The sequence below is a fragment of the Lates calcarifer genome, linkage group LG6 (genome assembly GCF_001640805.2).
Source record: "Lates calcarifer isolate ASB-BC8 linkage group LG6, TLL_Latcal_v3, whole genome shotgun sequence".
Classification (NCBI taxonomy): Eukaryota; Metazoa; Chordata; class Actinopteri; family Centropomidae; genus Lates; species Lates calcarifer.
The window spans coordinates 23,714,960-23,839,973 of record NC_066838.1 but is presented as its reverse complement, the minus strand read 5'-3'; the positions used below and the strand labels follow the sequence as shown (position 1 = coordinate 23,839,973).

Below are 125,014 nucleotides of genomic sequence, written 5' to 3'. Positions count from 1 at the left end.
AATGTGAGGATTTGATTGTTTTCTCTCAAGCCTAAGCCATTTCAAACTGAATATGATTTAGTTTTTGCTGTCGGTCAGAGAGCACTCCATCTTCACACACCACTTTTGGCTCATGAAACTTGTGATGAACATTTACTCTAATTTTGATGGTTTAAAATGTATAAAGACAATAAAGTAATTACATACACCAATGAGTGATTCTTACATAGCTGAGAATGAAAACAGACTCATTTTACAACTATTATTTAAAAGAACTATGGATGAGTGACTAAATTGAAATCAACTGTACAATTTTTAACCAACCTTACATTAAACGTGGTATTTTACAGATCTTTTTCAGTCTAAAATGCCTCAGCATGTGTTATATAATTCCACAGCTGATAAGTGTGAGACAAAGACAAGCCAATATATTCAGATAAACAAATGCCCTTTAAGGGCCTGGCTGAAGGTGAAAAAGAGGGGAGTTCTGTCTAGACGGTTTATTGCCCCAATAAGAAACTATGCTTGAATACACTGTTTCTTCCATGTTCAATCTAAACAACTCAAACTGTGTGCAGTCGTAAAACTGCAGTTGTGGGAACCAGAGGGATATCTGCTGTGTGACATGTCTCTTTGGAAAATTAAATAACAACACTCATACAATAAAGCTGAAATAACATAAAAACAGCAGTGAAATCAGTTTTTACCTCAGCACACACAATCTATGAAAAGCGGTATACCATATAAACTGATGGGTCCTTGGTTTTTATCTTCCTTTTGTTCAAGTGATCCATTGTGGTGGTTTTGTACTGGTCAGTGTCAGTTATGTCATTTTTGAGAAAAGAGAGACAACAACTGCTGAAGTGGCATGTTGCAGTGAGCACAGAAAGCAAACATAATACCGTGTCCTTGACCAGGCCATGTATCTGACAACAGTCAATCTACACTGGTCACACATGAAAGACCTCATAAATGGTCAACATAGCAGTTTGACCGATTCACTGAGTATTCTCTATGTCCTGACCTTTCACTTCTTCCTTCTGCACTTCACACAAGACAACGCTGTGAGATGGAGAGACGTTAAGTTTCGCAGATGTGTCATTGGCTGAGCTTTACGATGACCTTGCAGAGGACAAACAATAACAGCCCAACACTTGCTGAGGGATTGTGAATTGAACATGTGTTTTTTAGGACTCAGTAAAAGATGAAAGGCACAGAGCAACTTGGGAAGAGGAGCCATTTCACATTGGTGTGATAATCAGTGCTGTTGATAAAACAAGCCCAGATTTTATTAAAAGTATCAGCTTTACTCATCCTTATGTTTGCATGAGAGCACAGAAAAAGTGGATATGACTGGAATTTGGCTAAATCCCTAAATAAATCTAAAATAAGTGAAAATCCCCCTCAAAATGTATCTCGCTTCATTTGGATGTTTGACCTTCACTGAGCAAAACTCTGTATTTCTAGTTTGCACATTGACCTGCCATAGCAGGCCTATTTTTTCTTTTAAGTTTAAGATGTACCAGCATGACTTTGTGACCTTACAGGTAGCTTTCAATGTACAGTTTACACAGGTGTGATGTGTAAACCTTAACCCTGTATGTACACTATTTGCATATTATATTTTTCAATGAGAGAAAAGGGGCACATGTGCCCTTTTAAATAGTTTATTGCATTTTTGTGGAAAAACCACATCAGACACAAACTGTTATTCAGACCAGAGGATTTTTATGTGCCTTCAAGCATTTCCGAAATAGTTATGAATCATTCTGAAAAACAATTCTTCTGATTCCAATTGCTAATAATCAACTATTTGTGCAAAATGTACCAGGAAACACAGTCACTTGTCAAATCCTTTCAACATTAATGATGATATTTCAGAATAATCCTGAGTCCCTTGTATTGAATCACACACTGCAACAAGTTTTAGATGCAAATAATTAACTGCCTGCTGGAGAAGCACAGTGAAAAGCAGCATTTTCCTGTGTAAAGACCTGAAAACAAAGGCAGCCGCTTCATTTCTCACCATTTCAGATGTGTTCTCTTCAGCAGTGGGACGCCGCAAATAGTCTTTTAATGGTTGACCAGTTTCTTGCTCACTGACATCAGGGTTTCTTCTGAGTGTATTTCCTAGATCCTGTTTTATTATTTTATCCTCTGTTGGTTTTCTTCAGGTGCCCCTTAAAACATTTCCTCCCTTGTAGTCATAAATAACGTCATTAAACTCACACAAAGGACAAAGGGAAAAGTTTTTTTTCATGTAAGACTTGATCCCCATGGAAAGGGTAAGTAATGCTGAGGACAGGCAGGCACAAATGAAAACAGTCCGGATGACCTTTTGTTGTTACTTGGACTGCCTAGGTCCTGTATTTTTTTCCATTCATATTAGTCATATCACAACATAAGCTTTGCTTGTAGGCAATCAATGCAACTTTTTTCTATGAGAGCATTATTAAGACTGCTCAGTAATTTTCCCTGCCACCCTTTATTTTCAGCGATTGCACAATCATCTAAACATGGTATTATCTAGCAAATACAAGTATGGAGGCTCGCGGCAATTACTACAGTGTCAGACTGTTTTCATTATTGATCAGCAAACACCCTTTCAAATGTCCTCCTTTTCATGAACACATGTATTTAGTCTTTTGTTTGGTAACATCAGCCTAGAATGGAGACTGAGGGCATTGAGGTGAAAGGTATTGGATGTTTGTCTGCTGTGCCAATATTGTTTTTCTTCCATTCAATGTTGCTGTTTTGAAAAGGATTACACATATGAGTCATACTGCATGTCACATGCACCTACTGGTCAACTGGTCACACATATAGTTAATATATGGTCGATTTTCTGTGAACTCCACCTTCACTTAAAAATGTTACTATTGTTACTTCACTTGGATGTTGACCCTCACTGTGCAGAATGGTGTATGTGCAGGGTTTGATAATAAGAGGATGTTTTCAAATGTGTTCACCTTAACTGTGATTTAAGACGTGATGAGCATGATTATGTGGAAACCTGAACCATCACAGCACGCATTCACTGAGAATGGACTTTTCAATGAGACAAAATTTATTTGTATATTCATGGGTTGTTGATTTTTCAATGAGGAAGAAGTAATTTAACTTTTGGTAGTAAAACCATATCAAAAAACACAGTATTTAGAATAGTATTTTGACAGTAAAAAAAAAAAATCTGGTGAAACACAAAATCGAATTACACAGATCCATTTGCATGTTAAGAGTTGAACTGGAAATGGTTGTAACACCTGGGTGAAACAGGAAGCATAAAGGACTCTGTCTTTAAACTAGATCTGTGTCTTTGGAGATAACAAGATGACTGCTTATTTGTCTCACACCATTGACTGAAAGGGTTGGGGGGTTGGGGCTGGAGGAAATTACGTGCCACAGCATTCCACAAACAACTTCTGACTCTGGTCATGAATTCTCTGAATTCAGTTGTGGAGAATAAGTCTTGTCAAGAGGATTGGAACTGCTGATTATTTGGCACACCTTACTGACGTTTTCTTACAGATACCGACATGACAAAAAAGAAACCTAAAGAGTGTTCATGTGTTTTATTTTTAGGTTTTGGTTTATGGTGATGGTAATAGTCTAATATCCTTCTCCACCCTGAGTGTGTGATCTGTGTGTGTGTGTGTGTGTGTGTCTCCGGTGCAGGAGCTGGCGGGTGAGGGGAGAGATCAGTGGCCCACACATGGCTGTAATTTAATGGAGAATTGCCCAGTGGTTCCTGTGCAGAGGTAAACACAGCAATAGTCAGGCTTTTGTTATTGCATGACTATGACAACTGCCTCCATCAATAAACAATAGAGTGTTGATGGGTGGGATGAGGGGAGGCAAGAACTCAGTGTATGAAGAGAACCCCACTGTGTCCACTTCTCACTCTCACTTCTAATCAGCCACACAATGAAGAAGCATATGATGAGTCTAAGCAATAACAAGCTTGGAGAGCTAGAGTCGCACATTAGAGAGAAAGTGAAGCACAACAACTGATATGTTACTTTTAGGATGTTGTAGGATGACAAGACCCCACAACTCTTTAGAAACTGACACTTTTCTATATGTTTAGCAAAAGGAATTTCAGTTTTGAGAATGAGGAGGTCAAACTTGGAGCATTTGAGACACAATAAACAAAGAGATAGGGAGAGCTTAGCAGTCACCATCAAGCTGTGAGTCAACAGGGGGGCCAATCCTTCAAATCTGAGATTCAATCTGGGCCAGGGTCATAAACATTTACAGAGTGGGAAGTGCTGAGCAGAGGGGCTGCAGGACATCAGCCCTCTCTCACTTCTAATTAGCTTATGAGAACACAACACTTATACAATAGCATACTGCCAGCTCCTATTTGAGTGATTTCCACGTGTTAATTTCAGTTGAAGGACAAAAAGACGATCCTGATAAATAAATAAAATAAAAATATAATTTCAGTAACATCTAAAGAAAACAAACAACTTTGTGAAACTATGAACTGATTTTGTTCTTTTTCATTTTTAAACCTAATATAACGATGCAGTAGGACACATGTTATGCTCATTCACAATGATGGATTAAGTTCTGTGGAAAGTGCACCCAGATGGCAAAGTGACGGGAGTAAAGTATGATGCTGATGAAACATTGATGACTGTAACACACCCATGTTAACATGATCTCACGCCGGCACACCCGTCAACTTACGCACACACACACACACACACACACACACACACAGCTTATGCCCTTCCAATGAAGCAGAAAGTGTTACCAAAATTTTGATTCATCAAATTTAGGTCAAATGTATTAATGCACGAAACAGAAAATGTATGTGAATGAAGAACAGAAAATTATTGAATGAAGTCTCGTCATGTTCCATGACCTAAAAACACTGCCACACACATTTTGTTTTTAAAGACATTTTAATCCTTTTGTCACAGACAGAAGTGACGACAGATCTTACAGACAAGGTCCAAAAAATTGTATTTGAAATAATCCTTTATGCAATTGTGAAATGGTCAGTTTAGCATAAGCAAAAGGCTAAACCAAAGTGCCCTTGGGCGTTGAAGGAGAAAACCTTCCCTGAATACAAAGGGAAATACTCAACATAAAGCACTTGACAGTGAATGTGGTCGTTCTTCTGTGGCTCAAAGACTATAAGACACCTGGTGGGTTTTCAGGCTCTTCAATGTAGGTTTACAGCAACCATTGACAAAGACAGCTGCGAACCTCAGAGGTATTGACTGCCTTCTGTGACCGCTCAAAAAAACCCTTAATCCTCCATAGCCTCTGCCTACTGTATTCAACACAGGCACTTAAAATCTGTTAGCATTTCCTGCAAGATGATTAAATTATCATGGATTTTTTGTTATTTAGTTCCTTTGAAAACATCAATGTTGCAGTTGCTTGAGAACCTCATAATGTTTAATATGAAATAAGGTACAGGTTTGTGATTTTTTTAATTGAAAAAAATAATTAAAGGACATATTTGTGTCAGGAAGGAATCAGAACTCATACTACCAGGAGTCTTGTGCAGGGACATGGATAAGAGTGTATTATGGTTGTTATAGCAACGGCAGAAATGGCTTCTCTGCTGAACAATAGTCAGATGGGCCTCGGGGAGGCCCATTGGCAACCCCCTCCACACCCACATCTGCTGCCCCCACATTCAGACTTATAGGATGTTCTGCCGATTATTTTCTGTCCTGCTTCCCCCTTTCAAAACTGACAGGCTGAGAGAATGAGAATGAAATTAGGAATTCTGCCAACATCTGTCCAGGAACTGTGATGTGGTAAGCTCTGGTAACACAGTTTTGATAGGAAGTGAGAAAGAGAGAGAAAAGAAAGAGAGAGAGAAAGAGAGAGAGAGAGAGACGCACGAGGGCCTGTTGAAGTTATTCAACTCACTGGGGCTGAAAAATGTGTGACAAAAGTTCTTATGTGCTGTGCAGGGTTTGTAATGGCAAACAATTCCAGAGGAAGAGCCAGAAACATCCAGCTGGATAGGCTTGCAAATAATAACTGGGCATAGCAACCAGGAAGTTATGCAGAGCTGCAATATGTGTGCTTCCAGGACTTTCTCGTGCTTTATATGTTTTAGTTTGCAGCATATTTTTGTGCTTTTATTGATGAAACATAACAGGAAATACATGCAACAGGAACAAATGCAGATAAATCAGAACATACAAATATTAAAAATCATTAAAACAAGACCGAGAACAAAAAGCAGAAGTCAAGAAGTCTGTGAAGTAATTCATTCAAGTCATGCAAAGACCATAGCAACCTCAATCTCCTCTCAGATGAGACAAAACAGGGCAAAACTTTGTGTGTGTGTGAGAGAGAGGGTGGTTTACTTTATAGGAGACACAATTGTAAATCACATGCTAGACAAAAAGGAGAAAACCCTATAGTGCCTTTGTCCTTTGATTCCTCATGGACAGCAGCCACGGTAGAATTGTATTGGAGCCACCTGCCTGTCTGCCAAGCCACCATGCATACAGGAGGAAGGAGAGAGCTGCTTTCTTCCATGATGGAGGAAGAATTTGGAAGAACACATTAGACATTAAAAGCTTGAGATTTTTTTTTACTGCATTTTCCTCATCTTTACTTCACATCAACCAAAAGCTCAAAACTGCACAGCATGTGACTCCCTCCAACCTTTCTGAAAAAGAAAAACTCACCAAAAACAAAAGGAAGGGGCAAACAGACATGCAATAGATGAAGAGAGTTTCTATTATGAAGTGTTCAAACTTGTATTACTTGTTTGAATCCCTGTGCTGTTTAGCAACTCCTTCACTGATCAATAACTGCTTTCCCCTCAGGTATGCATCCCCTTAGTATTGCACTCACACACACACAGACAAACAAAAACCTGGGTTAGCCCTGAGTTTCCTTATTACATAGTGACCACTGATGCTTTTACAAGCAAGAAAAAAGGGGAAAGGAAGACTCCTGTTTGAGGAGGGTATCCAAACCCCCACATCCATATTGATTAAACAAATTTGCCACAAATCATTTTACAAATGCCCAGTGGGGGGCTATAGAGTTTGGTGGAAATACCCCATTCATGCTCTGTCCTCCCCCGCAGGGCTGAAGCCTCGACTCTTGGCTCGTTTAAGCGTGCTGACAGCCTCTGATCCTCCGGCCATCTGCAGGGTGGGCTGGCCAGCGCTGAGGGGTCTTTGTGTTCTAAACATCAGGAGACTTAACAGTGAAACTGGAAAAAAAAAAAGGTGAAGGATCCCCCTCATAATTCTGGTTCTAGCTCATTTGCAAGGCACACAAATCAAACTGTGAAGTCAAAATGGCATGGAGTGAAGTACTCATGAAGGTACCCACGCTGATAAACTTTACCTTTATGATAAACATTTTATTTAGAAGTCAGAGGATCTTTAGTGAAACTTCATAATATCAAAATAAATTGAGAGAAACAAGTGACTTTCTCTGCAGCACACAGCAGATGCCTGTTGTGCTCTCTCAGTGACTCATAACATTTCTGGTAAACGCTTGCTCCACCTCCCTCACCACGATCCTCTTTGTGAATGAAAATGGGTGGAGACAACTATCTGGAGCGCATGTACATGTGTGTCAGTGAGTATTTTTGAAAGCAGGGGTGTGTGTGTGTGCATGTGTGCAAACGTGCTGAGCTGTTGCCCTGCAGGGGAAAGTAAACAGGCCTAAGCAAATGCATACAAGTTATGGATTTTAAAAGGTATTAATCAGTAATGTTTGAATATTTTCCAGCTAATATTAATTGTTAGTCTGGATTTCCTTAAATCTGATCTTATGGAAATACTGTATCTGTAATATCTTTCTTTAAATTTACATTATGTGGACTATTAAGAAATATTCACTAAACTCTAAGACAGCCATTCAAAATGTGCTGCATGCTGCCTATTTATGATAACAGCAAAACACCAAAAGAGATAATACAGTCAGATCAGCTAACTATAACTGATGTAAATCCTCATAACTGCTGTTTTATCATCATATATTTTCCAGGCTCTAATAATGTTGAGGTAAACTGCAGCAGTCTTTTGGCTCTGTGTAAGGGGGTCGTACCCTCCCCTTCTTATAACCTCAAACACATGGTCAGCTCCTATTATTTTAACTGCTTCCAGTGACTTCAGATCTCACTCGACCTCTGAGTGCAATCAAGGGAAGGAATGGCCACATTAAAAGAACCAGGCCGACAGCAGCTTAGGTTACCCCAGTTATGAAGGGTTAGATACTTTTAAAGCTACAAATGTTCCTCAATCACTGATCAGCGTCTCTTCTTTGCATCTGATGATCTTGAATGGTGACAAACATATTGAATTAAATCAATGGTCATTTTAAGGCTGAATGTAATACTCACATATGTGTGTTCATGATGAAGCTGGTGCATCAATAAATTTAAAACTCTTGTGTATCCCACTCCAACTCACATGGAATACATGTCTGGAAATGATCTTGCTCCTGTTAATACAGAAGTCAGAAAGACCTATGATGAGTGGGCTCAGAGGGAGACGCTGAGTTGGTTTCTGAGGAGAACGACAAACAGGTAATGCTTGCAACAGCTGTGTGAATATTCTTGTGCGTATAGGACCCACTTCCTGCTGAGTGGGGTTTCCACCAGTGTGACCCCACAGATATATAGTGGCTTTGTTATCATGAGCTCAAAGGAAAGTCTTAAAGTCAGATTCATGCATATAACATGCAAACATTTATCAAACCAGGATCTTGAATCTATTCCTGTATTGTTCTGCTTATAGACCAGCCTTAAATGCTTCCCCAGAAACCTAATCCAACAAAACAGCCCATCGCTCATAAAGTCGCAACATGAGTGATGTGAGCAGAGCGAGTTATAGTGACCCTGGGACACACAACTCTTCCCTTTCCCAAACACACAAATTCCACCGATTCACACTCATCTGTGATCTCCAGCAGCCGTCACATCAGTTTCAGGGTCACATTTATAAAATCTTTTCAAACACCGATTTACATTACCTTTCAAAAGCGCTGCTTTTGTTTGAAAAATAGAAAAGCAACAACCTTATTCAACATCATGTAATGACAAGCTGTTCATGTCTTTCTACTGTCTGATTGCCATTATTGACAAGCAGCTGCTTATGAGTTGCAAAGACATAAAATCAATTTTTTTTGTTTGCTGCTACTGCTAGCGTTGGCTGGGGATGGAGGACTGAGTCAATACTAAGCTGCTGATAATAGACACACAAAGAAAAATATCTTAGAGGATAACTATTCCAAACTATTGTACATCATATTTTTCAATCATAGGACGCTGTAAAAATCTGTGGATGTGATCATGAATAAGGTTGTGTGCAAGCAGAATATGAAAAAAAAAAATGAAAGATAGAAAATATGGAGGTCAGTAGCTTTAATGAAACAGCTTCCATTCCTGAAAAGGTGGAATGAAGCTGATACTATTTATGAAAAAGAACTAACTTCTCTTGGATAAATGACCATTCTTCAGGTGTTTGGCAATGGTGGGCAGGCAGGCACTCGCATACATACCCCTCTGTGTACCCACTCCTTTCTCCACTCACCTAGTCGGAAGTTACAGAGGCTTCGTCCTCCACACAATGAGATAAATATACTACTCCGCTCTTGCCTGCAGATTTTTCTCATAAAAAACCCTTTGATAGTTTAGCCATCTGGCCGGAGCCAAAAAAAGTCCTCATAAAAGAGGCCCAAATAAGGTCAGGGGTCACTCCCTCCCTAGGTCAGGGGCCCTGGAAGGTTGTTATAGTGGACTTTACTAAAGTTGTCAGCTCAGATCCCCTTGACAAATTAAAGCACATTCTTCTCTTTTTAACAAGTATTCCATTACAGTCAGACTTCTCCAAAGGAAATGTTGTTCATATTTAGTTCCTTTGTGGGGAGGGCAGGGGAGAGAGGAGAAGTAGTGGTGTGGGATGGGAAATCAATTCAATACAGATCAAAAAGACTTGAGAAAATATAGAGAATGTGTAGTTTTTCATTCATATTTGATTATTCCAATCCTTTTATGTAACATTTTGACTTGTTTCTTTTCAGTGGAAAACCATTATCCATGTAGGCGAGTAAACGCCCTTTACTCAACACATTGTACATTAAAAGTGCAATGACAGCCTGTCATTAACCCTGACCTGTCTGTGTCTCCGTCCGAATATCCAGAGGATGAAAGGCTCGGGTTGGACTTATCACACAGACGCATTCAGCTGGCTGCTGTCTGTGTGTCAGCACACAAAATCTGCTGTTAACACGATACAGACACTGTGAAGTATGAGTCATATGAGATACACACAGACTACAGAGATTTAAACTAGTGTGGACCATAAATATGAACAAACAGCTAGCTTAGCTTTGTCCAACAGTAACAGTTTAATTTGTAAGAAAAAAAAAAAAAAAAGACAGCCACAACATGTTTTTTTTCACCGGTGCACTGATTTGTTACCTTTGGACAAGAGATGCTATCTGTTTTCCCCTGTTTCCAATCTTTGTGCTAAGCTAAGCTAAGTGTATTTAGCACACAGATATAACAGAAAAGGCAAGAATGTGAATAAGCATTTTACCAAAAAGTCAAACTATGGCTTTAACAACATAAACATTTGATTTGATGGAATGTAAAAAGGTTCAGGGCGAATCTGCTGCTTTATAATAATAGAACCAAGCGTATTATTCTAAATAATATCACAGATGATGAATGGAAACAGGAGCTGAGCAGTGCTACTGTCTGTAGCATCTGTCTTTATACCTTTTGACTTTCCACACACATAAGAATGTGTTTGGTTCCACCCCACATGCATTCAAAAACCCATCTAAAACATGTCAAACAAATGTGGAGCATATGACAGCCCCTATGTGACTGCGGGAAGGACTGGACAAAGCCGAGTGTTTTCCACCACACAGCTGCTCAGTTTGGAAATTTGTCTGGTGCTCATTGTCTCACTCTTTAAAAGAAGTGTTAAAGCTCTCACTCCATGCTCCAGTCGCTTCCTAAGAAAGGTGCTGTTGGATGATACATGGGCAGAAGTGTCCAGTTTCAGGGGAAATGGTGAGAGAATTGGTAAGGGAGGATGAGCTCCATTAAACACCACTGAAGAATTAGACCTCAAAAAGCTGTCTGGAGCAATCAATACTGCACAGGCTACAGGTGGGACATGGGAAGTGAAGCCACACAGCAGGAAAATCAATCTTTTTTTTCATAGTAAAGTGTGGGAGTTTAAAGTATATATAAGTATTTAGTATAATTTCCTCTTAAAGGTAGTTGTGGATTTTAAATGATCATGAGCTATGAATGTGAGCAAATGAAATATCAGCTAAATTAAAGTAAATAAAGAAGTACAGCACCCTCTGTCCTTAGGCCTTTGAATTGGATAAGGGAAAATTCCTGAAGAGGGATCCCTCTGCCAGGACAGGCAGACATGCAATAGATAGTTGTGTGCACAGAACAGAGCTTATACATCATTTATAATATGAACAATCATGTTGTAGATTGTAAATGTACATGACGAATATGCCACATGACCTCCTCTCCAACATGGAGACCTGGAAAGAGGACAAACTACACAAACACACAGAATCAAACCCAAGCACATCACACACTCAGCTAGGAGCATTCAATATTCAAATATCCCTTCTTTTCTTCCATTTTCTATGAACTGATGGTGAAAGGTGTTGGGGGGGGGGGGGGCACTTCAAGTTCCATGCTGGCAAGAATGCAACGTCTCCAGTTTCTTATAATCAGCATAACTATGAAGGGCGAACGAAAACAAACAAACACTTTTTTCTCACAGAACGTTTTGCCTGAGGCACCCAGTATGAGGAGGGGCTTTATCACAGCACACTGTTATAAATCTCTGTTAATTGTAGACTTCTCCATTCAAATGTCCCACAGCTGGGATTTTTTTAATCATTAAACATCTAGTTAATTGTAGGGCAAGGAAACTGACCTACAACATAAGTGCCTGATACTCAGATCTCAAAAATGCAGTTTTGTGGTTTATATAACATACATTGAACTACTGTTTATCTACACATGTACACCTTCTGAATATGCAGTGAAAAATCTGTCAGAATATATTATGTTTAGTGATGATTTTTGAATGTTAATTTGCAGATTATGAATGAATTTTACACTGAAATGTCAGTTTGCTCCAACATACAACATCTGCTTGATACTTTCAGTGTATTTGCAGAAAATACAACTGCTGTGCTTTAACTCTGAAAGTATAGCAGAATTTTTACTTGTATATATATATATTGTCTTTCCCACTGCACAAACAGCACCTAATGCCTTTGTGAGCACCTGTTTTGTTGTTTCTGATGCACATCTCTAGTTTTTCTTGAACAGTGGGAGGATGTGACATGCCTCCAGTGCCCATAACACAGCTTGCATTCCATGTGTTGAACAGTGATGGTATCCTCTTTTGAAGAGGAATGCATCATGGTGGAATAATTGCCCTTACTCCTCTCTGGCCACTTAGTTAAAAGGGATTCAGATGGTTTGGGATCTCTCTCTCTCTCTCTCTCTCTCTCTCTCTCTCTACCACCCCTCCTCCCATGGGGCAGGGAGAGGAGGACGACATGAGGGGGATGGGTGTATTTAACTTGGGAGAGCTGAATTTTGAAGGGGGTGAGAGCATTTACATAAAAAGCCAAGGTTAGTTTTTTGCCTCCATTACATTGAGAGTTCATGTCTTGCTCTTTAAAGACCATAACTCTATATTACAGCTGTTTCTCCCTGGTATCAAAAACCGTTGCTAATGCTTTGACTGACATTCCACAGAGATTCCTTGAATTAAGTTTCCAATACAAAGTGACCTGCACGACGGACATGGATATTGGATTAGAGTGGCATTTTGGAAGTCACATGATCCTCTTGGATCATGTAACGACTTGGCTTCTTGTCACCTCTTGTTGGCTGGTCTGGCCGGCTGCTGGGAGGTCCAAGTGGTCCATGCTGCAAGTGTGGTGGTGGAACAAGCAGTCGCATGTGGCTGTAGCTTATCTAAACCTACACATGCATGTTCACACACACACACACACACACACACACCTACACTGCATTTGTTTAGTGAATCATGGACCAGCAAGCATAACAGGTTTGAGAGTTTTGCAATATGTGGTGTGAGTAAGTAAAATTAGTTTGTGGGCTCCAGGCACCAGGTTTTTCAGGCAGGAAATATTCATCCATACCGTCTTAAATTCCTCTCTGGATGTTCAACTCAGTCCCTCAAGTGTTTCATAATGGTAATCAGTTCATTAAAGTTCAAAATAATTAGAATCTTACAACATAAACTATTTTTGAAACTTTATGGATCCAAAGATATTCATAAACCTTCTGGGGGCATTTACCTAGCACACTAGCTGAGGTTTGATTGGATTTATTCACTGGTATTCAAAAAGCTGCGCTGACTCTAGATGTACCACTTTTATCCATTTTACTACTAATTATATGTTTCAAACACATGTCTGTCATCTCCAAGTCTGTAGTATCATGCTCCTGCGTTTTTGTCAGTCCTACTGAGTCAGTTTGCAACCCCAGCCCCCACCGTGGGGGCTAATTAAAACAATTTCAAGGACAAAGGAGGGGAGCCTATTGTATCACACAACCAGCAGTGCAACGGATATGGTGCCAGAGGGGCACAGTTGTCAAGGATTAGCGGCCTTCACAAGCGCAGATGGATATATCAGCCTCCCACCACTGGTGATGAGTGTCTGAGTGGGACAACTGCCTCAAATGAACTTTTAGTGGGAGCATAGACGCAGGCAAAAGATTTGAAATGACAAATGAGTCAACCAGGACACGACAGCAGGATGACAGAGGACAAAACAGAACTTTGTCAGTTTCTGATTTACCTGTTGCTCTGCAGATTTCTGAAAGCAGACAAAACCTGTTGTTCAAGACATGTGAAGCGTATGTAGGTCTGGAACAAGTTTTTATCAGGTAATTGTGTTGCTTTTCAATCATAACTGTGGTGATACAATTAGTGAAATAAAAATTAATTTAATTAAATTAATTAAATTAAAAATAATATTTGTCCTTTGTATCATTTTTTAAATCTGATGACTAGTTTGACGTGTGGGTCTTATTGATGGGAAAAACCCTCCAACACTCAGGTCTTTTTTCACATTCCTGAGCTGCGTAGAACCCACCCCTTTCCTAAGACAGAGAGACAAATCTTCAAACTGACTTCCTCTCCTTCCTTTCAACTCATGTAATGGCCCAGTGAAGTGGATTCTCTCTGTCCTGACTCACATCCTCCGTGCCATAATATTTATACTGCCTATTCAGGAGCTGCCCTCATCAAATTGCCAAGTGAATCACACCACAGACACCGGCTAACCTCATTATATCCTGACTAATTGTCGGAATATTAGTCTGGGATCATGTGATATTAGAAACAATGGCTTACCAGAGAGTCACTGCAGCCATGTAACTTTCCACATACATACAATCATCATTAATAGTGTTATTTTTCTGCCATTTTTATGACCAGAGCTGCTTGACTGGGCTGAGCTCACAAACTGAGGTGTTGACAGTGAACGTCTCATCCATGCTTTTAAGGCACTGTTGTTATCTCTGTGGCCAGGCCATACTTATCTCACAGAAGGAACTGTATGTAAGCAGAAACAATAGACTTGATTGAGTGCATTCCCTAAGAGGTGTTAGGTTACACTGGGCCTGGTCTATTTAATAGATGATATCTGTCTGAAGGGACTTTGCCAAATGATCTTTATCAGTCAGCTTTTTGAGAAATGGTGCAACATTCATAAACTAATTAATTATCTGACTTGAGTTTGTGATAACAGGAAATACCCTGAGGCTGTGTGTTGCAGGTCAACCCCAAAACCAGAGTAACATAAGGGAAGGTGCTAATAAAAATCAGCTATTAATCATTTATCAATTCTAAGCATGAAAAGTTATAAACTGTCATCTCCAACCAAAACAACTTCAGTGTCCACAGTGAAAACTATTTCATTTCCATTTGAAGACAATAAATCTCATCCATAAGTGATTGTACATTCATACAAAAGCCTACATACCCCCTACTTGATTTTTTTTTTTAAAGCCACAATAATGCAATTAGCCTAACAAAGAAAATGGTAATCCATGAGCCAGTATGAGTGCATGGGTGGGATGCATCTGTAATGACCTGAGAATGACTCTGAGAATGCTTCTGAGGAATTTTCACACCAATAAGCTCCAGGAGAGCCAGACTAAAACTTTGCAGCTACACACATTCATATAGTGCTAATCTCTGTGTGGTGCAATTGAAAAAAACAAAAAAACTTTTTAGCATTCAAAACCTGCACTTAACAAAGCCGCTTTACTCTCTTTGTTCCAGTCACAGGTCAATATGTAAAATTTAAAACATGATTAAAAACCACAACCCATTCATGAAAGTTTGCAGAGCAATCATTCACACAGTCTGTAAATACAGATATCAGTAACAGTATGGACACATTATCAGACCACCAGCAGTTTCATAGCTGGGGGTGGAATCACATATGCTAATAAAGCAGATGTCCACAGTTCTCAACACATTCCAGGCAGCCTATAAAAACAAAGCGTCTTTCTTCCTCAAAGAGCAGAGCCCCATCTCTGACTGTCTCCAACAGTCACAAAGCTTCATATAAACATTTAGTGTTATAGTCCGATGATCCCAGCAATGCCCTTCCTGCCACTGTCTCTAAAACAACCACAGCAATTTGATACCTTCCAACGACAGCTTCCCTCATTTTGGGAGCACTCTGTGTGTTTGGCCAAGGTGTGGATCCTTGTCTGAAAACTTTCCATGACACTGGAAGTTTCGGGCCACGTCTCTGTGTGTCTCAGCCGTCCACTGTGCCCGACTCCCGCTGAATTCATCAGCCATTGTTTTCTCTGCACAGGCATTTATTATGTCACCGCAAACATAAGCTTTGTCCTCAGATGAAGGATCAGCCAGGGTTCGTGCCCTTAAGGGGTCAAACAAACAGCAAATATGGACAGGCTATGACTTAGATCATGGGGTTGGGTGGACATTATAGTGGCAGTAAGAGAATTTCTTTTAAGGCAAAAAGACAACACCAGGGACAGAGGCACAGTTTCTTTTTTTACTGGTAGCAACAAAAAATAGAAGTGCCTCCGTTTGCAATCACATTAGTTGTGGTAATGCTAGTACTTGAAAAAGCACAGACTTAATCTTATCTTCTCTCTCTGCCTCCATCACCATCACCATCACCATCCCCTATCTCTACACCATATCAAAATGAAAACATGGACATTTCCTGGGTCTGCTGCTGACTGAGTCCCTCACTATACTGAATCATCATCAGTAATGAAACAGGCAAGATACACTGAGAGTATCTCAGATCACCCTGATGAACCTAAACCACAGCAGATATGAAAATACATTTTTTCTTGACCGTTTGAGTGAGAAAATGGTTTATGATTTGAAATTTGGAAACAAACACAAGAAGGCTTTAATATCATTTTTCATAACTTTCCAGTAGAGATGTTGAATGTCAACAGTAAACCACATTATTGCTTTTTCTAATTGCTTTATATCTACCTGGATTTGATTTTTTTTCCACATGGCATAAGAATGAATTTGGCAGCAGCAGTATCTGTGGACATTAAAAGCTTTGAAAGCAGGCAAGGTAAACACAGGCCTAAACGCGTACACATGCATCTGCACACACACACAAACACCCACACACAACAATGGCTTGTATGTGTAAAGATCAGATTTCCATCATGTTTGTTTTCTTAGGATAAGGCATGTGTGAACAAAGAAAATATTTTGCTTGCTTGTAGCCAGCTGTTGAAACCAGTGGAATTTCTAAAATTGTAAAGAGGTTTGTTTGGTTCTGCAAAGTTTAACTAGTACAATAGTTTAACACTGGCTACTGAGATAACACATAAGTATTCATTTGATAGTTAAATGTTTCAATTTTGAATTCGACACAGTGGTTACACTTTTTTTCTCTTACAAAGAAATAAAGTAACAAGTGTGGTGTTGTTGTAAATGTCTGTACAATGCAACAAACCCACTTTATCTGTATTGTTGTAATCAAATGCACTATTTCAGTTCTGTGCAAGCGTAAGTTAAATTACTGAATGCTTAAAGAACAATCTGATCACTCTGTAATGACAGGCTGACAATGAAAACAAATGCCCAACCACACAGAAACTGACTGTCCTGCTCTACAAACTATGAGAATGCGAACAGAGGAAACACAAAGCAACATGCTGACAAGTGAGAATGATCAGAGGTTGTCACAAAACCGAGCATAAAAAAACAAATCCTGTATCTGCGCAGAGCTAAACCTGATGGCCCAAGACTAACACTTTAGCCAGCGTTCCCAGCACAACTTGCATCCCACAAAATATGGAATAAAAGAAAACAATTGAGTGATTGTTCCCCCTTCAATACATGGCACCGTGTGCACGGTCAAAACCATGCAAACATTCATTTGTTTAGGGTTAGTGGCACAGAAACAGGACAGGAAAACAATGGCTAAATGTCTTTGTTACTGAATCACAAAAGCTGATAGCTGGTTATTTGCATTCACGAGATCACACTCAGCGCTCATTGCTAAATGGTGAAACCCACATCGTTAGAAAGGACATTGTTATAAAAGCCAGTGGCTCTGTGTTGAAGAGTAGGAGATACTGTAGCTCTCATGCTCTCACACTATTGGCTCCAAATTATACATATTTTTTGCCCCCCTGAGGACTGGTTTTAAACTTCTGCTTTCAATCTTAAAGGAACAACAACAAAGGTGCCTGTCAGGATAACACTCTGACAACACAAGGTAGACAAAAAAATAAGAAGAACAACACCATAAACACTCAAATGCCAAATGAATACCACAAAAAACAATGCTCAGAAGATGTAAAAAAGTATTTGTAGATTTGCATGATTTAATATATGATGTAATATGAAACATAAACCACACACGGAGACAAAATAATCCAACAACCAGAATTTGCCCTAAAGTGATGGTATTGATTCCACTCTTAGACACAATAGCCAAATAATGTCCTAACAAATAATCACATTGCATTCAGAAAGGCAAATGAAGGTGTCTTTTTGTTACTCGGCTGTAAAAGCCTGATCAAATCGCCTTGCTCTATCGTCTTGTATTTCTATCACACACACAGAAAGAATTGAACAAAGACAAGATAAAAGCCTCCAGTGTTCCAAGAAATCAAAACTCACTTAAGATGTCAATAGTGTCACAGCAAAAAAGATGCTTGCACTGGAAAACAAATCCATATCAATACTTCACTAATCAGTTAATTTCATTACGGCATTCAATGCCATTTACTCTTGGGATAGCAAATTGTGTGCAAACAAAGCAAAGGTCAAAAATGTATTGTTGAACTGAGTGACAGATTGTATCTGGAGGAGTGTAGTGTGAAAAACAGTCTGCACTCAGTGGCTGTCTAAACGATTTATAACCACCTCTGATGAGAGAAATTAACCAGAATACTAAATTCATTTAAGCTCTTTGACAATGTCACACTATTTAAAGTACCAGCTCTCTTTCTCTAATAGTCATGTGTGATGTAGTTCTGGTTGTTGTCTTTCTGTCACCTGGTGCTCTCTGGGTCTGTTTATGTCCAGAAGGAATGCATGCAACTTACGATTTCTTTAAGCAGCTGTGAGTGGAAATTGCTTTTTGGGGAGACATTTATGACCCCATTCAAAGGCTGACATCTCAAACACAGGAAGGAAGGAACTGAGAAGTGCCATACAGTATCAAGAGATCCATTTAAAACTCCTGCTATCTCCCTGAAAAAAGGATGAAACCATGGAAAAATCAAAGCAAAATGTAACATTTTCTGATAAAATTGTTGCTATATTTAAACAGAAACTAAATACAACACATGCTCAAAATAAGGTGTGACCTGTCTCATCATTCATTTATTATTCACTCTAAAAGCCAACATATGCAAAGTAAATTAAGCTTGATTCTAACAGCTGAAACTCTCCCTTCAACCAACTCTCTAAAGTTGTTGTATGCCAGAGAAAAAGCACTTAACTCAGCCATGATGTCACATATGGAACAGGGGAAGGGGGAAAAAATGGGCTCTCCTCCTCAAGAGTGCTCAGGATTAGGGTCTGGAAGTCTGTTAGATAATAGATCAAAGAGATACACCAGAGAGCACTTCTTGCTTTTCCCACATAACACTCATCTTCATACATAATGGAATTTGAGGAGCTTTTTTGCAATTCCACCTGAAGATCAGGCGACAGACTTTGGTTCTGAAATCACACACAATGTTCAGAAGGGTCACCAGTGACACCACAGATCAGATTATAATATAAATGTGAGTGTGGTTACTGATAATTCAAGAGCATAATTTAGCCCAGTCCAGAGCCAGAGAAGAATCAGAACAAGGTGCTCATTATGAATGGAGTTTATTTAGTTTATGTTCCTGAAGCTGTGAACAATTTGTTGCTTATTAATTTTGAGCAGCAAAACAAACAAAATCTCTAAATTAGATTTCCTGTTTTTGCAGATTCAAAAGAGGAGCTATCCTCTGTAAAAGCCATACATTATTTTAGTGAAGGAAAAGTACAAGTAGCAAAATGTAGGGTACTTAAAGCATCAAGGGCAACACCTACTTATTATGCAGCAGACCGGCCCCTTGAGTGACATATTACATTATCAAAATATGATTATTGATTATTGATGTGGTTTAGCGAAAGGGAGCTAAATGTTAGCTAATAGTCTGACATTTATACCCTTTATGTTTGATACCACTCTCATAGCCTGTCTGCCTCATACAGTACCTAAATATGAGGCTACAGCCTGCAGCTGGCTAGCTGAGCTTAGCTTGAAGCCTGGAAACATGCCGAAACAGCTAGTTTGGTTTTTCCAAAGGTAACAATAAAGCTCACTGTTAACATGCTACACCTCATTTGTTTAAAAAAGAAACTGAAACACTCCAAGTCTGTATTTTACAGGGTTTTATGCAATGTACTTCTTGTCTAGGCAGCCAGGCGCTAACTCTACCTTTGGAAAGAACCAGGCTAATGGTTTCCCTCTATTTGCAGTCTTTATGCTAACCTAGGCTAACTAACAGCTAACCATAGTTTCATATTTAACAGACAGGCATCTCAGTGCTATCAATTTTGTACAAAGTACAGTATTTCCTGCATAAATGTAATTAAGTAGCATGAAATAGAAGTATAGGTACAGCTGAATTGAGCTGATGCAAAATTTCACATCATTAAAATGTAAATTTTGAATTTTGTGGCATAGTTAAATGTATATGAGGTAAAAGATGAGATATGTAATATGTCACACGAGCTTAAATGTATGACTACTAAATGGGTATTATCATAATATTTCTTTGCTATGTATTGTGAGAACTGTTTCCTTTTCTGTTAGAAGACAGCTCACCTTTAGAAACACAAACAAAGTCTGAGGTGAAACTTTAGTGCAGGCAAAGAGTCATTCATCAAACTTCAACAACTTCATCTGAGTTTGTGGCCATGCTGAGCCACAAAATGTAGGAGTCTGCATCAGGAGAGCCATTAGTGCTGAGGGACGAGAGAGAAATCAATGGTCAACTGTTCACAGGAGACTCCTATTCAGGTCCAGCCTTCACTCTCTGCAAATACTAAGTGCTGAAGTCTGAGTGTAAAAATGGCCAGAATAATAGATAGCCACAAGAAGAACAGGCACTTTATTGAAAAATCTATTGGGAGAGCAACTTGGCTTTTAGAAAATAAGACCTTGATATGTGGTCTAATGTTTTCTACAATTGACATCTACTTCATAGATTCAGAATGAGGACTTGAAAATATTTATTTCCAAAAAAAAAGTAAAAAAAAAAAAAATCAATACTACAAGACTGCAATCCAGTTTCAAAGCAAACTTCACCCTTTACTCTTATAACTCTGCTGCCACCTTATGGTCAAACAGGAGAAAACCATGGCACAAAGAAATTCACTGAATTTCACGTTGTGTCCATTTGTTCCACACTTTATTCTTTTACATTTTAGAATTTCTGTTTGCTGAAAATAAACATTATTAGTTCTGATGCCTCAGGAAATTACACTTGAAAATAGTGTATGAAATTATGCCCTAATGATTAATTTTCATATCCAAAAGTTATTCAGTGTTAAACATGACAACATTGATTGAACTAATGTGCTAAGACAACAATTAATTATTCTAAAATCTCAAAACTATAACTGTGATATCTCCAAAGTTAACAGTAATGTTACTTCAGTGGTCAATGATTAAACTGCTAGAAACAATAACTGTTGCTGTTAAATGGCCTGCACATATGTGACCTTTAGGCCTAAGAGTTCTTTCTGGCAAAGAAATAGCTTATGATGCAGTTACAGTCTTTTCATTTCCATAAAAACACACCAAACCCTCCACTTATACCTGTTTTTAGCTCTGGTTCTTGAGACAGTTTTGTTCAGGATTATTGGAACCTTGGTGCTAGCCACTGAATTATCCTGCATTTCCACCAATTTTGAGCAAAATTACTGTAATCAAGGATGGCAAAATTTAATGAGGATGTTGCACAATGCACAATGGTGCCTTCTCCATCCTCTCTTTCCAACCAGAACAGGATACACCTGCTGATGTTGTTACGGTTTGCACTTGAAAACCTGCTGTTTTTTGGATCCAGCTGGGAACTGACTTTTTGGGTTCTGAATCAATTTATTTTTGGTGGAAATGCTCAGAGCCATTCAAATTTAGGTACGCCAACTGGAATGGAACCATTTTGGTGGAGAAGGGGCATCATTGTGGGATACCTTCCAGTGTGTGTGTATCTGAGTAGAGTGTGTGAGGAGAGAGCTGCTCTATTGTACTCTGCTGTGGCTGAGTGGACACAATCAGTGGAACGCCATGGATGACCACATTCTGGCTTCCCAGCCCGATGTTTGGCACCAGCAGCGCACTTTCCTCACAAGGTAAGGCACTCTCCTCAACCGTAACTGTCCCTCCTGGTTTGGACATGGCTGCTGCTGGTCCACACACCATGTCAGGTGGCGTTGCTGTTGTTACCATGGCGGTGTTCCCTTCCGTCACCACTGTAACCTCTGTGCCACCTTCCTGGATCAAGGCGTTGAGGCCCTCCAGTTCAGAGCAGGTGGTGATGAAAGTCTGCGTGCTGCTGCTGGAGTCCTGAGCGGTTATTGCCGTCTGCAGCAGGGCCTGGTGCAGCGGGTTGTTGGTGTCTTCAGGAGTGAGCTGTGTCAAGAGGACCGTCTGGGGTTCAAGGGTGGCTTCTGCAGTCTGGGACGACCCGAGGGGTTGCATAGGAGCTAGCAGGTTGACCTGTTGGATCATGGAGTTCACTACCATGTCCTGGCTTTCTGGGCTTAGCAGGACCATGTTGGTCTTACTCTGACTATCCACACCAGCTGGGATTAAGGAGTTCTCCTGGCCCAGAGGGTGAGATACGATGATTTTGAGCTGTGCATTGCTGTAAGGAGCCATTGAGTCAGATGGGAGAGGAACTTCAAGCTGGGTGTTGGTCTGTGAGGTGATAACAGGAACCAGGTTGACTGCATTGGCTGAGGCAGAGAGATGGAGCTGCAACACATTCTGAGTGTCTCTGTGTTGCTTTTTGTGGCTCCGCAGGGAGTCTTCCCTGACAAACGAAGCATCGCACGAGTCGCAGCAGAAGGCTCGAGCTGCATCTAGTTTGGCCCTGTACCGGGAGCTGAGAGGCTTTGGGGAGTCACCTCCTCCACTTTTCCCTCCTCCTCTGCCACCTTTCCCACCGCTGCCTTTCTCTGGCTTATCTGAGTGGCACTTCTTTTTGTGAATGACAAGGTTGCTGCGCTGCTTGGAGGCAAAGTTGCAGAAGTCACATTTGAAGGGTCGCTCCTCTGAGTGGATCCTCTCGTGGACTTTGAGCGCCCCCTTGCTGGAGCAGGAGTAAGTGCATTTGGAACACTGCATGGGCTGAATGGGCTGGTGTTCTCTCGTGTGCTCCCGCAGAGCAGTCTTGTTGGAACACTTGAAGTCACAGTGCATGCAGTGGCAGGAGTTCTCAGTGCCATGTTTGATCTGAATGTGAGATTTCAGGTTGCCTTTCATGGCGCAGCGGTACTCGCAAAAGTCACATTTGTAAGGCTTTTCACCAGAGTGTATCCGGATGTGCCTCTTCAGATCGGAGTTGATTTTGAACTTTGCATCGCACTGTTGGCACTGGAAAGGTGCATCCCCTTTGAGAGAGAAAAAGAAAACATGCTATAAAATAACACAAAATGTTTTCAATGCAGTCTACAAAACACCATGCCACAGCTGCTGACAATTCAGGGTTTTTTGTCTCCCTACCAGTGTGAGAGCGGAGGTGCACGGTGAGCTGGCTGGAGTTGCGGCTGGCATAGGGACAGATCTGGCATTTAAATGGCCGTTCATCATAGTGGATACGCAGGTGCTTCTTCAAACTGCTGCTGTCTGCTGCTGCATAGGGACAGTGTTTACACTTGTGCGGCTTCTCGCCTGTGTGTGAGCGGCTGTGCATGTTGAGCTTGTCCCGCCGACTGAAGCGCTTGTGGCACAGCTCGCATTCAAACGGCTTCTCACCTGGATGGCGGATGGTAAAAACAACTTGTGTCAATATCTGATTCTTAAGGCCTCCAGCAACAGAGCATCACATGTGCAGAAGTGTTGACATACCAGTGTGGGTTTTGAGATGCCGCTCCATGTCTTTTTGGCCATACTGTGTTTTAAAAGTGCAACCTGTGGGTGAAAAGAAATAGTGCTTTTACAAGGTGTGTGTACTTGTGGAAAGTTAATCTAACTTCGACTGGCAGGAGGTACAGTTCTCCCTGCTCAGCGGCTGAAAAGAAGGAATGTGTTACAGTCATAAACCACAAGAGGCACCAACCTGAGAAACAGCAGCTGTGTCTCTTTGAAGTCAGGGTAGGTTTTAATTTTTTGGAGGGTGTTTTCTGTGCTTTGGTCAGGATCTTTTTGACACCTCTCACCACACAGGTCTGGTAGGTTTCCTCGAAAACAAACTCAGCGCTGGAATCTGAGCAGGACAAGAATGCATCAGATTTTCAGTGCATAAAACAATCAGACTGCAAATCAAGGCTGCATGTGAAATATTAACTACAAAACCACAGCTACAGTGTTTTACCTGTAAGAGCGGCTGTTGCAGAGGTGGCTGATGGGTCAGAGGTGGGCAGGGAACACCCATTTTGCTTATGGGCGAGAAAGACCTCAAAATTATTGTACTGCTGCTTGCAGAAGCCACAGATATGGATGTCTGGACTCACCTCCACCACAACAGGGTGTCCTGCAGCAACTGCAGAGAGCAGACAACACAAAACAGGAACCCATGATTTTAACAGGAAGTTGTATGATGTACGTATATGAACCTGGCGACAAGATATATACAATATTAGGAATGAGTTGTAACAGACGTGATTTATTTAAGGACCTCGTTAACGGCTGTTTTCCTTTACCTTCGGTGTTGTATGTTGCCATTTTCGGGCTTGTTTTGCTGTAGATCAGCTCATCGTCTGGCCCCTCAAAGCCTACACCACGTCCACCATGTTGTTAAACTGTACCGGCTCGACTGTACATACAGCCAGCACAGCTACTACATATTTCATATTGTAAAATCTACCGCGGTTTGGACATCAATGACAATAGCAGTTTACTTCTCTGAGAACACTGATACAGATCGGTTTTACGACATGCTACGTGGGGTTTGCGGCAGCAGTGAGGGTTTTTTGTCCGAGTGACGTCATGCGTTGCTTTTAATGCGGTGGGAAAAATCTAAATTACCGTTTGACAGGAAATCATGCCCTCAGTTATGTTTTATTAACTCGTTTCTTATCTGATCTAAGTTTTTTTTACATAATGAAAAATCATCAAGCTGACAGCTGTATTAAACAATATTTGTTTAATCTACATATTTATTTTTTAATTGTCAAGTGTATACATTATATTCTGAGTCAGTTAATCAAAAATACCAATTGCAAACCTGAGGTCTTCACGTTTGTTCATGCTACCCCTTATGCTACCTGTCTTAATCTAAAATATTTTGGAAGAAACCCACTTCATTTGTAACTTCAGACAAACAAGTGCTGGTCATTTTGTCCCCATCACTTGTACTGAATTTACATCAGGAATGTGTTTTTTAATGGCCAATATGAACAGAAGGAATGGTCACAGGAGACAAATCTGTTCAGACGGGTACTTGTGAACTCACCCTTTAACATATACTGGGCTAATTCTTATGTAAAAAGCAGTGGGATTGCTGAGGTTTGGTATTTGCGAGTCATTGAATGCAGCATTACTATTGTTGTAAGGAGTTGAACTCAACAGCTGCCGACCAAACCACATACGATGTTCACAAATTTTTATTTACTTATTCTCTAAAAGACTAGAAGACCTACTCAAAGACAACTTTAACAGATAAATTACAGCATTTGCCTCAAAGAGAGAGACGTTTAAGCGAACTGAAAAGGTTCTCATGCTAATATCCTTTCCAGAGAGCCTAGCAGGGCCATTACTGCCACCTGTCGTGTTGGAAGTCGTATAAAATGGCCTACTTTAACAAACTATTTGTTTGTTGGAGTCGCACAACATATATTTGAATTCAACCGACGTGTGTTTAAAGAGTCAAAAGGCTGCAACGTTAGCACATTTCAGAATATAGCCTTAGCACCGACCGTGATGCCTACAACGACTTAAAAGACTATTTCTCGTGTGAAAGGTAAGCTTTCTGTTGTAGGACACTTAAATACACACACTCCACCATCTTTCAAGTAAGGGCAATTTACTGGGTTGTTGGGGTGAGTGAATGAGAATGCCTCTTTTTATGCCAGAGCAGTTGTGCTGGTGTGAATAAGCCATGAAAGTGACTGACATACAGCTCCATTTTCAGTGGCAGGTCCTTAACTGCCTGATTGCCACTGTGAAGCTCAGGAATTTCCTTACGCCGACTTTCCTGCATGGCAAAGGCACAGGACTGATTCCTTCCCTGCTGAAACAGCAAATCCTTGAGTCAGACATGAGGTGCGCGCACACGCACACCACAAACACAGGCACAGACACATGAACACACACACACACACACACACAATTGCAGGGCCTTTCATGGCCTGCCCACATGAATCTGACTAGTTGATTTACCATTGTCTTTGAATTTGATTTTGTCAGGATTGTCCACACAGATTCCCATAGTTGTATGGTAACTGTTCATGTCATATTAAAAAGAAAGTACTGTTTTCTCAGGGCATTTTGAGATTTGAATGACATGAAATGGAGACAATTAAATAAATAATTAGATCTTGACCGAAGAGCGTGCAAATCACATGCACATAAATCCCCCCACAAACTCAGTACAGTTAAATGTACATCAAAAGACCACATTTGCATGAGACACTCAAATGACTCAGATCTGTGGTAATTAAAGAAAGACTTGTGTCAACCCCCCAGCAGTGGAGAACAGGCCAGTACGACTTTGATCTAGACTAAATATTTCACAATCAAAAGAATTGTAAATTTGCTCTTTTCACTTTTCACACTCACAGCTTACGATTCTCCTCCCTCTTGTTATGACGGAGTAATTTGGTCCTTTCATTATTTGGCCTGCACCAACAGTAATGTGCGTCGTTACACCCAGTAGGGCTGCAGCTAACATCATGGTTACCTAGAATACAAGTTAATGTACTTGTATTCCTTGTATTTTGTCCAACCAACAATCCAAAGTACTAAGATATCAAAGTTACTATAATAGAAAACAAAAGAAACCTGTTAATATTCACATTTAAAAAAACGAACACTGCTACGTTCTTGCCATCTTTGCTTGATGAATTGCTTAAGTGATTAACTGATAATCAGAAGTGTTGGCAATTAATTTTCTGTCAGCTGACAGAACTGGTTATTAGTTACTATTGTAGTAATGTTTGGACTGATGGATTGGATGTTTTGGGACCGTTTAGTTGTGTTTTTTAGGCATTTCAGGTTAGTTTCAGGTATTTTGTGACTGTATTTGTACATGCAGCGTCTTGGCCCCTATTCACAATCTCCTCCAGCTCATTGGGTTATCCCATCTTCACCCATTCCTATTATGTTTTGAACAGTATGATTTTATTTGTACTTTATTCTGATCTGTGTGAAACAAATCAAATGAAAATGAAACGACTAATCAGTCGGCTAATTGTTAAAGCTCTAATTTACAGTCCTTAACCAATCTCAACTGGTGAAGTACTCTGCATGCTGCTTTTTCACAAGGCTTCCCCCTATCCTTTTAAAACAATAAACTCTTATTCAGTAGTGGTCTTCAGAAAAAAGTACTATTTGGACATCCAGCTGTGCCAGTTCTAATTTGTAGACGTGCCCCTTTCCCATTCATTGAGAAGCCCAAGTATTCAGTGAGTGATGTAATGTCCCTCTTTTCCCCAATGAGACAAGGGCAACAATAGGGGGGAGTGCCTCTGTCACATTATTTTCCCCCACCGAGGCACGCCAGCTGCTTACAGTTGCTTAATGGCTACGAGCTGTCACAAGGCATCACAGCCCGCTGCCACACAGGAGCGGCAGATGCTTTAATTGCACAATGACTTGTAGGTTGTCAACAGCAATTATACCAGGCTTCCACCTGAGGGCACCCAAAGAACACCGTCTTCCCACTTCACTGGCAAGACACAAGCCTCAGAAGCTGGCTGCTACACATAAACCTGATCTCTGAGTTTTGCTTCTGTCCAGACAAGAGCTGCAGACAGATTCCAAGTCTCTTTTTAGCTTAATGGTTTAGCCATGTGCTGCAAGGATCTGGGCAGGATTGTCAGACAGCAGGCTCAGGACCCCAAAATCATATTTAGACATAAAATATTTATCTAGCTTTGCCACCTTAGGGCCCACTGCTCACCGTGCTGCGGCAGGTCGTGGTGTGCAGAGTTTGAGTAATTTTGCTCATTATTAATTCATGTCATTTTTTTTTCTTTGTGATTCAGGGGAGGCTCATTCGCTGCTGCCAGTCCTAAGATTATTATCATTAAGAGGAAGCAAATAAAATGGTGAGTTCAAAGCTGTGCCGCAACATGCTTCAGCCCACATTTGTTCACGTATCTAAATGGTTTGTTATATATAAATATATATATATATGTGTTTATATAGAACACTGAGAAAATACTGTGTAATGTGCTTAGATTTGTGGTTTAATCTATTCATAGGAACCCCTGAAATTATAATTAAGCAACTCAGAAACCAAACACACACAGTGACCTTCTGTTTGTGTCATGTCAAATTGAATGGGTAAAAGATGTCCCAAGTCCAGTGTTTGTTTTGAGCCATAAGACAAATTATACACACATGTATGAATTCCTTTGGTCAACAGCTGCCATCGCAGCATCAGATAAAACGGAGCCAAAGTCTGGGAACCATCAGATGCCTCCAACACTCCCACTTTATCATATAAAAAGACAGTGTACACAAGTGCGCACACACACACAGACTTGCACACGCGAAGCAAGTGCAGCCGTGCTACACATAAAAGGCGCACATGCTCACACGCAAATCAGCGCTATGCTCTTTGTATCTGCCAACTGATGCAGATGATAGGGCTGCAGATGAGTGCAGGCTAACCAGAGACTAGAGGATACATGTGGCTTCATAGACAATAGCAGGAGGAGAGTATTCAACCCTTAGAAACATGCTGGGATATAAATGAAGACAAAATTGTAACCATTTTTGTGCAGTATAAAATTTTATGTATTGTTAAGAGTTGTTAAGTTTTTGCTGATATAGAGACTCAAATGTTAATGTAGCCACAGTGGCAGGTATGCAAAATGTGAATTTTACCAATAAGAAAACAAAAGGAGCTTCCTGGTCTCCTAATTAAAAAAAGGATTTCTATAAAAACAGAAGTATTTTAGTAGACTCCCATACTAGAAGAAGAAGATACTGTTGGTGCCTTGTACTATACTTTAGTGTCAGCAGGGGGTGTCCAAAATCAGGCTAGGGAAAGAGACCCTGTGCTTGTTTGAAGCAGCTTACAAGGCAGTGCTCCAGTTTGTAGTAGCTGACATTTTGGAACCAGTGGGTCAGCAAAATGGAGAAGCCATGGAGATGTATCAAAACCAGTGAGACTTTTGATCACAGGATGGCTGCTTGTAATTTATTGTGGCTGTTTGTTTTTTCTTTATAGTGAGTCCTAATTATCGTCGCTGGGAACTGACCATTAACATTATTGTGCAAGTAGGTTTCAGGTGTTGCTTTTTACTCCCAAGTAGAACAGAGCAGGAAATGAGGCCATGGGCTGAATATTTTGGGTTTAGACAGATGTACAGGGCTAAATCTAAACAAAAGGTGGTGCATGTGTGTGTGCGCATGCATGTATGATGTGCGAATGTGTGTGCGCACACGTGCATTTTTTTTGTGTGAAGTTGTCAGTGATGTCATGATGGAGGAGGGAATCTTGATAGTTAGACAGATAACAATGAGGGTGGCTTATTCATGCCCTGCACACACACACCTACAGACACACACACACGGCATCATCATCGTCACAGAGGGAGCAAGGCTCATAATTGGACAGAGGTGTCTGTAGATAATGAAGCCAGACCTCACACCTGCCAAACCTTGGGGATTTCACTTGACTGGCCACTTAAATCTTCCTCACTCTGCGGGTCTGGAGGGCAAGAGAGTGAGTAAGGAACTAATGGAAAAAAAAGCATGCGCTACAGGGAGGATCCCTGTCAGCATGAGTGTAGCGTGGACCCCCCACCCCACCACAGCTAACTCAGCCCCCACAGCTCGTTCCATACAGCACCCACCTCACTTCACTTCACTGTAAATCCTCTGGTGTCAAGGATTTCAGACGGAAATGGGGAAATGCTGCACCAGCTATTTTGTTTCAAACTCTCAAAACACTCGCTTCTCCCAAGTTGTCTTTGGTGACAGCGTTGTGTGCGGGAAGCGTATTGTGCCAGCTTTTAGTGGGGTGTCATTCGAGGTGCTGAAAGGGAAATCAGATAGACGCTTCAACGGAGAGAAATACTTCTATATAGAAAGTTTACCTGACAGTCATCAGTGAAGGTGTGACACTGTATCAGTGGTAGCAAAAAGCTACACCAATTAGGGACCAAGTTTACTCTGGCAAAATCTTAACAATTTATGAGAAACAAAATGGAATTTTGCTCTGTCTTTTTTTTTATGAGTTGATCCATAAATGAGGCTTGGAAATCATTTTCATTCTGGATACAAATATGGTTTAGATATAACACTAACTAATGCTATTCAATTGTGTTCTTTAAATACACAGACAGGAGTAAGAGACAGCAGGGGGTATCACTCTTTGTTAGCCTGTCATGAAGTCATCCATGTCAGCTTTTACATATGAGGTTGTGTCTGCTTTCAGAAGGTTGTAGTGGTAAATGGTAAGAATCAATAACTTTGTAGCGCTAAGAGAAACAAATAGAGACTGGTTGCTTTGCTTGTGGGTTAGCTGTATCCAGATGGTCTGGGTGTATGTGTCATATTTCATTCTTTATTCTGCAGGTATTGGATAAAAAGGATAAACACGTGCTTGTCAAACTCCGCTGTCTTGTGGAAGTTGTTTTGTGCCTCTGCTGCTGCCTGAAGTCCAGCTTTGACTTTAGGGCTAAAGCAAGGTTACTTGGAGAACCTCAATCATATTTCTCAGCGCTGAGAAATACTGATACAGAGACAATAGTGCTTCCTGATGGAGATTTACATGCACATCTGTAAATGCTACAGCAGCACACAGAGTCACTCAGAGAAGTTGTTAGGTGTCAGTGAAACTGCATACGATGCATACAAGCTGGCAGATTTATAGCAGGATAATGACAGAACTGCACAATATTCAATTGGGTGCAAAATCTGAATGAATTCTAAAATCATCCCCTTTTGACTGGGGCTTTCATTCAACATGAAAGGAGCCAGAAAACCCAGCCCAGGGTAGTAATCTTGGATACTTTCAGTTTAATTTTCCAGTGTCCAGGCCAGGTGGGGAGGTAAATGAGCCCAGGTGGCTCGACTGGCCTGTGATACCCAGGAGGGAAACCTTGCAATCAACAGCAACAAAAACTAGCATCCATGGTGATGGATAGTGTCACATGTCCACCTAGCGTTTGTGCTCTAAGTGCTGTGCATACTGAGGTGATAGCTCGTCTCATCCCCCACTCTGATAGATTATAGATAGACAAAAAGCTGTGTGAGCACAGCCAGTTTTGGGAAATGTGCTGTAACAGTAGACCCTGGATCATCATCGTCCCATCTTTTACCAGCTTAAGCTGCCATACGAAGACACTTTTAGTAGTTGGGAAACATTTGCTAATGTGGATCTTCTTTCCAAATTGCAGTGATAAGCAACGCTGAGATGTGCCCTGAAATGAAATCACACGGAAACCGAAAGCTTATCAAGATGAAACTGTGCAATAATACAAGAATTATCCATCACCATCCATCATGTATTTGTTTGCAGGAAACAGATTACATGGATCTTAATTGAAATATTATTTTACCTTCATTTGAATTATTTATGGGGTTGCTGACTAGATTCATACCTCAGAGAAAAACATGAACACATTATGTGATGCAAGAATGTGTGTGTGTATTTGTGAGCATTACTCATATATTATTCAAAGTGTAGAGTCAGAGTATGGTCTTATGTAGCCATATGAAGGATATCAAAGGGCTTTGATACAATTTACTTGAGATCCACTGGCCACAGCCGAGCTGTCCATTGGCCTACCATTGCTAATGAGATCGGGGGGTAAAATTGAGAGTGGTGGGCTGGCTGTCATCCGCTAGGTGATGGTTTTAAGACTAAGCAGTGATACTTCATTAATTAACCTTCACATTCTATGTAGATCTGCTCATCAAGATGCAGTTAATTAAAGAAAGGTCATTCCAAGGGCTGCTGGGAAGCGGCATTATTACAATGGAGGGATGGCACTGCTTTGAGCGAGATAACACAGGGGAGGGGGCAGGGAGAAGGCGATCACCCAGTCACTACTAAAATGGCAGACGACTTGCCAAAGCCAGTTTCTGAACTCCTGACTGTGGACCAGCTTAGTTCTAGATGTTTTTTTGTTTTTTTGGCTGTTTTTGTTTTTTATTTTTTACACTCTGTTTTGTATAGAAAGATACTGTTGAAAAGCTCTAATGGAGAAAGTCTCAGTAAAATATTCATTGCGCTCAATCGACAGCATCTATCTTTTAGCATCTCTGTATAGTTTTCCTTCCCTCTTTTTGCAGCCCCGCGTCTTCCCTGCCAATTTCTAGGGTGAAATCTACTTTCTCTGACCTTGCTCAGTGTGCAGGAAAAAAAAGCCATCTTGAGTAAATAAAAGGCCAGGAACTCAGCGGGATATAAAATAGTTATGCGTCATCTGTAAGTGAAATCCATTTCTGTGTGGTGACTTATTCATTTTGATTCCTGCCTATCTGTCTATATATCTATCTTTGTCACTGTCTGCTAAAGCACAGCTCAAAATATGTAGTCTTGTTTTGGAAGGTGGATTAAGTAGATACTGTGTTTTGTCATAAAAACACCAGCACATAAAAATGTCCCTATTAGGCTCCTATCAATCAGGAGGCGATTGTTTTTGTGAAGGTTTGCATGCTGACATAAGAACAGAGACAGTTAGCGACACCTTAGTATGAAATAATGTGTCTGTGAAATTGCCTCTCGGCCAATCACACAAGTGAGATCAGACTTAGTGTTACAAATGGCTTTCTATAATGTTTTTGCCAAGCTTTATTTTTTGATAATGGTGGCACCTCCTCTCTTGGTGCTGGCTTGTTTGGGACAGTGGCGTCAGTTTTTCAAAATGTTGCTCTACTGCAAAATTGTAGCGAGACATCAGCGCCTCCCCCGTGTCCACTCAGTCCTCCTGTAGTCATCCCTGAGTGTCTTTTGGCATTGCTTCCAATGGCAGGTGTAGAGACAAACGAGAAACGGCGCGCGAGCGTGCACGCGCGTGCATTCAAGCGTGTGTGTGTGTATATATCCCTCCCACCCCGCTACGATACAGTAACTGCTGACCCTGGACACAGTGCCATTATGGCAGACGAGGCAGGGCTCCCCTGGCAGCGGCTGGGGCGGCTGGTTGCTAGGTGGAGAGACATTACCGCGGGCCTCTGCAATAATTTATCCTAAGAGCGCGGCGAGCCGTCATGTAGCCCCTGACAGAGAGCTGCAGTACTTTATCAGCCTGCCTGTAAATCAGCCATGTGTGGGTGCAGACGGCAACATTGTTTGATCTCTTTCAGACACTCTAATAATCTGCTCCCCTCTGATTGATACCTTCACACAACAAAGCACATTACACCAGCAAACCACAGCAGCCATCAGCGTGTGTGTGTATGTGTGAATGTGTGTGTGTGCATGTGCTAATGTCTGTCTGGAAGACGTGTGTGTGTCCGTGCGTGTGTGTCTTTCTGGTGGTCATCAGTATTGCCAGTGGCCTGGGGAGGGAGAGGGAGGGGATGAATGAGTCTTCTGCAGAAACACAGGGTCATTTGGAGTCTCTAAACCAATGACAGGCTAACAGGTTCACAAAACGATCACTGGATGAAGGGAGGGGCAGGGAAGGGGGGAGGGGGGTGGGGGGGCAGTGCCACCAACCTCAACACAAGAAATCCAGCAAACAGATAAAGAGCTACTGAAGCAGTTATTCTTTTCTTAAATGGCTGCAGTTTTGTAAATGTGAATTTTGTCAAGAGGCCGTTGAAATTCTTACCACATCAGGAGGAATATTGTCTCACTTTTGATACAGATGCATGTAAACGTAACATTTTATATGTATAATAAACATTTAATTCATTTTACAGATTGAACAAAGAAAATTTCCCAGAATTTTCCTGTAAAGCTGCACAAAAATTGTTGACTGAAGAATTTGTCCATGTTTCAAATTTCAGTATTGCCAGTATTTTTTGGCTATACAACAAATGTAACTGCACAGCTGAATGCTTGTACCTTTTCTTTAGGATGCTGATATTTATTTATTTTATTCCATTCATTGCCTTCTATCAAATCAAAGCGAATTGCATCCTTTCCAGATTGCCTTCCAACTCCTTGCTTGATATGGCTCATATACAAAGGAGAGCAATGTCCCATCCAACAATACCCATACCATTTGTGCCGCTCAGCTTCAGAATGTCATTGGTTTGAGTGTGACAGTAAAACATAACTCTACCTTTTTCAGCGGGTTGCATTGGAACATGGCTTCCAATTATTCAGCTCCAAATTCAATAGCAATTTTCTGCTCAATGAAATAGTGGTTTCAATCTCTAGAGTAATGTCACTTTAGAGAGATTTTCAAAATGGCATGTCTGTGAGTGAATAGATGGACACGGGAGGATTCATTTTGCTTGAGGAAATGATACTTGTCTGCTGAAGCTTGTCATTTATTGATGAAGAGAGTACCCCTTCAGATACTATAGAATACACACTATGGGTATAGATATAGTTTTTTGCTCTAGTCATTCAATCTGTATTAAATATATCTAATTTTTAGCTTTTAGTCAGAATTTCTAAAAGAATAAAAATGCAGACCAGATGCATAACCTTATGAATGTGTTTGGTCAGATGGAGCCTATTTTGCTTCAGTGCAGCATTAAAAGTAGCACTGAACAATAAAAAAATGCAATTATAAGTGTGTTTGTGTGTAATGTATCAGTAGCCCATCCAGGGCCCCATAATGAATGCAATGCAACGTGCGATCACTGAGCCGTGCGTATGCCCCGCTCAATGCATCTCTGAAAATAAACAGAGCAATGGAAATGGTTCTCATTAGTGTTGTTTTCATATTAAGTCCCTCAGACAAGGTTGACAAACCCAGCTCCCTGTGCCAGGCTCCTCAGGGACCATCGCTTCAATACAGCTAGGGCAAACAACACCAGCCGATACCAACACCATTACCACCTCCTATAGTTACTTATCCTCCCCTCCCTCCCTGTGGAGTGCTCTGTCTACACAGACCAGGGGAAAACGCATTAAGATCTTCCAGCAGCATAGAGAAAGAGTCCTGCTTTCATTTATCACCATTGCTATTGGCCCTAAAAGGGACAAATGTCTGTTCTCCATCTCTGTGCTATTAGAATTGGAGAAATGTGTGCTGTGTGTGCGAGATGGAAGTTATTTTGTGCTCCAGAGACGATCCACTGCGAGGCTGTTAAGCAGGAAGGGAACAGGTGTGCTGAGCTTCTGGCTTCCACCATGTGTTCCAGTTGTTTCATCTGCACCTGTTTCCCCAGTCCTATATATGATGATCAAAACACTTTATTAACCATAAAGCGTTCTTGTTCGTATGCCACACTATCTGTACCTCTAAGTGTTTCTTTTAAACAGTCCCATATCATCATTAGGAAATTAAATCATGCCGCAGAGGTTATTGTGTCAAAAGCTGTGTATATTTATCAGGAAAATCTGTCCATCTTAAAAGATAAAGTTTCATTTGCTGCTTTGCAAATTGATTAAAAATTATTTAAACTACAGAAAAAGCCAGCTCACAGAAGCATTGATTAATATTTTAATGAATAAGCTGTCTTAAAATTTGAATTAGCAGAATGTAAATAGTGAAATGCAAGTGAAATGGGAATTTTCAGATATTTCTTTTTGTGACATTAACAAGAACTAAAGAGTTTAAGTTTATGGACAGGATTCCTACTGAGATTGATCTTTTTGTTTGACCAGAAACATCACCATACCAACATACCAGGCTCCATAGACAAAAACTGTGATTTTACCTTGCTGAACATGAAAGTTGCTGGAATACAGCTGCCTCAATCGGTTAGTTTATTTGTTTTTTGTAAATTAACTGAGTAAGGCAGTGTTATCCAGCAACTGTTGTGTTCTGTGGGGTAAAAATTATTGTTTTTATCAGTGGAGTCTGGTAGTGAGATATAGTGGTGTTTCTGGATAAACAAAAAGGATCTTACTGTTTAATAAAAAGGTCTATCTCTGTAGGAATCGTATACACATCATTGTCACTTGACACTTTTAATAACAATCTGAGCCTGTCAGTGGCAAACTAAGCACTTTAGTGGATGTACTTTGGTGTGGACAATTACCCACTGGATTACACTGGGTACACTGTACTTGCTCATTACTGCACTGATTCCAAATATTTTTGTCCCTACCACTCATTTGCATCCAAAAACATTGGAAAATAAGGCCCCGGTTCAAAAATACCAGAGCTATTCTTTAACAGCGATAGTCAACATAGCAAAACTGACAAAACAAAAAATGGCCTGTACTGAAATCTAATATGCCTTTTTTCACAGCAGACATTTTGACTTGTCATAGACGGAAAAGCACAGGTGTTACTAATAACATGAACAATGGCTCTGTCCCAGTAAACCATGGCAGTGTGAGCCAACATGCACACGCAATAACAGGACCCTGAATCTGAGGCAGCTAAATGGAATTCAGCCATCATTAATTTTATGATTTACTCCTGTGCTTTTCCTACCATGACATGTCAAAATGTCTGCCAACAAAAAGGCCAGAAAAAATACTGTACAGGCCACATTTTGACTGACAGATGATGTCAGGAAAGTGCAAAAAAAATTACTTAATCCAACACCACTAATTGTTTATGTTGAGTATAATTTCACAAATGCAGTTTGTAGATATGAGTGTTTTCTCTGTATGTCCCTGTGTGGCACAGTCTTGTCCTCTCCCCAACATGGAGGAGCATCTTGGCCCACCTGAGTTGTGATTTGGCAGGGCACATCATGCTGCTGCAGGCTACTGTAAATATCACCTTGCTTTCTATCTTCAAGACCTGCTTTTCCAGTAAATAGGGGGAACATGTAATTCAATATTCTGTTTCGAGCCATTTGCTTTCAGAGGACATCTAGGTGACATGACTTAGTGGCCCCGGAATGAACATAAAGATTAATAAGTAATGGCCATATAAAGATGATATTTGCACTCAGATATCCCCTTTTTTTAGATTAATGCTTTTGATCACAGGGAAATTGGTAATACAAAACGAGCAGCAGACAGCAGAAGGTATGACATCTCAACACAGTCTGGCACATTAGGATTGTGGAGTTTCTTACAGGGTTGATTCACACAAAACTTGGGAGCTGTTGATTTTTTTTTCCCTCTTGATTATAATCAGTATTTTTTGCTGGTCTTGCATGATATCTCTGACAGTGCACAATTGTGAATTACCCAAGTTGATCATGCAGCTACATCATGATTGTATATATGACACTGGTGGTGATGAGTCCAACTAGCTTGCATGTTAGAATTTATTGACAATAACGACAGCATTGAACTGCATGTCCCACGCTCTAAAATGAAATGGTATTTGGCCATCCTCTGTAATACTGTTGTTGGTCCCCCTGGCATTTTGTAATTTGTTGCAGTGTTTGTGTTCTCTTTCACACTTTAATATCACGGTATTGCTTCAATTTGAGCTGCAAGATAAAGTTCTATTTCATTTTGTGGGATTAACTTACTGGGTAGCACGCGTCTCAAGGTATTTGTTGTGTTTTGTTTTATCTATGAATTATTTAGAAGCTTCAAAAATAGAGAATGGGTTAGACGACTGTACGTCCTGTCTCTCTCAGCAATCTCAGTGAGATGTTTAATTTGGTCTGCTAGCGTGGAATAGCACTCGCCACGACTGGGATTAGGTGGTTGGCTATGTAATTTCCCTGAAGGAGGAGCATGTTGAATTGGAGAATAATGATAAAGGAAGAACTGAACATTTGAAGGAAGGAAATATGAACTTGTGATTGCTACGTGTGCTTGAAGTTGTCATGGATTTTAGCTCCAATATGAAATACTGTACTTTGCAAAAATAGATACAGCGTTGGGGGATAAAATAAACCCACACTGTTCAACTTGTTAGTCAGTAGATGGTGCTTTAATGTTAAGTCTGTAGGAATGCTATCATCATCCTTTATCCGGTCATTTCTCATAATTTACCGAACATGCTAAAGTTCACTAGGTCTATTAATGAAGTATTCCCTGTTTTTCTTTACACTCCGAAGCACTTTTTAAAAATGCTAATGGACTCCAACAAGCACCTGAGCAAGGATGAAAGTGCCCTAATTCCTGCTCAAAAGGTCACTGAGATGAGTTATAGTGGTATAAGCACCTGAAAGCTATTCCCTTGTTAGATTTGACAAAGGGAGGCTGCCATTTTCCCCCTTAAAAATAGTGTTGGGTAATAAATGATCATTTGTGGAATGTGGTTGCTACCAGCAGTGACTTTTCCTGTGACATAACTTTACTGCTGGCTGATTTACATCCTGAAAGTTGTCCCCAAAATATTTAAAAATGAGCATTTTATTCATGATGTGCGGCAGACGGCAGTGACACACACAAGAGCTCTTATTGTGCTTCTTAGGGAAAACGGCTAATTAGTTGGCCATGAAAAATGCAGGCGTGCCTGTTTTACTATCATCCTCTATTTGACTCAACAACACTTAAGGCTTTTGTAACAGATTTGCAGTTATACACACAGAATCAGCACAATATGAAATATCTGGACGCCCACACTTTGCTTTCACATCATGAAGTTACTGACACATGCATGCTACTATCAATTATGAAACACGTTGGTCTCTGGATAAACGTGCCTTCTGTACAGTAGGTGCTGTGTGCACCTCAGCATATGTGATAGTCCTTCTCAGCAGCCCTTCACAGGTCTCTGAAAGGTGCTCCTGGTGTGGATGTGGGGCTGTAGAGCAGGGATCACAGTGACAGTTTCAGGTGGAGGAGTCTATTAATAGTTTACCTCTCAGCCAAAGCATTTCATCATTTTTGGTGTCTGAGGGCTTCCTGCTTCAAAAAAAGGGGGTGAAGTTATGCATCTCAATCTACCCCTTCATATTTCATGCTGGTGAGGATTATAAATAAAAGGACAGACTTTGACCTGGGCTATTAGTTACCTGGAATCCTGTGGGTGGATGGTGCTTTGTCTTCTGTCAGCTTGTGGTGTTTTTCCTTCAGAAAGCAACAGGATTACAATCAAAGTCTTTGGGATACAATATGAGATATGATACCTGCTGCCTAGCAGTGAGAAGGAAGAAGGCGGCAGAGCTGAGGAACAACAAAAGGCAAGGCAAAACAAAACCAATCAGTCAAAATCAGCCAAAAGGGAGCATCAGAATGGAACAAGGTGTTGAATTTGACAGCAGGTCAAGCTATGGGTCAGTCTAAAGTACCACTCTGGTGATTGCTGTTTTCCCCCTTGTGTGACTCTCTTGTTTTGACCACACAAACTGGCCGAATGTCTCTGGAGACGAGCCTCTCTGACAGTGTGATGAGGAAAACAGTAAGCTAGAAAGCTCTCACTCTCTCACCTTCCCCATAGTGCAATAGATGGGCCCAACATATGCCAAAGCAGCCTGTCAGAGCTTCTTGTTGTTGGACAGACCTTTGATCTTGAACAAATAGAGAGAGGAGTCTCAGAGCGCCTGCCTCGGGGTATAAGGAAATATGGGCATCACAAAGGGTCAAATTCTGGAAGAAGGCAGTAAAATTAAAACCTTTATTGCCGTCTTTATGGCTTCATTCCCTATGGCAATTACATTATCTATGGAAAATGACAGAGCTTTGTTCCCATTATCACTGAAATCTCTAGCAAGGAGTGTCTGATGTGCTGAAAATGAAAGTGATGTATGTCAGTCTGAATATATCACAGTAGATGTGGACCTATTGTACTGTGTCAAGGTGGCAACTTTAAGCTATTTAACAGCCTGAAATTTGCTCACTTTTTTGCAAATAAACACAAGTGCTCAGATCTAGAACTAATCAAAAAAAGAAAAAGAAAACTGCACTTCAGAGTGTTTCTATCAAATCTAGATTGACAGCCCTCACTTGAAATTAATGATTTTATTTTTCTGTGACCACTCAGTTGCTAACCACCCGAAACCTCACACATTGACTTTTCTCCACAGATTGCAACTCATCCATTTTTTAATTGTGTTCATTTTTACCTGGGTCCCACCGGACCTGCAGTAGCGGTGGTCGTTGTCATCCGTCTGCTCTGACAGGAAGAGAGAGCGAGAGAGTGGCGCCACGCCACTTTCCACCCCAAGCTGATGTGTCAGGCTTATCACACAGCCGAGCGATCCTGAGGTGACATCCTCCACTGAATCAGTGACATTTCACGGACGGTGCAAATCTATCCATCTTTGTCAAGCATCCGCCTCGATTTTAGCATTCCCCGAGTTAGCATATTGATCACTAAGAAACGCATGAGTGAGGACTTCTTGTTTTCTGCTCCTTAAAATGGGCATTGTGAGTCCACTGGACTCCTCTGTCAAAGTCTACTGCTATGGGCCTTAATCTGCCCTCTTCAAAGTAGCATAAAATATGGAGGCTTTTGTCATTCAGGACCAAGAGCTCACCAAAGACTTTCTTTGCCACTTTACTCTGTGTCAAAAACTTCTCTGGAGGAAAGTTTCTATAAAGTTTATTTCGACAAGTCACTAGTTGTCGTTTTCAGTATGTTAAACATTGTGTCAGTAGTCTCTCTCTCTTCATGCTACATATTTTAATTAGATAAGTGTTTGTAATATGTAACTTGGGTGAAGATACTTTCTGTTAGCTTCTTTTTCCTCATTTGCTTTAACAACTTCATTATGGAACAAGCAGTTTACTGGCAACCATATCAAAGGACGATTTGCTAACTTGTCAAATTGGTGTACGTGTTTAGGCACATATGTGTTCAATAAACCAAGGAGCTATGCTTCCCTGAGCTGCTTTACTTAACAACAATGGAGCTTTGTTTCCATCAGTTAAATTACTGTGACGCATTTCGTAAAAACACATGAGAAAGAACCCTATTTATGGTAGAGAAAGTCTTAACCACCTGGGTCCAGCAGTGTGTAAACTATAGCAGCTTCGGTTATTTGTGTTGGGGCGTGCAATGTAATAATTGATTAATAATGCAAAGCTTTAGGGAAAACTGTAACCCCTAAAATGAGGGCGATGATTGTGCTTGCGCCGAAGCAAATCAACAGCGACAGAATAGCACCAGGGATTACAACATCTGCAGTATGTGGTGTCGAGGTTAACTTGTCCTGTGATTACAAAACGCATTTCCCGGGAGCAGGTGTTACATTGACACTGTTGTGATCATGTATGTGCAAATGCTGGTGCAAACTGAAGCGTGCACACACACACACACACACACACACACACACACAAAGTGAGGCACCCAATCACACAAAGAGGGTGAGAGAGCAGAAAGGAAAGAATGGCTGCTTCTCCAACTATATGCTTTTGGCCTCTATGCCTGTGAGACCCGTGTGAAAACATGAATGAGCAGCCTGCAAATCGATAGGGACAAGAGATCTAGTGTCTAGCAAATCCAGTGCAGACTGACATGTTCTCCATGTAATCTCCTGCATTGTGCTGTGAGGGGAAAGATTATCCTTCTCTGACTGGCTGGTAAAAGGTTGCTTTGCTGTAGTTCATGTCTGTGTGAAGGGAGGGAGCATATGCCTCCCTGTAAACGATGCTGGCTCCCCCTCCTCCTCTGTCAGAGGCTGGATTATGTCCAACATTATCCACTCCCCCCCCTACACACACACACACACACACACACGACTCTCCAATAAAGGGCTTTCTCTCTCCCCCTCTCCTTTCAAAAATCATCGGATTTATGACAGTGGATTTTGGAAAAGTTCTGCGCCAATTTTGATGCCTGCTAAGTACCCCGGCAGGATTAGAAGAGGCCTCTTGATGTGTGCACTCCAGTGTGTTGAGCAGTGCATTGTGGTCAGGTTTATCAACTGAGGAAAAAAAAGGCAGTAGTACATAGTGCATAATGATAAGGCTCGTTATACACATCAAGTGCTGAAAGCAGAGACTGAGAAAGAGCATGTGTGTTTGTTTAGAATCAATGGAGAACACTATCACATTTGATTTGTCTCGTGCTGCCTTTTCCATCTCTTTGCTTTACATTCATAAACAGCAGATTGGAGGAAATAGCTAGCTCCACGGTAGCAGTACCATTATGGCAGATGTAGGGGGAAACAGCACTGGGCCTACTTGAATGAAATGACCGCTTACATTGATAGTAAATTGAAACTTAACACTGCGGCACAATTTACAAAGGCATAATAAAAGGCAGCGACTAGCTCAGGAATAGACTTGTAAAAAAGCAGTATACATGTTGTAAATTGTAATGAAATACAGCAATGACTTTCCTTTGATCTAGAAATAAACAGGAAAAAGTTGTGTGATACCTGATGCAAGATTTACTGTGCCACGCTTGTATTGGCATGTGTGTGTGTGTGTGTGTGTTCTTCAAGTCTAGACACAGGAGGTAGACAGTCACCTTCACAGCCAGCTATCCCTCCGAACAGTCTGCTTAGCATTTCTGTCTATGATGATGCTGGGTGGCCTGCATGTGCAGCTATAAATTCAGAATCACTGGAGCAGTTTTGACTGGCTGCCTGTAGTCTGACTGTCTGATAGAAGGTCTGGCTTTGGGCAGGTGTGAGACGAGGAAGAGCCAGGTTAGACTCAGTTAATAAAGCCTCAACCAGTTCCTCAGTCTGCCCTTGGAGATCGCTTACATCAAAGCACCAATCAAAAACTGGTGCAGATATAATTTGTCATCAGGGATTTCCTGCTGGAGAATTATAGAGAAGATACAGGCCGATCAATACTATGGATTTTCACTGCAGTGGCTGATTGTCCAATTGCCGTGAAACATGTACCGAGATAAAAGGGCACGCCTGCCATTTTGTAACAGACTGCCGAGTCAGCATAGGGCTTGTCAGATACTTATAGGCTGCTGTGATAGAAAATTATCATGCTGCAGTGTCCAAGTACTATTTAACACATTTTCCCTCCATGGAACGTGATTCATCACAGATCTCCTCTCTCTCTGCTTTTGAGGAGACATCACTCTGCGTCATTGTCAAGTGTGGTTCTGGCCACACATGGGTGGCGTTTAAAAGGAGAAGACACACACGGATGCCAGTGCAATGCGATCCCTCCGCTAGAAGATGTCGACTAGAATTAGGAAAGACGTTAGAGGAATATGTTAAATCCCCCAAACACCACTCACTGCTGACCACTTAAAGCAGTTACCGCTTACTTAAAAAATTCTAATCATTTTAGATTAACTTCCCAAAACATTTATTAATAGAACAGGATACTGTGCTTTTTGAAGACCTGTTGCAACCACTGACACTGGCCTCTAGTAACACCGAACAAATGGTCTGAACGAATCCTTTAGGCTTTGAAATGACATCAATAAAGGTGTGTCAGAGCACTCAGAGCCTCTTGCTTCTTTTTTTTTTTTTTATCCTGCTCTGGTCTATTCATAAAAACTGATGGACCAAAACCACTACATTACAGCCATGTGGTCAGGCCAGCACATGGACAGCAGGGTGGCATAGTGAGTAGCAACACCCCAGGTTCATGGCCCCAGCATCGACCAGCTCTTGTTCAAGCAGCAAGGTCAGCAAAAAGTCACATCTCTCTTTTGGGGATGAGTCGAGTACCACAAGCAGGTACATAAAGGCTGAGCTTTGCTGGATTTTCACTTCATGCAGTGAGTTTTTTTTTATCTCTGTCAGTGGGTGTGACTCTATCGATGGCAGTGTTGTTGTGTCTGTTGGTTGGTCCACCACTTTTGTCCAGACTACAGTATATGGGTAGATCGCCATGAAGTTTTCTACAGATGTTCATGGTCCTCAGAGGATGAATCCTACTGACTGTGGTGATTCCCTGATTTTTACTTTATTACGACCACGAGTTTCACCATTGCAGTTTTGAGTTAAATTTCTCAACAGTAATTGGATGGATTGCCATGATATTTGGTATACATTGTCATTCCCTCCTCAGGATGAATTACATTCGCTTTCTTTTCATCAGGACAAGAGTTTAATACGTCCAGTTCTTTAAATCAAATCTCTGCAAACTAATGACATTCCAACTGGCCTCAGCTCAGAACAAGAAATGTATGCACCGCTGCTGTTATGGTAATATAACGGTACACCGTGCGTCATCTGACGTTATTATTTGGTCATATAATTTCAGTTTTTTCCTTTAACAACCATTTAGGGAGGATGAAATGATTTAAACTAATATTACAGACTGTTCTTACAGTCTGTAAAACATTTTCCTTGCATATGCAAAAATACTTTGTCAGTGATTTTCTTATCTGATCCCAGTGATCCAATGAATCCATGTTATACCCATTTTAAGTTTTAAGTCAAGTTCTTCAGTTAAAATATTGACTCTCGAGTTTAATTCATGTGTCTACACTCACTTGTCAGTTTATTAGGTACACCTTGGTAAAATTATTGCAGTATAATACAACAGGCCTGCAATAAATTCTCCCTACACGAGGATTATAATGTTCGGTTTTTATTGAATTTGTTTAAGAGGATGTTGATTTATTTTATGGTCATTTTGGAGGCTGTAATTTGTGGAGCTATTGAGCTGCACTAGTATATACTGAGAGGTATTCCTAATATTTTCTCAACCTTAATTAATGTAAAATATAAGGAACGGTTCTCAATACAACCCACTTTTACAATATCCATTTTACTCAAATCTTATCAGTGATTTATAAATGTGATCAGTATTCAAGATATTCAGAATTTGGATCAAGTAGCTGGTGAAAAATAAAGTGTGTCAGATTTAGTTAGTAACACCTGTTATTTTACTGTGTTAGATGCATATTTACAGTACATTAATACAAGTTTTGGATTGGACACAGTATTGGCATATATCCAGTATTAAAGGACTTGGTATTGGGGCCAAAAAAACTTCTCAACATCAGCATCTGCAGTAAAATGTAATCTTTCCTGGAGTGGAAGTTTTAGAAATGAAAGTTTTCATGCAGTCAAGTTGTGGAGAGGTTAGAAGTATAAAGACAGAAACTTGATGAACAGGTTAATGTTTCTCCTAGAATAACATTTTTGGGGACACTTCTGTCAGATGGACAATACCCTGGCTCATGTCATAGAAGGAAAACAAGCATTTCAGAGTGGGTGGGCCTTGTACATGGAGCGCTGAATGGAGCCCAGACATGTCTGTCTTTGTTGTATAGTCTCCAGACTGAGGGCAGCGACTTATAGGGCTAGATGCCAGGCAGAGAAAATGAGAGGCTGCAGCTCAGTGACAGAAGCAATGACCCTCAACTCAACCATCTTTTACTGTTTACGGATGTGCTGTTGCTATAATGACCCACTTTTAAAGCTGTTCAGCTAGTGTAGAACATTATATTTTCATGTATTAAGGGAGAGTTGTCAGTATTTCCCACAGGGATGACCAAAAGGCTGAGGCCACAGGCTACACAGTGTGTGCAGCTAGAAACCACCAGTCACAGAGTGTTGTATTTATTGTGCAGGTCCAGACTGAGACTTTAGATACAGTTTAGGATAAACACAGAAATAAAGTTAAACACATTAAAAAAACAAGGACTTTTTTTTTTTTTTTAAAGATATTTGCCTTTATACTGGCACCACCACTCACTAGAGTAATTCTCTGTTCTAATTCTAATTCTCAAATAATTAAAGTAAGCTTTACTGGGCCATTTCAGCTGTTGGGTTTTTTTAAGCTTCTATGTGTAATTTTCAGAAAACCTTTGTTATTAATTACTCCAGTGGCCGTTAAATGAACAGCATTTTGTTATTTGTGCAGGTTTGCATGCTCACACTCCATAGGTAGGTATGGGTGAGGATCCTTGGCATTTGCCAAAACAGTGACGTGACATACACAAGACTGAAAGTGATTAAACAGTATCATATTGATAGATGAGGTAAAAAAAAAGTTCCACTTTACAGTCCCTCCCGATGTTGACCACATTCCTGTTGTGCCCCACCTTTATTCCAGCAGCAGAGTTAGGCACAGAGCAGAATCGACATCTGCCGACATATTAGGGAAAATCACACAGCAGTGTGGCATTACACTGGCTTTGTGTGCTTCTGTGTAAACAAACAAAAGCAGTGTATCCCAGAGTCTTCTTAACACCAATATTGCATGATCTCTGTGTAAAAGTGGCCTGTGTTCTGCTGTGAGCCAGTTGTTTGTTGGTGTTAGTGGGCTCCATTTCTAAGCCAACGTTAGGTAGCTGCTTCATATTTCAAACCTCATTTGAAACCCTTTCTTGATATAACCCTGGTGCTGTCCCATTCACTCTAAAACACATGCTGTAGTATATACTCTGGAATGTAATGTGAAATGCATTGCACATGTTTGTCTGTGTATGTAGATTCAGACACACCACCTGTTTTATGCAAATTGCTCTGCCAAGAGCCTGAAGATTTTACTGTTGATCTCTACATGCATAAAACTGCCACTGCTGGCATGTTGCAGAGAGGCTGAAATAAAGACCTCAGTTATAATTAGTTAAACAGCAATAAGATCCTCTCCACTAACTGTAGAATCTGTGTCACTGAGAAGCCAAAAGTGCTGATTTGCCATATTTTCCAAATCCATTATTCCTTTTATGATCTGGATTTGTGAACAGAACAGCATCAAGGATACACCTTGTAACTCCAGAACAATTTCATGAGTATCCAAAGTGAGTCAGAGGCGGCTCTGGCTGGACTGATTCTTCTCAAAGTGAAAGGTCAACTATAACAAAGTTTACCATTTTGTTTTCCTTCCTCTGTTGTCCTGTCTGCTGACTGTCTCAGATGACGGGCGTGGGGATGAGTGTTTTGGGAAATGTTCATAGCAAAATGAATTCATACTGTAAGGTAATGAGGACTTGCATGAGCTGTAATTGTTATTATTGCCAGACACAAATTGAAAAGCATAACCTGTCTGACACCAGCTATCAGTTGTCATTATGTGGGAAAACATGCCCTCATTGCAGATAGCTGTCTGTTGACACCCAAAGTAATTGAGGAGGTAGTCGAGCTGTTGAAGGCTCTCAAAGGGGAGGACGAACACTTGATCAGAGCATTTTTATGTCTTCTGAGATGATTTGATTTCACATAATGTCTATTTTACAGCCAGATATGCCATTAATTTGCATGATAGCGAGCCAAAATGTGACATTTTTATTTAGACGTCCCCACAATGTTTGGAGAACAATTGGGTGGTGTTTTTTCTTCTGTCAGTCTTTCAGAGCGGTGGCGTCTCATTATATCATATCTAACAGAGCAGTGAATAGCTGCCTCTCTCCTCACATTGCTGTGTCAGGTCAATGTGCCATTTTTTAAGTGGTGACGGGAAGGGAGGAGGTGGGGGTATATTGTTGACAGCGAGATGATGATTTCACATTTAACTCTTTGTTGTTGTTTACTAATAGCAGAAACTAACATAAGAAACAAAGAAATTACTTTAGCCTGCGCATTATGCTACATCCTATATCATCCTGACAAAAACTGAATGTTTATTGCAGTTTTGCTGTGGACATCTCTCCAGGAAGTACTTAAATGTGATTCAGTTTCATTGCAGTGACTGCTTATCTTGAAATGTATCTGTAGGTGCAATGTAAAGACGTGTTTTTTTTAGCCATACATCTACAGCACAGGCCGATGCTCTCTCTCCTGTTAGCTCTGGCTGGCAAACTGGGCAAGTCTGCGTTTGGTGCCTGAAGCGCTGAAGCGAGAACAAGGGGCTTCTTTCCCATGAACTGGAGCCAAGTGCCAGCACTTAAGGTGAAGGGCCGAGGCGCTGGAGAAGTAATTTAATCTGAGGCTCTGCCCAATTCCCTGGGCGGCCGAGTTTAAGAAAGGTCACATAGAGAAACAGGCACTGGTGACCCCTTCCCAATTACGGGCGCTACAGCAGAACATATCACAGCACCGTCCAAAGTGACAGTCATTTAGCAGCAACTCATCTGAGGGGAGGAAGTGGGAGATGGATGATAAGGAAATAAAAAATGATTTGCCAGGACCTGTTAGCCACTTCTCTACACAGGCCTGCTGCTCCCCCAGCTCCTCCCTGTCTTATTCACACACACTCATATACTCTCTCTCCCTCTCTCTCCCTCGCTCTCTCTCTCTTGCTCTGTCTCTTCCCACCCCCTGCCACCCCTGCTGCCCATCTCCCTCCTGCTCCACAGACACGTGACAACTCCGCATGATTATTGGCGCAATCACTCATGTAACAGCCTGCCCAGCTTTCCGTGGGGGCTCCAGTATTTGTCACTGTCACTTCCCCAAGTGCTCCGCCATTGTCTTGGAAATTGTATGTGTAAGGCAAGAGATGCCTGTGACCCACTTCGACAAGGGAGCCAGCGATGTGAGGGCGCTCATCACACAAAAAAACAGCAGTTTGATGTGTCCTATTATGTGTCCCAGCAAGAGCCATAAATAATTGTGACAAGTTTTTTGTTGCGCGTGAAAGTCCTTGACTCTGCCTCCTGTTCCAGCACCTCCTCTCTCGTATGGAGACGCTGCCAAGCACCCCCGATGATAGATGGCACGGTGCAGCAAATGACAACGGGATAGATTTTTAGTTTGTGCTTTGGAAAGGATCAGTAATGGTGCTTTGCTGTACAAAGCAATAAAAGAGAAGGACAAGAGACAGAGGGGGAGAACGAGGGGAAAACAAAAAGAAAAGATCTATCGATGCTGGAGAGGGAAGAATGATGGTCGGTGACGTATGATTTTTGGGCGTTTCGAGCACTTAGATATATGAAATCAGGGTTTGTCAAGATGGAACGGTGGCGTGGTATTTGGCCGCTCACCACAAAAACATACATAAAAAATGCATGAAATTCACTTGGTGGTATTATATTGTCCACTACCACTGAAAAAGAATAGTCTTTTCTTCTAACAAGAAAACAAATTGATATACCCCAGTACAACTGCATTGTTTTTTGACAAACAGAAGCTGTATGCATTCAACTATTCACTTGAGTACATTGTTTTTGCTCTTTGTTCCTTGCCAAAGCTGTGATTTCAGACTGCTTAGCAGAGGAAAATTTTCTGTGAAAAATCGACATGGACATTAGATAAAGTACCACCTGCGGGTCCTGGGTGCCAGGCGGGCAGGATACTGGTAGACAGTATGATCAGTCATGGTAATGAGTGCAAGGCTGGCATACATGCTTTGAATTATATGACTTTGAGGCCTAGGCACCCTCAAACCAGGCCTCAGCCATTAGTTCAGCCACACTCTCCTTATCTTAAGAGTCAAGCTGTCAAGTTTTAACAGTGCCATCATTCCCCTTTTTTCCTCTAAATTGTTCCACCTCCACAGTGGTGCAAAACAGGAATGCCCACAGAGGTAAATTAAGATTGTTTGAGTGTTTTGACATTATGTGATCTTTAGTTAAATTAGTATGGGGAGCTTCTTTTGCGTGGTTTGCTCAAGTCAACAAGTCAGAGTTTGTTTGTTTAAACCTTTCTAGAAAATAACACGAAATGAAATGATTCGTTGAAATAAGCAGTGTAAGTATTACAACAGCATGTGAGCATGTTTCTGTTCATGTTTGTCTTCTTTAGTTAACCGCAGATGCATTTGCTAATTGCATTCTGCTTCCTCTATCACAATTATTAATTTATCTCTTAAGACCACTGCGGCAGTGATGATCATTCATGTCACCGCATCCGATAGTTAAGAAGTGGGCTTCCGTGAAAATCCATCATGTACATCAATGCACATTACTGAGGTAATTAAACAGGAGGTAATACCGCCAGATATCGTAAAATATCAAGGGGTGATCATACGCCCCTTAACACTGTACAGCCTCAGCACATGGAAATGATGCAGTAGATGGGGGATCAGCTGCAAAAACTCCAACACACAAATGTAAATGTAATTTGTCTATTTTAGAGTATCTGTACCTTACCCTATGAAAAATACTAATTATTTGAAATATACTGATTACAGCAAGCTGAGAAAGTGGCATTAAAATAATTACTTGTGAGCCCTCTCAGAGTTTGTACATTTAGCACTGTACCACCATTAGGAATAATCTGTCCAATTAAAGGTTGTGTAATTAATTAAGTGCACATTCTGTGAAGAAGAGAGGGGAGAAAATTTATCAACCTGCTGAAATATGACCTATCTTGTCCAAAAGACTAATATGTTTAAACAAAAGATGAAAATTGATGACAACATTATTTGTAACAAAATGCTCACTGTGCAACTATGATGCATCTGTACTTGGATTCGGCTTCGTAGCATTGTCCTCACAAAAGCTGTGATGTATTACCCCCGGCTGCCTGGCAATAACTTTCAATGAAGGGCGCTTTGCCTATCTAGTGAAACAGTCTGTTACTTTACCCCACTTCACATCTCAGGCCTTCAGTGTAAGCATCATCTGGCAGATTAAGGTGTGTTTTCATATGTAGAGATGTACACATGAACACTGCTGAGGCCTTGATGGTGAGATATAGTAGTGGCATATGATGTTGTGAGATGCGGAGGAAGTGCTGGCGCTGAGTGGACATCCTGATACCACCACCCAAAAGTGTAGTAGAGCAGAAAACATCTTGCTGTGCAAAACCTGTCGGGTCATTTCTGTTATAGCAGGAAATTTCAAGCCAATGTCCCGTGTGTGTGCGTATGTGTTTGTGTGTGTGTGTGTGTGTGTGTGCATCTGAGAGAGTGAACAAGATGCCAAGTGCACATTCTTTCACCTGCCATTACAGTTTGTTGCCAGCTCTACATATGGCCTAGATCAACACTTCAGGGAACAAGCATCATGGCCCAACATTTAGTAGTGTATAAGTACAAACACATGTCTAAAGCTAGCATGACCAAGACGTGTATACACAGTGGGCATATTGCAGTGACACATTTATTTAGGAGCCACTTCTAACTGAAGCACACTGAGTTACTGCTACTTAACAGTAAATGTAAATGCTAAATTATTTCCTAAGTGTGACAACATAATGTTCTAATAACAGCAGTAACTTAAAGAGACAGGCGCTAAATTTAGATACTCAACTACGTAACTGTCTCAGACATCCACAAAAAACAACCCAGACTAATAGTGAAGAATTTGAGAGAACAATGTCTCCTCCTCTGATCTGTCAAGTGACTGATGGAGAGCTACAGTGTGCACTGAAAAGTTGGACAGGATGACCTTCTACAATGATGCAAAGCATCGAAAAAGCATGACCCAATTTTAATATAAGTAGACTGGCAGCACTGGCAATATCACTAACACTACCTGTGCCACCTTTAGGTAAGGAAAGTAACAGCAGCAGCAGTTTTGACATGGGTGACACCTGGAGGCAGTGAGATTTTTTTCTTTTCATGGCTGCTGTCTGTGTGGGATTTTATATATTTTCCTTGTAAAATGTAGGAAAAGTTAACAAAACAACCAAAAAAACACAGAAATTCAGGGTTGTTTGGGTTGTTGTTCTGGCAAGGAGGTGCATCGGTCAGTTAAATACATACAAAGCCACATTCCTGAGCGGACACTTTCTACTTTTTACCTCTCCATAGTTGCGACCAAAAAAAAAAAAAAAATCTGATAAGTCTTCAAATTCATGGATGTCTTATTCCAGCAGCTGTTACAGATATTGTTTGAACTTTACCTTTAGAGTTAGTAGGACAGGTCAAGGCTGTCGCTGGGTTTTCTTGCAATCTAAAACAGTTGATTTCCAGCTTTCAGAAATTTGAATTTCCCAATCCGTACTTGTATTTTTTCACACTGATACATCATGAAAATAGTTGAACCTGTGTCCAGTTTGTGCAAGTTTGTTTAAAAACTGAAAAGTGTTACATGTCCTCTGCTGGTGACACCTTCTGTAAAGAACAGAGCAGAACAAAAAAAGAATAGGGCCATATTATGGGCACATTTTCTGTTGTGTAAGTGATTTCACAAAGGCAGGTTATAGTTTGAGCTCTATGAGCCCCATGGCCCCAGTGTGCTGGGTGGTGGAGGGCAGTGTACCACCACACCTTCCCAAACTGCCATCCAGCTGACAGCTCCCAGCCAGGGGAGAGAGGAAGAGAGGCTGAGAGGAGCAGGAGACATAAATCCTATGTCCTATATAAAAAGAAATACTATCCGTGTCAGGGAAAGGTGGGATGCCCTAAAATGAATGATAACAGACTCATTAAAAATAACGGCCGTCTAAATGATAAATAGCTTGCCTCCTGAAAAGAGCTCAGGACAATGGCTTTAACAAATTAAGACTGCAGTGCTCTGCCTAAAGGTGTTATTGCCCCTCTTCTCTTTCACCAAAACATCAACTAGGAATAACTCCAGTCCAGTATAACGTTATGGTTATCACGCTCACTTATGGATAACTTAAACTATTAACATATACTGTATAACCCACCTGTTCATTTTGTTGTACTTTAATTCTACATAACTGAATTTGAGTGTGGCTGCAGAGAAAATGCTTCAAGAAAGTTATTCACGTGTAAAATATAAAAAAAACAAAACAAAGCAAACAAAAACAAACTATAAACCATCTAATTTATTCCACATCAGCTGGCATTTGCAAACGAGATCCTAACAAGGACGCTGCTGGGTCTGGCACTACAAACAGACCACTATTAAACATGTAAACCTGGCACCATACTTTAAAACCAATAGCCAGTGTCTGAGACAGATCTCACATTCCTAATGATGACAGTAAATTAAGCTAAACTATCTCCACACATTTGAAACTGTACACATCTTTTTTGGACTGTAAAAACTCAGCCAGCGTTCATCAAGTATAAACATTTACATCTGTGTGACATAAACAGATTCCATCGCTGTAAATACTGCAGAGAAGAGACAGAGCCCGGGCCCGTCAGAGGGAATGAAAATGAGGAATGGATGACTCGTGCGAGTTGCTGACTTCTGAACTGATAGACGTCCACTCCCAGGCAGGCTTGATGGGGGCAGACGTGTCCGTGAGTGCACCCTCTCCCTGTCTCTTCTGTAAACACTGGCATTCCACACGCATGAGAACATTATTTAGCTAAAGCTACGTCAAAGAATTCAAAGACCTGCAATGACAAGAGTTATGTGGCTCACCCAGAATGGTGTGTTTTACGCTGCTCTATGAATCATGGGATCTCCTCTGTTTAGAATAGAGATACATGAAGTTGGATTGAGGGGGTGGCAACATGGACAGCTGTTAAATGGGCTCTGAACTCAGACTCAGTGTTGTGTGGTCACAGGAAATGTCGTATTGACAACTTAAAAATGTAAAAAATTTTACAGTTGGCAAGCCCCCATTGTGCATACGAAGACATGTTCATGGCATTTTAATTCCAGTCTCAGTTCTAGCGGTGCCCAGTGCAGCCAAACTCTCATGTCTTTATGTACAAGCCTGCTCTGAGGACAGATACAGGAACAAGACTTTGATCCGGCTGACAGCATGTCCCAGTGCTATATCTGGTCTGGTAAAAACAAACCACACATACACTTGTGTTAATGTCAGCACAATTTAGATTTTAATTTTTAGCAAATTTATGAAGGGCTTTAAGGGTTTCTCTGGCTCAGCCAATTTGTTGTGGTGCCTGTGCTTTCATATTTAATGTAACATTTATATCTTGATACGCAAGAACAAATCTAATCTGTTCTTTAGGGATTCACTCAGTCTGTTCAGACAGAGGAGTGGATGGGGGGAGTTTTCACAAAAGCAAACAAACAAATCCAGCCGAGGTAGGTCATCGCCTCTGAGCTCTGAACAACTGCTTCGGTATACAATATACAAACACAGAGTGCATACATGTATTTGAAATTCCAGTATGTTTTTCAGAAGAGCTTGTGTAATATTTCTTAACTGCTTCTTGATGCATAAAATGCAACACATTGCTTTTAAACATAGCTTCTCTTCAGTTCTGTCAGCTTGCATCTTCAGTAAATTACTACAGCATTTCATTTAATGTGGTCATCTAAGACTGGAAGAGTCTCTTCTAAGTGGACATTGTAAGGATTTTGTCTATATCGGAGATCATGTACTGTACTGGGGGCATTTAAATGTGCTTGCTTTGCTAACAAACAATGACCCTGCAATCTCTATAATGATTTCAAACAAAAGCTGTTAAAAGAAATGGTAGTTTGAGTGAAGTTGTGGACATGAGTTCGAAGGGGTTTGTAGACAATTCAAGCATTTGTACAGCTTGATTATACATAGCGACACTGTGATAAGGCTTCATTGAAATTTACAACAAGCAATCTCTACCATATGGACTCACCAAATGGAGATCACAGACTAGCAAAAGCAATCAGCTTTTTAATTAACAGAATTAACAGTGCGATGTTAAACCATAATGACAGCAATAAAAACAGTTGATGTGACAATCAAAGTGCACCAAAAACATTCATAACCATTATTTTCATTAGTCTGAGAGAAAGACAATAGCAGTGAGTGGGGTTATATTGGAGAGGGATCTCAGACCCCCCTGTAATCACACTTGAATTAGCTGCAGATACTGCAAATACTCCAATAGGCTATAAGACACGGGGTCACAGACAGCACTCATTTGGGTTTATCTTGGACACTTCATTTGATGTTGGCCTATTCTCTGAAGGAGTGAGTGTCGTCAGAGGCAATAAACATCCTGCATTTTGAAACATTTCTGAGACGGGGTCCAAATCTACAAAGTTGGCCGATCTGCCGAGATTTGTCTTCCAAACTGCCATCGCTGCATTACAACCAGAGATCTGATCAGCGGCTGAAAGACTTTGGCAGAAAATAGCAGTTTATTGACCATAAAACATGTGCGTGTACACATAAAAGCCCAAACGCGCATCCACAGGCTTACACTCACACAAACACCTACACATACAGAGATAAACCATAGCACCACAGTGAGGGCCATACCCCCGGCAACAGCACACAAAGGAAAGTCAAATTATTAGAAATAATGAAAAGCCATCAATAAGAATTCTGCAGAGACTCATTTCATTCTGTTTTCAACAGTGCTTTTCAGCCCATTATTTTCTGTAAATGTTAACATCGCCAAGCCTGCCTATTGATTCTATTATTTTTGACCTTGCATTAGTGTCGGCTAATCTCGCATGCTATAAAATTTCATTTCATAGTGAAAAATACTCCAAGGCCCTAAGGGTGAGTTATACACAGGTTGCGGCACCCCTGGGATTCATAAGTGCACATGCGGGTAAACAAACCGTACATTTAATGTTTCTTAGATGAGTGAGCAGCGCTGGAGGTTTCATTTCTTCCTAAACCTCAGGATTTTTTCTTTCTTTTTTCTGTGAGGTGGCTCAAAGCGAGGGTTCGGTAGAGAGGCTCATTCAAAGATGAATGTGAGGAATCTTCCAAAACGATATTGTATTTTCACTCCCGTACACAGGCCTGAGAAGAATGCTGATCCAGGGGAGCCAAATACCTTTTTTTGAGGCATTGCTGAGGATTGTTAAATTTTTTCAGATCACATTCAGGATGACCCAAACTTGACCTGGATGAGAGGACAACGAAGCGACACCCACTCTATATAGACTGTCAATTGACACATAATATAATACCTAATAGAAGTCGAATAAAAACAAGTTTAGAGAAATCATAAAACGTCTGAAGAGAACTGGTACCTTGAGAGACAAGAAACAAATGAAGCATCATTTTCTGGAGATAAAGGTAACTGCAGTGATTAAAGCTGTAACCTTCAGGTGTCCAGGCCAGTAACAATAAAAATAACCCTACGTCATTCTATCTAAATTACAGAAAATATGCCATCATTTCAGTCTTTTTATAGATTTTTTGCCTGTATTTCAAATGCAAATGTAAGAGCTTCATTTTAATTTATCCATAGTATTTTAATGACAACTTCAAAAGCTACCAATCAGTTGATTTTGAAATGCTGAATTGCAGCAACGAATAGAAAGTTTGAAAGTATCTCTCAGACTTTATGTTGCATATTTATGTTGTCATATTTGCAGATTTAGTGAATGGTGCTGCACAGGTGCAACAAATCCCTTGGATTACAATGTATTGTGATGTCACATAAGCGTATTATATTGTAGATAAAGCACAACAAATATTTCATGTGTCATAACTGCCCTCCACCAGCCTTCTGGAAGTAATCAAAACTCAAATAACACAAAATATTTTTGTGTTATTTGAGTTTCAGAGTGGATGCCAGTGGTAGCCATAATACAGTTTACCAAAGAATTTTAACAACAGCAAAGCAATATCAAAATGTCACTGAGAACTTCCTAAAAACTACTCAGTCAGCATAATCGAAGTTTTAGGTGTTTGTCTCTATGCGCATCCCCAACCCTAAACCATGATGTGGGAATTTTTTTATTATTTTAGTAAACCTGGAAGCACAAGTTGAAGGGTTCTATCTGTAGAGTCATGCAATGTAAAAGCTGTGTTAAGCTGTTAATGGCGTCCCCTTAAAGGCAGAGATGTTGCAAAAATGTAATCTGTTTATTTTAAAATCTTAAAGGATAACTCTAGTATTTTTGCACCTGGGTCTTGTTTGTCTATGTTTGTGGGTGTAAATTATCAATAGGGACAAAGTATGTCCACTAAAGTGTTTATTTCTTCCACTGACAGGCTCAGATTGTTATTATAAGTGTCTGACAACATTATGGATAGGACTCCTACAAAGAAAGACCTTTTTATTAAAGAGTACAATCCTTTTTATTCAACCAGAAACCTCTCTATGTGTCACCACCAGACTCCACTGACAAAAACAGGAATTCTGCCCAGCAGAACAGTGGAATACCACTGGCTTGATTGGTTAGGGTTTTTTTGTATTATTCTGTGACTTTCAGTGATAAAAGAAGTATTCGGATCCTTTACAGAAGTAAAAGTACCTAAGTAAGTATCCTTTAATGAAGTGCGGTGCATGTTAAGGTTCTTTTTTATTATAGGTGTGATACCAAATGTGATGAACTTTGTTAGGGCTTCTTTGAAACTTTGACCAACTGAACATATGGTTACATAGAATTTGGATTAGGGTTGTATAGGTAGTATTAAAATGGGTCTCTGGTTACCTTCCTTTGTTCTCCATATAATATACATTTGTTCATTCAGAGTTCTTGGAGGATGAGTAACTGTTAAATGGCTGAAGTATTAACTCTCTTTTGCATATAACTGCTCCAATAATTTCACCTCAGAGACTGCAGTCTCAACATTAACTCAAAAGTCTACTTCGTGGCTCTTCACAGAATCAAGTGAAATATTAACTTTGTGTTAACTTATAAATATATTGGTCATTATGACATTTCATGAAAGCCTTTACAAGTCTGAATGGTCAGCTCTACAATAGTCTTTTTCATAGTAAAGACACAAAGGACAGCACTAAATAATCAGTACATCAGTACATAAATGCCAATATTACTCAAAAAGTGTAGTTGTTTTTGATTACAGAAATGTCATTATAAATTAAATACAGTTAAATTACTAGTTTATTTTCAGTTGGTGAACCTGATGCACACCACTGTCTGTAAATGGAGACCAGATTTGGCCATATGGTTTGGGTTTATGTGTGTGAATAAGTCAGAAATCATGCAGTCATTTCATGACATCAATCTGTCGGCCCAATCCTAGATCTAATCTGTGCTTTTATTCATTGGAATCACTTGATAAGCATGGCTGTGATTATCATCTTGCCATGATCATTGTTTTTTTTGGTCCAGATTAGTCCACAGATGTGTGTTTATCTATTTTTAATGTTCCTCCTACCTTATCACACTTTTCAATTTGGAACTTTTGACGCAAACATGCTGGAGCACTTTGCTGCAGCTCCAAAATTAGAGGGCGAGAAAGAGAGCAGCAGAGAGGGAGCGAGAGGGAGAGAGAGAGAGACCCAGTGATTTTCCAACTGTGGATGCCTGTGTTCTGGGTGTCACTTTGGTTAATAATCTCCTACCAATCCTTCAACTTGGGTGCACGTTCAGGACGCTTCAAACCATGAAAACAGCTGGCTTTGTGCAGCCCAACTGTCAGAGTCTCCTTTGCTGTCGATGATGGAAATATCAAACCAGTGAGCCGTGAGTGGACATCTCAATCTGAATCTCTTCAGCTCAGCTAAACCACAGCCGTCCTCCCACTGATAATTCATGCAACATACACTCACATTAGGAACACACTGAACCGTCCCAATACAGTACTCTCCTCCTTGCAATGATACACAGGCAGCATCAAGCTCAGTAATTCTGTTAAACTTGAAATGAAATTGATTTTTTTCCCTTTCTTAGCCTTGGCTATCACTTTGATATACAATTGTCCAATGAGCATCAATTCAATATCTATTCAGGCTCCTGCGCCAGCATGTACTCTTTTCAAATATTGAACAAAAAAGCAAATTTAATGAAGAAGCCTTACTTCAGTGATATACATAAGACAAAGCGTTTTCCCAGAAAGTACAAAGTTCCAGAAATGATCTCCATTTAGGGGATGAGCAGTTTTAACATTGATACCATCAAGTGAACACAACATCAGTCCTTTTCAGCTGCTCTCAGTTGCTTTGCCAGCATGCACTCAACCTCCCCATTTATTTTAATCATCACAGCAAACTAAAAAATAAGGAGTAATAGGTGTGCCGTTCCATGGGAATCATAATCATCATACATGTCTAAACATTTCCGAGTAATTCATCAAATAAAAACAAAGAATGTCTCAGTATCTATTTAGAGTACCTGCATCTTAAATTTATTAGCAACTAGATAGGATGGAAATTAAAACATAGTAGTGGATTTGTTTTCCACAGAGAACAGATTGCAGTTGGATGTTCAGAGGAGAGGCGGAAGGAATGCCATGTTTATTTTTCTTCTCCAGACCACCATTATGTGTTTTCAATATGATGTGAGTTAGAGATAAAATTATAGAAGTCCCAAGGGCTCATCCAAGTTTAACAAAGCACCAAGGACAGACAACCTTAAGCCCACACAGTGCTACAATGCTCCTCTCATGGAGAATGTAATAAATAAATGAGCAGATGAGTTTGGTTCTGACAAGTGAGGGACATGGCACTCCCTGTGCATTTTTGATAGTGATCTAATTCATCTGGCAGGCGTGGATGTTGATTAAATCAGAATGTCAGCCACTTGACAAGACAAGACACAAGCCGGCGTGGAACCTGTTTGAACAGCGTGAGCTGTGCAAGATGGCCAGGGAGATTTGCAATGCTGCGTGGCCGCTGAACTCCACGCACCGCCCTGTTATCGCTTCCCACAACATGTCCAGAGAGACAGACAGACAGACAGACGGAGAGAGACGTGGAGGAATCCACCGAGGCCCACCTCTTCTGTTCTCTCTCAGGGTGACATCAGCCCTCTGACACTCTGGGTAAACAGAAGGGTGTGATGGCAAGACCATGTTCCCCTTCACTCACATGTGCTTGATGCCTCCATCAAATCTCCTTGACAATCACAGGGCTGGAGGCAAGACATACAGTACGTACGTGCTGAAATCACAGGCCCTGTAATTACGGGGAACAAAGCCTCTCCGAGCAGACTCACTATATGAAAGACCATCAATGGAAAATCAGAGCAAAGAATGCTTAGGGTTGGTCTGTCGGTAGCGGCACACAATAGGAGTATGATAAAGGGGGAGTTTCAGAGACAGAAATCGTTGAGGCAGGTTGCTATTTAACTGATGAGTGCCTCTCCAGAATCACTATATCTGTGGAAAACTATTGCTTTCACCCAAATTCAGCACAATACCCCAACCATCTGCCAAAATATGACAACAGACTGATGTAAACACACTTTGGGAAATGACACACACTGCTTGAGATTCCTTACACACACAAGAAATACGACTTACATTTTGCAAGCTCTGACATTAGGTCACCGTTGTCTAATCAATATCTTCATGTAATCTTTTTTCACAATTTTACTTTTCATCAACTCTATTCACAATTCTCAGTGTGTTTGTCTTGATTGTTGAATTGAGATTTGGCATTAAATTCAATAGAATTCAGTCCTTGGACGGCTCTCCGTTCACCTTCCTGCATGCACAGCTCCAAGGAGGTCAAAGTTACATGTACAAAGTCACTCTACTAATCTCCTTTGTCACTCATAAAATTTACACAACATCTCCCTCACGGAGGCCTGTCAGTTTGCTGCTGCCTGTGGCTGTCAGAGAACACAGATAATTACTCGGAGGGATCAGAGAAGGCCTTGATTATTTATGGGGCTGGATGTCTGAAAAGGAAAAAATACTATATGCTGCTTTGAATGATTTCTTGTTAGTAATAATACAAGATTATTATTGCTTTTTAAAATCTTCTATAAAGTCAGAAGTTTTGTAAGAATATCCAAAGTAAAAAGTGGTAAACTCTGGAGTCCTTTTTTTATTTGTTTAACAATGTAAGGATTTTATTTATTACCCACAAAATGAGCTTTTATTTTTTGTTAAAAAGTCGAAAAGTGAGATAAAACTTTTCTAGAATCTCACAGGAGCAAGTGACCGTAAAAAATTGACACTGCACTGTCAGATAAATATATTCAATCCTTTCTAAGTGAGAGTTTCTACCGGTGCACGACAAGCTGTCTGTCATGCTGGACATGACACACTGGATATATGTCAGACTCAGACCATGGCCTGTCAGCAATCCTGGTCAGATGAATGACATGAGGATGCAACAGTCAAAAACAAGGTGTTTTTGTTCACCTTGTTGCTATGATCTCACCTGCTGTTTGTGTTTAACTCTCTCCCACGATAACAGCACGAGTAAGGCTATGAATTACACTAAGCCAGGTGTGAGAAAAAAGAAAAACAAGCAGCTCGTCAAGAAGAAATGATGATCATGTTACAGTGATGACTGCTTTTGATTTATCTGGCCTTCAGATCATGAGCAACTCCTTTTATTTCCATAGAACTTGTGCTATAATGTGCTGGTTTAATCTCAGTTCTTTTGGGGATTTAAAATTCCCTGAAAACTTATTTGGCTTCAAATCTTTCCATAAAACTGAATACTCATGCTAAATAAGCATCAAATTTGTAAACATTTTATCACTGAAAACTATACCTACTATAAATATTAATCGGTGGCTCTATTTCCATGTCAAAAATGTGACTAAACCTAAATGAGAATTATGAAGAAATGAATCATATTTTTTGTCAGTGAATAAAAACTAAATAAAGTAAAAGCTGGATGATTGATAATTAATATATAACAAAAAAAGGTTACCTAACGTAACATCATGTGGATGTAACCTTAACATTACAGTTGGTGTTGCTATTGGAAGGCATGAGTAATGAGGATTAATGTCGGCAGTCAACCATCTGCTGTAAATCTTGTTGTTTGCTAAAGAAGTATCTCATCGTTATTCAGTGTTTTGGCTTCTGATCTCAAGCTAAACCCAAACAATGAGCTTTATTTAAGCAAGAGAGTGGGTGAGATTTGCTGCTCTGCAGTGGAGAGCATACAGTAGGTAGCTGTGGTAATGCTAATGCTAGGTGAGCAGTGAGCAGGTCTGTTCAAACAGCCAGTTTGGAAATGATGTTGATGATGTTTCCTGATGGAGAGTCTGTTGTGTTACTGCAGAGCAGAGTGTAATGGACACTGTGCATGAGCAAGTTAACAGTGTCTTTTTCACCAACCTTGTGACAGACAAGAGTGAGACACATACCTGTGGTAACTGTGCACAACAAAGATTGCGACAATATGAGACTAAAATTTCACAGACAATTAGTGTTTTGTTGACTAAAACTAGGCTAAAATGATCAAATATCCCAAAAATAAATGTGACTATAACTAACATTTTTGTCAAAAGACTATCACTAAATATTAACACTGCTTATGGTGCTATTTATTTAAAGGCATGCACTCAAAAATTCAGCTAATCTGCTTCATCAGGAGGCTGTGATTGTGGTCTGATCAGATAGGGTTGAGGATCAGGATCAAGCATGTTTTGAGGGGCTTTAAGCCTCTTAAACCTCTAAAAGAAGTAAAATTGAGCGAGTGACCAGTATCAAAAAGATCTCACAGCTGGTCACCTCCAAATATGTGTGCCTATTTAAATCTAATACGCCATTTAAATGCCAACTTAATAAGAGATGGCAATTCCATGTGCAAATCAATTTGATATCTACAGGGACTGAAAAGTGCACATCACACATTACGAGCCAGGATCAAGCTGAGGGCAGGTGCCTCTCTTCTCAGAATTACAAGGAGAGTTTGCAGACGGATATGAATTTACAATTAGTCTCATTCTGGCGACTTCTTAAGGTTTGTGACAGTGTCTGGGGTTCCACTAAAGGCCATGTGTGTGAAGCCATGAATTTCTTGCGACAGGCTATGATACCAGAGAGGCTATATTTAGGGAGGATAACTAGTACTGCACGGTATAATCTGACATTTGTACCACAAGGGAGTCATACTGCATTGCTCACAAATGACAGTGTCACTGTTGGTTTGTGTCCCCGGTGGAATAGGTTAAAGAGAACAAAACATGTTTTTGCAGTGGAGTGCCGCTCTGCAAGACAGATCTAATAAAACTGTATTTGATTGTGGGGGTATGATCTGACTGTGGCTGTCACTGGTGAGTGAGCCCCCTGAGCGCGGAGACAGCAGCAGTCTGGTTGAAAAGGAACAAAGAGTCCCTGGGAGCGGTCTCAGTAGACTCTGAAACAGGAGTCTGCATGACTGGCCTGCTTTTGATGGCTGACTTCAGCAGGGCATTTCAACTTCCCCTCTATGTCTCCGGCCCTCTAACCAGGGACAAAGAGAACAAGTAGAGGCCACCATTGTTCTCAAAGCTGTAGATTTTCTTAAATTTCAAGAATATCAAGTAAAACATATGAGCTATTCATGAATAAACATGCAGCATTTCCTGGGCAACATAACATTTTATCAATCTACAGTAACATTTTCTATCTGTTCCCTCATGTGGTGTCGTAGTTTAAATTATAACATCAACCAGCGTATTTGAGTACCTGTCAAATCCTTTTAAAGAAAACAAGCATGATGTAATTCTGTTCAACCAGGCAATTCATTAGCCCAAGTCAAACACTCGTCCTTCTGCAGTTGGCTGCTGTTGTCCTCCCCGGGGACACGGAGAAGCCACTTACGTCCACACTCACCAAGGTGATCAAACCTGCGTCAGCCCTACACCTGCCTCCCCTCTCAGGAGGAACCAGGGCAGGCTGCACAACAAAGCTGTGGTGGCACACTTGGGGAGTTCAGCTAACTGCGTCCTCAATCACCACATCTCAGAGCCATTCAAGGATTGCAGGCATTTAGGGAAAAAAAAAATCAGGAGTGTACATGGAGGAGTTTGTTTAGGATGCATAGTGCAGCAGCTGATTGATGTACGAGGAATATTCCAGCCACTTAGCTACTGTAGTGCTCTAGCAGTTATATGACACCTTGCATTTTTCTATACAGCCTTTGCATACTCTTCTAAAGCACCCTGCAGAAGGAGAAACAGTATCGCTAATAAATAGACATATGGAATATGAGTGTTGAAGACATCTTTACTAGGAGACAGTAAAGCCATGTTAGCAGAGGCAGTAGAATATTATACTGGCTAGATGCTCAGTGGAGATTTGGGGATCAGCAATGTGCAGGCTGTTTTTTTCAATGATATGTTTGAATTATTTCTTATGGGTGTGCATAATGGCAATATAAATCTTTCTGGGTGTGCAATTACAAAGACTGGCATGGTCTATTCCCCGCTGGGTGATCGCCTGCGAACAATGACATATTACTGGCTGGCCGGCAGTGGTCATTAAGAACTGATATGGGATTTATGGCCAGTCTTTAAACATGAGATGGCATTAAAGAGATTTGAATACAGTCAAAATGGCACAAAGAATCCTGCCTGAGCAAGATGGAGCTAATGAACTGTGTTGGAAAGCAGGGGGATATAAAGTTATTTTGGGTAAAGCCAATTTCTCATCAAGCAAAATGAGTCTGATTTTAATCACGGGTTGTCAGAGTCCATAACAAGCTTGCTGTGTTATTATGGTATTGTATTGGTGAGGTTTTTATAGGGCTGTAATGAGCAAAGTTTAACAATTAATATATTAATGCACGGTTCAGTTTGGAATGATGAAATGCATGTTGAAAAGCAGATGACAAAATATGAAATCTTAATGTGAAGTATGAAAAGCAGCGGATGATTATATTACAAGAATTTCCAAATGATGCAGACCCTGAGAGACAGCACAGTATCATCGCAGTCAGTGTTTCTGCATGACGACAAAAGCTCGCTATATAACCATGCTACTAATTTCCAGTGGCAATTAAGGAGTCTTACATTCCACACGATACCTGCTGAGAGAGTATAAGGAGCTTAAACATCAGATGTGTTCATTGGAAAGTGAGAAATAAAGACTTTGCCTCATCATATTAGTGCCAGCCCTTAAAGTGACTGTTTATCATGAGGTAGTGCTCAAGGTTTTAATGAGCTCCCTGCCTGTTCTAGTATAATTCCAATTAGTCCCTCCGTCTCATATAATGGCATGATTACCTTGTGAAGCCTCCATTGTTTTCTGTACAAGCCTTGAAAGGAACCCTGACTATTTTAATCTGTTTCCCAGTGGCAGCACACCTGCCAAGCCAGTTACACCTCCTGCAGAATGATCACAGGTATTGGTTCATTAATACAGAGAATGGCAGTGTATGAATCCCCCCGGTCACACCTAGTGGATAGATGAGAAAATGAATGTTAAAATCAGATTTTGACTGCGTTTCTCTCTCTCAAAATTAAATTCACACCATTCAAAATTACATTCAGTAAGGAGGAGGCGGAGTTTATAAAACAGAGACCTGCAAAATGGGGACAATACTGTGCAAATACTGTGCATATTTTATTTTTGTTTTGTTTATACCCGAGCTATGTTCTATGCTCATTCAGTATTTCTTGAATATCTCAGCTCACTTACTATAAAGTGAGACTGATTCTTAGTCAAAGTGATAGCAAATCCTGCAGCTGTGTCAGCTTCTAAAGTTAGGGCCATTACCTCAATTTTGGTCGCTGCCATTTCAGAGGGAGAGAGGAAGAAGAAGCTATTTCTGATCAAAACCCAGGCAAGAGGAGAATCAGTCATTAGCAGCAGACATTTGCACTGTCATCTTGTTTGGACAGCCTGTGGCTTCCACTTGAAGACAGTTCTGGTTCTAGAGGAAATGCACCCGCCTCGTCCCTTGCAGCCTCAGCGCTCTCCACATCAGGCTGATTTGCCAAGAAATTCACCATGCAACCAAAATGATGCATTACTGATGTATTTGCCATTAGGGCATGTCATAAAAATGCATAACGAGGATAAAAATATGCAGCAACTTCACACAAACAAATAACTGAGCTAATGTTGTTCATTTAATAATTTTTGCAACCACAAACACAGTCCCCCCTGACCACACCATATCATTCCCAGTATCTTGGTGACTGATTCAGAGCTCTGAGGACACTGTCTTGCACAGGAAATGTTTCATTCAAATCATACTTTAACAGGGTATCAGCAACAATGAGCACAATAGAAGAGGATGGTAATAACCAGAACCTAAAACTGAATTTAGATTTTTTCTCAGATTTGACACTCGTGCAGAATAAGAGACAGGAGGAAAGAAATGGTAATCTGCAAGAAAACCCTTAAAAGAATCAATTTGGCAAGGTGTCTGCGAATGTGACTTTATCCGGCACTGTGATTCCGACTGTCTCCTGTAAGAGTGGGATGACTGTCTTTCTTCCCTGCTGACAGGCAGGCCCAGGCCAAATTGACAGTTCTTTAAAGCGCCTGACAGAAAGCCGCATTAATTAAGTCATTGCTGGACTTTAATTGTGTTAAGAAGTTGAAAAAAAAAATCTAATATGAGAAAAGGTTACCAAGTCCTCCGTGGTGTCAGATTTTCTACTTTCTATGAATATTAATGTGCCTAATGAAGACAATCTTCGCTTCATCTCCCCATTGTTCTGTATTCAGGTGCCAAGCTTTCACAGCCATTGATTTGTTGTTAAAGAACAAATATGTCATGGGAGAAAATGACTGCCATGTCTTTTATCTTAAATTTATCAAGAAAAACGCCTCTCTTTTCAGTTGAAGTGTGGATTTTTTTGTTATTCTAAAAAGATTTTAGCTGAGTGAGTGTCATGCAAAAGTTGTCAAGGTGTGTTTGGGTGTTAATTAAATGTGGTAAGCCAATTTTACTATTCTGCTGTGAACAGGGAACAAAAGGAAATTCAGATTTCATGAGGTCTGGTGGACAACAAATAAGCACCAAAGCCAGCAAAGCAAACCAAGTTCTTGTCTTTAGCCAGTTGCATAAAATTATTTAGCTTTTAGCATTCAGTATTTGAGCATATCCATTTGAAAATATATTTGTTTGTGAAGACAAACCACATTGAATGCTATTAGGGTAGAAAAGAGCAAACATGTATGGAGGATTGTGATTTCTCCCAGGTGGAGAGCTGCTAAGGTGCAACTGTCTGCCACTGCTGGCAGATAAAGTCATGTGATAAGATATTCGATGGCAAGTTACAAGTTCTTTGTGCCTGCCACAGAGCCTGGGGGGGAGAACAACACCAAGCGTTCCCCATACTTCAATATTAACCGGGCATCATGATTGCCAGGCATATTGAAGAGACAGAAAGTCAAATGAACCTCTCTCCCCGTGATAAGACGACCTGAGTCCTTGTGAAAGATGAGCTATGGCTATTTCTGGAGAACGAAGTGCTCGGTCTCGCCACAGGGCAAACCCTGAATAGCCAGGGTTGGAATTACTTGAAAAGAAGGACTGGCTGATGTACTTGGCACTTGTCATTGAAGGAGTGTCTTTTGTTCACAATGCCATAGATCTCCATCTGAAGAGACTCTACAAAAGGACTCATGTATTTGTGAATCCTTTTGTGAAAAATTAACAGACGCATGTTACAGAGGGGAAAAGGGAACTGTCAGAAAATTCATTTAGCAATATCTCATCTGAATTTACTGTTTAAATTTGGGGGAACCTGGCTTGCAACACACCCCCCAGTGCAACTTTTTCTCTCCAAATGTCCTTGTCTTGGATGGCTGTTGAAAAGAGAGTAGTCACTATAGCTAATTTATGTTGTGGGGTTGGGTATACACAAAGTGTGAAGGATGGGGAGCTATGCGCATGTGGACGTCCCTTTATTGCATCTGACAGAGACGACTTCTTTCTGATGTCATCCCTCTGTGCATGTGGGAGTCAATGAAGTTCACGTTGTTTCCCACCAGAGACACACACACACCCCCACACAGGAGGAATCAGTCAAAGCTGTTCTGAGATCAGCTCTCAGACCTCATCAATTTAATACTTCCTTCAAGGGGAATTGCAGTTTTAAATATGTTAAAAGAGTATATGGTAATTCAGGCCAAGATAATTTTATGCTGTGAATTTGATAAATTTGTCAGTATTCACAAAACGTTTCAGCTCAAAAATGCATACGATTTATTTTTGTGTAAAGGCCCAACCTGTAATCGACTGAGTAACAACTTACATCTCTCAAACAATGACTGTTTAGTTTTTAATGTCTTTTGATGCTGTTAATAGTTTGTTTACATCAGTATAATTGGGAAAATCAGTCTATTACTTTAATTATGATTCGCAGATTTTTAATCTATGACTCAAAGTCCTCAGTTATTTCTGTGAATATAGTTAACATTTATGTGGACAAAAAACGATGACTGATTGTGGCTTTAATGGCCCTCCCCTGTAACAATTTATGTTACATAAAGCAGATTTCTCAAAGGTAACTCGGCAGGGGGAAGTTCTTGCTCAGATTTACTTTAGTTCCCATGTGCTGTGAACCAGACTTGCTTTTATTTATGGGGAAAGTTTAACTTCTGGCTTTGTGCTGCAATGATTATGATTTTGACACTGAGCCAAAATCCAGTTTGGAAATGAATCAAATCTAATGGTTATGTACAGTTGATATCTTACATTTTCTTTTGATATATCTGTTCCTGTATAAGTATTATAACAATGATAATAATTAATATTGTTTTATTCTTTTCATTGCTTTGTTTTCATCCTTAATTGTGACTAGACTGACCCAAAAAAGACACAGGAGAACAAATGAAGAGCAGCATCAGAGGGAAAGTAATGAAACGTCTTTCAACAACACTTTGTCTCCGTTCCTTTGGCCAAGTCTGGGATACCTATTAACACTCCCTTTAAATTATTCATTCTGATGGATAAAACACCTCCACAATTAATTGCATGTGAGCCACCCAACCCCCTTAAATCTGTTGGAGAGGCTGAAATTCACAGCGTGCACTCATTAAATGTATAATTTCCTTATGCTGGACTTTTAAATATGGAGCGGACTGAGAAAATAATAACTTTTACTGTAGTGTAGTGTAGGTAAATACAGTAAAATAGATGGCTGCTGATTAATCGGCAGATCATGAAATATCCTCTCTTCATCAGGCCTCCTATCTGTAATAATACGCCTTGCGGAGAAAGAAAGAAAAAGAGAGAAGCTATCGTTTGTATATTCCGTTTCATGGACATCACTTCAGAGCAAATGAGCACCACACTTCTCGCACACTCATGTAAATTACATCAGATTCCCAACCTTGCACCATCTACTGTGAAAACGATTCAGTCTTATATATTAATCATAAATATCATCAATATATGTAGTATTAATTGTCCTACTTCCTTGAGAAAAAATTCTGTTAGGGATCATGTTTCAGTGTGGGGAGGTCTTCTCTGGTTAATTTGTAGACAATGTGAAACATGATTTCATTTACTAACTACTACTAACTCCTCATTTATATTTGATTTCATATGAAGTCTCAACTCTCTCAACTTGCTGAACTGCACTGTTGTTTCCACCTGCAGAGGAATAGCTAATACATTTGTGCATCACATTCAAAGATTAAGTGGGCAGAAACTGCAGTATTGATGCAGGATACAAACATAAAGGCAGACTGATGGCTGCTACTAAACTGATGTTAGTGTCAGTATTGACGTTTTTGGACAATGCCATTTAAAAAAAAATGCAAACTCAGAGGCGAAAAAAAAGAAGTTATATAAAAAAGTCATGCTGTAAGCAGAGAGAGTAAATAAGCATTGTGTTTTTGTAAAAGTCTTCTGTGCAGAAGCTCATCCGGGAAGAAGAGTGTGCTGCCCAGCTATTTATTGCTATGCTGCTGAATGCAACGCCAGCTCAAAAGGCTTCAAATCATTGGGGAGATTGTTAGGCTTCTGTGAAAATTACGGAAATGCAGGGGAAATGGATGAGCAACACTTCATAACAATTAATCAGAGGCCGCTGATTAATAAAGTTCATTTTTTATTCTCGATGATTCAGGGGATTATCAAAAGGACACTGTCCTTGTCATTTTGATTAACAAACCCATCCTCGCTCTGGAAGAGGACGCGCTGAAGGGAGACGCTTTCTTTCGCCCATAAAATAAATATTGAATGAGAATATTAACTCGTTAACCTTGACAAGTATTTGTAATTTTCATAAGGGGGTAAACTAGCAGATTCAGCACAAAAAATGCTGTGGGGGTTTGAGAAAAGGCACAGGAAGAGGGGCGGGGGGACGACAACACACAACAAATTAGAGAGAATGAAGAATGCTACTGCATGAATCCTGTCATTTTTATGGGCTGCAATGATTAATTTGTTTGTTCAAATTCTCAATTAAGCCAGGAGGAACTGGCAGAATTAGAAAAGGAGAGCAGTGCAGTGTTGTCTTGGCTTTGCAAGCACCCTGGGGAGATATAGCCCTACCTGATCTCAGGTCATCAGGCTATTCTGCAGACAGCTCACACAGCCCCGAGCAGGGGTGTGGTGTATGTCTTCAGGATTCATTTCAAACGGCACAGGAAAAATGTAAATCAAAATATTTCGTCAGCCCCCCTGATAAATCATTCTGCCTTTTCCTTTCATTTGTCCAGGTCGCCTTGTCAAGGGTAATGCCCTTAAAATGTCAATTGTCAGTGTGAGCATGCATTGCATTAGATATAAAGTACAGTTCACCACACACAAAAACAGCAGTCAGTCGCAGTGTTATACAGAAAGAAATAAAATATGGAGCTTGCACTTCCCTTTTCCCTGGAGGCCCTGTGCACTTATTATTTGTCAGAGTGACAGATGTTTTTCAAATGATGGTGTCTCATGTGTGCTGAACTTCTACCAAAGCCCTACCGTGAGAGACTGCGGGATGCTATACACCATCTGATGGTGGAAACCTCCATGGACTGAATCCCTGTGCTGTGGGGCTTTCTGCAGGGAAGCCTTAACAGCAGAGGAGGAGGTTGTCAGGGTGGTCTGCTGAGGTGATCGCAGCACTTTACTTAGTAACAGTGAGGCTTGGACCTGGACCTGACTTACAGTAGCAAATATGCAGCACCACTAAACTCAGAATCCAGAGTTAGATTTGCTTCATCAGAATTGAATTTGCCGAGTGCTGTGAATTTGTTTTGGTGGCTGCAACAAATATTATTTACAGCACAGACATAAATATTAATATAGACGGAAAACAAATTTGCAAGTAACTCTGAGACTGCTCAGTTCCAGAAACTGAGCAGAAAGAAAGAGGTCATTTTTACGATGTGCATTTTTTAACTGTGTGTGGGAGGTAAACGCTCAGGTAGCATCATAGAGCCATGATAGTTTTCGCCAAGTGGTTGTCAAAATATGCAGCACAGAGAGGGTCAGTGGGGTGTTTTTGCTACTTTCTATCTCACCATTGGCTCAAACCATAAAGAGTCAACAATACAGTAGAGGTGTTTTTATGTATTGCGCACTGCATGGTTGCTTTAACAAGAAATAACCTCAGAAATACAGAACCACTCATGTTTTAAAATACATGTACTTAACTTGAGGATATCCCAAAGCAAATGTACTATTTTTGTTCCACTACATTTATGTAACATCTGCAGCATGCTGTACTGATACATTTTCTAAATGGAAATGGAAAAGGCTTTTTTTTTACTGTAAAACAGCACACTTAAAAAGAGAGTAATCACAGTAAGTGTAGCAGGATCACTGACTCTTAGTTGACCCACTGATGTGTGGACAAAGTCTTGAGCCTTTGCTTCTCCTTTATGACACAGTTCATTTAAAATCAAGTACAACACAGTGTTTATATTATCTCTTTATTACATTGTTTCCTCTTTTGCTCAGTAAAGTATTTGTTTACCTCTATAACCATTTTGTAATATTGAAATCAAACAAAAGGATATATCTTGCACATTCAAGTGTAACTTGTCAAAGAAAAAAGAAATAATTTAGAGAGAGGGCTGTTTCTGTTCTACATACACTGCAAATTCTCCAAGCGAAAGTGCAACTCTTTTATTGTGTTTACGACCATTATATGATTTTTGTAATGAAATCACAGTGTGTTTTCCGGACCAGTGGGTGCTTTTAATAGTGTTGGCCACCTTTCTTTTTCCAATTCAAGGTGTCCTCTATACAGTATGTATATCCAGAGCAGCAGCATTGACTAGAGCCAGCACTTGTGAAGCGAAAATGCTTATTAGTCAAACAGTCCCCATCGGAATAATGCCACGGTCAGCCAGTGGTGAGGGATAACTCTGTGGATGACACTCTGGAGCCTATTCTGTAGGGGATCTGCTTTAGTACAGCACGCACAAACATGATGTATGGACACACAAGCAGAGAAGCATCATGGGACCACACAATGGAAGAGCTGCAGATGAGTTACTGTAGCAAGAGCAGTGCTTGCATCGAACGTGCTCTTCAAAACAATGACAGTATGTTCTAGTTTCTGTTTAATGATCCATTTGCCCCTGCAACCTTGATCAAAACCTGTCTGCAAAAATAAGGCAGTTAAAAACGAATATGGAGTGATCATAGTTGATGTTAAAGTCTGCGGCCTCCGTAGAATCCTTTGAATTCTTGTGGTCTGAAAAAAGTAATTTTGCTCCTCTTTTGTTATGTGTACAAATGACTGAAGGCCTAGTTATACAAAAAAGTGGCACAGCAACAGTCTTCTTCTTCTTCAGAAAATAGATGGTGCCAGGAGCTTGGTTGGGCCCATTTGCAGGGCTCGTTGTTGAACTATTGTAGCCGTTGAGCTAATGGCTAGCAGGCTGGGAACATGCTAGCACTAGTTGGTCACAACAGTTCTTTGAGTTTCATCCCATTTTCTTTGTGCTGGATTGTTTACTCTCACTTAGCATTTAGTTTATTTATTTTGTTATTTGCGCACAGATACAGAATAAGAAAGATGGCAAGCTCTTGATCATGTGTACGTTGGTATTCCACATCTGTACACCACTGTATCTGAGGAAATACTAGCCATGCTTTGTTTTGTAAAAGGAAGGTGAAGACATTCAACCTGTGTGGTTTTATGGAATTGAACATAATTTCATTCAATAAAGAGTCATTATAGTGGAAATAAGCCCCCACCTAGCCAGCTTATTTGACTAGCGTTACCTGCCAACTTGTTAGCTTAGTTGCTAACAAAGCAATAAGTTAACAATTTTTTTTGACAGATGTATTCATACCATCATTCATACCATGTCTGCAAACTATACCTCTTTTGTGGAGCAGTTTATACCCTGATGTTTTATACTCCAGCAGTTTGAATAAAACTGGATGGAGCAACACAGCTAATACGCTAGCATAATGTAGCTTCCTGCATTTTGGACTCTGTGGCTCTCTGTTCCATCAAAGGTCAACACTGTCAGAATGGCTTGCCATTGGTCAACTGGGCAAATTTGTATGTCAGAGCTTTACTTTCCTGTATGACTGAATCCATTTGTTGTAGTGATAGCTGCAAAACTTTGCTGTTTTAAATGCTGGTGTGACGGGGCCTTAACAGAGCTATATTTAGTCTGACTTTCATTGCCAGGGCCCTTCAGGTTTAATACAAAGAGGTTTGTCAAAGCATCATATATTTATGTGGAACATTTGCTGCGTATGGGGAAGGGGAAAATCAATTTCCCGCCCCTCTTGATAATTGATCGTTTTTTCTGAGTGTACTGGAAAGATGACATGCCAGGTCTATCACATTTTGAATGGTAGTAAAGCAGTCAACACCTTCTTATCTATCTATCTATCTATCTATCTATCTATCTATCTATCTACCAGCATATGTTTAAACATATATATTTAAACATAAATCACTCGTAAATGCACTGATATGTTAATGTATAAACAATAAAAAGCATTACACTGGGACAGGGATGTATGCTTTACTAATTCAATTCCTCATCTCCACTTAACAGTCTCTTAGACACCTTATCATTAGCCAGTAAACCTTCTCAAAATAAATCCAATCCCATAAATCTACCTCTGAAGGAATCTGATACTTTTAAAAAGTGACAGCGACTGACCTTGAGATTTATTTTTGTCACACCAGAAACTGTCTCCCTCAGCAACGAGAGATGTGCCTGTCCAGATGGTTTTGTGTGGCATCGTCTTGCTAATTGTCAGTGATGCCATCAAAGGGACGTAGCAGACCTGACAACTTAGCTGATGAGCAATAAGATGAGTATGAGGGGGGAAATTAGAGCCAAAACCATGTGACAGTTATTTTGTGCAGCCTACCTATGCTTTTAAGCGCTTTAAATCATTTGGCTTTGGCTCTTTGTTTCCTGCATTTGTTTCAGACTAGAATAGAGCAGAAGAGAAAGCTATAATTATTAAACTGGGATTCAAAATAGTCATTACTGTGTAATTATTATGTCTAATTACATTACGCAAGCTATAAATATCTCTGAAAATATAATAGTGCAAAAGAAATAGGTGCATAGTAACGTGCTGTATTAAGTAGACCTCTGAAAACTGTCTCTATGGTAATAATTCGTTACATGTTTTTTGAAGCTATCACCTGTCTAAGTTCACTTTAAAGTTGAATAGGCTGCAGCGCAGAAGCACAGCGGTACGTCCTCGGTGACTGTAAAACATGCAAGACAAAACATATGACACAAGGGATGATCCTGACCTGAGACTGACATGTGCTAAAGTACATTATAGTCATTGCCAGGATAAAGGTCACATTGACTCCTGTTATAAATTGGACAGGACAGCTCCAGCATACATGGAGTGTCAAGTGTGAGGAGGTCTGAAAGAAAATCCCTCGGATGTTTCAGGACACACACATGCAGGCGGACGGATAAAAGTGTCTACATCTCGCTCTCACTTGTGATTAGCACACTTAATCATCACATTAAAGGAGAAGTCCGCGCGCTAAGTTCATCATATAATGTAGATGCGGGGAGTGAGATGCAGTCTTGGGTTTTTCTGTCTCCACTTTAAAACCTGCTGGTGGTCATCAAAATAATGCAGAAAGATGGGATACGAGTTTAAGTTCAGGGCTTATTGTTGCTACTGTTTATGCTGTTAATGATTAAATTCACAGTTCCAACTATTCTGTTGCAGAAAAAAAAAATATTTACATGTTCATTTGAGGCGCAATAGTCTTTTGACTAAGAATACCCTGCCTGGAACAGCAGCAAGCGCAAGAGCAGACTTTTGCTCTGAGATACAAAGGGAAACAACTTGAAAGGAAATAAGCAAATGAATGCAATGCCTCATTAGGCGGGTTTTATTTGACCGTAGCCAATTAGAGAGCATCTGTAATTTAAAACAGTCAACCTAAAAAAAGACGAAGAACACATTTCTCTCATGGGACTGAATCCTTTGCCTTGTTTTCATTCAAATTATTTTTTTTACCAGTGACATTTTCTATTTGACCGAATATAAATAATCCACAGAGGACAGTAGAGTTCAGAAATATGCAGATAGTCAGCCTACAGTAGGAGTTTACAAGTGGGGATGAAAGAGCAGGGTCTGAGGGATTTCAGAGAGGTCAAGGTTGCGTGCTGATGTGTTTGGCCTCGCTGTTGGCTGGCTGTGCTGACTTGTTTTGCCGTTGCTTTGTGATCAATACCTCTCCCTCTGTCTTAATCAACGACCCGCTGAGGTATTTGCGGGCTGTTACCTTAATGACACAAAGGTGCACTTTGAGAACAGAGCTGCAGTCTGGGCAAGACTGACAGCTGGTTTAGCTATGAATCACACCTGAGTGCAGATTAACGTGGCACTCCTCACAAACAGAGACAGCACTGAAATACTGATAGGGAGAGGTAGATTCTGAGTGATCCGCATCAGAAGATATGACCAAAACAAGAACCCGACTGCTTACTTTGCAGGGGGAGCCTCGTGAAAAATAGTAACACCTGTATTGCTTATACTGGTTGTTAAGCATTGGAATAAAATTTTGTGCAATATGCATAACCAAATGCTGGAATAATGAGCCATCTGTATGTGTGGTCCCTTCCTTGGAGATGCCAAGAACGGCACCATCTGTGATGCAGCTACCAGCTGTTTTCCTTCTTATTACATGTTTATTAAAAGCTGAAGTTGTCCTCTTCAAGAAGAGGAAAAGAGAGCATGGGTGGCAATGTTGGTTATCTGATTGCCTCCATCTCCATTAGAAACAGACTTGAGCTCTGTTCCTGGTCCTATAAAAATACACTAACAGTTTCAACAGAACAGAGGGAGTGCTAATTAAATACTCCTTCTTTTTCATCAGCGACTCGCAGGAAATTAAGAGAACAAACACAAGATTGACTGGCAGCAAAGCAACAAACATGAAAGAGGATGAATGAATCTAATCCACCAGGACTGGAAATAAATAAATAAATGATGTCACTTACCCCACCTTCACTTAGCCCTTTGGGTTTGTATTTCAAAATCCCTCAGCAGGGTTTACGCATCTTTTCTATTTGCATTGTTTTCAATTTTCAAAACCTATTAGCAAGATATCGATCGACCACAATTGAGCATTTATGCACAGCAGGCAACCTACATCCCTCAAGTCAGAATCAGATCACATCTCCCATAATTGAGGGTGGCAGAACTGCAGACCACCCTCTGCAACTGTCAACAAATTTCAGGAGCTCAAACTAAGATGCGTCAGGGATGCATCCTGCACCGAGTGATGGACACTGAGAAGGAGAACTGGAAATGTCCATCAGCATCCTCTGCCATGTGCTGAACAAGACAGGTCAGGTCTGAATAGACACTGACAAACCCAGGGTGGACACACTGTCGACACAGACTAAAGCAATACCAAGGGACAAGTGACAGGCTGTTCTGATGCCTTACCTAACCGCAGAACACGGGCACGGGCAAGGCAAAAATAGTGTGTGGCGGATTGGACACCCACGTGCACGCTCGTCCATATGGACAGACGGGCCTCACAACCTTTAAAAGGGAGATTAAAAGAACTTCAGAGGTAGTGTTTAGCCTCATTTCAAACTGTCAAAACGCAGAAGACTGCACTGTATGTTAATGTGTGATGAGAATTCAAAGTGCAGAATATGGTCTAAAATAGTAAATTGATATTTCTGACAGTGCATCCATTTCTGAGGTTAGCGTGTTCACTCTGCTCACTGCTCAATAAAACAAACAAAATGCCCTCTATTTCTGTATAAACAATTACCTGCCATAGATTGTAACCTTATTGGATTGAGTGAAATGTTTGAAATAAATCATTAAAGGCGCTGACAGGGCATTTATCTTCACTCTTGCTTTAATGCTCTGTGCACAACACTGGATGAAGTCAGTCAAGGGTGTGTGTGTTTCTTTCTTTCTTTCTTTCTTTTTTTTTTTTTTTTTTTGAGTAAGCCGGGCCCCAGTGTGCCTCAGTGTGTGTGCTTGTAAGAGCACCGTTGCGTGTGTCAATCCTCCTGTGGAGCCATGTTCTCAAAGCTCTTCATTTTGAAATCAAGCATGAATAATTAAGCCATTTCACAAGGCTGCTTTAACGATATATTACATGAGAGGAAATAGGTCAAGCAGCAATGTTACAAAGATTGTTTGAATGGGTGTTATTGGGTTAAAAAAAGATGGTGAACAATACTTCCCTCCCTTCATGCCTCATATATTGTACTTACTCTCTACTAGTGACTGTCAGCTCCAGCTTTAGACTAATTTTCCTAAAAAAAATATGACAGCCTTTTCTGATAAGCTGAATATTTGCCTTGACAGTTAGGGTTACATCTGGGTCATAGTGCCATTCCACCTGAGATAATACATCAGCTGTAACCCTTCCACCAGAGGTGATGTTCACTAGCACACAAAAGGCCCTGACAAGAGACAACAGACAATTACAGTGTTTAAATGTGTATTTTATGTGAGTTTTTTTTGTCCTTTACTTGTTCAAACTTAATTGCTATAATTTTTGATGGACAAGAATGGATATTAAAAGAGATGATTTGAAATGAATTGGCCAAAGCACATGAAAGTGCAGCAAATAATTATAGTATTATATAATTATTGGGAAAAAAATATCTGTTGGCCATAAGTCAGAGAAGTAAAGGGTTCTTATGATAACAAACCTTCACAAATACCAAAATTATTATTAAAAATCTAGCTTTATTTATTTATTAATTATTCCTCAGTTTAAATCCTTGCAGATATACAAGTATATTTAAAGAGCAAGAACAGGGTTCCCCAGGCTTCATATCGTGGGGGTGTCCCACCTCACCTGAAATAAAGAATACCTCTGCAAGTATCAGAAGAAATGATTATGCTTACCACCTTCACTATCCAATTTCCTGGGGGAAACTTTGTCTTTTTTATTAATAGCAACTATTGCTATTGCTTAATTTAGTGCACCAATAATAATTGCACATAATTACACTTCAGTGATTTGTGTGCATGGAAGAATACCACTGTATCTGGAGTAAAGATGTGACCTGGGAACAACTTTTCATTACTCTGTAGGTCCAAAATATTTCTTATATTATTCATTACTTTGTTAATATTACACTTAGGGGCAGCACAAGAAGACGCAAACACAACATTGATATATATTCACCTTATAACGGGTAAACAAAAAAGCTCATTTACACATGTAGCTGACATGGAGCCATGTCAGCATTCATTTGTGGTCATGTTTGTGTCTACTTCAAAAGAAAGTTCAATATTTGCTCTGTTGTTTGCTCTGTTTTTGGTCTCCACCAACTCCTGAGGAACATTTCTGGCTCTTCAGCTGCTAAATTCTCCTCTGTGTTCACCAGCTGGTCTCTAGCTGTACAGTGGGCTTTAGAGTTTTTTTTTTTTTTTTTTTTTTTTTTTTTGCTGAAAACTGAAAAAGTCTGAAAAGTGTCTGAAATCAACATTGATGAAAGCGGTGAGAGTGAACCAAAACAGTCAGCTGAAAGATGCTAAAGTGCTGTCCTTTAGTGTGTCACAAAGAGTGACACTCTTTTATTCATCCCATAATACTGATTAGAACAGTTGCAATGAAACAATGTCAAAAATCTATTTTTGCTTTACTCTGCATTCAGATCACTGTTATTGCACAATGTGTAGGGACTATGGCTGGATGATATCAATCATTGTGATTATTTAGAGAGATATTGCAATTGTGGTAAGAGTCATGATTTTAGTGGAAAATGGAGATTTCAATAACATTAAGATTAGTTGTTCAGCCCTCGCAGGGACGCTTACACACATTATATACAATGTCATTCTGTACAACCATAGCTCTTTATTTTTCAGCTGGTGGTTTCTGTGGCGCACGAAAACCCTGTGGTAATACCAAATCAAAAGTAGACACCAAAATAATGGAATAAAAGAGGAGGAAGTGTGAGGTATTAACACCTGTCAAGAAGAGAACGACAAGTACCCACTTGTCAACTACCGGTACTAGGTACAAACAGTGCAACAATTTCACAATGGCGTCTGTGTCTCTATAGTACACTATAAAATTGTGAAAAGGAGTAGGTTCTGACTGATGTGAAAAAATGCTCCAATGATCTCTGTCATCTGTTACATTCAGCCCTGAGGACAAACACGCTGAGTCCCACAAAGCTCCTTTAACTGTGCTTTCAACAACAACAACAACAACAACAGCACTCACATCAGCTTGTTCAGCCTCACCTACTTTCAACTAAACTGTGTTCCTCTTACACAGGTTGGGACCACATGCTATTGTGTGTATAACCATCAGTCCCCTTCGCTTCTGGGTGTTGTCGAATGAAATGAAATAATTTCTTACAACCTGTAAAAAAAATTTTAGTCTGTTTCTGGAAACATCTGCCATCAAAAAAATCTACAACTGTGGCATCATTTCAAGATCTGTTACATGATGTTTCTTTATGATCACAGATGACTCCCATTCTGTTTCATGTGATTTTTTTGTTTCTCAATCTTGAAACAAGCTGATGTTATTGCATGATTACATTTCTGCAATGTAGTCCTGCTCTGGAAAAAAAAAGTATTTTTAACCACTTGTCAATCATGTAGCTGGAAACTATATTTTTTTAGACATCCTCTGACTTTGTAATAGCTCTTTGTTTTTAGCTTTGGTAAGTTTTCACAATCATTACATGAGGTACATCTTAAAATCAAGCAGCTGCTTTTGACTGTATGCATATGTTGTTGTTCCACTTTGAAAATTATGAAACTTGACTTCAATCACAGGCTGTCCATTGTACATGAAATTTCATCTTTGGATTAAAGACAGGTTTGGATTTCCCAGACCATCCTCCTTTTATCTCGACTAGAGCATTATAATTAGACTCCCTATTGTCGAACGGCTGTGTAACTAAATAGTTCAACCACATAATATGAATGAGGCCAGTGTTACAATATTGAAAACAGTCTCAGGTTGAATCCAGATTTTGCTCAAATGGATAATTGTCCAGCGTAGATCCACAGAAAGCTTGTGTGTGTTTTTAAATGTTCTTGATCCACAGAGAGTTTGTAAATCTCGTAATGTGAGCAGGTCTGTGAAGTCTGTAAGACTGTGTTTGTTTGAGTTCACTTTGAACTCACTCCGCTCCTGCACGTCACTGTCTGTCAGTCGTTTGCTGGAGTCTGTTGCCTTGTCAGGAAATTGAAAATGAGTCTAAGATTTCTTTTACTTGATAATGTTTGTATGGCAAAGCTCTGTGTACAGAGTCATTACTTGGGCATTGTTTCCAGAATTACAGCTCTGACCTGGGAAAAAGTGCCCATTAATCTTGTTAGGGAGTTAGTGTTTCCCAAACCATGGGGTTATGATAAACAACCAGGCAATACAGTTGTTTAAAAACTGCAAAATTCCTGCTATGATAAACTGAAAATCTGAAAGACATTTCTCATTCATTGGATTTTCTCTTTTTTCACATGTAGCAAAGGGCCCGGGCTGGATTTGGACTCAGGATGCTGTGGTGAGGACTCAGTCTCGCTGTGTGGTACATGCTCTACCAGGTGAGCTCCTGGAGTGCCCTCATTCACTTGGATTTTCTACAAATACACTGTTTAATCACCTGAAATGTGAGAGCTGAGATACATTTGAAATGTTGTAGAGGACAGACGAAATAGAAATAAAAACCACTTTCACTGCAGCATTGCCCTCCATCTGACCGCACTGACTAAAACTAATGTATGGGTCCAGGTTCACTGTGTGTGTATCTGTGATATAGGAATATGAAAGTTCCTGAATGCATATTTTGTTATAAACCAAAAATGACAGAGAGCAACAGACAGTTTTGTCCTTCACCAACTCCTCAGAAAAATCTAAGTAGCTGCTAAATGTTCCACTATCTTTACTGCCTGGTTGCTAATTTAGTCTTTCTGCCATTTGGTGCAGGACAGATATGGTACAGTGCATTTGTAGGATATTTTTTTACTAAAACAGCTGCCTGTAGCGTCTAGACTGGACACTGATGAGAGCAGTGACCCTGAATGAAAGAATTAAAACTGCCGCCCCTAAAAAAAACCACAACAATGAATAAAAAGTTGATCAAACGTTCTGTAAAGCTGAGAAACTGCAGAGACAAGTGATAATTCTCTGTGGGTTGGTCACTACAAACAACTGCTTTCATTGTCATGTGATTCATGTTAATATAAAAGTACTGATTACTGCAGCTGTAAGGTCATAATAATATCAGCACTATATTGTTGGGAAAGTGGGAAACAAACATTTTCAAAATAGTAATCTGTATCTTATTGCTGGTCAGTTATCCTGGAGTTAATTACACTGTCTGCATGTACTTAAGAATATAGATTTTACAGTACACTCACTGGTTTTTGGACTTAATTCTGGTTGTAAAATTCATAACCTGTTATCACTCAAACAGTGTGTAGTCTGATCTGAAATTCATAGTAAGATGTCAAACTGCTATTTCTTATACCAGAAGTTCAGTTAGTCAGTGTGACCATCCAAAAATACTTCCTCTATTACACACAACAGAGGGTGTCATTCATAACAAATCATACCTTTAACAGTATTTCTGCTGTATCAGTGAATAATGTAAATAACTCATGATGAGTAAGTCATACAGGAAATGAAATTTTGCTTATACCTGTGGTACTTTCTAGTGATTTGCTTTAAAACCCTGGAGTATTATTGACTTTGAAGGTACAAGACAAAAATACAGTAAATAATTTTGAATGTAATTAAGCCTGCAGGCCTACATCAGCAGCTATGGTTTCATAATAATGTACATTTTAGTTGCATAAGTTACATTTAGACACTGAAACTATATATAACAGTCTGAAACTCCTGACAACACTCTGTTTTGTCTGTCCTGTTCTTTTATCCCAGGTTATAGCACTGACTGCATCACATTCAAGGTTAACCTAAAACTCCCCTCCAAAAACAGTGTGTCTCCACCTCTGAACAGTCCAGAATAGACTGTGAAGATGAATCGAAGTCTCTCAAAGTTAGAATGATGAGAGGTCAAAACTCTGGCTGCCGTCAAAAGACACTTTCTGGAGCCGCTTTGTTGACAATAAATAAAAGGCTGATTTTGTCGACACTCCAGAAGTGCCATGGGTGACTTCCAAGGAATGTGGGCATATTTTCTGTTTCAGAGCTGACTGGAGACCGAGCTTACATGGGTGTAAAAGCTCAAACAAACATTCAAAGAATGCACAAACTCTTGCTTCCCGTTCTTTGTCAGAGAAGCAGCTCCAGTTCTAGATGAGATATGAGATAAAAGAATCATTTATCTGATTTCAGGCTTTGGGAAACATCTGCTTGTGCAACTGAGAAGATTTTCGGATTTTTTTTATTTTTATAATCACATGGATGAATTCAGTTCCACTTTAAGTTTATAAGCCAGTCGCCAAACTCTGTGCAAAGTTCACAGACATTAATTAAGTTTTGTTGTCTACTTTCTCAGCATATGTGCTGCATATTTCCTAAAAGCCACAGGTGGCTTTTAAAAAAGCACTAACAAGACATATGTTTGTCACATTTTGTTACAGCCAAGGAGCACACTTAAGTGAGCCAGGTACGAGAGTTGCAACCATGTGAGGGAGGAAAAGCTCATCAAGGCTTACGGGATGACAAATTCCACCATATGCATGTGGATCTTCAACTGGCACTGATGCATGAACAGTAGGTAAAAAGTTTGAATCACAAGCGCCGGTCAGAAAGTTTTTCAGAGGCAGTTTGGTGAATGAAGGTGTGGGCGAGTCCATGTGGCGATGCAGATGACGTAAAGACACAGTAGGTGTGTGCAGCAGTGGAGTGATAAGGTGAGGTGGTGGCGGTGGTGGGCGCTATAGTGTAACGCCTGTCACCGCACACGCATGCTTTGTGTACACACGGGGTGTTAAGAGCTGTCAGGCAGGTATGGCTCAGGCTTGATCTGAGCCATGATTGATCGCACAGGTTCAGGTGGAGTTCACGGGAGGTCTCTGGTATCATTGGCGAAATGAGTGACAGACACAAAATAGGGTGATGGAATATTATCAGGAAGCCATTTGTAATGCGGGGCGAGCCTGGATCTCTAAGGGGTGTTGTCTCTCTGAAATGAAGTCATCCATCACCTCAACTTCATATTTGATTAGGTCATGAGTAGTTTTTAAAGAGAAAGAGAGGCTTGAGTATTGTGCTCACACAGTATGATAAGTAAAGATAGAGGCTATTGTCTAAAAAAAAATACTCTTGGGTATTGTAAAAGTATTCCACTACAAGTAGATTTTACTATAGCATAAAAAAAATACTTATACAAGCATTTTATTACAGCAGGGTCATTAAAAACAATAATTTATCATGTCTGTGTGGAGCAAAATCTTATTCTGTACACATAACTGTAGCAAAGTAAAAAGTATTTCTCTCTCAAAAGTAATGGGGTAATAATATGACACCTTGCAAAATGGAAATACCTCTGCACACGCCACTGCAGAAATAAAATACTTGCATACATTTACTTTTTGTCACTTTAAGGGAGTAAGACTAAACTGGAATAATTAGTTGATTAATTGATTTGTCAAACAACAGGGAAAATTAACTATTTCGATTCTCTGATTTGCTGCCTTTGTTTTATTCAACAGTAAAGTGTTGCTTACACTAAGCTAAGCTAAGCTAAGCTAAGTAATACAGTACATTTACTCTAGTACTGGTCTTAGGTACAATTTTGTGGTACTTCCTGTATTTCCTTTTTGTGTTGCTTTGTACTTCTACAGCAAAGCTTTAGCTACAAGTTACTTTGCAGATTTATATTATTACTACAAATAATTAATTATTATATGCTAAATTTTAAGTACAGGCCAAAGAATATTACATTCTACATTATGGTTTTGCTATTTATACTTAAGTTCTGAGTATTTCTATCACCACTGCCATGACTCAATTAATTGAGAAAATAATTGGCAGATCAATAAATAGTGAAAATAATCACCATGTGCAGATCTAGATTAAATAGTGAATAATCTATTTTCAGGTGAAGTCTGTATGGTGCCAGTGTGAAGCCAATGAATGAAGGAGAATGAGGGAGATAAACTAAATATGACTCAGTATGCTTTGATTGAAAATGAATATGCAGCATCTTCAATATATATGGTAAACTAATTGTTTGCGTTGTAATGTTGTATTCAAATGCCTGGTTGTTGAAATAACTTCAGAGCAAATATGAAAAGCTTTTCAGTCAAAATATAATTGAAAAGTCACTCAAATGTAATCAGATTACACTCCTGAGGTGCTGTTTCTGGGTGCTTGTAAGTAATCTGTAACCAATTACTTCATCAAGCTTGAGCATTTTTATCAGGCCTCCCAAGTTGAATTCAGTGTGGGAAAAACATCAGTGTACCTTGTTTGTGTGTCATGCCAGGAGATACTCCCGGAAACAGCTCAACAGCGGTGATGAATACATAACATCTGTTTTTAAAACTAACATATTCAGATGAGCAGGTTTTTCCTCATATAAAACATGCTATTCAGTCGCTTTAAGCAATGACCGATATTCGTGACTGCAGCGGCTCATTCATATCTGTTCGAAATCTTACAAACTTTATGTCTTTCATCCAGCGAGCAAAGCGGAAGCTGCAGGAAAGGCTCTAAAAACAAAAAAAAAGAGCTGCATGAAAAGACACCGAGCACAGAGTGATAGAAAGCAGCAGCCCAGCAGCACACAGCCTGAGCTCCTGTCTCTTTTCCCTGGCCTCTGTTCCTTTAATAAACTCATGGTTATCTAGTGTAACAAATGTCTCGCTGCCATCATCAAGTCCAGGCGAGGAGGGAGGAGTTTTTAATGTTCAGTTTGTTCTATGGATCGATGTCTGCTGGCATCGCCTCTCTTCTCGCCTGCACCGTGCGTAATATACCGTACCATTACCAGACGCTTTTTACGCGCATTCCCTCCACATATTATCCACCGAAAACAGCCCGAGGGGACTGACTGACACACGTCGATCAACATATGTAGCACTGATGGACAAAAACGGATGGTGAAAGGAGACGATTCGCCCCCCGTAGGAGGAGGAAGAAGAAGAAGAAGGTGAAAGAATAAACCCGATTTGACATCTGTTTCCCACTGAAAACGATTCCTAACTGGATTTTTTTTTTAATAGTGAGAGAGACTGAACTACTCCGAGAGCCAAAATAAAGACTCACTCTCTCTCTCTCTCTCTATGCATGGACTATCGTAGACCGCATTCAGATTTCACCTGGGCACAGTAGTGAACTGCGACTCCAAAAAAAAAAAAAAAAAAAAAAAAAAATGCCACGGAGGAAACAGCAGGCGCCCAAACGGGCTGCGGGTAAGCGATTCTCTTTTTTTCTTTAATATGTGTGTAACATTTGTGGATTATTTGTGTCATGATTCTGCGGAGCCAGCCTTTAACACAGGGTTCCCCCTCAAACTTTTATCATGTGGGACCCCAGAATAGATACGAATCAGACCCCTGCATTTAGTCAGATATTATCCCCGATGTGTCCCATGTGAGTAGGTTTGTAGTTGCTTAGAATTTAGTACAGAGTTATATAACTATAGTATGTGTACTGTCGTGAAGAATGTGGACGCTGATGCCTGTAGTGCTTGTAGTGAATTGAATGATATTGAAATCTAGCTGATTCTTATTTCACTGTGGACCCTCTAAAGCCCGCTCAAGGGTTACAACAGGGGCCTCGGACCCTAGTTTGGGTACCGCACTGCTGTAAAAAAAGTCAAATGTTAAAACAATAGGGGGGAGGAAGTTGCAGCATCACAGGCTGCAGTTGAAATTAATAAGATTAATAATGTAACACCAAAGAGAACTGTTCATTAGGATTCAAAAAGACAAAAAAAAGCAGTGTAGTTTTCACTCAATAATCCTACAGCATGTCACGAGCCATTTATGCAGTCAGTGATCAGAAAGTTTCATTTTACATTTAAAAAAAAACCCTCCCTCGCTGTGTTTTGATTTGACCCGCATAAAGTGTAGAGAGGGGCTGAAAGATGTGGAGCCGCTGTATCTGTAGCAGATGAACTCTGCATGAACTCTTCATAATCTTATGGACAAATGGAGAATGGGTTACACACACACAGACGCACACACACATACATGCACTCCATCCATGCTGCTGGCAGGGAGAGGGGGACGCGCACACTCACACACACACACACCTCCACAACACACAATTTCAATTTTTGTGCAGCAGGGTTCTGTGGTAAAATCCGCCGTGTGCATATGTTCAGTCTGGTGTTTGTGTGTGTCAGATTTACAGTTTGTTGAAGCAGTGGATGAATTAATAATCTCATCTTCAAGGAGGCCCTTATACCGTGTAGGCCAGTGTGTCAGTTTGTGTGAATGTGTGTGTGTTTACTTTTGTCTCTTCATAATGTAATCCTGTAAAGATTTTGCCCTTTAGGGGCACTGAATCTCAGAATTTCCTCTCTTCCAGAGAACACCCAAACATCCCACTAACCCTATTTTCTGTTCATATTCTTTCTCAAAAAATGCACAACTTTACTCTTCAAGAAATATTTAAATTCACAAGGTCACAAAATCAGCGTTACCCTTGACCTTATTTTCTGCAGTCTTAGCCACTTTTTAATTTCATATGAATTATAATGTTCCCAAAAACCGCCTCATTATGGTGAAGTTGGTGGATTAAAACTAGATTGATCAAGGGTATTTCAGCGTCTGAGGATGCAATTACTTGCTTGTGGTGTGTTGAGAAGTTATCAGTCTTTATTATGGTTGCGGATGTAGCAACCAGATGGCGATTGTTCTCTGCCAATAATAGCGTCTCTTTATACCCGCTTAAGATACTGAGACCCTTATCTGCCCGGCACACTCTTCAGTTTACACATACACATGTACGCACACACACAGGCACTCATTGCCATACAGTCACACACTAAATATTTTTCCCACATTTCAGCCTCCAAAAGCCCCCTTTTCTTAAAAACAATGCCCCCAGTTTTTATTCAGAGAACTTTTGAGAAGATGCCTAAGTGATCCCTTTACACGCTCTCAGCTGCCTCGCCTGTACTCTGGTAAATGTGTCAGCCCTATAGAGAAATAAGCCTTCCAGAAGAGTTTCTTCATTGTTGAGGTAATTGTCTCCTCTTTGACAGGCACATTCATCAGTGGCTTAATGGTCAATCAAAAGTTGGCAGGCAGAGTGTTTTCATTCTTTCCTATCCACTACATTAGGAATACTTAATCAAAATGTCTCCCGGTAATGGCTGTGAAGAGTTCATGACTGACTGATCCGTTGTCTGTGCCGATAGAAAATTAACAGCTCGGCACTGGAGAGATGTGGGCCTGCAGATAAACAAATTGTGCATTAATATTTCATCTTCAAGACCTGGGATGTGCTATCAAGCGGTGGAATATTCCTGGGCTGTGTTGTCATTTTTCTCGCGTTCATTTTTTTCTTTTTCTTTTTTTTCCTCCTGTATTCTTGAAGGCTCTTTGCAGCTGTAACTCATTTCACTTGATGACTTTACTGGGGTTACAGAGAGTGACGACAAATTGATTACCTGGCAGAGCAAGAATGGAGCGAAGAGAGACGCAGGCTGACAGTCATGTTATAATAATATGTTTAATGATGTGTGGAGGGGGAACAAGGAGAGAGGAGTATTGAAATAAGAGCATGGAAGATGCAAAGGAATAGGTTTCATTTTTTGTAGGGCTCTTAAAGATGCAGTATCCCTCCTGGTGGAAATAGTATTTTGCAGGGTGCTGTAAAAAAAAAACATCATTCCCAGCTCAAGCATTAATTCAGAGGACATTCGGCATCCAGGGTGCTTGTATCCTCCTCTGGGAATTGTATTATTAATAGGCATATTTGTAAACGTGAGACCACAGACGCACTAGTAAAGGCTAGTTGTTTCTGATTTACTTCCTTTGCATACATAGTTTGTATGGTAATTTAAAATGCCAATTACTCACCGGTCCAGAATAGGAGGCACTAAACCCTTGCTTTATCACAGAGAAAGCATCGGTAAGACAGAGGGCTATCAGGCTACAGAGCCCAGGATGAAATTTGTGAATCAGTTTTATATATGATGGAAACGTAAAGTCCTATAAGTGCATGAGATGCATTTTTGAGTGAAGGGAGCCATATGTTATTTTGCGGCCGTGGGAGTATTCCTCTTTTTTTTTCTTTTTTTACAATAGCTCTGTGCCTCAAACCGTTAGCCCAATTTGCTGTTAACAAGATAAATTGGAGAACAGACAAAGGCATTAAGTGTTGCAGTGCCAGCTAGTGACTGACAGCAGCTTGTGGGAATTGGCTAGCAGAAATTCCTCCTAAGTGGTTTGTTCAGAAAACATCCTACGATCAAGGCAGATGTTGTTTATCCAGTTTAGGTAGAAAAAGGAAGTCCATTTTGAATCACAAAAGCTGGGAGGAAAATGGCAGTGAATACAAGGGTGTCTAATTTTTTATTTTATTTTTTTAATACCAGATTACCACCCTCTTGGATTTTTTCCCTGTATTCACTGTTCTTTTGTCTGCAGCCTTTGTAACAACATTTCAATTTGATTTGCTCAAATTTATTTAACCATTGTTCTGAATAGAGATCAAAAAGAAAATGATTCTCTTACTGGACTCAGACGTCAATATTTGACCCTGATAACTGCACAACATTTATAAAGTAGATGATTTTAATAATTCTGGCCATCATGTGTGCATGACAGCTCTTATTTTGCCAGTCTCCTCTGTATACTTATTATGATTTGATTAACTGCAGGAAGTGAGACTTTTATATTGGCTGTAGCATTACAAGTTTAGTATCTACGTAATCAAGTAAACAATTACGAAATTATGAAAAATGACCAATGGAGCACTATTGTAAAGACAGATTACATATGACAGCTTCACTCTTTTTCAGTGAAATGTACAGTTGTGAGAGAGTGGAGCATAATAATCCAACTGCTTCTCCAGAGCAAAGAGACAATACATGCAAACCTTTTTCTTGACCTCAGTAATCACGTGATTGTAACCGCACGAATAGTTCCAACACGCCATTTTGATCATTTTGATACTTGAATTGTAATCCTGTTGGAGCACAAGCTGCTGCGAAGCTCTTGTTCATGTACTTTTCGGAGCCGAAATAGGACTTTGTGCATACTGAACAACTCACAGCCCATACTACAAAAAGTGAAAAGCCGCACTTCACAGCAGATACCATAGTTTTCTGAGAGTGTTCGGCTTTTGGAGCCCAACCTGAGTGAGTGCAAAACTCGGCCTCAAATAAAGTTCCCAAGTGATATTATCATTAGTGGGCATTAAACATCTGCTTTTTTCTCTGCAATGTATTTCTGGATTGATGTCAGCAAGGCAAATGTTTTGTTTTGATCAAATCCAGCCTTGAAATTTTCATTGGCTTATGAGCACACCAAACCATATACTTACACTTTGTTGCAATGCTTGCAATTTTCTAACTTGCAGGCGCTCCCCATAGAGATACCCTTTAATAACTTTTTCTTCATCAGCTAGTTTTCATGCTGTATATTCTTACAGTAAAAAAGCTAATTTTAAGTCAGGTGGTTTCAGTGTGATCTCATTGCATTTTCTCCTGCATGCCAGTTAGGTGACAGGTGTAGATAGCTAATAGTTTGCGAAGGCTTTTGTTTGCATGAGAGGCAGACAGGGTGGTGCACTGTCTAGGTGATAAGAACCAAGACTCCTGTGCCCTCCAGCACAGTGATCTCTCTCCTCCGCTCTGCGCTCTCCTGTGTGGAAAAAACAGCCTGTTATGATTGGTCTCAAGGCAAGTGCCTGTGCAGTGTTGCACCTCTCTACAGCAACTGCTCATTCACCTTGCCTTCCCTCTGAGACCTGCACTAGTTTCCAGGCAAATGACACAATTTGATATGCCGTTGGGGTGATTCATGTGGATAATGTTTCCATGTGATCATCACTGCAGAAAAGAGACTATTTCTTGTTATGATTTTTTTCTTTTACTCATTAAGTCTGACAATAACTAGAATATTGGGAGAGTTTATTGCGAGCAGGCTAAAACTCATTATTTCTGCTAGACATCCCAAGTACAAAAGAAATTATGTTATGGTATTTTGTCCAGGTCCCTACAGATATAATGATTTAGAGAGGAAAAATGGGGAGGAGACTTTATAGCTTTGGGTTGTTCATTTATGTGGATTTAGAGGATAAGAATGCAAGGCAAGCTTACTGTTAACACAGTAGCACTGTGGGCCTGGTATTGATTACACAGAGGTGGTATGGTATGTTTTCTATGGTTTATGGTAAAAATCACTGCACCTCATGTGCTTTGTATTATTGTAATGATAGACATTCCCACCATAGTTTATATCTTTGTAATTTATATCATGTGCAGTTTTGTCAAGAGCACGTCATCTCTTTTTTTCCATACAGAGCCTAGAAGATTTAAGTGAGGACATTCATCTTGTAGTTGTTGACCTACATGTATAGTCAGTCAGGGAGCATACATGTTGGCCATATGGTTAGGTGGTCTTTAAAAACAATCACAGCCGGATCAAGTTAACCTAACCTGAGATGCTTTTGAACAAGGTTGCCATACAATATATATATATTTAAAAAAATGTCCTTCACCGTTTGAAAAATGACTGTTCTCTGATTTCAGAGGTGTAGACCAGATGAGGTTCATGTGCTGCTTTCATTCAAAAGCACCTTGTATGATAATTCAAAGCAAACTATAAAGAAACAGACCATGATATATTTTTTTCCCTAGTGCATGCTAAAAGTCGTATTTAAATCATATCATATACCCAATGAGGTAAAATGCCTGGTAATAAATGAATATGACATTTATTTTCAATATGTGAGCACCAAAAAAACAGAGAAAACATTAATCTTAAGTTATCCGCGGTGTACCTGATTTGCTTCTTATCAAATCCTTAATGAGCTTCAATTAAGATTTATTATGCAAATTAACCCTCAGCTGCTACTGACTGCAGGAGCAGGAGCTATGACAATATTGTGCTAATGGTGTGATCTGTAACAATTACAAAGGTAAACTGCCTTCACACTGCATGGTCCGCGAGTCTGAGAGGTCAGTCCGCTAAATATGCACTCAGGTGTTGTGGCGATTTGGAAAATTGTTTATTAAGTCTCTGTTTTTTAGTGCTGAGGTGTATTTTACACAGCAGCTCGTACAACTGTGACAGCAGCAGTGATATTTCAATTTTTATAAGCATTTCTACTGATTAGATTTCACTAAAGCTAAAAATTAACGCTTTAAATTTAAACAAAATAAGCAACAAATATTACTTAAACAGAGGAAGATAAGACTCATTTTATCAATGAAGTAATGTAAAACTCACCTTCACTGAGCTGCGCTTGATTAAAAACAAATCTTAATATGTAGGCGTAAAACCAGGCCCAGTTTTCTGATCGCTTTGGTTACCGCACACAGTGAGGTTATGACCAGAGGAAGTGTGGCTGGACACTTTACTCTAGCACTGTATGAAGTTGTGAACCTTGCACCTTTTGTAACTTCATTTAGCACAGGGCTGATGGCTTCCTGACAGCTTTATAGCCCACATGCTTTATGAGTCGTCATGTGGTGCAATTACATAGGACCTAATTTGATGAATCAAGTCAATGTTCCGCCGTCTCTGTTGACCTTGCTGGCCTGTGATCTTCTGTCTCTCCACCCGGGGTCAAAGAGAGGCTTTCACACTTTGTACAATTCAGTGTGGAAAAAAAAAATCTTGAACATGCATCTTTTATTACAGCCAATCAAGAATGTACTGATTTGTAATGAGCAATTGTCGGGTTTGTTTTAAATATCTTTGGCAAGCCATCAGTCCAAATGAATCAGTTAATCAGCCAGTCAAAGCAAAAATAATGCATTTCCATATTCCACCATATTGCAGTGCAGAAATGATTCTTATGTTTCTGATCTTTGTTTATATTTATAATGCATGCTATGTAGCCTTGGTGTCTGAAAATACACAAGCTAAAATAATCTCAGTTGAAGGTATTTTACAGTCATCGCGCCACAGTTAACTCCATCTAACCACCTTTAACTCACTGATTGAAACTGGTGCTTTTGAGAAGCGCAGCCATAGAGACAGCATGCAGGAGTAATAAAAAGCAGGCCACATTGAGGTGGTGGAAAACATCAAGTGTGGAATTATTAATCTCTTCAATATCTTTTTCTGACATTTAATGATTTTCTATATCGTCACAGTCAATAATATAATATAATAGATATAATATAAGACAAAAGGTAGATGCAGATTTTTAACACATTGCTTGAAACAGCTACATAAAGCTTAATTTACAAATTAAACACATACAATAGTTACAAAACAATTTGAAATGGTACAATTGAATTAGAAACCAAGCAGCAGTGTTAGCTGGCTAATTGTTCCATGTATTGTTAATGCTTTCAGGGCTGTTATCTAACAAACTCTTCTCTCAATAGAAACACTGATTTGGGGGATAGAAACTCCAGCTTTCTAATTAGCAGAGCTTTCAAATACTGAATGGCTCATTTGCTAATTTTTGTGAGCAGCAAACAAGTTTTAATGTCAAGCTGAATGTAAAGTGACAAGAATAAAGAGTTTGTTTTTCCTCGTGGCAGGGGGTCCAGTGGATCATGCACCCTATTAAACACATTAACGTTCGGCCCCTGACACCTCAAGGTTCATCAACAGTAATACAGGTGCCAGTTTACAGTACAACTTTTGTCATTTTTATTCACTGAGTTTTTTTAGAGACGTGATTGTACAGTAATGTGGTCACATAAGATTTATCTGCTATTAATTAAATTACACAACAACAAATGTGGGCAAAGAAAATTAAAACGATAAAAGACTTTATTTAAAATGTACCATACATTTCTTTAATATATGTAACTACTACACATTAACTCTGTTTTCAAATTGGTCAAAAACACTACAGCATAAAGACATGTCTAACAGCATCTATATTGTTCCTGTCTTGTTATGAATTCTCCCTTAAAAAACACACGCTAGAATAAATCCATTTGGAGAAAAAAGTGTTAGGAAAAAAATGTAAGCAATGTTTAAATAAATAAAAAAAACATGGATGTGGCTAATTTCTAAGCATGCAAAAAGATATTTTAAAAAGATAAGAAGCAGATGTGAATTAAAACACATTTGGCTTCCTTTAATTATCATCTTAATAAAAATGCCCAACGTCTGCTTTGTTTTAACCCTAATCCTGCACCTAAACTACCTAAGAGACTCTGCATCACCGCGTTGTGTTTAGAGCCTGTTCCTTAGGGCTGTGCCTGCCTGTTTTCGTCTACAGTATGTGCTGAGCTAGTCTGTTGAAACAGCTTAATTGATACTCATTAAACAGCAGTGACAGCTTAGGTGTCCGTGATGAATGTAGAATAATTCTGTTGTACTTACAACTTGATTAAGGAGAAGCACACAACACGTCAGTGTTGTAGCCTATGGCTTGGTCTGCATGCACTTACCAGCTACTTAAAAAGATCAGTCTTATTGGTCGTGCTACCTGCAAGCCGCCCTTTCAGTTAATCTGTTGCAATTGTGTGTGCCTGAAATAAACAACTTTTCAAACTCAAAATGAAGAAGTATCACTAATTCAGACGAGGATTAAAAACAGCTTATAGTTTATTTGACTCTGATTTTGATAACTTGGGGAGTGTATCACCTAGCAATAAACTTCATCTGAAAATGCAAATTATGTTGACTTTTCTTTGTGTTTATTCAGCCACAGTCTGGCATTTCCATACAATAATAAAGTCAATGGATGTCAGGCAGATGAAAAATGTGCATCTTGTATTATTTCAGTTAGAAATTAGAGGCAATTGGAATTGGTTCAAAATTGACTGTCTTTGTAATGAGTGCATGACGAATGGTATAATTTAGAGAAGAAAATGAATGCTGGGAAACCAAAAATATTATTCTGGTGTATTTTATATGCCATGATATTCCATGAAGATGAACTAATTTCACTAAATACCCCATAAAATCTACTCATAATATTTTTCTACATCGTCATAGAAACAGTTCACACAGTGGAGATCAGGTCATCAGGGCATGTGGCAGATACTCAAGTTATCATAATGATCAGATTTTGTGTTATTTCTTTCCGTTTTGTTTTCTGTGATGGCCTCAGAGAAAACGCTACATTAAAAATCATTATCATTTGCCGATTTCAAGACCCGTGTAGCTTCTCGCATTGCTGACATCTGATTAAACTGACGCTCCTCGCCGTAACATAGAGAGGCCCTTTTCTCCATTTTGAGAATACATGAAAGACTGGGAATTTCCGCAGAGGATGGATTTACAACTTTATCCTCACATGATTAATATTACACAGGGAGGTCCTTGTACAGGAAGCAGCATGTCTAATTATGGTCCAACTGTGTCTGACTGAGAGCAAAACACAATGCCAAAGGCTGCCAGTAGGAACTGCACCAACACGTCACCCAAACGGTTCATGTGGGCGCGGGGTGATGTCATCGTCACCCAGATTTCATGACTCTTAAGACCACAACTGATTGAGCAACGGCAGAAGTCAGGCTTTCAGCATAGTACTGTAGGTCCAGCTGGCAACGGCCTACTAGAAACTGTGTGGGCATATGGGATTTAGCTTCAATGAAACCCAGCAGGGAAGTGTATTCGCTTCTTTCCCTCATCTTTTCAAGGTTACACATTTTCTACCAAACATATAATGATACCCATGACCTCACTGATGATAACTACAGTATGTCCACATTTGCTGTACTGTTAAGAGCAGATGCAGATTCATCACCCTCCCCCCTTTACAAGAATTTCATGGACTCCGTGTCCTCCCACGTTTGCCTGTTCATCATATATCTCAGCCCAGACATTCAAGAGGTTGCTAGCCAGGCCAGCCATAAGTCATCCTGTCTATCAAGACGAGACCGTGTTTCTCTGCTTGATTTTCAGCCGTTACTTGTAAACCAGAACAGCATTCGTAAGATTAACTGAGTGACAGGGGGCCTCTAAAAGCAAACTATAATAGTACAATATGTTACGGTCATATTTTATGTCCATTAGTGTGTGAGGCCAAGTATGCGTACGTGTGTAGATGGATCAGCTGAAGGATCTAATAGGTCTGCATTGCACCTCAGGGAGCGCAGAAAATAATGGTGTTGTGTTACCACTGTTTTTCATTAGGCTGATAATAATGGTACAGGTGTGCACGTCACAGGAAACCTGGTTGGACCTGGTCATCCTCACAAGTAGTGCACATCAGATGTGACAAGGTTATTCTTTTCATCCCTTATTTATTTTTTTTTTCCAAAGCTTGTTTTCAATACATCGAGTATTCCTTTGAAGAATATGTTTTTGTCTTGAAGTGTGTCTGCCTGCGAAAAGTCATTGATATAGAACTAACTGTCAAAATAAGTCGTGTTCAATCCAAAACCGTTTAAGTTGTCAAGGACACATTTTCCTGCCTCCCATATCCTGACAAACATTGAGTCAGCAATTGTCTGTTGTATTTTCAGTACTGGTATCTCGTGCTCCCCCCCAGGCCATTTTAAAGTTGTAAAAAGTGGTCATTTTCTCTGTGTCAGTAGGAGGTCAGTGTTGTGGCAGTCAGCAAAGCTATTCAGTCTGGTGAAACAGAGTCTATTGGGAACCCTAAAGACATTTTGTCCGGCGTAGTCGCCTCTCACTGTCTGTCTTCATCCCTGTCTCTTTGCACTCACTGAGCTCGTACAAAGTGTAGAAAAGCTTGGAACATTTGTCGGATTACTTCCAGATCTCCAAACTTTTATTCACACCTGACACATATAAGACTACTCAGCTGTCAATTTTAAACTCCCCCACATGAAATTGACATATAGGAACCTTCAGAATTTGCATTTGCATACTCTATGTGGACATTTGTCCCTCTGTTAAAACTAGCTCCTTTTATGTCGCTCATATTCAGTCTGAACATCTACCTGTCTTTCTGGCTCTCTGTCTCACTCACTGTGTTAGTGACTGCCATGTCCTCTCTGTGCTGTATAGTGTATCCCTGGTAACTGTCGCCTGGGGCCCTCTCATCCCTAAAATGTAACAGAGGTCACACACAGATCATTGCTTTTGCCAAAGGCCCTGACTTCAACAGAGAGTGACCCGCACAGGACAGTGGTGCAGTGGCTGGTCAGTGATGGATCTGGAAATAACACAACTATAATCTGCTCCATCATCACTATTATAGAGAGTCTGGTTGTTTTCACTTGTGTGTAAAGGCCTGGTTTGGATGAGAGGGAAGGATGAGATCAGGGGATTAACAGTAGTTGAATCATATCTGGTTTAGTAGAATTATAGAAGTAATAAAAACATCTGAGATCATACCTGCTTTTAGGTCTGATCAAATGGTGCACTCTTACCTGTTTACTTACACCTACTGTGAGTATATAACATTATATAACATTCAGTGGCCACATGGATCCAGATCTGATACTGAATTTTATTAGATTTGTTTTGATTACACTTTAAAATTACAATTCTGAAATCATTCTGAAGAAAATTTAGGGTGACAGAGAGCAAATACTCATCAACATTTTACTTGAAGTCAACTTCAAAGAAATTGATCTGTATTAAGAAAACCAGACCAATTTGTTCATATTTAGTGATAATAACTAAATTACTGTGATGTTAACAATTACTCTCTCATGTTATTTACTTACACAGCTGAAAATTTGAGATTTATTCTAAAAATTAGATGCTGCCAGCTCTCAGTGTGCGCTTTTGCTGCTGAGCTAGTGTTAGATAATGTTATCTAACATTATTATTAGACAAGCAAAGCTGCTGCTCAGCCTTGAATATCTGGAATTGTGCGATTTTAAGAATTCAGAAGTATGACATACGAAATTGTGACTATTGTTTACTATGTGTTAGCATTAGCTGTCGGTGAGTGCTAAATAGCTGCAGTGTGCGTGGCTGGGAAATTTCCCATTTTGACACACTATCTCTGGATGAGTGCACAGACACTGGTTTGCATGCACGTTAACCGTAACAGTCTGCAGCCCCATTTTGTAGTTTGGCTAACTCACAAAATAGGTGCTGTTACAGCTTATAAAATCTAAAAATGAGAAGCTTGCTAACAGCTCTTACTCTGCCCTTGATTTTATGGGGGACAATTAGGCGCAGGGAGGTTGTAGTGACTGGGACATGTTACGTTTTAAGGGGGGTCAGTGTTGCAAAGGCTTGCTCTGGCTCAAACCCTGAACATTGTTCCAAATTATTTCTAATCTCACTGTTGGTCTGACAACAGGATAATGTGGCAGCTGACCTTGCAGGCCGAAACCACATTAAATGTGCAACCAGTAACCTCAACGATGTAAAACGGTTATATCAGTTATCACAATCTATTTAATATGTCACAATATGCACTTCCTCTTTTGGAATGTGGTTTGTCTCTTTCCTTTCAGCGCCACTGGTCCTTTTACCACCTCAAAAAGCTTCCTTTGAAGCCTGCTATAATCCCTAACCAGGAATTCCTCACTCCCTCAGTGAATTAGTTGTTGATGTGGTGGATCCGTTGCACCCAACTTCCAGGGGGGCACCCTCACTCTCCGCTCTCACTGTTCATCCTCGGCTGCTGGCTCAGTGCATCTGACCATTTTTACTTTTCTTATGCCTCGTCTGCCACATCCTCACATGCCACAGTGAGGCAAGCAACACCCGTTGGTGCCATACAACCACTTGCAGAGTGTGATAACGGAATTTATCCCTTCGTTCTGAGACTTGTGACTGAGGATGGCTTAGTAGGGGTTGATTAAGTTTCTGCACTCTGGTTCAGAAGGACACTTTAAGATTGTCGTGTTGAAACATGAGAATTAAACTAAGGTGCCAAATGGACATATTCCTCTTTTAGTTAAGAGCTTATCGACATGGTACATAATTAATTCGCTTTGTCTTTTTTAAAGACATCAAGATGACGAATAAAAAAAGCTAAACAGTCTGTGTTCACATGGCGGTGTGTTGATGTGCCCCCGTAATTGTCAGCTGTTTGTGGGTTTGTGTGTGTGTTTGTATGTGTGAGTGCCTTCATGTTTGCATGTGTTTCCTACATGTTCCATGGCAGCCCTCACACCCTGGCAGCGACCCAGCTGAAAAGTTCCGGTACTGTCCAGACGCATCCTTTAGGGACCTCATCAGCCCCTGAATTTCCTTCCCCTCACGCCTGAGGGCATCCATATTCATTTCCTCCTCTGATTTGGGGAAAATGATGAAAGGCTGGCTTTTTTCCAATCTCCTATTTCCTGCCAAGGTTGCCTGCATTTCAATGCAACGTAAATCTGCAAAGACCTGCAAACACGCTCTCCATTTGGACATGACCAGTTCCATGTTATTAGTATCATGCCATGTCCAAAAAAAGAGAAAGAGAAAGAGGCCCAGGGTTTTTATTGTAATAATACAGCATCTTATTGTCAGAATTTTTGTGTGGATAATTGCTCAGTGCAGTATGATAGTCTGTTAGTCACAAAACTGACTCATTGTTAAAATACTTAAGTTTCACTATTACCTGTGTATACTTCATGCAGAATGCTTCCTGTGTCTCTACACAGAGGTCTGCTTCTCATAAAATAAATATCTCATCTACTGTCAAGTTATGAGGGCTTGATGATATCATGGAGGTAACTGCATTGGTTTGAAATAAACCTGTGATTAAACTGGTGGGTGGGTATTTACTCTTACCGGAGACGGGAAATGAATGTTAATGAAAATAAGAGTCACATACAGTAATAACCCAACTCTGTAATTATTGGCATGCTTTGATGATGCCATATATTCTCAACACACACATGCGCCTACTTAACTAAACCTCAGGTAGACTATTGGCTCCGCTAGCAAGATCCTGCCCTCTGCTATGCACAACAGCGCTCAGGGCGGGGCGGCCCGGCCCAATGAAGGAGCGAGCTTGCAGTTGCCGAGACAACCCTAAACACACATGTACACAAAGGGAAGGCCCCACTGTGAGAGAGGATCATCTCCACCTCTGGCTGGATAAAGAGCGGTGTCGCTCCACTCACTGGAATGCACTCCTGCCCTACAGGCGTATACAGCAGAATGTGTATACAGTTTGCAAGCATCCCACGCTGATCATTATTGATGACACACCATCCATAGAGGTTTATACTTTAAGTGCCTTACCTAGAACACATTGTTCATGTTACAGTTTCTGTGTATTTAGTATGGAAAGACATAGCCAAGTTATTGCAAAACTATGGCATGAGATTTTTTGTGTCTAAGAAGAGATTACAGTGACAAAGCTGAGATTTGTACAAAACATGTGAATTCAGCTGATTGCAAAATAAGAGATAGGAAAATACTAATGAATGAAAGGTGTCTGGATGATTTTCAGTTTTTTGATGTGGTGATCTGGGCAACTTTATATCACATACTTGTCTCTTGTAGTCAGTGTGACAGCTCTCTGTCTCTCTCTCTGTCTCTCTCTCTCTCACAAATGGCACTTGATAGTTTTTACCAGTGGAATTATGGAGCTCAGAACTTAGTCTGTATTGTTGGGCTCCAAATCTGGGCCACATATGATAACAGAATTATCCTTCTGTACAGTAAGCGTGTGGATACTCATGCAGCTGTCTGTCATCTGAGGCCTGCGAGATGAATAATAGTTTGTGGCTGTGGGTGTCTGATAGACCTCGGTTTCTTTTATAGTTCAGATTATAGTGCGCTACATAGAGACTGTGTGGGTAAGTGTCATTCTGACCCAAACTCACTTTTCCTGCTGACCAGCACAGCTGAGTAGTTAGTGTACAGCAGCCGATGTGTCTCTCACCATGAGGGGAGGTTATATTTTGGTGGATGTCAGTGTCACCTGTGTATTTATGTAATGCAATTATCCCAACGCATTCCGCAGTCTGAAAATTAATACAGTTCACATAACTGTAGAGGCTGAGCTTTAGTCAGAATTCAAGTCCAGTTACTTATTCCATGACGTTGTTTTCAAATAAATTAAATTTGTACCTCGGCCTGTACAGGTTGAGCTGCATTGGGCTCATATATAAAGGAGCTTCAATGTTTGGCCATCTGGAAAATACAGATTTTAAAGAGGGCGAGTAAAACTTAAGCACTGCTATGGGACACAATTCAGCTAATTGTAAACAGCTGCAGGTGATATCACCCCTCAGACTATAGACGAAGTGGGGGCAAAAGTCCCACTGAAAATCTGAGGATTTAAAGGAGCTCTGTCTGACCTACTGAGGAAAACACAAAATGCCGGTTTTAACAATAAATGATACCAATTTACTCTGTCCCCAAGTGACAAATGTTTTTTTGTGAACAGTCATGCATTTACGCTGCAACATCCTACAGGCAAAACCCCCACTGAAAAGCCCATTAGAATCAAATGAATGTCAAATTCTGCTAAGTGTTTGCACATGACAAACATCTAGCATGGCTAATTGCAGATAAGTGTCAGGGTGAAATGTGTTTTGAGCCCAAGATGGTGCAAAATGGCATCATGTATTTTTGTTTTCGCACAGTTGTGATAAAGCCTAGGTTTCCAGTAAATGTGCCAGAAACACAAGATTTCATTTGGAACTTGAGAAATGTTTGTCTGCATTCTCTGTGTTTGTCAGCATTGAATCACAGCGGTTGTTAAGGGTTGGTAAAGAAAACAGCAAAGTTTGCTTATTTTTTAAGACAAACATCTGCACGTCACGTCAAAACAAAAAGACACACACTCCACAGACTATTTATAAAGAGAAATAAAAATGCTGGATTTATTTTCCTTTTGCGCTCAGTATATTATGAATTAGCTTATGTGCAGGTCCTGAAAAATACAAAGTATTCTGTCAGTTCTCTCAGAAAGTGTTACATTTACAAAGGTCTTGAATATTTCTTCTTGCTAATGCTAGCTACAGTTGCCAGGTAGTTCATTGATGAGCAAAAATTAGTTGTTTTTTTTTTTTTTTTTCCAATTGATTCATCCATACATTAATTTTCTGACTCATATCTGGGCCCAGATCACATTAACAGTTTATTTATCACTAGGAATTATTGTAATATAAGGCTGGGGAGTACTGACAGACATATAAATGTCAATAAATTCATTATTAAGTGATCATACGCCTTATTGTCCCTGCACTTTTGCTGACATTCTTTGAGCGATATGATAAATGGTGTTGAAAAGTCTTAAAGAATAATGCAATTAATTGATGATTTTTGTTTGTATATGATAATAAACAGAATAGTTTATTTGGTTTTGGTTAGTCATGTAAAACAGCACATTTGAATATGTTAACTTGGGAAATCATGGTGGCCATTTTTCACTTTCTCTGATGTTTTAAAAACAAAGCAATTCATTGATTAATGGAGAAAAAAATCAAAAGATCAAAAAGGAAAATGTTCATCAGCTGCAGCCCCGTCAAAGTTAGTTTTTGACTCTTAAGCTGTGGTGACTTGTCCAGTGTTTCAGATCGTGTTCCTGTCTCTGCTTGTCCTGGAGTTGTACAGCTTCCAGTGTTTCCATGTAGTAGTGTGACTGGGCACCATCTTGTGTCCTGAGCAATAGCAGCAGGCTGTTCCATGGCAGATCACCAGCTGCCTGTAGTGGAGAGGCAGAGGAGCTGGGCCGGCCTATCTCAGATTTGGGTCTGTGAGTTATTGACCCTCTTTGATAAACCCCTCTGAATGACACTGGCATAATTCAGCCTAAAAGTTTGCACTGTCACCGGGATGAGCTAACTGTCTTCGCTGAATATATGGGTGCAATTTTCGAAATAGGTTTATAGCAATTCTTGGGAGAGGAGGGCGAGATAGTGATATTACTGACTTTATCACTGCAGCTGAGCAGCATCTAGCACCTCTCCCCTCTGTATCTCTCTATTCCTCCACTGTAGAGCAGTGAAGGATCACACAGCACATACATTGTAGGTAGTACTGAAGAGAAAAGAGTCCAGCTCCTAATGGGGGGGCAGGAAAATGATATGTCATTATTACAGTAATGCTGTATTATCCACTCTTATCATAAGCTTATGTGTTCCTTCGTCTCTGTGGTAGGATTTTACATCTAATTTTAGTTTCTTAACTCGGTGTTTGTTGCACTGTTTGTCTTCTTGCAATTGGATCTCATACACTAGCTTTCTTTGTAAGCATTTGTGGTGTTATTTTTATCAGATGAGCAATATTTTTTTTATCAGAATTAGTTTCCAAGTGCAGTTTATAATGTTGCTAAGAAGAGGTCTTACTTTACCAGTTTACCAGTTTCCCTCTCTAATAATATAATCTGTGATCCAATGTGTATTTTAAGGACATTATCAACATTTGCCAAAACTTTTTTCAGTCTAATTTTCAATGATTATCTCTATATTTAGTCTAACAAGTACTACTTGACTTGAGTGAAGCAGAATCATAGTGAATATAATTTAATAATAGGGGCCCTGTTAAGCAATAGGCAAAATAATGAGTCATCCTGTCTATAAACTGCACCTTAAATCCCATCTTTTTTTTTTCTCAGTCAGTCTGCATTCCTAATGTATTTTCATCGGGGTAATACGAACAGCTCATTGTTTAAATCTCACTGAATCTTTTTTTTTCTTTTTCCTTTCATGTGTCAAGACAGAATCTGAACCCATAAGAATCTAATATACTGAGCCCAGTATAGTGCATCCTATAAATTGATTTTGACCCAGCCTTTGAACAAAAGGAACACTGTTGCATTGCCATCCACGGCTGATGCCACTCCCTCTTTGGCTCACACTGAATACTCTCCTTTAATAGTGTGATGGGTGGTAGCTGGCTGAAAAAAAAAAGTGCCTTATTTAGTGGGTTGTGGAGAGGTAGGCAGAGCGAAGGATGGGGTTTCTGTGACTGGCACCGATCAATCACTCAGTGAGGGGAAGCTAATGAAGCAGGCTATGGTTTATTAAAGGGTTAGCAGAGAAAAGATTACTGCGGGGCCTCAGCTTCCCAGAAGCCCAGGGAAGGAGGATACAGTGCACCTCTAATGGTTAGGGGCTAGCCATAAAACAATCAAGGTGTTTACTCTAAGCTGGCTGCTATTATGTGAACTGGGTGTGAATACAGATAGTTTTAAAATCTGTTTTTGGCTAAAGTAAAGAAGAAAATAAATACTACTAAAGAATGTTGACATGTTGCAGCTTTGGATCCAGTTTACACAGTTTCATGGTGGACGAGAATTAGATTGAAAATTTACACAAGATAATGGCCCCAACAAATATACAAACTGCACTGTTTTATAATACATGACCACTACAAACTAGCCCTCGGTTTGGCATTTGTAAATATAGTCCGGATTTTAGGCAAATGCTCATCGGATGAAGTCTGTAAAATCACCTTATTCTGAAAAAATATGAGCGCAGTGAAACCAAGGCACTCTCTCAGATAGTTTGAAAGACAAATGAGTAGCAGGGGAGTGAAAAATGCAAAGCAGATGTTTTTCTCACCGTTTTTAATGGCAGCAAGACATTACTGATGCCATTACAGAGACCTTTTATGGCTTCTTTTAATCCCCTGGCCTGCCTGAGGAAAGAAACCCCTTGTGGTGCAAAGTAGCCTCTTTACTTCAGAACGACAATTTGAACCCATTTCCAACTCACTTCCCTAATCTGCCACAGGGTTTTACATGGCTTCCTCTGTAATTATTCTGCTCTGAAATCAAAGGTAAAGAGGCATTAAAATACACCTCTTAGGTAAACATATGCTGCTCATCATGTAGGGCTTGACTCAAAGTGTCTTTTGTAACAAATAGTGCCAAAATAGTGCATAGTTTTTCTTCCTTGCTGCAACTTATTTTCCTCATTTGGTTCACATTTTCAAACAAAGCAATCTTTGATAATGAGATCCAATAACTACCTTCTAACTCCAGTTTCATGTTCACATTTGGAGTAGCAGATTTACATGCGGTGTTCGCTGTCTGCTTCCTGCATCAGACCCAACCTGTAAAGCTCAGAGGAGCACTTAGAGGGGTCTGGTTAGGGGCTAAAAATGAGGAGGAGATGAACTATATGGCTCCATCCCACAGTCCAGCCGACAGTATATCAGCGGAATCGCAGCCGCATGGGCGTGTGTGTGAACGCTCTACTCATAAATATCTCTCACAACCCCCCCTCCCTCCCTCCTCACACCACCCCAAAGGGGCCTCTCTGATGGTGATGGCGAAAGGATGTCGCTGTCTGGGTGATTGAGTGCTGCTGGTCCTGGCCCTGGGCACATCCCTGCGCTCTGAGCCCAAGTGGGAGGCCTACCGCTGAGCGCTGGCCTGAAGGGACTAGCCTGAAGGCGAGCAGCCGCACAGCAGCAGGATGTGCCTCTTCTTCTGTCTCTGACACAGGAGCACCAACTTAGTGCGACTGCTTCAGTGCCTGCTAACAGAATATACAGTAGAAAGTATTAAATTAGTTGAATATTTTATTCAAATGTTTAATTTTATATGTTATATCTGTGTGCACTAGCCTTATCTGAACTTGAACCCCGTCTCTCTAAGTCATTGTCATTCTCACTCACTCAGAAACCTGAAATAATCAAGGCGCAGTAATTAGCCTCACTTGCTGCATTGTAATTGGGGGCAGACGGAGGTTGCTCATTCTATATTTTTTTTCTCCGTTTGATAATTGCAGACTTTAGCGTGCCCTCTGTTTAATTTTTTTGATCCTCGTAAGCTCGTTCCCATAGATGCCGCTGTTATTTTAATTCAGTGGCTCTTGTGCCTTTCATCAGTCATCAGGAGCTGCAGCATTTTGAGAGAGAGGGGAGAGTTCATTTTGGAAACCCACTGTCTATTCCCTTTTTGGGTTTCAGCGCCGTCAGCCTTCCCACTGCCTCCACCATGAGAGCCTTGACACTGTCCAGGTCCGTCCTACTTGGCAAGAGGGAGAGCTACAGAGAAAGGCAGAGTTTATTTCCTGTTCTTGTGAATCATATATCAGTACAATTCCCCTCTGTGCTGTTTGGCAACGGCGGAATGACGGGTGTCATTTATCATACGGACTGAAAGAGGCTGTGGGAAAAGGGATTTGAATTCTTCTGGAAGTGTGTGGACTCTCCTTAGTGGTGAATCATTAAACGGAGGAGTTTTTCAACAGGGATATGAGTAACTCCATACGCTGGTACTTTGTTCCCCACTTTTCACTGGCTGGCTCAATCATTGAATGTCTCAAAAATAAGATTTACTAGTTTTATATAAATTGTAAAGGGACGTGGCATTTAACTTGTAATTGGGGATTTTGTCCTGCTGAATCCATTAAGTCGCTCTTCAGTCTTTGGTTTGATGCAAGCTCCCTTGGTCATGCTTTGCAAGAATTATATTTAAGCTAATCTGAATTTACAAATTTGATTAGCATTGCATTTGTCAGCTTCTTGTTGTCCTGCTAAGTGATGACATGTTCATCTTCACTATACGGTTATTTTCTGCTCTCAGTTATGTTGACTGTTATTTAAGATTGTGCTTTATAAACATTTTGTGTTCCTTTGGATTTTTCTTTTCACTTGTCAGGGACGGTTACTATTTCCCACATTTTGAGTTGGGTGATCAAAGAAAGCAACTTTTGATAGGCTGTCACCAGCTCTTCAGCTGCACTGGCAGAAATAAACGTGTCAAGCTTTAACTTATCCTCAGAAAAGCATACTCCTAACCCCTGCTGCTCTAATTGAGTGTAACTCCCAGAAACCTGTGAACACACATGCAAAACTGAGTAGATCATAAATCAGGCTTCTATAGACAGCTGCTGCCCCCTCCCCACCCCTCCCAGAGCCCCCTCCCCAAAGGAACTACTGGTTTCCATGAGCTGGCTGGAAATCAACATTTTCTTTATGATATTTTTGTACCCACCGTCCCAACTTTTTGTTTTTTTCATGTGAAAGTTGGTTGAAGTCCTCATCAAATAAAAAGTGTCAATAAGGTATTGTATAGGGAAATGGGGCTCGGTGTGTTTCAGCTGTCAGCAACTGTTAGCTGTCTCTCATGTGCAGATCACAAAGTTAAATGTGCTGTCAGCAAGTCCTCAGCTAGAAATAGACGTGTTGAGGTTAGCCCGAGAAGCACCGCCACCCCCTGCTGCCCAGTAGAATGTGGATCCATCAAACAATGTGAACACATATCAGATCTGAGCATGAAGGTGTAATGAAGCACATTTTCAGGTTTCAAGGTGTTGGAATCTGCTATGAAACAAAATGATCCAGAGCTACCTTTGGTCTCTCTTTATCTGCAAGAGTGCGTTAATAACACATCTGATGTTGATGTTATTTGGTACTGTTTAGCTTTTAAACTACAGCAGTATGCAGTGCAGAGGTCTGGGCTGCCTTTCTTCTTACAGAGAGCTCTGTCTTGATGTTTTCTGAACCCGAGCTCTGAGTGCGTGACCTCTCCCAGAGGCCCAGAGTCCCGGGCCGGTATCTTGACATGTTAGCCTGCCACCGCCTTCTAAAGAAGAGTGTAGATGCCCCTGAGGTAAATGAAAACATTTGGTTCTTGCCAGACCTGTTCACATCTCAGCTGGGCCACATGAGCTGGCAGGTGACGCGTGTACTGAGGAGAATCGGAGACCGCAGCGGTGGCCTACTTCTTTTCTTCCACACAGGCCATGCAGGCCACAACCCAGAAACACAGATGAATATGTTCTTGGCTCAGAAAACACCCCCGTGAAACTGACAAAGACTGACCTGCATCCAGGTGAAATTCAGGCTGCATCTTAGCCTTTTTACATGTAGGGATCTGTTTCATTCACTACCGGTGTGCGATAGCTTAGTGCTAGTCTGTTTTAGATGATTCTTCTGGGTCAGCAGTTCTTCACTGTAGTGTCTATTATGTTAAGTTTATAAAAAAATCCCCTTGTTAGTGAATTTAGGGCTTCATTCAGTGGCTGTACATTCCTGATCACCGTCCTTTTTGTTCGGTAATTTTCAGAAACAGACTTGACATTGTGTCACCATCTCATATCAACATCTGCAATTACCAGACAATTCACATTCAGGTCCCATGGGGAAGTATGATTGCAATTAAAAACGTGGGGCAAATGTTAATTAAGTTAACTACTTGAAACTGGAAACAGTGACTGTTTTAAATGTTTTTACTTTTAACCTTGTACTTCTTTTTCACTTCCATTTATTTTCGCAGCCTGGTGCAAATTACAGTAATAATCATTTTTGAGACACAATCAAGTTTCTTTTTTTTTTTGATTAAGCACTGAATTATTTCATAACATCTACAACTGATTAAATACATTGTAAAATTTGAATTTAAAAAATTAATTGGCACTGCAATGAGGACATGTTATTCACACTTTGAGCTTCTCTGCAACATAATGCTGTTGGTAAATGTTGGGATGTTCTCCAGTTTACTTGAAGACTCGTAGTGGATAACACTGCAGTTCATCGGGTTATTAAATCAGAGGGAATAACAGGCCAACTTCTGGCCATTCCTGTGATTGATGAGCCAAGCTTTATTTGCTGAGGCGGTGTGTTTGTTCCTGTGTAATTGTCTACCAGATGGCTAAGCTAACTGTTCTTAAATGCCTTCAGACCTGCAGGGGTCCTGGGTCTTAACATTTTCCCTGCTAATGACATTATGCCTGCAAACATCTCATAGTTTTTTTTTTTCTTTACTTTTCTGATCTCTAATGTTCAGGATCAAAATGGCTTTGCAAGGCATTTAGTTCAAATTATTTCCCTGCTACGATTCTGTTTTTAATTTGTTCAAAGTAGGTGTTTTGAAGTGGCTCTGTTGGTAAACTCCTTTACAAAAATGAGCCCACTCGAAATTTGAAGGAAGATGAGAGAGGGTGGGAGGGAGAGGGAGAGAAGCAGGACTCCACTCTACCTGTGAGGAGTCAGATTGGAGGAGAAAATGGATCTAGGTGGCAGTGCAAGTCATCAATCACAGCCCCTCAAGGGGAGCTGCAGCTAAAGCTGCTCTGAAGTGCTATCTGTCAGCTGCTCCGATCCAGCCGGGGGACCAGAGTGGGGCCATATCGCCACCCATCAGCTCATACTCAGCACACAACTGCCATGTAAACATGTGCAGGTGCTCCTGTCAAAATAACCCTTGTCCCAGTTCAGGAGGTCGCGCATATTTTCACAAATGGTCAGTCGGCCTTCTCACTGTGAGGACGTGTCCTCCTCCCTCATGTTTTTCAAAAAAGAAAGTCTCTGGATGCTGCATTTTCTGTAATAGGGTTTTGATTGTTAACAGTGTTGGGTGGTTTTATTGTAATTTAAAAGTGAGTGTACTGTTTCCCCTGCTTTCCTCTGTCCCTCCCATCCCAATCCTGAATAAAGCCACCAAGTGCTTCTCTGCCGATGTCGAGCCGCGTCTGTCGATACCTCTCAAGATGGATAGTTGTTCTGCATGCTTATTGATTCGGCACAGGCCAGAGATATAAGTATCATTTGTCATTTCTGGAATTATTTGGAGTCCTAGTTAAAACCCAGAGTTGGGGGGAGATGGCCGTGCCTTGGGGGGGTTGGTAGTTGGTGGGGGAGTAGCAAGTTGTCTGGGCTTTGATGAATGACTGCACGGGTTTTTGGTTTTTACTGCGAGCGCCGGGGCCCTTTAGCTGCTATTTGCTTTCACCATGGTCCAAGAAAAACAATGCGATGGGTCCAAGGACTGAGCAGCATCGTCCTGTCATGTAGTGTAACACAGCGAGCAGGGTGGTCCAGGCAGAAGAGTCAGGAGGAGGGTGGGCCTTGGACACTACACACTGCTTTTCCAAAAGACCCAGTAGGTTGTAAGCCATCCTGCTGCTCTGTGGTCCCAGCTGACGGCCCCAAAACACATGCTATGAATTTGAATATTTAGCATTCAGTATCTACAATGTAATGACAAACAGATTTTTCTTGTTTTAATTTTAAAACAGCGTACAATAGGGAGTGGGGGGATGTTGTTTGGTAACAGTAGCTCCAGCGTATCCCCTGTGACTTTGATTATGTCCTGTTTTGGGCACTAGGCCAGCAGCAGAGCTGGCTTCATTACTGTATGGATCATCTTTTAAGACCATTTAAGATCAACGAGAGCTATCGCCACTAATGACAGAGACTCCAAGAAGTTCATTACACTCAAAGCCTTTGATTCATTCAGCTGAATAGTCACTCATCAGAAATGATAAGTTAACAGATTTATATTCTTCTTTTGTGAATTCAATGGAATTGTTTCATTTTTATTGTAGAGTGCGACTTGAAAGTTGAGTCAGAGCGTTTTTGGAGTTTGGTCAGGAAAAAAGTGTTTAACAGAGGAACATGTTTAACAGCAACAAAAGAGGAGAGAAGAGGAACCTCAGACACATGAATGACAAGTAATTATTTCCCTTGTCCATCAAACTGTGTTTTGATGTGAGGATGCGATCAAACATGATATGAACAACTTCAAGCCTTCAAGTGAAAATGATTCTCAAATCATGCAAAGCCCGAGCGTGAGCTTTTGTGTTGTGCTGCAGCATGAATCATTCATAAACATGCACACACACACATGAGCACACACAGACACACACACATTGGGCAGGGCAGCCTTTTGCCTGACCAATATTATTGCTACAGCTTTTCAGTGCTAGATGACCATTGTGTATTCATTTCCATTTTAGCTTGCCAAAAATGTCTTCTCACAGCAGGACAGGGATGGAGAGAGAGAGAGAGCGACAGCTTTGTGTGTCTTTTCAGTTTTTGTCGGTGAATATCCCCATACGCAGTGGGCTGACCGACTGCCCCCAGTCTCCCCGCACAGCCGTCAAACAGGACAGTGCACCGGGCCTGCTATATTTTCATCACTTGTCCTCTCTCACATGGGCAGAACCGGCCTCCACGAGGCCTTGAGAAACACTGCATCCTATTCTCAAATACAAAGAAATGTTATTATTAGCAATTTATATTGTGCCGTGGTTTCTGCAGAAACCCCATAAACTAGACTATAAAAAATGTAAAGTTTAAATAATTAAAAACAATCATGCTGATATACTGTAGTTTAAAGTATTCATTTAAACATGCTTGCTACAGTATGTCATGAAAGAGGGTATTTGCATTAGTAGGGCAGCTTCTCCATTTTGTTTGCCAGAGCAGCGAGAGGACAGACAACAGAGGCCCTGCTTAATCCCTTTGGAGAACTAGTGCATGAATTGATATATCCTCCTTTTTCTCCATCTCTCTCTCCTTCTTGCTAATGTCTTTCCTAGAACTTGAACAAACAGCCTGTGCGTGTAGGACATATAAGACAGATGTTTAGGATTACTTTCACCTCATTGCTCTATTGTGTGCACTTTAAGGGAGCTCAGCTGATGTGGAATGCCACTCATTCAGGCTCTCTGCTCCTACAGGGCTCCTCCTGTTTATCAAAGTGCCATCTGCACTCAAGACAGAACAACACAATTTTTAAGAGCGGGATGTTAGGAGGATAGATTCAGTGGCACTGGGAAAAATCTAGTATTCCTTTCATGTTAAATTTAGAACGCTGTTTTTGTAGGTTAAAACCAACATGACAACATATGTAACTGAAGACTATTAGTGTTTAGTTTTTGTTCAGTCGTGTGTGCATAATCCTAGAATTCCTGTTTGTTTTTTCCTTTAAAGAAATAAAGCCAGCCTCTTTCTCCCCCGTCTCCCACTCATCTCCGTTTCTCTGTGTGTGTTTACAGATGTAGAAACAAAATGGCCAGACCCACATTGATATTGTTGAGGGGTGACATTATCTTTTAGCAGAGTACTTATCTAATCTGGCTGCTGTGGGAAGCTGGAGGAAGTGGCTATGGGACAGGGGCCGGGGATGCTGCATCTTTAATTACCATTGATATCGCAATAGAGAAGAGAGGAGCGTAGCCGGCGGAGGGTGGGTGAGGGGGGCTGAAGGGGGGGGGAGTTGAGAGAGGGAGAAGACCCGTGTTCACTTTTTAATTAAGGCTCCGTAGTGTAACTCGTCAATGTACATTATTGGAAGAATGAACGTCAATGCCATTGCTTTTTCTCCCCCTCCTTTATCTCTGTCAATGATTCAAAGACATGATTTATGGTTCGTCTCCGTCTTTCAGGATCATCCATCAAGCGCTGGCTCTGCCGCAGCGCCACCCGTTGTAAATCATTCTGAAAGCCTGTCACTCATTTCCATTAACCGTTCCTCTGTCGCTCTGGTCTCCACCTCCCTCAACCTCCTTTTTTTTCTCCCACCCCCCCCTTCTCCCCCCTCTTCCACCCCTCTCTCCTCCCCCTCGGTGCACAACCTACAGCCACGCAGGGTATCAGTTCCGTTCCGCTGCTTCGTCCGCCTACCTTCTTTTCAATAAATTAACCACTTTCTCCCATGCAATGAATAAAAAGGCTCTGCACTCGTCTTGCAGTCGGCACCTACTCCTCCTCCATTACAGCTGAACACCTTAGAAATGTCACGCCGCTGACTCGTAGGCTAAATGAGGATATAGCACAAAGAAAATATTTTTGTTGCACTGACTTTTCCAGTGGCAATATTTGAACAGCTTTGATATGTTTGCAGTGTGGTATTAATGAACATATATCCCACACGTACAGGGCACTGCATCTGGTTCTGTTCTGTTCCTTTTATTGTAGGAGACTTGAGGATAATTTGGGAAAATGTGAGCACACAATAATAACCCGTGTACTTTGGGTAGACTGTGTTCACATTGTTTCTTTTATGCATTCTTTCTGAGAAGCACTATATTCAACTTTAACAGTTAATGGAAACAATATTATGTCTGTAATTATTACATGTAGTAAAAGCAGCACTAAGTGGGCAGTCCTGCCATTAAATACTGTTGGTTTTCTGTAAATTCTACCAGTAGTTTAATTCAGACACTCTAACAATGGCTGTAGTCTTTAACCAGTTTTTATTGAAACAGGTCTTATGAACAGAAATAATTGGCTCAATGGAGTGACTGTCAATCTCTTACAATGGTTGATGTGCCTGCTCTGGGGAGCCCAATTCACTGGCTTCTTTTTTCATTCTAATCAACATCTAGATATCAACACAGCAGAATACCCACAAACAGCAGAAAGCCTGTTTTCAGGGGAAACTTTCAACTATTGGGTGCCAACACATTTCACTATTTGGGCAGCCATTGTTCTCAGAATGGGCTGTCAAAGTGACAATGCGCACCAGGCAAATCCAGAAGTTTGCACTTTTCAGAAAACAGCGGGCCCTAATCATTTTGTGGAGGACACTTGACAACAAATTTGCCATTAAAATGAATCTGAATAGGAGGGAGCGGGCTGTTTTGAAGCATTTCTGCCTCTCTTACTGTTGCTCGTCTTGTCCCACAGCGCTCCAGGTTTGGCGGGCTTGCTTCTCTCCCTTTATGCTTGCCATGAAGCAGCCTTTGGTCCCACTAGAAACTGACAGTACCACGCTTCAGCTGCAAATTCACTCTGTAGCCTCATTGTATTTAATGAAGGGAAAAAGTGGCAATCTACTATTAATGAACTTGGAATGTAAAAAAATGCCTCCCTTTGCTGAAAACTGCATAAAACTGCTTGTACAAGGAAAGCTTAGGCTGGAACCCATCCAGAATCTAATGAAAGATCCATACAGGGACAGAGTGAGCGGGAAGAGTTAGTGAAATGCAGATTGTTTTAATAGAATACACACAGTCTCTTCCAGCTGCACTATCAGATTCATCAAGGCCTGACCTTGATGGAGGGCTGTTGTTGTTTGGGAGGGCCAGTGCTTAGGGTTCATGCAAAGTTTATGATGCAGGGACTGTATGTACTATATATATAACCACGGATCTCAGGGGAACACTAAATGGAATACAGTCCGTGGAGTAAAGAGTGATGGAGAATCGCCACCGGCTGCTTTTTTTGATACTTTGATATGATATCACGAAGATAGCACATGGGATCACAAGGAAATAAAAGACCAATTTAATATTAAAGACAATTAAATCCTGGATATTGCTCCTCAGATGACAAATAAAACAGAATCATATGATGAAGCAAGTGTTTACAAAACAATGACCGAATTGGAATTGAAAGGCTCTTTATTTAGTCGGGCTAGTGGGCATGAAAAACAAACAGCGCGTTAGGTACGTTCGAGCGTAGGCCATCATACCTTTCACTCAGTATCTCATAAAACTAGAACAAAGGCCTTATGTGTGCAAGGCAGTGGTCCTTTAAACGATGGCCCACTTTCCTCCCTGCTGCCACGCAAACATTCCTGACTGACATTCAATCAGGGAAATTTGAACCGAAGCAAGATGGTCTTTTATTAGTACCGCCCTGTTTGCTCGAGTGGTCAGCTCCAATATGCGAAGCGGTTTGAGTGGCGTACTGTAAGATGATGGGTTCTCTCTCTGATAAGGGTGAATGAGGGGTAAACTGCTATTCTGCAGAAAGGAACCATCAGACCTCATCATGTCGCTCCTGGAGAGCCGTGTCACGGGCTCTTCAGAAACCAAGTGACAGAGCGGTGCGAGGCTGCTCCCCTCCTGCTAGTGGAAAATACACTGGAGCTGAAGCCGCCCTGCTTCTGCTCCGCCAACTGGAACTTTGTATCAGTCAGGGCAGAAAAGATCATCTATAATCTGACAAATATACACTGAGGCTTTTAAGCCTCTTCAGTTGTAACGTTATCCTACATGTTCGCCAAATTGTTTATATTTACCTTTGCTTGTTAGCAGAAGAGGACGAATAGAAGGCAGTCCTGCTGTGTACAGTGTATTTTATACTGTTTATACAAAACAGCACATTACAGCTTATTCAGCAGCCAGTAATTTAAAGGCCTGGTTCACCTAAATTACAAAAGAGCATAGAGTGGCTCTCTCCATGTATATAATTATATATTATATACATCTAGCAAATATCCACCTGGCTGCGTGATGCTAGTTTGGTAAAGGTTTGTGAGACAGGAGGGGAGTGTTGTGTGTATAATTGTCTCTGCCGGTGCTGATAGGGGACCCTTTGGTGAGATGCAACACCAGGCAACTGCATGTGATGCGGCGGCTGTGGCACGTTCAAAGTGATGACTTAGGTGCTGGAGTGCAGATTGCAATGCTCTCCCACCGCTCACTTCCAATTAGGCAGCGGGCCGACTGATGCGTCTCGGAGCAGAAGCTTCTAGTAGGCATCAAAAGGAGCAGCTTCGCTCTGTGACATCACGGAGGGAAGGGGCTCCCGGAGCTAGGCAGGGCAATCTGATGTGGCTCAGTAAATATCATGATTAGCCTCCGTGCGACATACAAGGACAGACTTTCAGACATTCCAACATTGGTATCATTAAATAAAAATACCTTTATTGCCCAAACTAAACATGCTCTGAGGCTGTGCAGCTCAGAGTGACTGCCTTCAGATATTTCTTTGTGTTTATTAGTGTGTTGATTGTTCATTCCAAAGTTCTCTGTGTTTTTAGTTAACAGAATGTTGGTTGTGAAAACATTTTTGATTAATTGCCATAATTATTGTGATCATTTTTGCCCAAATGAACAGCCAGATGGCAGGATATGGTGTCATATTTGCGATCCTATCATATTAATCTGGCTCTGGGTCCATCTGAGCACATTGTGCCATTTGCTGTGCTCACAATCTGTCCTCAAGTTGTCCATGTCTTTTTTTGAGCTGCGAGTTTTTATTTGATTATATTAAACTATTAAATATTAAAGTTGAGTGGTGTATGAAAGCAAGGCATTTATCTGCATGAATAGCTTGTGTTTAGTGAAGTAAGTAATGCGCTTTAAGTAACATCTCCATCATGCATACAAAAATTAACATGAGTGTTTCCGTCTCATGGTTTTGTAGTGGAAGCCTCAGAAAGATCTAACAAAACCACTTTGTGGGGGTTCATGGCTGCTTTTAAATCCACTTTTCATTATCTAATCTATGATTTGTCCTTTTTATCTTGACCATAATGTGTACCACAATACAATTAATAACCATTTCCTTCTAAATACAACATTATATAGAGTCAGTTACAGTGTGCCTGCAGAGTTTTTTAGTCTTTTAAGAGCACCATCGGAGTCATTTAATACCAAAGTGTTGAAATGAAATAATGGGTCAGATGGGAACTAATGACACATTCCTATTTAAAAGCAAGTCAAAAACTATTTCATTCTGTGATATCAATTAACCTCCAGACAAATTTTGTCAAAGGGAGCAGACTGAGTGAGATTGTTCTCTCTTTACTCTGCAGTGTCCTTGGGCTCGAGGAGACTGTTTCCTGACAGGGAACAATGAAGAGAGAGGTGTTTACAGATCTTTACAGATGGCTCCAGGGCTCAGAATTAGCTCTTCACCATTTCTCATGTGATTCAGTTCAGAATTAACTTCAGATGTGTCATCAAGACTATCATCAGGATGTCTGACAATGTATCTGTTTGATCTTGATGTGCACTGCTCACTGAGTTAGTCAGATATCACTGTCAAATATTAAACCTTGTGGCATGTGTGTCTCATTCTAATGATAGCTCGCTGAAGCAATCACGTCGTGGTGACTTTTATAAACACACCATCCTGTTTCCTACATTTCAGGCACAAAAGAGCTTCATAACTCTGGAATTTTGTTTAGTACACCAAGTACTTTTTCACTGACATTTCACACCTATTTATAACAGCAGATGAGTTCAGTGGCTAAGTGTTTTTAAATGTACAGACACAATTAACTGGGTATGTCGCTTACATGTGAGTGAAAACAGAAAGGAGAAACAGATGAGACAGCCTGGGGATTGTTCAGTGATCCTGACCTGCGTTGTTAGCGTGTGCTCTGCCTATCCAGCAGGCCTCCTTTTTTTTTTTTTTCCTCCTTCTTTTTTTTTCTTTACACGGCATAAATCCGGGAGATGAAAATGTCATGGAGCAGGTTCATTTTGCAAAGAGGTTTTGATTGCCATGCGCGTGTAATTGATTGTTCCAAGGACAGGGGGAAATCTAGAAATGTCATAACAGTGCCTGCTTAGGTTGGTCCCACCGCTAGGCAATCAATGAGAAGTAAAAAGAGATATTGATTTGCGAGCAGCAAAAACTGTAGCTTGAGACAACCAGAGAGCACTGGGGAAAGTGGCAAAGACGTGCAGACCTGTCACTGGCACCTATGAATTACCCAATCTTCTCTGAAGATACTGTTACCTCGGATACTCACAAAGTCCTGCGCTGGGTATTGCAGCTGTCCATTAGCTAAGCTCCTCAGGCTGCTAACTCTCTGTGGCTTGTCAGATTAATGAAGGAAATGTTGACCTTCCAAGGGATAAATGTTGATGTTCTCACCATTACAAAAGTTTCTGCTGGCATGTTAATATTGGAAACAGAATGCCCTTTCACAGCTGGCACACACATTTCTAAAATGATTGACACATTTTGAATAGGCTCACTTATACAAGAGAGGAGGGATAGTGCTCTATGAAGATATTAATGCTTAAATGTGACTTGTAAATATGTTGTCATGTAAGCCTTTAGCATCAATCCAGTTGGGCAACATGCTGCCACGAACATAGCAGTAAACGTAATGTATTATTTCCTATGCAGTTAGCTGGTTTCTGTAGATGTACGGAAAAAAGCCTTTTGGCTCAGAAACAGGCTGCTCCTTCTGTAAATCCAGGCCTTGCTATGCCAAGAGTCTGTTCTAACGGATAAAGGTTATAAACACTTCAGCTGCCTGATTTATGATGGACACCTCAGGTTTTTTGACCTTTGCATATCTCTGTCTGAAGATATAAATTTGTAGTGACACAGATTGGAGGCTTTACAGCAGTTTATGACATGCTAAATCTCAGGCGAGCCATGCCAGCCTCTTGTTTTGTAAGGCTAGTTAGGCTGGGAGTTGCCTTCTGTGGCCTGTGGAACCACATTTTCACCTTTTTTTTCTAAGTTCTGAAAAAATGTGCAGGCAATTGCTGTTGTTTACTTTTGTTTTTCGTAGTGTCTCACAACGTCTTATTCTTTTAACATTGCTGTTTTATGAGGCATATTGGCAGTTTATTCTGTATTCTTGACAAACTTGTTTGTTATTATATAATGATCTTTTCTAGGTGTTGTTAGTTGTATTAAAAAGTATTGCAGCTTGGCATGGCAGCAGTACTGTGGTAGACCAAGAGCTGGCAGAGCACAGTTACAAATGGTGTGAGACGCAGACTTAGACATGTGGGTATCTTGGAGTGATCCCTGCCAGAAGGTTAATTGGTGCCTCTGGATGTCTGCTACTTAGGGCATCTGATAGAAAGGCATAGAACAGCAGGAAGGGCAGCTGTTAATCTCTGTCAATTCCATCCTCAAATACCAAGATAAGACACAAACATTCACATTAAAACTGATATAACTACATGTAAGTGCCTATTTCCAGGAAAACTGAGCCCATCTTTGCACATTTATTTTACTAATAGGTAAGGTCATACTGAATGGCATGTATTGGTGAATTTTAAGGTACATAAAATATGCAGGAAATAACCATTACATGATGGCTTGTACTGGGAATGAGCCATTTCTTTTTAACCACCAGTGGACTGGAAAAACGCTCATCTCCCCACTTTGGTGCACATTCTTACCAGTCCTTCAATTTTAGTGACGACTTTGAAGAGAGAGGACATCAACTGGGAGCTTGTCATAGCCATTGGTGCTCTCCTTCACTGTGAATACTATATATAAGACTATAAATAAAACATACCTCTGTGCTCTTGACAACTCTCTCCCTTAGCATCAAGGGTGTTTTGGAGGCCATCGCTGATCTCAGTTGGCCAATCAAAACATCTCTCTTGCGGTGGATCAAGGTCACAGCACACTGGGGCACTTGGGTGTGTGTGTGTGTGCGTAGGCTCTTGTTCACGAGGCCCCATTTTCCATGTTTGTTTTGAAAGTCCGAATCCCATCTCCATCTCCATCCATTAGCTGGCAAGCAATTCACCTCCAGGGTTTCTCTTGAGGCACTTTTGAAATATTGATAAAAAAAGTCTTATTTTCAGAAGGCAAAGAAGGGAAGACATTCTATGGGCCGCTCAGTGTGGGACTCCTGAGTGCTCAGCTTCAGCCATCCCTTCATGGAGTGCCCTCTATTCAGAAAGGAAATATTAACCACATGAAATGCATAAGTGCCTGGACAGGGCTGTTATGTCCTATTCATATTTAAGTCAGAGCACATCTGCCACGTCTCTCCCAAAATGCACATTTTCCAGCATGACTATGAGGCGGAAAATATCTCAGATATGTGACAACACACTGACAAACTGCATTTATTGCAGGATGTCTTGAAAAGATATGCAAACATTGGTTGCGATAGTGTTGGCGTGGGTTTCCGGGTGGTTAGATTTAAAATAATCTGAAATAGTTATTGTCAGAAAGGACATTTTAATCTTGTGTAGCTGTGTTCATATTATGTCGAGCAGGCCCTGCAGCCACACTGACAAACCCTCTATGCTGAGTCAGAGTTTCCACTAATTGGATGATGGGAAATGTGTCAATTAGAAATACTGTTGTTTAATTATCTGTTAATTGAAGCAATAATGTTTGTGCTCTATGAGTTGGGAGAATGAACAGGTGAATAATGAAAGAAGTAATTGCTGTTTATGAGACTGTCAGGGAAAATATAATGACGTGACAGATTGCCAGTAATCTTTTGAAATTTTGTATAATTGTCTAGTTTTAACACTGATAATTGAATCAGCTTTTCCACCAGCATGATCAACATCTTCATCAGCATCAGCGTTCACATTTGCAACATATTTTTATTTTGCTGTCAACAAAATCAGTTTCCCGTTGTTGAATTACTGAATATTGAAACCTTGTGTTAGGGGCTAAATGTCTTCTGAAGTAATGTTTTCTCATCTTTTTCAGTCAAGCTTTTAAATATATTGATAGAGCAATGCAGGACATTAGAATATCTGAGTTTGTGTTAAGCCATTCCTCACATGTAGCTTCAGGGAGACTGAGATGGTATCCAAAACAGAAGGCTTTGTACATTTTCATTGCAGTTTTGCGACCTTCATAATCACTATGGAATAGGTCATTTGCAATAACACTTAACAGGCCCTAGTAGAATCAATTTCCTTTTGTCACTCAGTGGCCAATGATTGTTGTAAACATCTCAACTTGAGGCCAGAAAAACCTTGGACACAGCACTAAGTCAATGGCCTGTCGTGAATCACATGGTGCTGTTGCACTAGCAGCAGTTGTTAGTAAAGACATTATGTCCAGCTATACTCTCCAACCTCCCAAGGCACAAAGCAGCCATCATTATGTTGTCTTAAATGGCCTCTGTGACTTCTCACAAAAAAAGTAATATTTGATGTTGTATATCGGTTGTCTAAATATCGTATCTTGGAATGTAATTATAAAGTCATTAAACTACTGTTATACAATACGTTTTATGTCATTAATTTCTTTGTCTCTTCCTTTTCTAGTGTACATGCCTGATGAAGATGCTGTTCTTCAGGATTCCATCGCAGAGGAAGACGGAGAGAACGACACTCAAACTGAGGAGGAATGTTCAGAGAAGACCAGCCCCAAAGTGTCTGAGGACAGAGAGCTAGACAACAAGAGCACTAACACTTATAGCAACCAGAACTCTCCCATTAGTGTCCTTTCCAATCAAGAGGCAGAGCTGGAGTCACGCCTTAGCGACAGCAGTGACAGACTCTCAGACTTCAAAACCTCCTCGCCACCTGAGAGCCAGAGGGATGACGAAAGTCGCAGCTCCAAACATAAAGAGGAGATGGGCAACAGCTTGGAGAAAATGAGGGCAGCCTATGCAAACTTCCTCTCTGATTCCTACTGGACGGGGATAGGAATGGACTTGAAAATGGCCAAAAACACCAGCAAAGCCAACTGTGACAGCACCAACGGAAGCACCAAAAGTGAGTTTGACTGGCACCAGGATGCGCTCTCTAAGACCTTGCAGCAGACACTCTCCCCAAAGCCTGCGTCCAAACCCAACCTCTTTAGCTCTGTCCACCTGTACAGGCAAACCACCAAACCCTGTGGCTCAGTGTTCACAGGAGCCAGCCGATTTCGCTGTAAGGATTGTAGTGCAGCTTATGACACTCTTGTGGAGCTGACAGTCCACATGAATAAGAGTGGCCACTACCAGGACAACAACCACAGCAAACAGAGTAACCCCTCTGCCTCATCTTCTAAATCTAGGAAACGAAATTTGCAAGATATGGAAGGAAAAGAGGATGCACAAAAAGTTTTGAAGTGCATGTTCTGTGGCCACTCTTTTGACTCACTCCAGGATTTGAGCGTCCATATGATCAAAACTAAGCATTACCAAAAAGTGCCTTTAAAAGAGCCAATCCCTGTTATCACACCCAAATTGTTGCCACCAGCAAAGAAACGGGCCTTTGAAACAGCAAGACCTTGCTCCCCCGACTCTACGACTGGTATATCTGGCTACACTGAGGCACAACGGGCCGCTGCCATTTCAAATGCTAACAATAATCGTTACGGCTATCAGAATGGAGCAAGTTACACTTGGCAGTTTGAGACATGCAAGTCTCAGATTCTTAAATGCATGGAGTGTGGAAGCTCTCATGACACCCTCCAGCAGCTCACCACACATATGATGGTTACTGGACACTTCATCAAAGTCACAAACTCAGCCTCTAAAAAGGGTAAACAGTTAGCGCTTGACCCCCTGGCCATAGAGAAGATCCAGGGTTTAGCTGAGCCCGCTGCCAGTGACACTGAGGGAGAAAAGGTGTCTCCAAAAAATGCTTCCCCAGGGAGGAGTGAGAGGGATAGCCAGGGGGAAGGCACATCAGACAAAATGGAAGAAACTGAAGCTAAAGATGACAAGCAAGAGAGTGAGGATCAAAAGGCAGGCAATGGGGCTTTTAAGTATCCTTATCTCCGTGAGGAGGATCTTGAACAGGACTCAGGTGGAGGAGGGGACATTCTTAAATCTTTAGCCAACACAGTGGCCTCTGCCATCAATAAAGCTCAAACAGGGACACCAAGCTGGAGTGCCTACCCGAGCATTCACGCTGCCTATCAGCTCTCTGGCATCATCAAAAGCGCCCCTCTCTCTGCATCTCCCCCTACTCAGCTAAAGCAGACATTTAACCACAAGCTGAGACCGATTGCCCCAAAGGGGAAGTTATACCATGGTGCTGTGGGAGTTGAGGCTCCCCAGGGACAGCATCAAAATGTGGACATCAAACAAGAAAAGGTTGGCATTAGCGATGGTAAAGAAAGTCAGAATATTAAGTTTGATCTGGTGGAGAATGATGACAGCGATTGTCAGGATGATTCCTCTTCCTCTTCAAAGCTTGATGCAGACTGTGTGAATGAAGGGAGTGAAGCGATCAAAGGGAAGTTGAGCCCAGATTTCTCTGACAGAGGCAAGACACCAAGCCCCTCTGCCAGCAATGGACGCAGCACTACTTCAGAGCCTCTCAGTGACACTCCGGATATACTTGGCATAAACCCTCTTAGTGCACTGCAGTCAGTCCTGAACAATCATCTGGGCAAAGCAAATAAGCCCAATAACTCAAGAGTAGATAAACTATCTGCTCACACCCAGTCTATTTTTGCTGACATTAATCGTAGCAGCGAGAAACCAGCTTTAATGCTTGGAAATCCTAGAAGAAATAGACCTGATAAAACCTTTCTCTTTGTTGGTGATGACCAACCGATAGACCTGACGAAATCTAAAAACAGCAAACCGAGTTCGGCGCTACTACAGCCCTCCGCCCCTATGCCACAGAAATATGCTCTGTCTGACATAGCTGACATGGTCAAAGTTCTTCCAAAAGCCACAACGCCGAAACCCTCCATACCGTCGAGGATCCCGACAATGAAACTGGAATCAGATGTCAGGCGCTTTGAGGATGTGTCCGCCGAGGTGTACTCTGTCCACAAGCGTAAAGGTAGACAGTCAAACTGGAATCCTCGCCATCTTCTCATCCTGCAAGCTCAGTTTGCCTCCAGCCTCTTCCAGACCTCTGAGGGGAAATACTTGCTCTCGGACCTCGGCCCTCAGGAACGGATGCACATCTCCAAGTTCACTGGATTGTCCATGACCACTATAAGCCATTGGTTAGCAAATGTAAAATACCAACTGCGCAAAACCGGAGGGACGAAATTTCTGAAGAACATGGACACGGGCCACCCGGTCTTCTACTGCAATGACTGCGCTTCCCAGTTTAGGTCACCGACCACATTCATTTCCCATCTGGAATCCCATCTCGGGTTCCAAATCAAAGACATGTGCAAAATGCCAGTAGAGCACCAGACGAAGGTAGAGGAGCCAGAACTGTCGAAGGTCCTCAGTGTCAGAGCCACAGAGGCTCTAGTCACAGAGGAGGACATTGACTCAAAGTTCAAATGTAAGCTCTGTTGTCGGACATTTGCGAGTAATCACGCAGTCAAACTCCATTTGAGTAAAACTCACAGCAAATCCCCTGACAACCATTCACAATATGTGGAAATGGACAAGGAGTAATTTTTTCATATTATTGTCACTTTTTTCCTTTTTTTCCTTTTTTATTTTAATACACGGGTCAGATATTTCAACCATTTTCCAATTAGCGTTGTGTAGTGTGCATCATTATTAAAACATTTCATGGAAGTACAGCAAAGACACACTGGTTAGAATTGTATAAGGAAACACTAAGAGATACTTTTGCACCCTGCTCAAATGCATCACCAGTAATGAAATGTATTACTGCTTGAAGAAACATAATTGCTGATGTTTGCATGCAATAGCCCTGGCTATGACTACTATTTATTTGTATGATATGTCAAGTTTCAATTGTATTTCAAAGACAAAATAATGAACTAATTGTACTTTACAACTTCTGTCAGTACACCTGCATAAATGTGCAGCTGTTAAAACAGGTAGCCCGTCACATGATAACACACATGCAGACCTGTACAGTGTATTGCTATGTAAAGATGTTTTGTGTTGCAATGATAGAAGAGAAAAAAAAGCACTTTAATAAATGTTTAATCACCAGTTTAGACTCGGATTCTGTACATGACTCAAAAATAATTAGACAGTTTGGAAACAAGGATATTTCACATGTAAATATATTTTAGAAGAAAAAAAAAACAACAGTGCGCGTTTCATGCAACAAGGATAACAGCAAGACAGATGATACCTGTGATACCTGCACCTTTTTTTACTTATTCAAATAAAGAGTTAACATTTGATAACAGCCTGCATTCTTTTTTAATCTTTTTTCAAGTTGTTTCTTTGTTTGTTTGTGAAGTTAGCTTGAATATGATTTTCACCTTCATCAGTGTTATACACAATGACTGATGAAGCCACTTAATAAATATGGAAAAGTATATATCCTTTATATTATACCCACCAAGTATACTCAACATCTCATTGTCACATTACAGATAATAAGTGTGTAATGTCCTTGATACAATTTTGAAGTAATTACAAGGGAAATGGAAACTGTTTAACTGGTGCACTTCCAATTTAAAATATTACAGTTTATTTCCAGTGAATCCTAGAGAGTTTTGTAGTCAGATGAACATCCAAAAATGTGACACAGGCTGTGCTACAAACATACAATTAAACATATATGGAGAATTAAGTTCAAACTTGAGCCTGTCTCTCAAGGAAATTCATATTTTCCCCGTAATCAAAACCAAATTGCACCAGGAAACTTATGAGGAAATCATTGAGAAAATATGCAGAAATTATGGACTCATAAAATAAAGTATTAACCACTTATATTTAAATCCACAATATCTGTCTCATTTGTTACAAGTTTTAAGAGCCTCTGTGAGACAAAGAACAGCATCCTCATACTGTACAGTACGCTGCATTCTCTTCTTTCACCCTATGACTTTTAGATACACCTCAAAGATATATCTTCTTGTCAGACTTTATTGCTTTCCTGTGAATGGGCCGCTGCTGTTGCTGCAAGATGGTATCATAACAATTAAACATATTTCCTCCAGCTCTATTATTTCAAGGCTATTAAAAATAATTGCCTTCTAAATTCATAAACATTTTATGCAATTCATCTCTTTTCAAGCAATCAAGTCCTCAATTACCTCCACCCATCAAATCTCTATTTTATAACAGGCAACTGACATTTGATGGTAAATGGGAAAAAGCACATGGGCACTGTGGTGATTTGAATGCTGTGACACCAACTTGCCCCCTATTGTTGGAAATGAGCAGGCAATCACGTTGTTCATCAGATGACTCCTAATGCAGTTAAAGTATTCAGCTATAATTTCTCCCTGCATTTATAATTACTGTCAAAGACCACACACCTCAGTGAGCAGATTAAAGCTATAAATTATTTAGTGCCTTTCTTCGCCGATGGATCCCTGATTTGTCTGTAGGGCCATTATGTTTTAGAGGAGCAACTTATTCTAAATTGAAGTAAGCATTGTTCTTAAGCTGCTGCAGAATGCTTTGTTGTAAAGAAAAATATATACATACTACACAGATTTGATCATTTTGAGTGAACATTTATTTAGTTTTTGGCTCATTTCTTTATCCACAGCTGTTTTTTAGACTTAGATCCAAATCATTATTCAGAGCATACATTGGCTACAAGTACATTTTGAAGATTCAGCACAACTTTGTAGAGACTCACCCAAGGCTAACCAAAGAAAAATGCTATCATCAGTGTAATCACTGTAGGAAATTAGTTGTCTCTGACCATAATTTGCTCCAATAAGTCAAAGTCAATGTGGGATTTATTGTTAGTACACAAAAAATGTTATATGGTGGTGCAGACTTTGTAAGGTTACTATGATTCTAATCACCAGTCATTTGAAGGTGCGTGAAATGCGGTGGGTGAGAATCAAAGTACATGTACATATCAGCTGCTTCCGTTTTGCACATAATCATAATGCTCTCTAATACGAATACATGAGTTATTAAACACTGATATACTTCAGGTAACACATCTCAGGTAATTAGGTGAAATAAACCCATAATTCTTCTGATGCTTTATATTAATTCATTTTGGATGTTTGCATATTAACACAGTTAATCGCACCGTATACCTAACACGTCATGGCTAATTACAGATCACAGTCAGCTTTCTGCAATTACACACACAGCACATACACATGCACACACAAACAGTCTTGATTTTAAACTGATTGATTATGATAAATATTATGCACAGTAACAGTACACAAACACAGAGTCTGTATCAAAAAACTAAACACATATTTTTTGTTGCAGTACTCTACATTAGCCAGAGGCCTGGGCAGATGACACAGTGATAAAGCTTGACTGTATCCATGATTCCTTTTAATGAAAATGAAAAAATTAAATAAAATGAAAGAGAAAATGTAGTTTAAAACGGATATAGGCCTGTCTCAGACCTTTTCTCACAAAGAAATGACTCTAAATGTAGTGAAGCTAATCAAAATCTACAGCCCACACATATATAATTTATTATTTTCACTATTAAAAATCATTGATTTCTACCAAAGTCTAGCTGTAAAATTTTTTTGAAATGTATTAAAGCTTCAGAAATGTCTCACTGTCTGACTCAAAACATCACAAGAGCTTACATTTTCCCAGCTTGGAGTTACTTTCTAAAACAGTTCTAATAGCTTAGTTGAAAAATCAAATTATGCACATAAGTACACTTGCATTGCAGACGCAGTGAAACCCGACCTTAGCAAAATTGACGCCAGCTCGCATTTGCAAATCCTTTGTCAATCTGTCATTAACCATGCTATCAAATAATGATAAGTGTACGCTCCTTGCTTGCACTAGCGTGCGTCTCCCTGATGCTGATGTGCTGTAATAGGGCAAATGTGCATCAGAATTTGCCTGCTTGGATACACACAAAACATTTACACTGTGCCTGACTTTGCTTCGCCCTGTGCCAGACA

General features: G+C 40.4%; 2 protein-coding genes and 1 long non-coding RNA gene across 3 annotated transcripts; 2 read left to right on the top strand and 1 right to left on the bottom strand.

Annotated features, from left to right (window-relative positions):
• Nucleotides 1-20,625: 20,625 nt before the first annotated feature.
• Nucleotides 20,626-24,675, bottom strand: zfp64 (zinc finger protein 64 homolog (mouse)). The gene is made up of 6 exons (XM_018692991.2): nt 24,405-24,675; nt 24,077-24,244; nt 23,822-23,968; nt 23,611-23,673; nt 23,266-23,517; nt 20,626-23,153 (listed from the first exon to the last, which is right to left on the bottom strand). The coding sequence occupies exons 1-6, from the start codon at nt 24,424-24,426 to the stop codon at nt 21,718-21,720; spliced, it is 2,088 nt and encodes a 695-aa protein (XP_018548507.1). The 5' UTR covers nt 24,427-24,675; the 3' UTR covers nt 20,626-21,717.
• Nucleotides 24,676-25,202: 527 nt separating this feature from the next.
• LOC108894249 (uncharacterized) lies at nt 25,203-82,217 on the top strand. Its single transcript, XR_001962797.2, has 6 exons — nt 25,203-25,663; nt 25,835-25,965; nt 27,909-27,971; nt 52,538-52,687; nt 79,793-79,870; nt 81,875-82,217. It is a non-coding gene; the product is annotated as an uncharacterized LOC108894249 (long non-coding RNA).
• Nucleotides 82,218-83,980: 1,763 nt separating this feature from the next.
• On the top strand, nt 83,981-122,341 carry LOC108894190 (teashirt homolog 2). The gene is made up of 2 exons (XM_018692767.2): nt 83,981-84,652; nt 118,588-122,341. The coding sequence occupies exons 1-2, from the start codon at nt 84,613-84,615 to the stop codon at nt 121,626-121,628; spliced, it is 3,081 nt and encodes a 1,026-aa protein (XP_018548283.1). The 5' UTR covers nt 83,981-84,612; the 3' UTR covers nt 121,629-122,341.
• Nucleotides 122,342-125,014: the final 2,673 nt, after the last annotated feature.

Coding starts and splice junctions, on each gene's coding strand:
- zfp64 (XM_018692991.2), bottom strand. CDS start 24,426: ATGGCAACATACAACACCGAAG. Junction 23,969..24,076: donor TGCAACAGCCGCTCTTACAG/GTAAAACACTGT, acceptor TGTCCTGCTCAG/ATTCCAGCGCTGAGTTTGTT. Junction 23,154..23,265: donor GCACCTCCGCTCTCACACTG/GTAGGGAGACAA, acceptor TCTCTCTCAAAG/GGGATGCACCTTTCCAGTGC.
- LOC108894190 (XM_018692767.2), top strand. CDS start 84,613: ATGCCACGGAGGAAACAGCAGGCGCCCAAACGGGCTGCGG. Junction 84,653..118,587: donor GGCGCCCAAACGGGCTGCGG/GTAAGCGATTCT, acceptor TTCCTTTTCTAG/TGTACATGCCTGATGAAGAT.